The sequence below is a fragment of the Balaenoptera ricei genome, chromosome 19 (assembly GCF_028023285.1).
Source record: "Balaenoptera ricei isolate mBalRic1 chromosome 19, mBalRic1.hap2, whole genome shotgun sequence".
Classification (NCBI taxonomy): Eukaryota; Metazoa; Chordata; class Mammalia; order Artiodactyla; family Balaenopteridae; genus Balaenoptera; species Balaenoptera ricei.
The window spans coordinates 15470231-15614409 of NC_082657.1; the positions used below are offsets into that span (position 1 = coordinate 15470231).

Consider the following 144179-nt stretch of genomic DNA (forward strand, 5'->3'; position numbering starts at 1 on the left):
CTCCATTTGCCCCACCAGCCCTTCAGAAGGTGACAACTTCCTATGGCTGTATCTCTCTGGAGAGGATAGGACTACTCTGAGTTCTACCCTATTTCCCCCAGTTCTTTCTCGCGTTAAGGGCTGTACAACCTTTCCTGCAGCGGATTGCCCATTCTGACATTTCTCTGTTGCCAAGTGGCTTCGTCCAGGGGCGGACCTCTCTATTCTCCGAAAAGTGGATTGTAGCACCCTGACTTTCCCCCCCTCATCTCCTGGTGGTTTCTCCTAGGATCCAGCCTTGGTACATAAGACGTCTGTCCTTCTCCCTTGGTGACATTTTTCTTTCTGGCCCTCCACTTTCCTGGTGGTTTCTCCAAGCAGGTAATTGCTCTCTGCACGGTGCTGATTCCTGAGGGGCAATTTAGGTTTTCTAAACATAACATGGAGCTCGGGACCCCATCTCCAATACCTTCCTCCCCCCGGAAGCCCACCTAGACCAGGGCCACACTCCCACATGCTCTGTGGCAACCCCTGCCTCGCTCTAAATACCCGCAGGAGGCCTATTCCTTCCCTGTACGGAATGGATACGCTTCCAAGATGGCGGCCCGCACGCAGAAGAACACTGGGTGCAGCCATGTTCTCTGCCCAACAGCGCCTCTCAGGGAAACTGCGCAAGGTCCCTAACAAAGTCTCTTCGTCGTGTGACTGTTGGCGGAATGCGGCTTCCAGGGTAATTCAGGGCATGCGCAAAACCAACGGTCCGTAAGGTGCTAGAGGCCCGACTGGAAGCGGAAGTGGCTCTCGGAGGCGTTTTTGCTGCTTGTGTCAGGAGCATCCTCACACTTTAATTCCGAGAGGTCTCTGAGGTGATTTTGGTTGGTCTTGATTAGGAATTCTGTGGGGTCAATGATGGAAGGCTTGTCCGTGGAGTTAGTGATGGTGGTTTTGGGATTCAGTGGTGGGGGTTGGGGTCTGTGGCGTCGGTTGTTGGGTGTCAGAGAGAGGTCAGTGATGGGGACCTGGGCAATGGTGAATATCTTTGAGATGAGTGATTGGGATTTGGGGGCTCAGTGATGTCAGTCTGTGGTCAGTGATAGAGCCTCGGGCGTCAGCATGGGGAATCTATGGGGTCTATGATGAGCTTGCTTTTTAAATACTCACAAGCATTTTCTTTATTGCTCCCATTTCAGTGTTTGGGTTTTTGTTTTTTGAATTTCAGTTTATTTTTTCTTTGACCCATGAATTATTTAGAAGGGCATTCTCTATTTCAAATAATGCCTCTGGGTGACGCTCGAGTGTAAAAATTGCTTATGGCCCAGTTCAGGGTCAGTTTTCATAAATGTCACATCTATTACATAAAAACAATTGTGTTCTTTATTCATTGTATTGTATTGTTTCATATAGATTGCATTATACATATTATTTTGTCTGCTTAATTAATTACCGAGAAAGGTAAACTCACACTGGAAAGGTTATTTATCCACTTGCCCTTCCTTCAGCCAGTTTCTGCTTTATATATTTGGAACTATTATTAGGAACAGTTATGTGTATTTTCAATAATAGATATAACTAAATAACTCAAAAGATATTATAGCAATTTAAGCACCCACCAGCAATTTATAGAAGAGCTCATTTTCCAAAATGCTTTCCAGCATTTTTTAAAAAGTTTTTACAGTTCTGAGGGAAAATTATGTCTGATTGGTCTAATGCACTTTCCCGTCAGTAATGTTGGCATCTTTTTGGTTAATTGCCATCTAAATTTACTTTTCTGTGAATTTTCATGTCCTTTGTCTTTTTTTTCCCCTGGGCTTTTATTTTTTTTCCATTTGATTGCTAGATTTTTTTTTTTTTTTAACATTAGGGATAACCTGTCATCACATATTGAAAATTTTATATATATATATCTTCATTTTTATTCTTAAGCTGTATTTTAACATATAATTAGGAAATATCTAATCAGAAATATTTGTTTTTTCTTTTATAGTTTCTGGGTTTTCTCTCATGTACAATAAGATCCCTCTGACTCCACCAGAATGTTATACAAACGTATACTCCTAAAATTTATTTTAATATTCTTTGAGATTTTTAAAATACATATACTTAAAATATTTACTCATGTTGGAATTCAGTCTAATGTATAGTGTGCAATGGGGATCTAGCTTGTTTTGTTCCAGGTGGAAGGCCAGTTATGTCAGCACCATTTATGCAATGAATGTCTTGTGTACACTCAATTGAATGTCACTTTTGTCACATACATAAATCAGTATTGTCTGGTCTGTTGTTTTACTTGCTTTGATTATATTGTTTTTTATATTAACTTTTAATATCTAATAGTGCATAGTAATTGCTAATATTTATTGCATGCTTCTTGTATTCCAGGGAGGTGTTGAGTACTTTGTAAGCATCATCTCATTTCATTTTCGTAACTCTATGAGGTAGGCACTTTCATTCTCATTTTTGAAACTAAAGCTAAAAATAACTTATTCATTTTCTCGTAGCCAAAAAGTAGCAGAGCTGCAATTCAAATCTTCAGTAATGTTACTCCATATCTCATGTTTTTTCCCATATTTTACCATGACTAATAACCTATCACAGGTTTTGTTAAACTTCATGTTCTCCACAGCACTGGTTCTCCAAGTATGGTTCCTGGAACAGTAGCATTAGCATCACCTGGGTACTAGTTAGAAATGCAGATTCTTGGGCCCTGCTATGATCTTAATGTTTGTTCCCCCCAAATTCATATGTTGAAATTCTAACACCCAGAAGTATGGTATTAGAAGTTGGGGCCTTTGGGGGATGATTAGGTCATGAAAGTAGAACCCTGATGAATAGGATTAGTGCTCTTATAAAAGATACTCCACAGAGCTTCATAGCCCCTTCCACCATGTGAAGACACAGCTAGAAGGTGCTGGCTATGAACCAGGAAGAGAGCCTTCATCAAAACGTGATCATGCTGGCACCTTGATCTTGGACTTCCTAGCTTCCAGAACTGTGAGCAATAAATTTCCGTTGTTTATAAGCTACCCAGTCTGTGGTATTTTGTTAGAGCAACCCGAATAGTCTGAGACAGGCCCTACCCTAGACCTACTGAATCACAAACTGTGGGAGTGTGGGGCTTTTAAACTATATTTTAACAAACCCTCCAGGTGATTCAGATGCACACTCAATCTTGAGAACCACTGTCCTGTGGTGTCTAGCTCAGGAAACTACACCTTGGAGTTCACTGGAAATGTTTATGTGATGACTGACCATGTGGACATTATCTTTCCAGGGAGCCCCTGGGTCAGATCTTCCTCCAGACTCCACCTCACCTCTCCTTAGCAGCTCTGCTTGAGTTTACAGATGTCCGCCAAACTTTAGGCTCCTGAGAGAATAAAAGTTGAGACCCAGCATGACCATGCCAGCTAATTGGACCTCTCACCAGAAATCCCTGGGCCTGGCTCCAGAGGAACATGACAGCTCATGTGAGGTGAGGAGGAGGAATTCCAGGGGGTGGTAATTCATTCTGGGAGAAGTTTGATCTTTACAACAAAGTTTTGTGCAAAGATGATATCTAAAATTATTCCCAATGTTGTTTTTGGTGTTTGTTTTATTTTGTTTACCATATTAACCTTGATGTCTAAACCCATCAATGACAGTAAAAGAACTGAAAATTATGAACATAGGTTCAGAAATCAAATGTATTAACTACTCACAGCAAAACAATGTTCAAAAATAATCTAGAAAAATAACATCTCAATTTAAAATCTAGATGAAATGGGTGAACTTCTAGGAACATACTAAATTTCCCATCAATCTTTAATTACCATTTACCACATTTTCACTTGTAGGTGTTAAGATTTTTACTTAAAAAATTCTACTTTTAATAAAATTAGGATTGCACCTTTGGAGAGATTTGTTTGCATTGATTTTATTCTGCTTTTGGAATGTTAACTTTGTGTATGTGTGCAAATTTTATGTTTAATATTTCTGAATGTTACAAAGTCACTTGAAAAGAATGTTTCCAGATATAGACTTTGTTATCAATAAAATATGTAGTTAGGAGGTTTTTACAATGTAGCTTATTTTTTCCTCTTTATCTCCTGGAGCTGAGAGATATTATTTAAGTTTTCCCACCATGAATATATTTCTATCTGTATTGCCTATAGTTTCTGTTTATAAATTTTGATGCTATGTAATTTGGTACAGTGATAGTAATGACGTCTCAAGTTCATTTTGGATTGTGTCCTTGTCCTGTTTAATATTTTTTCTCTAGAATTCAGCTCTGTCTGATATTAAGATGGAGGCTTTTATTTCCTTTTTGTTGGCATATCCAAATATGCCTTTTGCTTATCCTTTTACTGTCAGCCTTTGGAGTCCTTGTGCATTTCTCTGTACAGCAGTGGAAAGATGCTTTTTATGTTACACTTCTGATGTGAATGTTTCTTTTATGTATCTTTCACTGTATACTCTGTATTTTTTGCTTTTGTTTCTGTGTCATTCTGGTAATTAGGAGGGTTTAGATTCTTTTTTGTTTGGTTAGTTCTCTTAGTGTCACCTTTATCGCATTAACTTTTTGAACTAAATCTTTTACTCTTTTAGACAATATCTATTAAATTTGTACTGTGAATAATGATAAGAGTTCTATACTAGTACTTCAAGGATTCTTTTGTTTGTTGGATATTTTTATTAAACTCTATTTTTTTTCTCTATTTTACTTTAAAAGTCCTTATTTCCATTTCATGTTGCTTACTTGTCTTAATCTGCTCTTGCCCCTTTTTGTGTTTTTTCATAGAATGTTTTTATTGCTTTCAGAGAGACCTTCATTTCTGTGCTTTTTCTTTCTTTTTTACTTCTTTACTGAGTTCTGCCATTTTTTTTCAAAAATTTAAATAACCATTTTCTTAACCTGTTTTTCCATTATTTCTCCTTTGGACTGTTATATCCCTATTTATTTCATTAAGTAGTTGATTGCTTTAGTGAATTCCTTGAATTCATGGTGAATGTGTTTTCTTTTATTGTGTGGCAATTTATTTCTAGCATGTTCCTTTTAATCTCTCTCTTTTTTTTTTTCATTCTTTTTGCTTATAGTATCTTTGTACATTAGGAGATTTTTATTGTTATCTTTGAGTAAGAAGGTTTTTCCTGGACAGATTGTTTATAAGAACCTCATTTGGTGTGGAGTCAAAGCTACGAATATGACATCTTCTTGATTCCCCATTTAATTATTGATGACATAGGGTTTAGGGGCCAGGGTTTTGGTGTGAGTAGGTTGTGAATATGCAAGTGTATAAAAGAGAAAAATCAGAGCATAAGTATTTTTTTCCAGTATATAAGGAACATTTTCAAAGAAATGACAATGTTCGAAGCCCCATAAACAGAATCAACACATCACAAAGAAGCAAACAGTAATCTCTGAACATAGTTAAATGAAGAAATAAAAAAGATAGCTTTCAAGCATCATAATTTTAGACATTAAAAACCACAAGTATCTTTAATACTTTCTTTATCCTGTCCTTCCTGCATGCTCATTCCCTACCCTGAGTTCAGTGACCTGCTCTGTATATTCAACTCCTGAATCATCATCTCCATACTAGCTCTCTATCCACCTGCCTAGTGTCCATCCTTGTATATGTCTTATCACTTAAATCTCAGTATGTACAAAATATATTATTTCTTATCTTTTTCCCCCAGCCCCCTCCTCTAGTCCTTAAATTCATCTGTGACCTCAGAATCTACAGCAACACAAAACTGATAACTGAGAGTTATCTGAGTCCTTTTTTCTCACCTTCACACTCGGTATCACTTTTACCTCCTTAATAATTAGTGTCAATCTCTTCTATAGCCTTACTACAGCCTTACTTTAGATAAGTAAGAAATTGGTATTCTCTCACCTGAATTGTGCAGTGGTTCTCGTGACTTATTTTCTGGTCTTGCCCATTTCAAAATGCTCTGTTATGAGAATAAACTTTCTTCAGTATATTTTTTCAATGTTTTATTTATTTTGAAATAATTATAGATTCAAAGGGCATGCAGAATATAGTACAGAGAATTCTCCCATAAATTCCAATTTATTGTGATGCATGATTCTTTTTATTCATTGCTGAATCCAATTTGGCAGTATTTCATTTAGGATGTTTGCATCTAAGTTCACAAGAGATATTGGTCTGTAGTTTTCTTTTTGGTACTGTCTTTATGGTGTTTTGGTATCAGGGTAATAATACTGGCCCTCAAAAATTAGTTGGGAAGTGTTTCCTCTTCTTTTAATTTCTGGATGGGATTGTGTAAAAATGAGACTAACTCTTCTTTAAAAGTTTAGTAGAATTCTCTAGTAAAACTATCTCGGGACTTCCCTGGTGATCCAGTGGTTAAGACTCTGTGTCCACTTCAAGGGGCACGGGTTCGATCCCTGGTTGGGGAACTAGGATCCTGCATGCTACATGATGTGGCAAAAAAAAAAAAACAAACTATCTGGGCCTGGAGACTTTTTTTTCCAGGAGCTTTTAACTTATTATTTTAATTTAATTTAATGGTTTATGGGATTATCAACTTATGTATTTTATAATGTTGAGTTTTGGTAGTTGTGGTTTTTGAGGAATCGGTCCATTTCTTCTAAGTTGCTGACTCTACTAACGTAGAATTTTTGTATTCCCTTATTTTTCTTTTAATGGCTGCCAGATCTGTAACGATATTCATTCCTGACATTGGTGATTTGTATCTTTTTATCTTTGTCAGTCTGGTTGACTACTAGGTCAGTCAGCAAGATTTATCAATTTTATTGATTTTTTTCAAAATAACTATGTTGTATTTTATTGATTTTTCTCTAGTTTTTTTTTAATTTTGTTTTCAATTTCCTTGATACCTGCTTTCTATTATTTTCTTCTTTCTGCTTGCTTTGGGTTTATTTTGCTTTTCTTTTTCTAGTTTCTTGAGGTAGGAATTTAGATTATTGATTTGAGACCTTTCCCCTTTCCTTTTTTAAAAAATTGATGTGTAATTGATGTATAACGTATTATTTTCAGGTATGCAACATTATTCAATATTTGTATATATTGTGAAATGATCACCATGATAAATCTAGTTATCATTCATCGCTACACATAGTTACAAATATTTTTTCTTGTGTTGAGAACCTTCAAGATCTCTCTTAGCAACTTTCAAATATACATTCCAGTATTAACTATAGTTATAGTTACCGTGCTGTGCATTATGTCCCCATGACTTATTTTATACCTGGAAGTTTATACTTTTGACCGCCTTCACCCATTTTACCCACCACCCGCCCCCTGCCTCTGGCAATCACCAGTCTATTCTCTGTATCTATGATTTCAGTTGCTGGTTTTTTTACATTCCACATAAAGTGAGATCATATGGTATTTGTCCTTCTTTGTCTGACTTATTTCACTCAGCATAATGCCCTCAAGGTCCATCCATGCTGTTGAGAATGGCAAGATTTCCGTCTTTTTTATGGCTGAATAATGTTCCAATGCATATATAAATACCCATTTTCTTTATCCATTCACCCATCATTGGACACTTAGGTCGCTTTCATGTCTTGGCCATTGTGGATAATGCTGCAGTGAAAGTGGGGGTGTGTATATCTATTCAAGTTAACGTTTTCATTTCCTTTGGATAAATACTTAGAAATGGAATTGCTGGATCATATGGCAGTTCTATATTTAATTTTTTGAAGAGCTTCCATGGTATTTTCCATAGTGGTTGCACCAATTTACATTCTTCCAATAGTGCACAAGGATTCCCTTTTCTCCACATCTTTGCCAGCACTTGTTATTTCTTGGGTTTGTGTGTGTGTGTTTTTTTTGTTGTTGTTGTTACATTCTGACAGGTGTAAGGTGATATCTCATTGTGAATTTGACTTGTATTACCCTGATCATTAGTGATGTTGAGCACGTTTTCGTGTATCTTTTGGCAATCTGTATATTTTCTTTGGAAAAATGTCTTATTCAGATTCTCTGCCCATTTTTTACTTGGATCGTTTGTTTCCCCTTTTCTATAAATTTCCCTTTCAGCATCCCACAGATTTTGATACAGTGTATTTTCACTTTCTTTCAGTTCTGTGTATTTTCTAGATTTCTTTTGAGGATTCCTCTTTGACTTATAGGTTATTTAGAAGTGTGTTGATTAATTTCCGGATATTTCCAGACTTTCCAGATAGCTTTTGTTACTGTTTTCTAATATAATTCCTTTGGAGATTTTTCTGTTGTCTTTCTGTTATTGAGTTTTAGTTTGATTCCATTGTTTTCAGAGAACATACTTCATATTATTTCATTTCTTTCCAGTTGAGATTTATTTCACAGCCTAGGGTATGGTCTGTTTTGGTCATTGTTCTATGGATGCTTGAAAAGAATGTGTATTCTGCTGTTGTTGGTTGGAGTATTCTATAAATATTGATTAGATCCTGTTGTTTGTTTTTCTATATCATTGATAATACCCTGTCTATTATTTCTATAATTTGCTGAATATGGGCTGTTCAGGTCCCTATACATCCCTTTTTTAAGTGTTTGACCCCAGGTAGAAATAGCCATTCCTTCAATTATGCATTCCCAGATTAGATTTTTTTAATATGGAAGATCATGTTTTTTAAAAAACATTTTACTATGAAAAAAATGTAAATGTGTTCAAGAGTAAAGAGAATAGTATAAGGGGCCCTTGTATCTATTGTACTTATCACTCAGCTTTATTAGTGAACAACATTCTGTGATTCTTATATTATCTAAAACTACCCTCCTCCCCAGCTGCTGGATTTTTTAAAAGTAAATCCCCAAAACCATTTTATCTGTGACTACTTTGATGTATATCTCTAAGAGACGAGAATTCTTTTTTTCTTCCTTTTTGTTTGACATAACCATTAAGCCATTATCACACCTAAAGCATAATATCAATAATTCCTAGGTATCATCTGATACCCAGTTATTATTTGAATTTGAAACATGCCATAAATATCTTTTTTTTTTTAATATTAATTAATTTATTTATTTATTCAGGCTGTGTTGGGTCTTCGTCTCTGTGCGAGGGCTTTCTCTAGTTGCGGCAAGTGGGGGCCACTCTTCATCACGGTGCGCGGGCCTCTCACCATCGCGGCCTCTCTTGTTGCGGAGCACAGGCTCCAGACGCGCAGGCTCAGCCATAAATATCTTTTTAATGTTGGTTTGCTTTAACTAAGAGCCAGACACAGTCCACAAGTTGCATTTGGTTAGTATGACTCTGAAGTCTCCTTTAATAAAGAAAAGATTCTCCTCCAAATTTTTTCTGTTATAATTTATTTTTTGAAGAAACAGGTCATTTGCTATCTTCTGGATTGAGCTCATGTTTTGGTCTTGATATTGTTCAACATATTCCTCTATACTTCATATTACCTATGAATGATTTGTTGGATCTGGAGGCTTAATGAGATTCGGGTTGTATTTTTCTTTATATTTGGTAAAAGTACTTAATGGGTGGTATGAAATTAATTACTATATCATGTCAGGAGGCACATAATACATGGTTATCTCTCTTTTTGTGATGTTAAAATTGATGAGTGGATGCCAGTGTTACTAGCTGACTCATCCATTTTAAACTTCTCTTCAGCCTTTCACCTGAAACAGTTGAGCAACCCTTAATGATTATTGTCTAAACCCATTATTTCATTAGGAGTTATGAGATGATGCTATTCTAATTCTGTCCTAACTTCTTCATTTATTAGCCAGAAATCATTTTGTAAGGAACTGTTCCTTATCATTTATTTGGTTATTCTGCAATACAGATCTTATACAAAAAAATGTTTAATATAAATCTGACTACCTTAATTACCTTTACTTAAAGTGGAAAATTCATACTTGTTCTATGAGCAAACTATTTTTCCCATAACCACCTTCCTGGCTTGTCATGCAGACTTCTCTTCATTTACATAGAGCTATTTGCTATTCTCCAAACTCATCATGTATTTTCCTATATCCACACCTTTGCTTGTCTTTTCTGGGAAATGACCTTCCTCACCCCCCCCCCCCCATTCTGTGTTATACTTCTCATCTTCCAACTTAAATTCCTCAACTAATAATAAACTTACACCCCCATGTAGAATGTATTTTTCCTTTTTGGGGACCTCAGTGTGTTCCACATAGAGATTTACTTTTTGACACTTTAGTGAACTTGTGTTTTCTTTTTCTTTTCTTTTAAAACATAGGTCTTGTTTATTTTCCAAGTCTTTTAAGTTGCTAGAAGGTTAGAAACATAAATAATTCATATCTGTGTTCCCAAGGCTAGCATAATGGCTGGTCCTAAATTGCTCAGAAATTGTATCACAGGTCATTCATCCAGTTGCTAGAAGACTACAAGAGAGCCTATTTCAATCTTCAGTTTTGAAAAACGAGTAATTGACTGACCATAGTATAGAACAACAGCAGAAATTCTTTACTGGATTTCTTTCTTCCATAAAATATTATGTAAAACTAGATATTTAATATACACCCTATATGCAATACCATTTTTAAAAAGTTCCTGGATTACACAGGTGTATGCACTTGTCAAAACTTCAAACAGTACTCTGAGGATTTGTGCATTTCATTGTATGTAAAGCTTGCCTAAAAAAGGTAAAAAAATGTTATACTCTACTTAATGATTTGCATTCTGAAGTATTTAGGAGGAAGTGTACTGGCATCTATAGTTTACTTTGAAATGCACAAAAAAGTAAGATGCATTCATGAATGGGTAAAAGGATGGGTAAATGTGTGGTAAAACAAGTAGAGTAAATTGTTAGGGATAGATTCTAAGTGGTGGTTATATAAGTTTTCACTATACAATTATTTAAAATTTTCTGTATGTTTGTAAAATTTCATAATAGAATGTTAGGGAAATGGGGGGTGAGTTTTTAAAAAGAGGAGGTAAATTAATAACAACAAAACCTAAGTTCCATATTCCTAAATATAGTCCCTCCATCCCCCAAGACTAACTATTCATGCTGAACAGGAGTGTGCCCTTACAGGGATCAGTGTCCTTCAGGGATGTGGCTGTAGACTTCAGCAGAGAGGAGTGGCAGCAGCTAGACCTTGATCAGAAAAACCTGTACCGGGATGTGATGCTGGAGACCTATAGCCACCTGCTCTCAGTAGGTAAGCACAGTTACCTGAGTGTCTGAAAGAAGGGCCCCACTGAGAGTGTTTTTATTCTCAGTTGCTGAATGCTGTGAGACACCTGACCTATATGATGGTTTTGTCCTTGATTTGTCCAGGCTTCTTTATCCCTTTTGGGCACTCTGAATTTTACAGTTGACCCTTGAACAACACAAGGGTTAGGGGTGCAGACCCAGCACAGTTGAAAATTCACATACAACTTTTGACTTGCCAAACACTTAACTCCTAATAGTCTAGTGTTGACTGAAAGGCTTACCAATAACATAAATAGTCAATTAACGTATATTTTGTGTGTTATATGTATTATATACTGTATTCTTACAATAAAGTAAGCTAGAGAAAAGAAAATGTTATTAAGAAAATCATAAGGAAGAGAAAATACATTTACTGTACTGTATTTATCAATACTGTAAGTTTATGTCATCTATTTATAAGGTGAATCGTCTGTCAATGCCTACATCAATATTGTCTTAAATGATACAAAACACTGTAGATGTTATATATATTACAACACTACACATCAAAAATGAAAAGGTAATGTGAAAAAGAAATTCGTATTTATTTATAGGTGTAATGAATGATTCATGTATTGATAATGAAGAAGTAGCAATATGATTGCTTTATGGTAGCCTAGTGTAATTGATATGATGGTTTCATGGTAGCCTAGCCTATACACTAATGAATAAAGTGTTATAAAATTTTTATGGCATACAGTATTATAGTCAGATTCATAATGCAGTATTGGAAACATTGTTAAATTAAGAAAAAACCACTTAACTGTGATGATAGGCTGATACCCAGTTTCTCCAATTACAGAGAGGCATACTGTACAATAATGCAGTTCTTGGAAAACAAAGTTATAAAACAGTAAGAAAACTAACACATTATTAATTTTATATTAAATGTCACTCACCTTATGCCTATGTAAGGATAGGCTGTCCACCTCAATACAAGTCTTGTACATGATGTTCTAAGTGATGAATACTTAGTCAATGATGATGACGATGACACACAAACTCCTCATACAGTTCTTGCCATACAGTTATTAGATTTTCACAGGAAGACACATGTATACACAACAGATAAGTTTATTAACTGTACAGCATGATGATTCTTTACTGCTTTTTAAGTGGAAGTGGATCATCATGAAGGTCTTCATCCTTGTTGTCTTCACATTGAATGGGCTTAGGAGGAGAAGGAAGAGGAGGAGTTGGTTTTGCTGTCTCGGGATGGCAGAGGTGGAAGAAGTGGGGGAGGTGGAAGAGGGGAGGCAGGAGATACAGGGACACTCGGTGTAACATTACGGAAATACATCATAATTTCTAACTTTTTTGCTTTTTCATTTCTCTAAAAATATCTCTATACCATACCAATTCTTCTTCCACCATTTGCTTTAATTTCAGTGCCCATATCATAGAAAGGTCCATGTGGTAAAAGAAGTCAAAAGCAGTCTTAAGTAAATCTGAACCCTTCTGCCAGGCTGTCTAATGTCAATTTTGTTTTCTGGCACTGCTTCTATGTTTTCTTTCTAATCATCTGGCATTGGTTCGAAAGCCCTCAAATTCATCAAGCCTCTGCTGTGATGTCTATTAGCTCTTGAATTTCTCCAAGATAATCCTCCACACACTCACCCCCACCTTTTTTGCCTTATTCACAATGTCTTTCTTGATTTCCCTTATTTGCTCTGTTGTAAATCCTATGCAGTCATGCATAACAATCTGGACACAGTTTTTCTGGCAGGAATTTATTATTTCAGGCTTGATGGCTTTCATGGCTTTTTCTATAACAACGATGGCATCGTCAGTGGTGTAATCCTTCCAGCCTTTTATGATGGTCTCTCTATCAAGTTTCTCTTCCACAGTGTTGACAGTCCTTTCCATAGACTACCATGTGTAATAAGCCTTAATGGTCCTTGTGACCCCCTGATCTAGGGGCTGAATTAGAGATGTTGCGTTTGGGGGCAGGTAGACCATTTCGATGCCTTTGGTGTTGAACTCATGGGGTTCTGGGTGACCAGCGACATTGTCCAATATCAAAAGGCAGTCTCTTACTGGCTGGGTACTTACTGACTCCAGGGACAAAGCATCAATGGAACCAATTCAGAAAGAAAGTTCTTGTTCAGGCCTTCTTGTTTTACAACCAAAAGACTGGCAGCTGGTGTTTATCTTTTCCTTTCAAGGCTTAGGGGTTAGCAGCTTTATAGGTAAGGGTTGTCCTAATCATAAACTTGACTGCACTTGCACAAAACAGGGGAGTTAGTTAGGATTTAGGTTCCTGTCCTGGTGCTCACTTCTCTTCCTTAGTCCTTTGTGGCATTTTTTCCAGAATATGGCACTTTCGTCTGCATTAAAAACCAGTTCAGGCAGATATCTTTTTTCTCCTGAATGATTTTCTTAATGACATCTAGGAACTTATCTGCTGCCTTTTGGTCATCAGAAACTGCTTCTCCTGTTATCTCTTTTTAAAGTCAAACCTCTTTCTAAAATTATCAAACCATCCTTTACTGGCATTAAATCCTCTAGCTTTAAGCCCTTCACCTTCCTTTTGCTTTAAGTTACCATATAATGACTTTGCTTTTTCTCAAATCATATTAGAATCTATAGGTATGCTTTTTTTTTTAATTTTTATTTATTTATTTGGCTGTGCCAGGTCTTAGTTGCAGCACGCAGGATCTTCGTTGTGGCATGCAGGATCTTTAGTTGCACTTGAACTCTTAGTTGCGGCATGTGGGATCTAGTTCCCTGACCAGGGATCGAACCCAGGCCCCCTGCATTGGGAGCGTGGAGTCTTAGCCACTGGATCACCAGCAAAGTCCTGGTATGCTTTTCTTATAACAATCCTGTACCCACATAAAAACTACATTTTTAATACAAGATAAAAAAAAAATGTTTCTCAGAAAGTGCATGGTGGGAATTCCCTGGCAGTCCAGTGGTTAGGACTCCATTCTCTCACTGCTGAGGGCCCGGATTCAGTCCTCCCTAGTTGGGGAACTAGGATCCCACAAGCCATGCGGTGTGGCCAGAAAAAAAAAAAAAAAAGATGCAGGGTTTTTGTGTCTGCTGGTATATGCTTCATGAATTTCTTTTTTTTCTTTTTTTTTTTTTTTTTACAGTGGTTTTTACACTGAATTCATTTATCTTGAAATGGCTGGCAACAACAGCTGCAGACCTCAATCAAGCAATTCAGCTTTTTCTTGTAATGTCATGACTTTTCTCTGTTCTTGGGAGCATTTCCAGCATCGCTAGTGGCACTTAGTATGTTAGTATGGGTCCCATGATGTTATTCAAGGTTTATAGTATTGCAAGGAACATGAAAAATATGTGAGAACCCAGAGAAATTACTTTTTACTGCTATACACAATTTACTGGAGAGAGGGACTGCTCATGAGGCAATGATTAGGACATTTTAAGTGGATATTTACAGCACTTGAGCTCACTGCAATAGCAATAGGAGGTGGCTACAAAATTCATGACATACCTAACTTTTTAAAAACATTTTTTGATACTTCTAGGTTATGAAGTTTGTCTGAGTTTTTTCAAATTGTCACAGATCTCCAAAAGATTTTCCAATATTTTCAGTAAAATCCATTTATAAGTTGTACCCATGGTTCAAAGCCCTGTTGTTCAAGGGTTAACTGTACTCTGTTCTCAGAGATACACTGTTACTTTCCTGTAGAACAAAGCCTCATTGAACAAGACTATTGATTGGGCTCTGTAACACAATTAGCTGGACCCAGACCTTTTATCATTTCTCATGAACAGGGCATCAAGTTCCTGAAACAGAGGTTTTCATGTTGGAGCAAGGAAAGGAGCCATGGGCATTGCAGGGTGAGAGCCCACATCAGAGCTGTCCAGGTGAGTGAGTGTGACCCAGACTGATGGGAGACAGGGAAGTAAATCTCAGCCATCTTGAGAAAGACTGGCATCTTTGAAATGCTATTAAGATGACTCTTCTGGAAGGTTCTGATTTTTTTGTGTTATTTGAGGACCCTTGATATCGGCCTCTCAAATAACTAAATGCCTTCTATAAAAATGCCTTTGTCGTTTCTAACTGTCTTCTTCCTTGGCTTTTTGGCGTCTGGATCACATGCCAATCTGCCTCAATAAATATTTTCTTTTTTTCTTGGTTATGCTCCTTTTCTCTAACATTCTTTTTTCTTTCTGCCTTCCGCATTGTCCGAGATTCATTCTTTATGTATTCAGCTATTCATGGATTTGCTTTCTTTAAAAGTTACTATATGTCACACACTCCCACTCCTGCTAGTCCTCTTTCATTTCTTTCTTTCTCATTGTGAGATACTGTGGAACTTTATCTCCAATCATGCGCTCTTCCTTTTTTCTCCATAGTCACTGACTTAAGATTTCTCACTTTCCCATTCCCCATGTCTTTCATCCAACTGATGACTTAGGGGTCACTGTTGCTTAACCTTTAGGAGTACCTTTCTGACTTCCTTCCAAGGTTGCTTGAGACTTCACACTGACTGGGGGCTCTCTGCCTGGTTGGCTGACTTTTGAAATTGCTTTATTTCTGTATTTCACATGATGAGGTTTGAGTTTAATCATGTCTTCATTCAGGACACACTATCATCATCAGTATGGGTAAGGATTCTCTATTATTTTATTTTTTCGATTTATTCATTATTCCTTCTTTTCCCTATACTGATCTCACTTCCCATCATAGGCAATTGTTTTATATGATAGAAACATATTTTTAAGTTCATATTTAAAGTGACTTGGGGTATGTATTATTAGTTTATATAAATATTATTGTGCTATATATCTTGTTCTTTGCCTTTTTTCACTTCCTGGCACAGTGCATTGAGTTCATAAAGTTTATTTTCTAAATAAACTGAATTGTATCCCAGAATGTTTCCTATCACCACTATCACCAAGTCTTCTCAGCCAGTGATTCACCCTCACCCTTTTCACTGTGTTCAACCTGGATGAACCATATGACCCTCTACTCTTGCCTCTGCTAGCTGCTCTTTGAGCTAAAATCATCTCATTCTCCTTTGAGAAGGAGAGTTTAGGTTTCAAATCTCACAGAGAATTTCTGAAAAACTTCTTTCTACGTTGAGAGGAAAGGTGATGCTACAAGTGACGTTTTATTGTATTTTATTCTAGAAGAATTGTGGCAGATTTATGACCAGATAGAGAGCTATCAACAAAGAGAAAACAAATCTTTAAGAGATGTTGCTTTCATCAAGAAAATATTGACTATAAAGAGGGATTATGAATATAAGGACAGAAAAATAATTCATGTGAGCCAAAACATTCCTTCCCCAGAGAGACCTCATCAATGTGACTTATATGGAAGTGCTTTAAGCCATAATTTAGATTTACACGGTCATAATAGAAACAGTGGATCAAAGAACATTAATAAGATTACTGAATATGGTAAAATTTCTTCCTATACTAAACATGAGTGTACTCCAACAGGAGAGAAATTATGGGGCCATAATCAATGTGGAAAAATCCTCAGCTTTAAACAAGTACCCTGTCAACATCAGAAAAGTCATACTGGGGCAAAATCTTATAAATGTGCTGAATTTGGAAATATCTTCACCCAGAAGTCACAACTCAAGGTACATCTGAAAGTGCATACAGGAGAAAAACTGTATGTATGTATTGACTGTGGGAAGGCTTTTGTACAGAAGCCAGAATTCATTACACATCAGAGGACTCATACTAGAGAGAAGCCCTATAAGTGCAGTGAATGTGGGAAAGCCTTTTTCCAAGTGTCTTCTCTTTTCAGGCATCAGAGAATTCATACTGGAGAAAAACTCTATGAATGCAGTGAATGTGGGAAAGGCTTCTCTTATAACTCAGATCTTAGTATACATCAGAAAATTCATACTGGAGAGAGACACCATGAGTGCAGTGATTGTGGCAAAGCATTCACGCAGAAGTCCACACTCAAGATGCATCAGAAAATTCATACAGGCGAGAGATCCTATATATGTATTGAATGTGGACAGGCCTTCATCCAGAAGACACACTTGATTGCACACCGAAGAATTCATACTGGAGAAAAACCATATGAATGCAGTAACTGTGGGAAGTCCTTCATTTCTAAGTCACAACTGCAGGTACATCAACGAACTCACACAAAAATGAAACCGTCTATATGCAACGAATATGGGAAGGTTTTCAACAATAGTTCCAACCTCAATACACATAAGAAAGTACAAACGAGAGAGAAATCTTCCATATGTACTGAGTGTGGTAAGGCCTTTACGTACAGGTCAGAGTTGATTATACATCAGAGAATTCACACCGGAGAGAAACCTTATGAATGCAGTGATTGTGGAAAAGCCTTCACTCAGAAGTCAGCACTCACAGTGCATCAGAGAATTCATACAGGAGAAAAATCATATATATGCATGAAATGTGGGCTAGCCTTCATCCAGAAGGCACACTTGATTGCCCATCAAATAATTCATACAGGAGAGAAACCTTATAAATGTGGTCATTGTGGGAAATCCTTTACTTCCAAGTCACAACTCCATGTGCATAAACGAATTCACACAGGAGAGAAACCCTATATGTGCACTAAATGTGGGAAGACATTTACCAACAGGTCAAATCTCATTACCCATCAGAAAACTCATACAGGAGAGAAATCCTATATATGTCCTAAATGTGGCAAGGCCTTCACACAAAGGTCAGACTTGATTACACATCAGAGAATTCATACTGGGGAGAAACCTTATGAATGCAGTACCTGTGGAAAAGCCTTCACCCAGAAGTCACACCTCAATATACACCAGAAAATTCACACTGGAGAGAGACAGTATGAATGCCATGAATGTGGGAAAGCCTTCAACCAGAAATCAATACTCATTGTGCATCAGAAAATTCATACAGGAGAGAAACCCTATGTGTGCACTGAGTGTGGAAGAGCCTTCATCCGGAAGTCAAACTTTATTACTCATCAGAGAATTCATACTGGGGAGAAACCTTATGAATGCAATGATTGTGGGAAATCTTTCACCTCCAAATCTCAGCTCCTGGTGCATCAACCAATTCACACAGGAGAAAAACCATATGTGTGTGCTGTATGTGGGAAAGCCTTTAGTGGCAGGTCAAATCTCAGTAAACATCAGAAAACTCATACTGGAGAAAAGCCCTACATCTGTTCTGAATGTGGGAAGACCTTCAGACAAAAGTCAGAACTGATTATACATCATAGGATTCATACCGGAGAGAAACCTTATGAATGCAGTGACTGTGGTAAATCGTTCACTAAGAAATCACAGCTCCAAGTGCATCAACGAATTCACACAGGAGAGAAGCCTTATGTGTGTGCTGAGTGTGGGAAGGCCTTCACTGACAGATCAAATTTGAACAAACACCAGACAACGCACACTGGAGACAAACCCTATAAGTGTGTAGTCTGTGGGAAAGGCTTCGTTCAGAAATCAGTTCTCAGCGTGCATCAGAGTATTCACACTTGAGAGAAACATTCTGAGAAAACCTCAGTGAGATCAGATTTTATTTTACATTATGGAATTCGTGCAACAGAAAAATATGCATATTATCGTAACTAGAAATGCTCCATCAGAATGTCACACATTACTATACAGAAGAGGACCTCTGAAAGGACCCTGAATGGGAGGACCCCTTCCCATATTGTCACCAGCCTCAGTAAACCTTGGGACATTCATACTGAGAAGGAACTTTGTCAATTCGGTACATTAGAAGAAGCCTTCTCATGAAAACTGTTACGGAACACTGTTACCATATTCTGCACTGGAAACATTATGTGAAGTCATGTTAATGATAATCCTGTTTACTGTGGAATAGGTAACATGCCAACAAGTTGAATGGTAGAACAGCATAATATACACGATAACGATAAACCCTAAGTTCTGTGAGATGTTTGTTGCAGAACACATTGCCTAACAGAATTTTGTGTCATTCTTCTGTTGAATCAAACATGGTCTGCGTATCTAATCCCTCATTGCATATTTTTATCAAGAAAGGGATGCCACAATAAAAAAATTATGTATACAGATACAAACCTCAGAGTGTATGTTGACTCCCCCATTATCCTCTAGCACCATGAATGGTAACCCCCCCTTATTAGCCACCAGTAGAGTGTTTTCAACTTTCATACAGCACATTGTCTTCTGACCCCTAAATTGCATTATGACTGCCTATTCGTGCTACCATTATCTCCCAGACTTACCCTTAATTAGCCCCCAGTATAGTGTCCTGTGAGCTCCCATTACCTTCAGGAAAGCTTCTGAAGTAAGAATGTTCAGGCACCTCAGTCAACTCTTCACCTCAGTCTCTCTTTTGTTTTTATAGTTTTATAGTGCTTCCAGCTCATTTGCCTTCCTTAATGACTTGACCTTTATAATGACAATAATGAATCAATAACTCATTAAAACAAACCCCAACATACCTTCACTGTGTTCTCTCTACCCATCTTCATTCCATGCACTCCTCAAGGACCTTCTCCCCCATGTGCCTCAAACACATCAGGTTAGGTCCTGCCTCAGGGCCTTTGCATTTGCAGTGCCCTCTTCAAAGAGCACAGTTCCTCATTATATCTGTGTGGTTTACTCCTTCGTGTCTTTCTTCCAATGGCATATCTTCACAGAGGCCTGCCCTGCCCTTCCCTGCCTGCCTGGCTTAAAATTCCATCACCCTCCCCTTCCTCCTTTATCCTCTCCATAGCACTTTTTACCATGATGCCCTGTATATTTCACTTATTTGTCTATGGTTCCCACTCTAGAATGTTTTTCCCCGTTTTGTTCACTGTTGTGAACCTAGACCCATGCCTGACATAAAACAGTCCTTCTATGAGTGCACGTTGTGGAGTGTTGACCCTGCTCATCCCATGACTTCCCTTTGATCCTTTCTGTATTGCAGCATAAGATGCTCCAATGGGGAGAACCAACTTGTCTAAAACACACAAGGCTTTTTCACCCCCAGTCTTTACCTGGGCTGTGCCTCCTTCCTGTTCTAAAAGTTGTAACATCATTGTAAACCTTTTGCTCTGATGCCAGCCCATTTAAAGAAAGGACTGAGGCACAGGAAATCAGTCCCACATAGATGGGACTTGATGCTTGATGTTTCAGGATTCCCTTCAATGATTCTTAAATACCACCGTCAGCTCCAAAATGATCACAAAAGAGCCCACTCACTCTGCCCGAGCATGCACAGTCCTGCCTTACCCCAATTGCACCTTGATGGGGTACCCCGTAAGCTGACCTACAGACCTGCTTATCATGCCCTGACAGGTATGCCCAAAGCTAATAATATGGAGAGGCCAAGAGCAGAGAAGGGTTGACCTTCCTTAGAAGTTAGGTGTGCAACCTAAGACTGGGGCAGCAGTGGTCTCACAGATGCATGCAGAGGGTCTGATTGAAAGCTCAGCTGCTGGGTAGCCAAATGAACCAGCAAAATGGTTCCTTCAGGTCAGTCCATTGGCAACGCTGAGAGTGGAAAACAGTTGGGTTGTACAGAAATGTTCTCACCTTTGTGAATAGCAGCATGAGGGTTGAGAATGGGGACAGAACCTGGTTAAGGGGACAGGTCTAAGGATTTTCCTGTAATCCCCTCACCCAAATTGGGCAGTGATTAGTGACATATCAGATTACCACACCTTAAATCCATGTCTAATCCATCATTAGCTCCCCTTTATCTCACCCCTTCACAGTATCTGATGAGCCACTGTACACCCTTCTCTATGTTAGAACAGTATCTAGTGACCCACTACCCCCTTTTACCTCATTCAGCACTGCTTCTGGGGCTTCACGCAATGTTTTATGACCCACCATTTCCCCCCAACTTAGGACAGTGTTTGCTGATCCCGCAGGAGAGTGTCTGGAGATCTCTCCATTACCCTCTTCTTAACCCACCCCAGCACAATGTCTGGACACCCTCCATTATCCCCCTTTGACTTTACTCCATCACTGTGTTTGTCACCTCTTATTACAGGAAATAGTATCTGGAGATCTTCTCATTACCTCTTCCAGTTACCTCCAGCATAATGTGTATTACTTCACCCCATTTGTGAAACAGTCTGCTAACCTCCATACTCCCCGTTTATTCCCACTTTCACCTAAATAGTAACTGATGACCACTTATTACAATCCTCAGAGTAGGAAACCATGATATACCCCACCTAATCCAACTTTTAATATTATCTCCTGATTCTTTCATTACACCTCTATCAGCATGGCTTGTGTTTCCCTCCATTTGTTGTCCATCACAATGATGGTGACCAGTTATCTTCCATTACTCCACCTAGCAGTGTTTGTAACCATCCCCAACACAGTATGTGGTGACGCCCCCGATACTCTCTCTGAACACTGGTGTGTGCCATTAACCTGCTTCCCTATCCCCAGATAAGGGCAATGACTGATAAGGCACCATAAACTTCACATTAGCTATCGCTGTAGGACCCCCATTAACAACCGGCACAAAGTCTGTTGGTGCCCATTACCCACTAATACAGATCTGTGACTCTTCCATTAAATCCAGGTGGTATCTGCTATTTCCCTATTGGCCCCCAGTAACACAGTGTCTACTGATTCCCCGTTGCCCACATTGCTTCATGAAGCCACTTAGTGTGGCTACTGCAAGTCCCCCAGTGTTGCTTCTCCAAGTCCCCACTGTTTGCCTGGACAGGAACGCTGGTGGATGGAGAAGGGATGAGGATAGGGTCCTAGCCTCATAGACACCCTCCAGGGAATTGTTGGTCTGGAGTAGGCTGGGAAGGATCTGGGAGACCCAGGAGATCACAAACAGCTTCCCATTTACTACGTGAGGAGTGAAACAAGCAGAAGAGTGAAAGCTGTCGACATGGATTAAAATCCAGGTGCCAACCCTGATGCCCAGTAACCTCCCCCGAGCCTCAGTTGCCTCACCTGTAAAATAGAGTCATGGAGGATGAAGTGACTTAATATGGGTCACTTGAGGGGAGTAGGGCTAGTGGAGACCAATGAGAGGGTCCCTGTTGTTAATGATATTACTAGTTACAAGTTAACACAAGACCAATCTCTGTATGGCTGTACCAAAACCTCACAGAGGGAAATGTATGTTATTTTATTGTAAATTACTTTCAATTATTTCTCTTTTATATTTACTGTAACATAATATTATAGTACTGAGATATTTTTAAAGTCAGATTTATTGAGGTATAATTTACACACAGTAATAGTCACCCTTAAAAGTGTACAGTTCTGAGAGTTTTGACAAATGTGTCCAATCATGTAATCAACACCACAACCAAGAGAACAGTTCCTTCACTCCCCTAAATTCCCTCCTATCCCTTTTTAATCAATCTCTCTATCCACTCCCAACCCCTCGAAATCACTGATCTGTTTCCTGTTTCTATAGTTTTGCCTTTTTCACCTGTCATATAAATGTGTGTGTATCCATATATATGTAAAAATGTGTCTCCTTTGGAGTCTGACTTCTTTCATTTAGTGTATTTGAGATTCATCCATATAGTTGTATGAGATACAAATGGAAATATGCTGATGAAAAGACATTCAACATAATTAGTCATCAGGAAAATGCAAATTAAAACCATAATGACATACCACTACACACTTATCAGAATGGCAATAAATAACATAGTACAAAAGTTGGCAAGGATGTAAAGCAATAGACACTTTCATGCATTGCTGATGGGAATGATATACAATGGTATCTCCACTCTGGACAAAAGTTTCACAGGTTCTTATAAAGTTAACTACATACTTATCCTATGACCCAGCAATCCCACTTCTAGGTATTTATCCTGGAGAAATGAGAAATTATGTATGTACTCGAATGTTCACAGAAACTGCATTCATAATCACCAAAAGATTGGAAACAACCCAAATGTCCATCAGTGGGTGAATAACTAAACACAATGTAGTACATCTATACAGTGGAATACTACTCAGCCATAAAAAGGCTGATTTATGACACCAGAGAAAGGAATGATTCATTGACACAAGCTACAACATGGATGAATCTCAAAAGTATTATGTTTTACCATGTGATAATTTAAATTATGTTTGATAAAAGACTTTTTATTAGAAATTAGATTATAAATATACATAATTAGATTTGTACATTAGTTATAATTTTATACTGCATATCATTATATACTATAATAATATTGTATATTTGTAATATAGTACACTGTAATACCATTTATTATTGTATATTCCTTATTACAATAAAAATGTTTATTTTATATGAATGTAATATGTACTGTATGATTATATATCGGAGTATGTAATTTTTTCTATTTTGTATATCAATCTTTCACATAAAATTTCAGTTATTTGTATTTTTACATGTTTACATTTAATGTTTATAGTGTAAAGTTATAACTATAATAAAAGGGGCCATAGGGTCTGAAGAACCTGCAGTTGTAGCTGGTCAACGTTTTTACTATCTGTCAACACGCCCATTCTGGCTGTTCTTAACATGGCTGAAGCTTGTTTCTCTTTGGGCCTTTGCCTGGCTGTGTTCTCTGAGAGCACTCTGCTTCCCCAGTGTCCATGTAGTTTGCTGTCCTCTCCTGTTTGGAGAGTTCACACATACACACACCATTGTATATGAAGTAACACACTTCTTGGGGTCACTTCCTATTTTGTACTATCTTTGTGCTGCAAGTACCACCGTCTGACCTAATATTAAATGTTTCTTTTTTTGATTTATCATCCCTCCCTCCCCACTGGACCATCACCCTCATGATGTCAGGACTTTGTCTTTCTCCTGCTGTGTCCAAGGCAGGTGCCAGCACAAAGTAGAAACTCAGTACAAATTTGTTAAATGGATGAATGAATGATAGCAATAGCAGTGAGGTTGACCAAGTGCGGCACACAGTGAGCTAAATTTGTGGGGAGGAAGGAGGGGGTAGGAGGGTGGGTTGGTTATAGGTCCTCTAATTTGAGATTTAATTCCCCTCCCCATGCCCCGGCACAACCATGCCCTTTCTCCCCTGGCCATCCCATCCTTCCACTCCCCAGCGTATCTGACCTGCATCCTCCCCCAGCATCCACAAGTTAGTGCTGTGTCTCCTTACTAAGCCTCCTCCTGGTTGTGGTGGGTAGGCTATGTAGAGCAGGGAGGACAATAGTGGGGGACACACAGGCAGGGGGCCATCCTGGCAGCATCCACCCCAGCACTTTCAATCTCGTATCCCATCATTCAGTCCAGTCTGCCCTGCCTGTTCCACCAGAGGAGCTACCAGTGGATATGAAACCCAGGGGACAAGAGGAAGGTGGCAGGGCGGAGGATTCCAGGCCTAGTGTGGCAGGTGTGGACCCTGTGGCTAAGGTCTGGTTAAAGCCAGTGTTGTCATGGGCACTTGCCCTAACGTCAGGGTGAGCTGAGACCTGCATCCTCAGCATTCAATAGGGCTACTTGTGCTGCAGTGACTGTTATCTATTTTATATCCTACCCCACCTGAGCTCCCCCCACATTCCATACCATATGCCGTACCATACCATACACCATACCATACCACTTATTAACCATTTAACTTAATTCCACAATTATATCTTATTGAAGTATAATTAATAGTTATAATTTATAACTAATATCAGAATCCTTGTCATTATTTATTGTATGCCTCTAATTATTAAGATACCATGAATAACATCAACTCTGATGCTAAGAAATCCCATGTCCCTTCTGCTTTCTGCTACCTTCTGGTTGTTGTCTGCGTTATATTAACACAGCAATAGCCCCACCCCTAGGGGCAATGTTTTTTCTTCTTTGTGAAATAGGCACAATTAGTTTACTCCTTTATTGATTTTATTGTGCTATTTTAATATTATAATATTGGACATTGCTACTAAAACAAAAACTGGTGTTCTCTGTTCCCATCTAAGAAACAGGACAATGTAAGCACCACATTAATACAATCATTTGAATTATATTAAGCTTATGATTATTATTAATGCCAATTCTGAGAACCCATGGTGGGTTCCATTGCACTCTGGAAAGTGGCACATTTATAATGCATTGCTGAGTAGGTTAGCTAGCTATTTATTGCTATGTAACAAATTACCCAAAACTTAATGGCTTAAAACAACAGTAAACATTTATTCTCTTACAGTTTCTTAGAGCCAGGAATCTGGGAACAGCTTAGATTTTGGTGGTTCTGGCTCAGGAACTGTCCTGAGGTTGTAGTCAAGATACTGACCAGAGTTGCAGTAATCTGAAGGCTTACTGGGGTTTGTGGGCTCTGATTCCAAGCTAGCTTACATGACTATTGGCAGAAGGCTTTAATACCTCACCACATGGACCCCACAAGTCTTCTTGAATGTATTCACAATATGGTGGTTGGATTGGTTACATTGGTCAACCTTATTCATTGTAGAAGAGGACTACACAGAAGTTTGAATACCAGGAGGCAAGATTCATTAAGGGAAATCTTGCAGGCTGGTTACCATGCTGACAGTGTGATTATTTGCATTTATGTTAATACTATCATAATAATTGATACCACTATTAAGAATGATGACAATCTTGTAAGCCAAAGGGAGATGGTCCACACTACAAGGTCTCTGTGAGGTTTAAATGACATGGAACTCAGTACACAGTGCTAATGATGATGATGATGATGATGATGATGATGATGATGATGATGATGATGGCAGCAAATTTTACTATTTGAGTGCACTTGTCCCTGTTCCAGGCAATTTAAATCTATAAACTCAATCCAATCCACACAACAGTGCTTAAGATGGGCTCAATTATTATTCCTATTTCACAGATGAGGTATCCGACTCCTTAAGAGTTGAGGAACTTGCTCAAGGTCACAAAGCTAGTAAATAGCACAGGGGGAATTCAAACCCAGGCCAGCTGGCTACAAGGTCCATTGTATTAACCCCCATGCAATGCTGACTCTGAAAGGTCATTGTTAGTATGATCACTCATAGTGTTGTATACAATTATACCTAGTTATAATGGAGTAGTTATAGTGTGGTTGTAATACTTCTATCTGAAAAGGCTGGTTATTCCTCTACCCCTGTCCCTCACTCACCCTATAGAAACAGTAAATTATTAACATCATTATTATCTTATTATAACTATGCCTATTATAAGAATGATTAACATTTCAATCTTTATATGATTTGGCTTCATTTTAAAATTTATTTTTACCTGGGAATCTTTTCCTACCTGAGCTTTATATCAGCATTTAGTGGCACATGAAGCCAATGAAGAGTAGCTCCATGGAGTCCTATCTAATCCAAGTTCCCCCTGTCTTAGCTTGGGCTGCCTAGATGAATACCATAGACTGGGTGGCTTACACAACAGAAATTAATTTTCTTACAGTCTGGGGCCTGGCAAGTTCAAGATCAAGGTGCCAGCCTGGGTGGGTTCTGACGAGGACTTGCTTCCTACCTGGCCACTTCTTGCTGTGTTTTCACATGGCCTTTCCTTGGTGTACATGCCTGGAGAGAGCACGATCTTCCTCTAGCCTCTTCTTATAAGGCTACCAATCCTATTGGATTAGGACCCCACCCTTATGACCTCATTTAACCATAATTACCTCCTAAAAAAGCCTTATGTCCAAATATAGTCACATTGAAGCATCAGGGCTTCAACTTGTGAATTTTGGGATGACACAGTTCAGTCCATAGCACCCTCCAAAGGACATAATTCTTTGAAATCTGTGGTGTTAACTACAGTCATCAAGGGATGGGCAGTGTCTCTGACTGTACAGCTTCAGCATCAGAGAGTTTGGAGTTTTCCTTGGTTCAGAGAGCCCTGTGGTTCTCATGGGTTCAAGCCCCACTGGCTTTCAGAGCTAGAGGTTTTGGGACCTCATCTTTCATGTTCGGGTCTTAAAAGTTGGGGTGCTAGATGTGGGGTTCAAACCCTTTGCACCTCAGGGAGAAGCTCAGGTTTGTGAGTTCCCTCCTCATTGTGGGTCACTGTGGCAGAGGTGGTCTTTATGGCAAGACTGTGTCTCAGCCTCTCCTACCTGTTTCAATGTGGGTTTTTACTCATTCACCCAATGTGTAGGAGCCACTCAGCTAGTTATGGGGATTCTTTCAGTGGAAATTGTTCTGTATGTAGCTGTAGGTTTGATGTGTCCATGGGAGGAGGTGGGTTCATGATCCTCCTAAGTGGCCATCTTGAACCCTACTACTCTAGTTATCTTTTCCTGTGATGTCTTTGTCTGACTTTGGTATCAGGGTAATGCTGGCCGCATAAAATGAGTTTGGAAGTTTACCCTCCTCTTCAAATTTTGGAATAATTTGAGAATTATTGGCATTAATTCTTCTGTAAATGTTTGATAGAATTCACCAGTGGAGCCATCTGTTACTTGGGATTTTCCTTCTTGGGAGGATTCAGATTATTAATTCAAACTCCTTAGTACTTATAACTCCATTCAAACTTTCTATTTCTTTTTTTTTTTTAATTAATTAATTTATTTATTTATTTTTGGCTGCGTTGGGTCTTTGTTGCTGGGCGTGGGCTTTCTCTAGTTGCAGTGAGTGGGGGCTACTCTTCATTGTGGTGCACGGGCTTCTCACTGTGGTGGCTTCTCTTGTTGTGGAGCACAGGCTCTAGGCACGTGGGCTTCAGTAGTTGTGGCACTTGGGCTCAGTAGTTGTGGCTCATGGGCTCTAGAGCACTGTCTCAGTAGTTGTGGTGTATGGGCTCAGTAGCTGTGGTGCACGGGCTTAGTTGCTCCGCAGCATGTGGGATCTTCCTGGACCAGGGCTCGAACCCGTGTCCCCTGCATTGGCAGGCGGATTCTTAACCACTGCGCCACGAGGGAAGCCCTCAAGCTTTCTATTTCTTGATTCTTTCTTGGTAGGTTGTATATTTTTAGGAATTCATTCATTTCTTGTAGTTTATCCAGTTTGTTGGTATATAATTGTTTATAGTAATCTCTTATGATCCCTTTTATTTCTATGGCATCAGTTATGTTTCCTCTTTCCTTTGTAATTTTATTTAGTTTCATTATTAGTCTGCCAAAAGGTTTGTCAACTTTATCTTTTGAAAAAGCCAACTTTTAATTTCCTTGATTTTTCTATTTCTATTTCTAGTAAAAAAAATCTCTGCTCTAATCTTTATTATATCCATCCTTCTTCTAGCTTTGGGTTTTGTTCTTCATTGTCTAGTCCCTTGAAGTGTAAATCTAGTTTGGGTTTTGGTTTTTTTTTTTTTTTTTTTGAGATATTTCCTCTTTTTTAGGCATTTATTGCTATAAAGCTCCCCCTTAGTACTGCTTTTGGTATTTGGTATTTTTGTTTTGTGTTTGTCTTGAGATCACTTCTAATTTCCATTTTGATTTCTTCTTTGAATCTCTGGTTTTTCAAAAGTGTGTTTTTAAATTTCTACATAGTGAATTTTCCATTTTCCTTCTGTTATTGATTTCTTTTAATCTGTTGTCAGAAAAAAAAAAAAACTTACCAAACCATAGTGCAAACATCACGTACAGGAAAGTAATTGAGACAACCTTCTTAACTAAACTGCAGACCTTATGGCAAATTCACCATTTTTTCACTAGTGTCCTGTTCTCTGCTCCTGGATTGGCATACAAGTAGGAAGTAATATCTCCTCAGCTGCCTCCAGCCTCTAAAATTTCCTCAGTATTTCCTTGTCCTTCATGACCTCAAATTGTGTTGATTTGGTGTTAAGAAGAAAGGCTTCCTAATGAAAGAATGCCAAAATTCTATGGTATCAGTTACATCAGTTTTCCTTATCAGCATATATTTCTGAACGACTAGCCATGTGTCTCGGTTGATATTCTTACCTCATATAAAGTAACTCGGCTTCCATACCAAATCAAAGGTCTATATATAAATCATGAGATGTATATACTACACCTACACTGTCCTTCACCTTCTACTTCATCATTCTTTCTCTTTTTTTGGCTGCATCAGGTCTTAGTTGCAGCACGCGGGATCTTCATTGAGGCATGTGGGATCTTTCATTGCAGCGCACAGGCTTCTCTCTAGTTGTGGCATGCAGGTTTTCTCTCTCTAGTTGTGGTGCACAGGCTCCAGGGTGCGTGGGCTCTGTAGTTGTGGCGCACGGGCTTAGTTGCCCCGCAGCATGTGGGATCTTAGTGCCCTGACCAGGGATCGAACCTGCGTCCCCTGCATTGTAAGGTGGATTCTTTACCACTGGACTACCAGGGAAGTCCCCTGAGTATTTCATTTGCAATTTCCTTTCCATTCCTCAGTGGTAGATTTACAATTCCACTTTACCTGTGTGTTCTTGTTCATGAACACTTAATCTTCTGGCTTCAGCTGATCTCACTGAGAAGTTAAAATTCAGAGATCCTTGAGATGAGGTTTGCTCCTTTGAAATCACTCCTTTATTGCTTTTTCTCCTCACACACATCTCCTCCCCAAGCCTCTCACATCTTGGGTTGGCCTTCAGAGCATTTCCTCTGTGGTCCTGGTTACGGTTTTCATTCATGACAATTGTTGGGGTCTTAGGGGGGTTCAAAGCATGGCTTGGGGTCATGGTTGGTCCAAGGATCCTCAAAGCTGTGTCTGAAGCACACGTTTTCCTCTCCATTGTCCATTCCTTCCAGGATCCCAGTTGGACATGTCAGACTTACATTTCTGTACCTCCAGCATGTATTCCTCTTCACTATGTTCCCATTGCCCCGGTCCAAGGAGGAAGGTGCTAGAAAACTGGTGTGCCTGACCGGCAGGAAGTAGTGCCCTCCATGGCCAGATCCCCCACAATCATGCCCAGGTGGTGGTAGTGGTGGTGGGGGGGGTGGATTGGGGACAGGCGAGGAGGGGGAACTTTGAACATTCTCTTGGAAGGCATTGAGAGAGGCAGGGACCTGTCCCCTGGGGTATGGCGCCCAGTCAGGGGCCTCCTCGGCCCACAACTAGGGGAGGTACTGGTATCAGGGAAAACGGATTTTCTGTGGATGCCATCACTTTCAGTGGGGACTCAGGGAACTTAATTGCCCCCATCTCACCATATTCCTGCCCTCCCCACTCCACTATCTGACAGCATTCCCACCCACCCCGACCCGGAAGTGCATCCACAGAGGTGCCTGGTGTGTCCTTGTCTAGCCACTGAGGCCAGCCGCCACCGTGGTGGCTGTGGTGCTGGTGGTGGTGGCAGCAGCGATTCAGATATGTGAGATCTCGGTAACCTGAGTAGAGGAAGGTGAGCACACCCTCCCTATCTACCCACCATCCCCCTCCCTCCCCACCCCCCGCACCACTCCACCCAGCCTCCCAGATTTGCACCCGACACTTGAACTGCGCATGTGCGAGCAAGGAGCGCTGTGAGCATCGCAATGACCACCAACGTTACTAAGCTAGAGTCCTCCAGGCTCTGTGGGAGCAGGATTGCCCTCTGGCAGAGGCCAGGTGCAGGCGCAGGCTGTGAAAGTTTCTCCAGTGGGCGCCAGTGGCCTATGTCCTCCAGTGGGTCCAGTGAATGAATGGAGGGAAGGACAGATATATGGATGGAGGTATAGAAGGATGGGTGGATATTTAGGACTCTTGAGAGTGGAAGAAGGCAAGGCCAGATTGACCAAGGGGATCAGAGGCCTAGCAATGGTAGCCTTTCCTCATGGTGGTGTTGAGGGTGTACCTGGGACTGTCTTGGAGAGGTACTGCTCTCACGGTCAATGGATTTGGGGTTGACACTACCATCACATTAGTGGGGACTCAGGGATCTTCGTTTCCCCCACCTCACCAGATTTCATCACCCTCCTCCCCCATTAGACCCCATTCCCACACACCCCAATCTGGATTTGGCCATACCCTATTTCCATTTCTTTGGTTTGTTCCATTTTGTCTTTAACCTCATCAAAGAGACTCCATTCCCTGTCCAGACTGAGCATTTCCCTTCTGTGTCTTACCTATGTTGAATGTATGTTCTTACCTCCCTGCACTTATCAATGAACTGTCTTTCAGCATGATCCACATCAAACAAAAGGCACTGCTTTTCCCTTTGGTGTGTGATGAATTTTAGCAGATGTACCGGGGCGTGGTGTGCTGCCACCACCAGAACCTTGAACATGGGAGGGGACAGAGCCCAGAAAGGCTTTGAAAGAGCTGATGGTGAAAATCACTGGGGCCTGGAAGAAACTGCTTCTTCCTCACTGTGGTTCCTTCAGGAACCATTAGCGACCTTTTCTTATGATCACCATTGTGGAGGTGACGATGGCCTGACACAGAATTTCAGTCAGTGAGCCAAGTGCCCACCAGTGTACATGTCTGAGCCAGGATTCAGAAACAGCTGGCTTCAAAGTCCAGAGTCCTGGCACATCACCACCAAGCTCTTCTGTCCATCTTAAGACACACCTAAGACTAAGATGCCTTGCCCTGAAATAAACACAGCCGGGTCAACCTCCAAACACGCTTAGTTCTTACTACAGTGTTGGACTCATATCTTCCCTCCAGATACCCTTGCCCCTCTCCCTTAACACTGGGCCCCCAGACACAGCCAGTTACCATGTGTGCCCACCTCTCCAAATGATGCCCAGGTCACTTCCGGACAGAAATAAGTGGCTGCAACCAGGCCCTGTTTGCCAACTCTGGTCTGGGGAGGAGGACCAAGGGTATCTCTCTGCTGGCTGGTTCAAGCCAGGCCACCCTTCTTCCTGGACAAAACACAGCCTCACATCACAGCTTGGATTTTTCCCTCCAGGAGGAGGAATATCCTTGCCAGGACAGAAGGCCAAGAAAGGCTTGCCCAGGGACTTCTCTGGCAGTCCAGTGGTTAAGAGTCTGGGCTCCCAATGCAGGGGGCACGGGTTCAATCACCAGTCAGGGAACTAAGATCCCACATGCTGCAGGGCACAGACCAAAAAAAAAAAAAAAAAAAAATTCAGAATAGTATAATAAGCCTGCCCATGTACCTATTTCTCAGCAGATAGGATAATTTAGCAATTATCAATCTTGTTTCATCTATTCCCCCACCAACATTTTTCCTGGAATAGTTTAAAGCAAATCCCAGATAACATTTTTAAGATAAATTCTTCCATGTATCTATCTAATATATAAAAACTTAAAAATACAGAACTAAGAAACCTTAATACACCTAATAAAATGACTTTTTAAATGTTGTATAATCCATTTCTTTCCTCCCATCTGACACTATTCCCACTCACCATGATTCAGATTTAGGTCCACAGGGGTACCTGGCGTGACTGCATCTGGCCACTATGTCTAGTCACCGCTGCGGTGGAGATCTGGGTGACCTGAGGAGGAAGACTGGCGCACCCTCCCTACCTCCCACCATCTCCCTTACGTCCTCTCTCTCCTCCCCTCTGAAACCCAGGTTGTCAGAATTGAAGCCCACCCTCCAACGGCCCATATGTGGGACGTAAGCCAGATTGCAGCTGGCTTCACAATGATAAGCACTATTGTTGCTATGCACCCAGTGCCCTATGCTCTGGGCGTGTGCTAGTTGCAGACAAAGGCTGTGTCCTGTGCTCTGTTAAGGGCCTGTGGCCTGTGTCTTCCAATGGTCCAGCGGATAGATGGAAGGATAAATGATGGACAAATGGAAAGATAGATGAATCGATGGATGTGCTGGGATGTCAGTAACCTGAGGAGAAGGCCAGCACACCTTCCCTACTTCCCACCATATCTTCCTTCTGTCCTCTCTCTCCTCCCTACTGACAACGCATTTTGCCAGAGTTGAACCCGCCCTCCAACTGCGCAAAAGAGACCAAGCGCCGCTGGCTTCACAATGACAATCGCCACTGCAATGCGCAGCTCCGATAAGCTCCGGTGGAGTGACAGCGCCGTTGGACGGTTGGCAGGGTTAGTGTTCCGTGCTCTTTTAAAAGGCCCGTGGCCTGTGTCTGCCAGTTGTCCAGTGCATAGAAAGAGGGATAAATGGATGGATCGATGAATAGAAAGATGGATTGTTGGGCTCCCGAGAGTGGAGGAAAGCCCTGCTTTCCAAGGCTTTCCAGGCTTACCAAGTAGGATTAAAGGGGGCGGGAGAGGTTGGGGCTGGGGAAGAAGAATGGCAGGGAGGAGGGGCTTTCAACAGATGCCTGGAAGGCACTGCGAGAGGCAGGGACCCTGCCCCGTGTGGCGCCAAGACGTGGGCCTTTTCTGTCCATGTCTAGGAGAGATGCAGCTCTTGAGGGTCAATGAATTTTCGGGCGACAAGGACCAACACTTCAAGCGGGTACTAGGGATCCTCATCGCTGTCTGCCGCAACAGATTTCATTCGCCCCCCACCCCCACCCCCGCTCCTTCCATTTAACACCATAACCGCCCACTCCAGTCCGGATCTGGGTCCACAGAGCGTCTCACCACCAAGTCCAGCCACCACCCTACCTCCCACCACCTCCCCTCTGTCCTCTCTCTGCTACCCTCTGCAAATGAGTTGTTGAAACTCAAGGGTCTTCATCTCTGCCTGCCGATGAGATTGCATCTCCCCTTCTCTTTTCATTTGACTCCATTACCACCCACTTAGATCCAGATTTGGGTCCACAGAGCCTCTCGCCACAAGGTCCAGCCGCCACCGTGGCATCGGCGTCGTGGAAGATGACGGCACAGACTCAGAGATCTGAGATGTCGGTAACCTAAGGAGAGGAAGGCTGGCACACCCTCCCTACCTCCCACCACGTCCCCTCTGTCCTCTCCCCCTTACCCTCTGACAAACCAGCTTGCCAGTGTTGAAGCCCGTTCTCCCCCTGCGCATGCGCGGGTCATGAGCGTGGCTGGCTTCACAATGACAAGCAGTTGCTGTTGGACTGGTCCACTAGGCTCTGGGGGAGCGTGAGCGCCTTTTGGCTGTTGGCAGGTGCAGGGGAAGGTTGTGTCCGTGCTCTGTTAAGAGCCTGTGGCCTGTGACTTCTAGTGGTCCAGCGGATAGATGGAAGGATAAATGGATGGATGGATAAATGGAAAGATGGATGGATGAATAGATGGATGGATTGTTGAGACTCCCGGCCAGGCCAGGCTTACCAAGCAGGATGAAAGGGGGTGGGGGAGAGATGTTGAGGGGTGGGGGAGGAAGAACGGCTGGGAGGAGGGGCTTTCAACAGATTCCTGGAAGGTACTTGGAAAGGCAGGGACTCCTGCCCCGTGTGGCACAAGGGCATAGGCCTCCTCCGCCCATGTCTAGGGGAGGTACCGCTGTCGGGGTTAATAGATTTTTGGGCGACAGGGGCCATCACTTTGAGCGGGGACATGGGGATTTCTTTTTTTTAATTAATTAATTAATTAATTTATTTATTTAATTATTTTTGGCTGTGTTGGGTCTGCGTTTCTGTGCGAGGGCTTTCTCTAGTTGTGACGAGTGAGGGCCACTCTTCATTGCGGTGCGCGGGCCTCTCACTGTCGTGGCCTCTCTTGTTGCGGAGCACAGGCTCCAGACGCGCAGGCTCAGTAGTTGTGGCTCACGGGCTTAGTTGCTCCGTGGCATGTGGGATCTTCCCAGACCAGGGGTCGAACCCGTGTCCCCTGCATTGGCAGGCAGATTCTCAACCACTGCGCCACCAGGGAAGCCCAGGGATCTTTTTTTGCCGTCCTCAGTACTAGATTTCATGACAACCCCCCATCCCCACACCTTCCTCCCATCTGACAGCATTCCCACCAACCTGGATCTGGATTTGGGTCTACACAGCATCTCGCCACCAGGTGCAGCTGCCATTGTGGCGGTGGCGGTGCCAGCGCAGGCAGCGTCAAAGATGGCGACATAGATACAGAGATCTGGGATGTCGGTAACGTGGGAAGAGGAAGGCTGGCATACATTCCCTACCTCCCACCAACTCCCCTCCTTTCTCCTGTCTCCTCTCGCCTCAGACTACCCAGATTGCTAGAGTTGAAGACCGCCTTCCAACCGCTGGTGCCGGGGACAGAAACACAACAAGGCCGGTTGCTATGCGACAGGTTGGCTAGGCTCTGGGAGAGCGCCACCGTGGCGTCGTGGAACAGACTCAGAGATCTCGGCAGTTGGCAGGCGTAGGCGAAGGCTGTGTCTGGTGCTCTATGAAGGGCCTGTGGCCTATGTCTTCCAGTGGTCCAGGGCACGGACGGATGGATAAATGGAAAGGTGGATGGATCGACGGATGGATGAATAGATGGATGGATTGTTGGGCCTGCTGAGAGTGGAGGAAAGCCAGGTCAGGCTTATCAAGCAGGATTAAAAGAGTGGGGGAATGAAGTTGGGGGGCTGGGGAGGAAGAATGGTGGGGAGAAGGGGCTTTCAACAGATTCCTAGAAGGCACTGGGAGAGGCACGAGCCCGCTCCCCATTTGGCGCTAGGGCATGGGCATCCTCTGCCCACGTCTAGTGGAGGGAACCACTCTCGGGGTCAATGGATTTTCAGGCGACACGACCATAATTTTGAGCAAGGACTTGGGGATCTTTATCGCTGCCCGCCACACCAGATTTCATCCTCCCTCTCCCCAACCCCAATTGACTCCATTATCATTCATCTAGATCCGGAATTGGGTAGACTCTGCGTCTCGCCACCAGGTCCAGCGGCTACCGCGGTGGCGGCGTTGTCAAAGATGGCAGCACATACTCAGAGATCCGGGATATTGGTAACCCAAGGAGAGAAAGGCTGGCACACCCTCCCTACCTCCTATCATTTCCCTTATGTCCTCTCCCTCTTACTCTCTGACAACCCAGCTTGCCAGGGTTGAAGCCCGCCCTCCCACTGCGCATGCGCGGGACACAACGGCAGCTAGCTTCGGAAAGACAGGCACGGTTGTCATTGGAAGGGTAAGCTAGGCTGTCGGGAAGCCGGCGCGCCGTTAGGCTGTTGGCAGGGGCAGGTGAAGGCTGTGGCCTGTGCTTTCTTAAGGGCCTGTGGCCTGTGCTTCTAGTGGTCCAGCGGATAGATGGAAGGATATGGATGGACAGAAAAATGGATGGATAAATGGAAAGTTGGATGGATGAATAGATTTGATGGATTGTTGGGGCCCCGGAGAGTGGAGGAAAGCCCGGCCAGGCTAGGCTTACCAAGCAGGATTAAAGGGGGTGGGAGAGAGAGGTTGGGGGGAGGAGCTGGGGAGGAAGAATGGCGGGGAGAAGGGGCTTTTAAGAGATTCCTGGAAGGCACTGCGAAAGGCAGGACATGGGCCTCCTCTGCCCATGGGGATGTGCTGCCTTCGAGGTCGATGGATTTTCGCCTTACAGGACCATCACTTCCAGCAGGACTTGGGGATCTTCATGAGCCCCTCCGCAACCAGATTTCATCGCGACCCCTTCCTCCATTTCCACCCGCTGGAATACAGGTTTGGGTTCACGGTGGTGCAAAGCATGTCTGCGTCTTGCCACCAAGGCCAGCTGCCACTGTGGCAGCGCCGGCGGCTGCGCCCACGGTGGCAGCAGAAACCCAGAGATCTGGGATCTCGCGGACCTGAGGAGATCTCCCCCTATCCAACACCCCACCCCCGCCCGCCCCACCCCCCGCAAGAGTCCAGCTTTCCATTGTTGAAGACCGCCCTCGAACAGCGCAGGCACTGGCCAAGGAGCGCTGGTGGCTTCAGTGACCAAGATGGTTGCTAAAGATGGGTCCTCCAAGATCAGGGGGAGCGAGAGCTCCCTCTGGTGGTGGGAAGGAGCAGGCTGTGGCCCGTGCTCCATTTTAGGGCCTGTGGCCTCAGTCTTCCAGTGATCCAGTAGATGGATGGAATGAAGGATGAAGGATGATGGACAGATGGATGGATGGATTGTTGGGGCTACAGAGAATGGAGGAATGCGGTCTGGGCCAGTCTGACCAAGCAGGATCAGAAGCCTACCAGTGGAATCCCTTCCTCCCGCCATGCTTCAGAGAGTGCCTGGGGCTATCCTGGAAGAGGACTGCCTTGTAACCCCCGAGATGGGACTGCTTGTGTATTTCTGGGTGGCTTTGCTCCCTTATAGGTTTCAAAGCAGGGAGTCAGAAGGAATTCCCGTGCGGTCCAGTGGTTAGGACTCCTCACTTTCACTGCCAAGGGCCTGGTTCAATCCCTGGTTGGGGAACTAAGATCCCAAAGCCAGGGCAGGGCGAAAAAAAAAAAAAAATCATGGAGCCAGAGCCAGAGCCTGAGGAGATGCCCCTGTGGGTGGATGATTGGGGCTTGTCCAATGGGCCTGGGACTCCCTGCAGTCCCTATTCTTCCTGATGACCTTGTGGCTGTATTGCTGTGTTTGGTTGTGACTGAATATGACTTCTTTTCCCTCGTTTTTGTCGGGTTTTCTTAAGGTGTGCCTGACTTTTCGATGGCTTTGGACTGGCAGTGTAGGAAGCCCCTCTCCATCCTGAAAGGCACCATTTCAAACACAAAAACACAAGAAGACCTTATCAGGAACTCATTTTCGACTTCCAGGAAAGGTGCCCAAAGAGGTCAAAGAAGGTGCTCGTGACTCTAACGCCCCCATACCTCCAGTCTTCTTCCCCCAGTGCTAAACTCTTACCTAATCATACTGCCATGATCCAGAAGAGGAAAGTCACTCTGGGACAATATAATTGACTCCTCTGTAGACTTTATGGTAAATTTATCACTTATCCACTTTCAGTTTAGCTGTTTTTTTGGCCTACCAGCCCTTCATCTTCTTGCTTTGACTCTTTTTACTGGGAAGTCAGTCCTGGTGGGGGGGGGGGGGTGTGTGAGTGTTCCAGCCAAGGAACACTCCTTGGAAAGTGTCCCATCTGTCTCTCTGGCTTTTGTTTTTTGCCTTGTCCAGATATATGAAGGGAACAGTGTGCGGATGGAGGGTGCAGGAGACGGGAGAAGCAGTGTTTCCAGGAAGGTACTCTAAGAGGCATGGCTCTCCTTGGGTAGAGGTTTTGGAATTGCCCCTGTGGAACTAGGAAGTTGCTAGCCCACCAATGTGCCGAGCTCAGGAGATATCACTCTCCTTGACCAGGCCCTCTGTAGCCCAGCCCTCCTTGGTAGCCCCAGGTAAAGGTGGTAAGGTGGGATGCTTTTGCCATGTCTAGGAATGCACTCTAGAAGTCAGGGCCCCCGGGGGTTGAGACCCATATTGGGTCCCTTTTTGCTATGTCTGAGAGAGCCACTGGTCTCACAGTAAATGAATTTTCAGTTGACACTATCACTTTGGGACTCAGGGACCTTCATCTCCCTGTCCCCTCATCAGCCACATTCTCTCCTCACAAGGCTGAAGAGGTGGCAAATGGAAACTAGGATCCATTTGTGCTGTGGGATCCCTGTCTCAGGGCTTTGTTGACTGTGTGAGTGTGACTATCCCTGCAGGAGTCCACCAGAAACAAAACAACAGGGCTTCCCTGGTGGCGCAGTGGTTAAGAATCCACCTGCCAATGCAGGGGACACGGGTTCGAGTCCTGGTCTGGGAAGACCCCACATGCTGCGGAGCAACTAAGTCCGTGCACCACAACTACTGAGCCTGTGCTCTACAGCCCGCGAGCCACAACTACTGAGCCCACACACCACAACTACTGAAGCCCACATGCCTAGAGCCCATGCTCTGCAACAGGAGAGGCCACCGCAGTGAGAAGCCCACGCACCGCAGCAAACAGTAGCCCCCACTCGCTGCAACTAGAGAAAGCCTGCACACAGCAACGAATACCCAGGGCAGCCAAAAATAAATAAATAAAATAAATTTATTAAAAACAAAACAAAACAAACAACAAACCTAATAACACAATCCTAACAAGAAACTTCATTATCAACTCATTTTAGCCTTATAGAAAAGGTGCAATGACAGTTCAAGTAGAGTTCTTACAACATCTCACCACCCCTCTTACTCTAAAGGTAACCACATAACTAACCACTGTAGATATTTTGAGAACCAGAAATTCACAGAGGGACAATGTTATAAACTGAGCTACAGATCTTATTGGAAATTCTGCCATTTTTGCACTAACGTCTTTTTAAATTTTTGATCCAGGATCCACTTTGCATTCAGCTGCTATTTCTCCTTAGCCTTTTGCCATCTTCCACATTTCCTCAATCTCTCCTTATCTTTCATGACCTTTATGCATGTTTATTTTGTGTAAGTCGTAGAAAAAATAAAATGAAATTATAATAGAATTCTTTATTGTCATTTAAATCATTTTTTCTCACCAACATATATTTGTTTCTTCTGGGACATGCTATTGTCATATACGTCTCTGTTGACATGCTGTCTTTGTACAGAATTACTTTTTGTTTCGATGCAAAATCCTATTTCAGGTTGCTTCACGTATCAATACAATGGGATGAAGCCATTAATTCATGGTTCTTCTTGGCCTTTTTATTCCTGTTGTCCAGTGACTTCATCTGCAATACGACCATTTTTCTTTCATTCTTAGATATATCCAATTGTGTTTAACTCTTTGCTTTTTCTTATTAGCACTTTATCTCATGGCTGCTACCATTTTTCATTAAGCCCATCCTAGGGAATTCCCTGGCAGTCCAGTGGTTAAGACTGGGTGCTTTCATTGCTGGGTTCAATACCTGGTAGGGGAACTAAGACGTGGCAAGGAAAAAAAAAAGTCCAATGCAATGGACTTGGTGCAATGTTTGCTCCTTTGAAGGCCATTCTTATTTTTCTGGAAGCTTCTAAGATCTTGTTTTTTGCCTTCAGCAAATTTCCTTTTTACGATCCTAGTTAGGATTTTTTGTTGTTGTTAGTCCTCTTGGGGTTCTAAGTGCATCTTAAAATTGTGCCTTGGTGTCATCTGTCAATTTTGGAATCTCCAAAAGTCAGAACTTTCTCTGTCTTCTTACCTTCTAGTATCCCCATTTCACAAATGTGAGACTTTTACAAGGTACTGTATACCTTGTGCTTGTATTAGGTCTTAATTCTCTTATCATTTTCTCCTCATACTCTATTCTGGAATTCATGTCATCTCTTCCACTTGGCTAACATTTTCCTCCCCCATGTCTATCTCTGTTCAACCTATCTGTTGAGTCCTTTCTTTCAGTTATTTGAATGTCATGAAAATCCCCATTTGGATAATTTTTCTTCTATAACAGCTTCCTTTGCCAAAACTCAAATCGTCTATATCTTTTTATATACTACTAGGTGTAGTTATTTTTGTATCCAGGCTGTATGCTTTAAATTAGCTTTATTGTGGTATGACTTGCATAAAATAAAAAAAAATAAATGCACTCATTTTAAGTATGAAGTGTGATGATTTTGGACAAACATAACTGGAAGTGGGGAATGGCCATAATAAAAACCTAAAATGTGGGAGTGGGCAGCCTTTAAGGATCTTTCTTTTTCATTTTGTTAACATACTTAATAACTACGTCAATTTCATTATTATAACCATTTTAAAGATGCCAAAAGTATGGCACAGAAAATTTAAGACGATTCCCATGTGCTCAAATAGTTTGGTTTTTTAAAATTATTTATTTATTTATTTTGGCTGTGCCGGGTTTTAGTTGTGGCATGCGGGGTCTTCGTGCGGCACGTGGGATCTTTAGTTACAGCACGTGGGATCTTTATTTGCAGCACACAGACTTCTTAGTTGCGGCATGAACGCGGGATCTAGTTCCCTAACCAGGGATCGAACCCACGTCCCCTGCATTGGGAGCACGGAGTCTTATCCACTGGACCACGAGGGAAGTCCCTCAAATAGTTTCTTATTTACTGTTTCCTGGGCCCTTGGCCATATGGATGGAACCTGAGAGTGGCCTCTAGTTGCTGAGAGTGGCTCCTGGCTGACAGCCAGCAAGGAAACAGAGATCTCTGTCCTGCAAACATAAGGACTAAATTCTGTCTACAACAAGAATGAGTTTGGAAGTGGATTTTTCCTCAGACCCTTCAAAATGGGAACTTAAACTGGCCACCACCTTGATTTCAGCCTTTTGATACCCAGAGCAGAGAACCAAGCATGCCATGCCAGACTTCTGACCTACAGAATTGTGAGCTAATATATGGATATGCTCTTGAGCTGTTAAGTTTGTGGTCTGTTATGCAGCAATAAAAAACGAATACAGATTTTGGTGGTGGCTTGCCTTCCAGTTAATTAATTATGCCTTGGCTCCCATTTGATCAAAGAGATGCCATTTTTCATTGGTTTGGTCCAATTGTTTGGTCTAATTGTTCCCTAAGATAATTTTGTTTCAGAATCATGTAAGTAATTTCATTTTTAAAGTTTTTATTTTTTTTATTTAAGTATAGTTGATTTACAATGTATTAGTTTCAGGTGTACATCAAAGTAATTCAGTTTTTCATATATATATATATATATATATATATATATATATATATATATATATATACACACACACATATATATACACTCATACATATAGATAGATGTTCTTTTTCAGATTCCTTCCCCATATAGGTTATTACAAGATATTGAATATATTTCCCTGTGCTATACAGTAGATCCTTGTTGTTTATCTATTTTATATATAGTAGTGTTTATCTGTTAACCCCAAACTTCTAATTTATCCCTCCCCCCCTTCCCCTTTGGTAACCATAAGATTGTTTTCTATGTCTGTGAGTTGTTTCTGTTTTATAAATACGTTTATTTGTATCATTTTTTAGATTCCCCATATAAGTGATATCATATGATATTTGTCTTTATCTGACTTACTTCATTTAGCATTGTAATAGGGGCAGCGCGGGCACACAGCCTAGAGTAGATGGAACTGCTTATACTGACTACTGTTTCTGCAGGGTCTCACTCATGTGGTTCTGTTCCCTTGCATGACTGATCATCTGTGACAGCTTGCTGGTCACTGTCCCTGAAAAAATTATGTGTGGAGGAATAGGCATAATATAGGTATGCCCTCCTTCAGAGTGTATCTTCATTTGCCCTGCAAGGTACTACCCGTCAAGACCGCCTCAAACCAAGTTCATAGTGTGAAGTTCCTTAATTGACTGATTCAGGTTTTGAGTCCGTAATGTCCCATATCTGATAAACTTTACAAAGGAAAAAAAAAGAAAAAAGAAAAAAAAGAAACTTACCCCAGGAAAAGCATGCCAGAATTGCCGAGAGTGGATCCCAATCATTAAAATTTTTAAAATCTGGGTGAATTTAAGATGTAACTAGAATTGACAGCCCCTGGACTTGAGAGATGGGCAGGGTAAAGGAACCAAGTCGTAAAAGAGAAACATATTTAAAATTAAATATTATGTCTAAATGTGAGCTTAAGCTGCGGTCACTGGTACATGGCACTGACCATAAGCAAAAGACCAGAATCTACTGTTTTTTTCTTTTTACCTTTTAATATAGAAAAGAAAAGAAGAAAAAAAAAAGCAAACATACACAAAAATAGAGAGAAAAGATTAATTAATCACCATGTATTCATTACCCAGATCCAACAATTATCAACATTTCCCCAATTTTGTGTTAAGAAAAATTATCAAAAACTAGGAAATAAGGAAACTATACTGTGTCATCCTGTGTGCCTTTTCAAAGTCATGCTAGGGCATGGTCTAACAAACCCACCCAAAATCTAACAAATCATTTTAGAGAAAGGTTCCCTAAACTCAGCACTGTTCACATTTTGGGCCAGATAACTCTTTGTTGTGCAAGGTTGTCCTCTATATGGTGGAAAGCATCCCTGGCCTCTATCCACCACATGCCAGTAGCACCTCCCCTCCCCCTAAGTCATCTCCAGAGATTGCCTAATGTGCCCTGGGGATTAAAACTGCACCAGTTTGAGAACCCACTTCTCTAGCAGAATGTAACTTTGTTTGATGGGCTTTTTACTACTAATGAGGATGCAGACTATATAGATAAATGTTAACTTGGAGACAATTGGTACATTTCATATATTTGTCTGTTATAGATGCAAACTGATTCTGTGAAGAAAAGATAATCTTAAAGGTTATGGTTTTACTGCCGTGTAGGACATTAAATAGTTTTGTATCTAACATTGCAATCTTATTCCAAGATTCTTTATTCCACTGACTAAATACCTGTTTACTTTGAACCAAATTTCCAATCATGCTAGTTCCCTCATTAATAAGTTAAGCGAATCTCTGAATATCTGTAAGAACTCTAATTTTCAACTTTTTGAAAATTATACTTTGAGACTTGTATCGCCAGTTACCACCAGCACCATCATCCCTGGCTCCAGACAGGACAGGATGGGGTGCAGCCTCAGCTCATGCCAGGCTACTCTCAAGATCCATCTTGATCCAGGGGACAGTCACATCCATCACATCCTATCTAGATCTGGAACAGTCTTCACTCATGCAAGGGCAAAGCCCTATTTCTACTCAGGCCAGGGCACAGTCCTTTCTGCTACAGAGCAGGGAAGAGCTATGCCTCCTTTTTAGGCCACATTTGGGGCCCGGTATCCCTTTAAATGATGACAGTGTAGAGGGCCACCACACCTGGTTCAACAGGCTGAGACCTATCAGCCGAGGGAATAAATAAGAGCTGATGGTCAGTGCAGGCTGGGTTAGCCCAGAGCCTTTAATTTGCCAAACCACAAACCCTTGGAGGCTCCTTTCTCTAATTCCTCTGCCTAGAGGGGGCACTGCCATAAGCCATAAGTGTTCATGATGGTCTTGACAGGGTCTCATCTTTCCACAGACTATAGTAAAGTGCTGTCAGTTCTTCTTCCATGCCTCTCTCTTTTCCCTAGACTACACGATCACTCAATACCCTGAACACTCTTTTTCTTCAAAAATTTAAGGTACAATTTACATATAATAAATGCACAAATCATAAGTGTTTACTTTGATGAGTCTTGACAACTCTTGAAACCACCACCCTAAACAACATATAGAACATTTTCACCACCCCAGGAAATTCTCTTCAGAGAATTCAACAGTCACTAGAGTCAACTGCGTTCTGAGTTATAACTCAACAGATTTGTTTTGCCTGTTCTTGAGCTTCACATAAATTGAATCCTACAGTGTATACTCTTTTGTAAACACTCTTCTTTTACCCATTTTCTCTTTCCTTGTGTACTCCGCCCCCCACCAGACCTCAACATCTTGAGTATCCTTTATTTTTATTGGAGACCTCAGTCTTCTCTTTGTTCCCTAATTCAGTGCCTTAAATATACTGAAGTAAAAAATTTAACAATAATGGTGATGATTCTTTACCTTCGTATAAAATAGACATACTTGGCTCAGAGTCCTTCTTTTTTACTTACTAGCTGGGTGATTATGGGTTGGTCACCTCATCTCTATAGTGCATTTTCTTTAGGATGGTGATGATAACATTGTTTTCATAGTGTTTGTGGACGTCTTTAAGGTTGTTCCTTAAATATTTCTAGCTCTCCCCATTCCAAGCTTATGGTAAGATTGTATTTCTATCATGTGGTTGGGTGACTACTCAGTGAGCAGTGAGAGGAAATGGTATGTGTCATTTCTGAAGCAGAGCATTTAATTCCCAGCATAAGACACTCCAAGGCTCTCTTTCCTTCTGCCTTTACAACTGGTGCTAGAATGAGGGTAGCCCTTGAAGTGAGAAGGCCGGCAACAGGCCAGGCATGTAACGGGGACTCTCTAAATGGTTATTTTTGTTAATTACTATAATCACTTCAAAGCACTGTCACATAAACCACTTGTATTAATTCAAATGAAGCAAGACTCTTAAACTTCGTTAAATTTTAAATATCTAGCAGAGCCATGGGCCTTTTATTTCTCTATCATGCAGGAGAGGAGGAAATTGCTAATAATCCCCTCTGGTTTGATAGAACAATCTCACAAGTTTAGGAACTTGTTTAAGGAATCCAGAGATGTCAATTATAGCATTTTTACCACAGCATCCAAGTTATTGATTGCTGCATAACAAGTTACTCCCAAACTCAGCAGCTAAAAACAAATATTTAATAGCTTACACATTATATGAAGGTCAAGGATCTGGGACCTGCTAGCTGGGTGGTTCTGAGTCCCTCATGTGGTTGCAGTCATCTCAAGGTTTAACTAGGGTACAGGATCTGCTTTCAAGATGACCCCTTGATACAAGAATGCATCAGTTCCTCCCTGGCTGTTGGCAGGAGATCTCAGTTCCTTGCTACATGGGTCTCTTCATAGGCTATCTCAGTGTCCTCAGTGACATGGCAACTAACTTCTCCAGAGTAAGTTATTTGAGAGAAAGAGCATGAGCACCTCCAAGACAGAAGCTGAGGTGTCATTTACAACTTAATCTCAGCAGTGACAAGCCATCACTTCTATTATATACTATTAGTCTCACAAATTTGCCTTGGTACAACGTGGAAGGGGACTACACAAGGGTGTGACTACCAGGAGGTAGGAATTGTTGGGAGTTATTTTAGAGGTCAGCTGTTATACCACTTGGTAAGACCACCAGATAGAATTTTTTTATTTTTTTAAAGCTATTTTCATAGGACAAGGCAATCATTTCTAGAGATGTTCCAAAACAATGCCTGTGATGTGCAGAACACTGCTTTGGATGCATTAAAAACAGGACTCTGGTGAATGCTATCTCTACCCCACCACTTTGCCTGGGCACTCACCATGCCCATATGCTGATGGCTGGCTTCTTCCCAACTACAGACTCTACTTCAGATCTGCCCACAAGGCAGGCTGAAAATGCTACAGCTTTAAGGCCCTTACAATAGCCCTCAACAATGAGGAACCAGAGATGACATATAACTATCTCAGCTTCATCAGCCCTTGAGTGGGACAGTTTGGAGGTGATTTCTACACAATCTCCCAGAGTTCCCCACAGGACTGAGCCCCCATTGCTCACAGGGGTACTCTGGCTCATGGATGCACTCTGTGTTGGTTTCCATTCCTCCCCTGTCTCACTTACCCATCGTCTACCTGTCAAATAAACTGCTTGCACTCACACCAGTGTTTCAGGTCGTCTTCTGGAGCATGAAAATAAAGGAAAACCTCACTCAAATGGAGTAGGGTGGCCTGAAAGGGGAGCTCTCAGGCAGTACCACTCCATGTCAATTACAGGAAGAACTGACCCCAACAGAAGAATCAACAGGAAAGAATCATCAATCACAGGCCTCAACAAGAAGAGATGAACATTGCATCTCCTACAAGAAATCCACTACCTCAGCAACTCAGCCAATGAAAAACTCTCATAACTCTGCATTTTCACTTTTCTCCAAAGGACTTTTCTTCAAAACAACCCCTCCCAACTACCTCCTTTTTCTTTATAAAATAACAGTTCCTCTCCTTTGTTTGGTGGACTTGCCTATGATTTTTGCTGTAGCTTGCTCGTCCGGAATTGCAATTCTCTGCTATTCCAGAATAAACCCATTTTCTGGTATTTCTTTTTTTTTTTTTTAAGTTTCATTTTATTTAATTTATGGCTGTGTTGGGTCTTCGTTTCTGTGCGAGGGCTTTCTCTAGTTGTGGCAAGTGGGGGCCACTCTTCATCGCGGTGCGCGGGCCTCTCACTCTCGCGGCCTCTCCTGTTGCGGAGCACAGGCTCCAGACACGCAGGCTCAGTAATTGTGGCTCACGGGCCCAGCTGCTCCGTGGCATGTGGGATCTTCCCAGACCAGGGCTCGAACCCGTGTGCCCTGCATTGGCAAGCGGATTCTCAACCACTGCGCCACCAGGGAAGCCCTGGTATTTCATTTTTAATGTCAAAAAGCGTCAAGCCACCTAGATAAAGACTCGGCTTTCAACGTATTCTTTCAATAGCCGGCTAAGAACCTCCTACTTGCCCTCTCTTGCAGCTCCGCCCCCTCCGTAAAGTATCGCTGGGGCCTCAGCCTCCGCAAGAGAAGAGCCTCTCTTCTTCGCTATTCTCCAAATACTAGAGCTGGCCCAGAAAAAGTTTCACCTTGCTTTACAGACGTTCCTCCTGAGAGATGGCCGCGCCCATTTCACGTGAAAAGCGCTATAACGGACGCGGCCATCTTACCTCACTGCCTGCGCAGCTGGAGACAAAGAAAGCTCAATTTCCAGGTCAGGGAGCCTCTATATTGGTCTCAACAGGTTTGGGCTTCTGAGACGCTAAAAGCAGCAGTGACGTCTGTGTTTAGGGACCCCGGAACACTTGCTTCTCCCCGCCCTAAAATAGCCTAATCGTCTAACAAAGGGCCTAGCCATTCGCCGTACGGCACAGATTTAAACATGGCCGCCCCCGGCGAGAGGTTGTCAAGCAGGCGCGGCCATCATACCTACCGTTAAAATTCAGAAACCCAGAATCCTGTTCTCTGGAAGGTTGCCAGGTGGCGGCCGACAGCCTCAAAGATGCGACTGAGTCTGCGCACGGCCACTCCGGATGGGAAATGCTCATTCCGTGGAGAGGCGGCGTGGTGCGGCAGTTTCAGGTTACGGGCGCGGATGCGGGGAAAATGGGAAAGGTCAGTGTGAGAAACAGTCCAAATTCAGGACCTGTGTAGGAGGGCGACCAGACGGCTACGGTGGCCCACCTGGGTCAGTCATGGGAACCCATAAGGCTCAGAGACTGAGGGTACTGAAGGGTTAAGTGATTGGGCGTCTGAGCCTCTTGGGGGAGAGAGTCTGTGGTGGCGGGTTTGTGTGAGTCAGTGTCAGTGTCTGTGAAGAAGATGGATTGGGAGTATATGGGTATCAATAAACGAGTATTCTTGATTGAGAGAGTGCGTGGGGGTCAGTTTATGGTAGTCTTCAAGGGTCTGAGGCCAAGTGGGTTTCTTCGAAGACACTGATTTGAATGGCGTTAGGGCTCAGTGATCAGAAGCCTGAGGGGTCAGGGATTGGAGGTTCTAAGTTCTGTTTGGGTACCTGGAACTGGTGATTGTGGAAACTTCGAGGTTCAGTTCTGAGGGTGGTCAGTGAGGATCAGTGTTTGGAGAAATCTTTAGGCCATCAGTGATGAAGACTCCCTTTAGATCATCGATGGGGGTATCTGAGGGCATCAGTGACTGGACTTTTGTATATCAGGGAATGGGGAATAGAGGGATCAATGGGGGGAAGATGTCAGTGATTGGGACTGTTAGTAATTGTGGGGGGAGGTAGGACAGTGGGAGTCAGCGATTGATCCCCAGTCTTTGGGATAGCATTGGAAATCAGTGTGGGTTCGCCATCAGGGATCTGTGTAATTCACTGTTTCACTGTTCGGCAATCAGAATGGATCAGTGAGTTTTGTAGTCACTGACTAAGTGGTCCTTGATGGTCAAATTTGGCATTCCGGGATATCTGTGACTACAAGGACCTCTGGGAGTTATAGATTGGAGACACCGCGTGTGTCTGTGATTAGGAGGCTTAATGGGGGGTTGGTGTTGAGGCTTGCAAAATGCAGACGTTGGGGATGGGAGAGTCAAGGATTTGAGGCTGCATCCCTGCACAGTGGGAACACACTTCACCCATGTGACATGCCCCAGCTGATGAGCAGCCAGTTCCGTTCAGTTCGTTAGGGCCAAAGCCCACCTCAAAACTCTTTTTGAAACCTCCCTCTCTGGGAATTGCCTGGCAGTCCAGTGGGTAGGACTGCGTGCTTTCACTACTGAGGGCCCAGGTTCAATCCCTGGTGGGGGAACTAAGATCCTGCAAGCCACGGGGAGCAACCAAAAAAAAAAAGAAACCTTCGTCTCCCTTTTTTACCGTTCCCCACATTAGTGAAAGTGCTTTGAAAGGATCAAGTGTTAGAATTCTCTAAAGTAACATCTTGTTAAAAATGCATATTTCTCCTAATATTTCCTTTAAGGTTCTTTCTGGAAAATGTAATGACATGTCCATCTGTGACAGCATCCGAAGAGTCAGCCTGGTTTCTGGAAATCTATTCTGACTCCATGGCAGCTAGGATGGATGTAACTTTGCCTGTGGTTAGAAAACAAAGGGTTTACTGAGTAAGTATCTAAACTGATGTAAAAGATTTTGCTGAAGGAGCAAACCTTGAGAGCATTCGGAAAATACTTTTATCTAGGCTTAACTTTAAAATAATGTTCTCACCAAACACACACACACACACACACACAAAGAAAGAAAAAAAAGGTAATTATGTGAGGTGATGGAGATGTTAACTAACCCTGTCGTGGTAATCATTTTGCAATGCATACATGTATCACATCAGGGCATTGTACACCTTAAACTTACACAGTGTTATATGTCAATTATATCTCTATAAGGATGGGGGAAAAAAAGATGAATTATGGAAGGAAAAGAAACTGGATCTAGAAGTTACTGTGTTCTAAGAATTTTTTTGCTTCGTTCTGTGTTTTTTACGCATGGCACGTTTGACCTCCTTGAATCTGTGCCATATAAAATCCTGGCAGAACAATTCAATAAACGTAAAACCACAATAACAACCGCAAAAACAAAAGTTAAAGCTACTTTTAGAAACTGTTCTTCACTGAAATTAAAGTCAAACTAATGGTGATTAAGATGGACTGAGACAAAATTACAAATGAAATGCAAATAAGATTTTGACCATTAGCTTAATAAAAGGGTGAAATGCTGAAACAGTATTTTAATTGTTTTTATAAATATTACATTCAATCCTTATGTAGTCTTTAGACAAAACACAATGAGTATATCACCTTAAGGAGCAAAGGAAGTTGAGAGGTAAGGCAGGTAACATCTTTCAGAAGCCATACATGTCAAGCTTTCATTTTTAGAGCAGACAGTTCCTGATTTCTACCTGCACAGAATCAAAGATACAGAACACATATGCATGGGTAGGGAGTTAGGGCATTTTCTTTTTCTTGTAGCTCTTTTCCTTCATCACCTACACTGTGCTTAATGCCAGGTTTGGGAGCAAATACTTTTTCTTTTTTAAGTTTTTAACATAAATCTTTTATTGAGATGTAAAATGCATAGAAAAATATACATACAGCTCAATGAATTGTCACAAAGAGAACACCCCTGGGCGTTCAGATCAGAAGACAACGTTCTAGCACCCTGAAATTCTCATGATACCCCCTCCCAGTTACTACCCTGCCATGGGGAACCATTCTCCCAATTCTAACATTACAGATTAATTTTGTCTGTTCTTGAACTCTAATTAAATGGAATATCTATACCTGATGGGGTGGCAGTATGTGGGTCTATGTGAAAAAATTTTTTAAGTTTGAATACAGATTGTTTCATTTTATTTATGCAAGAAACATTTTTCCAGGTCGTTTCCAGATCTGGACACAGATACACAGACAGTCGAGTATTCTTATGTTAAGGCTACAGCTCAGTGAATTTTTATATTGCAGAGAACTGTGTAAACACAACGTAGATCACGATATACATCATTTCTAGCATGCCGAAGCCTTCCTTATCAGTCAATACCCACTGCCGCCCCTGGGTATAATTCAGTGGATTAATTTTGCCTGTTTTTGAACTTGAATTAAATGGAATCATAGAAATAATCTGAAGCCAAAACATTCATACAATGTGGAAGTTTTGTCTGAAATTCTGAAACCAGACACACACCAGGATAAAATTCTGTTCTATAGCCCTGGCTTGGCCATTTGAGATTGCCTGTTTTCTGTTATTCCCTCTGGAATCCAAAAACATAAACATTTAAGTGAACCCTGCAGTTTGGGGTGAATTTGGAGTCAGGATCCTGTTAATGAAGTTAACAAGTTAAGGCTGGTTCTTCTTTGTAGGTAATTTGGAGGGGGACCTCAGAGACCCCTGGTCAAAATCTCTTAGCCTTTGGAGACTGGCAATTGGCTGCAGAGACTGAATAAGGCAGCTTGAAAAAGAGCCTGCAGGGAATTCCCTGGCGGTCCAGTGGATAGGACTTGGCACTTTCACTGCTGTGGCCCGGGTTTGATCCCTGGTCAGGAAACTAAGATACTGCAAGCAGCGGGTCATGGCCAAAAAACAAAAAAGCCTCCATGTGGTTGCCTGCCTCCATTTGACAGTAAGTTATAGACATGATAGCCCTTTTTACCCCTAATGTGAATTTCCTGAGTACAAGAACATTTTCTTATATGACCACAATATAATTATCAAAAGCAGGAAAGTTAACATTGAAACACTATTATTATTTAAAAAAATTTTTTTCACATCTTTATTGGAGTATAAATGCTTTACAATGTTGTGTTAGTTTCTGCTGTACAACAGAGTGAATCAGGTATATGTATACATATATCCCCACATCCCCTCCCTCTCAAGCCTCCCTCCCACCCTCCCTATCCCACCCCTCTAGGTCATCACAAAGCCTCGAGCTGATCTCCCTGTGCTATGCAGCAGCTTCCCACTAGCCATCCATTTTATATTTGATTGTGTATATACATCAATGCTACTCTCTTACTTCATCCCAGCTTCCCCTTCCCCCTCCATGCCCTCAAGTCTGTTCTCTACGTCTGTGTCTTTATTCCTGCCCTGCCACTAGGTTCATCAGTCCCGCTTTTTTAAATTCCATATATATGCGTTAGCATACAGTATTTGTTTCTCTCTTTCTGACTTACTTCACTCTGTATGACAGATTCTAGGTCCATCCACCTCACTCCAAATAACTCAATTTCGTTCCTTTTTATGGCTGAGTAATATTCCATTGTATATATGTGCCACATCGTCTTTATCCAGTCATCTATTGATGGACATTTAGGTTGCTTCCATGTCCTGGCTATTATAAATAGTGCTGCAGTGAACATTGTGGTACATGTCTCTTTTTGAATTATGGTTTTCTCGGGGCATATGCCCAGTAGTGGGATTGCTGGGTCATATGGTAGTTCTGTTTTTAGTTTTTTAAGGAACCTCCATACTGTCCTCCGTAGTGGCTGTATCAATTTACATTCCCACCAACAGTGCAAGAGGGTTCCCTTTTCTCCACACCCTCTCCAGCATTTATTGTTTGTAGAATTTTTGCTGATGGCCATTCTGATACCTCATTGTGGTTTTGATTTGCATTTCTCTAATGATTAGTGATATTGAACATCTTTTCATACATTTGTTGGCCATCTGTATGTCTTCTTTGGAGAAATGTCTATTTAGGTCTTAACGCCCATTTTTGGACTGGGTTGTTTGTTTTTGTGATATTGAGCTGCATGAGCTGCTTGTACATTTTGGAGATTAATCCTTTGTCAGTTGCTTCATTTGCAAATATTTTCTCCCTTTCTGAGGGTTGTCTTTTCTTCTTGTTTATGGTTTCCCTTGCTGTGCAAAAGCTTTTAAGTTTCATTAGGTCCCATTTGAAACAGTATTATTATTGAAACAGTATTATTATTGTTATCATAGTAGCATCAAGTGAAAAAAAAATCAAAAACAAAACACACAACATAAGAGCTGTGAGTTGAGTTTTATTCAGTGTCTTACTGAGAACTATAGCCCAGGAGACAACCTGTCAGCTCTGAGGAACTGCTACGAAGAGGTAGGGGAGAAGCCAGTATGTATATGATTTTTTTTGACTGGGAAATACATGTAGTCAAGCATATAAAGATTATTGCTAGTCACAAAGAACAAACATCTCAAGTTAATGATTTTAGTGCTTTTCTGTGTATGGAAGAATTTGGGGTCATTGAAATTCTTCCTTAGATATGCATCTTAACTATCTAGGTGCCCTTCTAACCAAAGCACAGAGTGCCTCCTGTCTTTTCCATTCTCAATTTCCCTCAGGGCATACTGTCAGTAGGCACCCACAGTGGCTAATGACTTGATACTTGTAGAACTGGAATGGTGAGCAACATTTTTTGTTTACAGCTGTCTCATCCACAGACCTTATTTAGATTTCTTTAACTGTCCCAATAATGTCCTTTATAACAATTATGTTTTTCTGGTCCAGGAATCTAATCCAGGATTACATGTTGCATTTAGTTGTCATGTCTCTTTAGAGTCCTTTAATTTGGAATATTCTCTCAGTCACTTTTTGCCTCTTTTGACCTTGATGTTTTGAGGAGTACAAGCTAGTTATTTTTATAGGATGTCCTTCATTTGAGTTTTTCTGATTTTCCTTATGAAATATGTACATTTCTGATTGCTACTGGAGTTATGGTGTGTCCTCAATGTCACATATCAGGAGATGCATGATGTTGGTTTGTCATATTGCTGGTAATGTTAACTATGATCATTTGGTTAAGGTTATCCACTGTAACCTTAATAGTGGGTTGTTCACTATAAAGTTATGTTAGTAAGTATCTTATGGGGGCATTTTTTGAGACCATGTAAATAACCTCAAACTTTCATTCACTAGTGTTAATATTATCCTTTAATGATTGTTGCCTGAGTCAATTACTACTGTTATGGTTGCCAAACGATGATTTTCTAATTGTATCATTCCCTTATATTGATTAGTTGGAGCTTTCCCTTATCCCCCATGTATTTATCAGTATAAATATGATAGTGCGTCCTAGTTACATATAAAACAGGAGCTACACATTAGTAACTTACAAGCTGTTTACAGTGTTGCGTTAGATCATGAGCCAGAGCTCAAACCTTCTAAATCTCAAAGAAAACATCTTGGGAGATTGACTAGTTTACAGAGAAAGAGTTGTCAGATCATGTGACAAATAACCCACATAGACAGGAAACCTCTAGGGTCCCACTCTGGCCAGATAGATTTCTAAAGTGCTGTCACAATGAGGGATTTGGGAGCTAGAGAAGGAAAAGAAACGGACTGTCAGAAATGTAGTAGAACTGTCAAAACCTGATGAAATGATCCATACATATTGTAAAACCCAAGTCATGGTTTTATTGATTCTGTGACAGTGTATCATATTGTATTTTTAAAAAATCTTGGTGGAAAAGGTCAGATGAGATTATGTGGGATAGTTTCTTCAGTTGAGTTATACCAAACTGTGGGTAGTTTTCTGTGGTTTTATTTTCTGTCTTGATTAAATGTTTAATCAAAGAAGTTAGAAGATATATATGAAAAGTGGAAGGAATCAATAGATACAAACGGAGAAATTAATGAGTTAAAAAAGAAGAAAGGGAAAACTGATAAATCTGATTTTTTTAAAAATCAAAAATATAGATTAAACCACTAGCAAACCTTATCAAGTCAAGAGGAAATTAACAGATATACAAATACTGCAAAAAAGGAGAATAACCATATCATTAAGAAATATCTTTGTAAAACTTTACATTAATATATTTTCAAGGCTGATGCAAAGAATGATTTTCTAGGAATATATGGATATACGAAAATTCCATACAAAGAGAAGGAAAACTAAAAGCTGTGCAAATTTGAAATACTCAGAAAGGTACCTGTACACCACCTCCTGCCATTCCCTATTTCTCTTCTCAAAAAAGAAAGACAAGGCTTAGATAGTTCAGTTGGTGTTTGAGATTTGAAGTAGTTTCCAAATAACTTACAGTTCTTCAAATAGTTAAATTCTCCGAGGGAATTTATAAAGGAGGAGAATGCTACCACCTGTTTTTATAAAGTCATCAGTGTTGCTGTCAACAAAAAATTAGTCAGTTGATCTAAGAAAGAAATGGAAAACTTTATTCAAGCCAAATTTGAGGACTATAACCCGGGGGGAGCATCTCAGAAAGCTCTGAGAACTGTTCTACCTGTTAGAAGTCAAGGCACAGTTATATAAATGTTTTGAGACAGAGTTTTGTACAGTAAATGATATATTATTGACAGTTTACACAATCTAGATCTAAGCATCATCGTGGCCCCTTACAAGATCAAGAAGGAATGTTATCTTTTAAGGAGTTGTCTTGTTGATGCTAGGAGAATGTTGCTCTTTATGGTTGAGCAGGTGTTTCTGCCCATGGGGGAGGTTTGGTTGATGCATAATGCAGATGCACAATGCACAACAGCAGAGAGAGGAAGCCAGAGGTCAGAGAAAATTTTTTATGTTTGAATTTTTCCTTGACAGAAAATATGGATTTTATTTCACATTGCACTGATTGCAAAACTAGAAAAGGTGGGATTGCATAAGAAAACTATAGACCAACTTTGTGAATATATATGCAAAATCTTTTTTAAAAAATAAACAGTATATTCAAATAATAATGCATTCTGACTGAGAGGAAATTCATTCTAAAGATTTAAGGAAAGTTCATGGTTTTTTTTTGAATTTTATTTTATTTTTTATACAGCAGGTTCTTATTAGTTATCTATTTTATACATATTAGTGTATACATGTCAATCCCAATCTGCCAATTCATCACACCACCACCACTCCCCACCCCCCCCTGCCACTTTCCCCCCTTGGTGTCCATACATTTGTTCTCTATATCTGTGTCTCTATTTCTGCCCTGCAAACCAGTTCATCTGTACCATTTTTCTAGGCTCCACATATATGCGTTAATATACAATATTTGTTTTTCTCTTTCTGACTTACTTCACTCTGTATAACAGTCTCTAGATCCATCCACATCTCTACAAATGACCCAATTTTGTTCCTTTCTGTGGCTGACTAATATTCCATTGTATATGTGTACCACAAATGACCCAATTTCGTTCCTTTTTATGGCTGAGTAATATTCCATTGTATACATGTACCACATCTTTTTTATCCATTCGTCTGTCAATGGGAATTTAGGTTGCTTCCATGACCTGGCTATTGTAAATAGTGCTGCAGTGAACATTGGGGTGCATGTGTCTTTTTTTTTTTTTTTTAATTTTATTTATTTATTTATTTTTGCTGTGTCGGGTCTCCGTTTCTGTGTGAGGGCTTTCTCCAGTTGCGGCAAGCCGGGGCCACTCTTCATCGCGGTGCGCGGGCCTCTCACTATCGCAGCCTCTCTTGTTGCAGAGCACAGGCTCCAAACGCGCAGGCTCAGTAGTTGTGGCTCACGGGCCTAGTCGCTCCGTGGCATGTGGGATCTTCCTGGACCAGGGCTCGAACCCGTGTCCCCTGCATTGGCAGGCAGATTCTCAACCACTGCGCCACCAGGGAAGCCCTGCATGTGTCTTTTTGAATTATGGTTTTCTCTGGGTATATGCCCAGTAGTGGGATTGCTGGGTCATATGGTAATTCTGTTTTTCGTTTTTTAAGGAACCTCCATACTGTTCTCCATAGTGGCTGTATCAATTTATATTCCCACCAACAGTGCAAGAGGGTTCCCTTTTCTTCACACCCCCTCCAGCATTTGTTGTTTGTAGATTTTCTGATGATGCCCATTCTAACTGTGTGAGGTGATACCTCACTGTAGTTTTGATTTGCATTTCTCTAATAATTAGTGATGTTAAGCAGCTTTTCATGTGCTTCTTGCCCATCTGTATGTCTTCTTTGGAGAAATGTCTATTTAGGTCTTCTGCCCATTTTTGGATTGGGTTGTTTGTTTTTTTAATATTGAGCTGCATGAGCTGCTTATGTATTTTGGAGATTAATCCTTTGTCCGTTGATACGTTTGCAAATATTTTCTCCCATTCTAAGGGTTGTCTTTTCGTCTTGTTTTTAGTTTCCTTTGCTTTGCAAAAGCTTTGAAGTTTCATTAGGTCCCATTTGTTTATTTTTGTTTTTATTTCCATTACTCTAGGAGGTGGATCAAAAAAGATCTTGCTGTGATTTATGTCAAAGTGTGTTCTTCCTATGTTTTCCTCTAAGAGTTTTATAGTGTCTGGTCTTACATTTAGGTCTCTACTCCATTTTGAGTTTATTTTTGTGTATGGTGTTAGGAAGTGTTCTAATTTCATTCTTTTACATGTAACTGTCCAGTTTTCCCAGCACCACTTATTGAAGAGGCTGTCTTTTCTCCATTGTATATCCTTGCCTCCTTCGTCATAGATTAGTTGACCATAGGTGCGTGAGTTTATCTCTGGGCTTTCTATCCTGTTCCTTGATCTATATTTCTGTTTTTGTGCCAGTACTATATTGTCTTGATTACTGTAGCTTTGTAATATAGTCTGAAGCCAGGGAGTCTGATTCCTGCAGCTCCGTTTTTTTCCCTCAAGACTGCTTTGGCTAATCAGGGTCTTTTTTGTCTCCATACAAATTTTAAGATTTTTTGTTCTAGTTCTGCAAAAAATGCCACTGGTAATTTGATAGGGATTGCATTGAATCTGTAGAATGCCTTGGGTAGTATAGTCATTTTCACAATATTCATTCTTCCAATCCAAGAACATGGTATATCTCTCCATCTGTTTGTGTTAACTTTGATTTCTTTCATCAGTGTCTTATAGTTTTCTGAATACAGGTCTTTTACCTCCTTAGGTAGGTTTATTTCTAGGTATTTTATTCTTTTTGTTGCAATGGTGAATGGGATTGTTTCCTTAATTTCTCTTTCCAATCTTTCGTTATTAGTGTATAGGAATGCAAGAGGTTTCTGTGCATTAATTTTGTATCCTGCAACTTTACCAAATTCATTGCTTAGCTCTAGTTGTTTTCTGGTGGCATCTTTAGGATTCTCTATTTATAGTATCATGTCATCTGCAAACAGTGACAGTTTTACTTCTTCTTTTCCAATTTGTATTCCTTTTATTTCTTTTTCTTCTCTGATTGCTGTGGCTAATACTTCCAAAACTATGTTGAATAATAGTGGCAAGAGTGGACATCCTTGTCTTGTTCCTGATCTTAGAGGAAATGCTTTCAGTTTTTCACCATTGAGAATGATGTTTGCTGTGGGTTTGTCGTCTATGGCCTTTATTATGTTGAGGTAGTTTCCCTCTATCCCCACTTTCTGGAGAGTTTTTATCATAAATGGGTGTTGAATTTTGTCAAAAGCTTTTTCTGCATCTATTGAGATGATCATATGGTTTTTATTCTTCAATTTGTTAATATGGTGTATCACATTGATTGATTTGCATATATTGAAGAATTCTTGCATTCCTGGCATAAATCCCACTTGATCATGGTGTATGATCCTTTTAATGTGTTGTTGGATTCTGTTTGCTAGTTTTTTGTTCAGGATTTTTGCATCTATATTCATCAGTGATATTGGTGTGTCATTTTCTTTTTTTTGTAGTATCTTTGTCTGGTTTTGGTATCAGGGTGATGGTGGCCTCATAGAATGAGTTTGGGAGTGTTCCTTCCTCTGCAATTTTTTGGAAGAGTTTTGGAAGGATGGGTGTTAGCTCTTCTCTAAATGTTCGATAGAATTCACCTGTGAAGCCTGGACTTCTGGTCCTGGACTTTTGTTTGTTGGAAGATTTTTAATCACAGTTTCAATTTCAGTGCTTTTGATTGGTCTGTTTATATTTTCCATTTCTTCCTGATTCAGTCTTGGAAGGTTATACCTTTCTAAGAATTTGTCCATTTCTTCCAGCTTGTCCATTTTATTGGCATAGAGTTGCTTGTAGTAGTCTCTTAGGATGCTTTGTATTTCTGCAGTGTCTGTTGTAACTTCTCCTTTTTCATTTCTAATTTTATTGATTTCAGTCCTCTCCCTCTTTTTCTTGATGAGTCTGGCTAAAGGTTTATCAATTTTGTTTATCTTCTCAAAGAACCAGCTTTTAGTTTTATTGATCTTTGCCATTGTTTCCTTCATTTCTTTTTCATTTATTTCTGATCTGATATTTATGATTTCTTTCCTTCTGCTAACTTTGGGTTTTTTTGTTCATCTTTTCTAATTGCTTTAAGTGTAAGGTTAGATTGTTTATTTGAGATTTTTCTTGTTTCTTGAGGTAGCCTTGTATAGCTATAAACTTCCCTCTTAGAACTGCTTTTGCTGCATCCCATAGGTTTTGGGTCATCGTGTTTTTCATTGTCATTTTTTTCTAGGTATTTTTTGATTTCCTCTTTGATTTCTTCAGTAATCTCTTAGTTATTTAGTAACGTATTATTTAGCCTCCATGTGTTTGTGTTTTTTAATATTTTTTTCCCTGTAATTGATTTCTAATCTCATAGCGTTGTGGTCAGAAAAGATGCTTGATATGATTTCAATTTTCTTAAATTTATTGAGGCTTGATTTGTGACCCAAGATGTGATCTATCCTGGAGAATGTTCCATATGCACTTGAGAAGAAAGTGTAATCTGCTGATTTTGGATGGAATGTCCTATAAATATCAATTAAATCTATCTGGTCTATTGTGTCATTTAAAGCTTGTGTTTCCTTATTCATGTTCTGTCTGGATGATATGTCCATTGGTGTAAGTGAGGTGTTAAAGTCCCCCGCTATTATCGTGTTACTGTCAATATCCTCTTTTATAGCTGTTAGCAGTTGCCTTATGTTTTGAGGTGCTCCTATGTTGGGTGCATATATATTTATAATTGTTATATCTTCTTCTTGGATTGACCCCTTGATCATTATGTAGTGTCCTTCCTTGTCTCTTGTAACATTCTTTATTTTAAAGTCTATTTTATCTGATATGAGTATTGCTACTCTAGCTTTCTTTTGATTTCCATTTGCATGGAATATCTTTTTCCATCCCCTCACTTTCAGTCTGTATGTGTCCCTAGGTCTGAAGTGGGTCTCTTGTAGACAGCATAAGTATGGGTCTTGTTTTTGTATCCATTCAGCCAGTCTATATCTTTTGGTTGGAGCATTTAATCCATTTACATTTAAGGTAATTATCAATATGTATGTTCCTATTACCATTTTCTTAATTGTTTTGGGTTTGTTATTGTAGATCTCTTCCTTCTCTTGTGTTTCCTGCCTACAGAAGTTCCTTTAGCATTTGCTGTAAACCTGGTTTGGTGGTGCTGAATTCTCTTAACTTTTGCTTGTCTGTAAAGGTTTTAATTTCTCCTTCAAATCTGAATGAGATCCTTGCCGGGTAGAGTAATCTTGGCTGTAGGTTCTTCCCTTTCATCACTTTAAATATATCGTGCCACTCCCTTCTGGCTTGTAGAGATTCTGCTGAGAAATCAGCTGCTAACCTTATGGGAGTTCCATTGTATGTTATTTGTTGTTTTTCCCTTGTTGATTTCAATAATTTTTCTTTGTCTTAAAGTTTTGTCAACTTGATTACTATGTGTCTCGGAGTGTTTCTCCTTGGGTTTATCCTGCCTGGGACTCTGCACTTCCTGGACTTGGGTGGCTATTTCCTTTCCCATGTTAGGGAAGTTTTCGACTATAGTCTCTGCAAATATTTTCTCAGGTCCTTTCTCTCTCTCTTCTCCTTCTGGGACTCCTATAATGCGAATGTTGTTGCATTTAATGTTGTCCCAGAGGTCTCTTAGGCTGTCTTCATTTCTTTTCATTCTTTTTTCTTTATTCTGTTCCACTGCAGTGAATTCCACCATTCTGTCTTCCAGGTCACTTATCCGTTCTTCTGCCTCAGTTATTCTGCTATTCCTTCTAGTGTACTTTTCATTTCAGTTATTGTATTGTTCATCTCTGTTTGTTTGTTCTTTAAGTCTTCTAGGTCTTTGTTAAACACTTCTTGCATCTTCTCCATCTTTGCCTCCATTCTTTTTCCAAGGTCCTGGATCATCTTCACTATCATTATTCTGAACTCTTTTTCTGGAAGGTTGCCTATCTCCACTTCATTTACGTTTTTTGGGGGGTTTTACCTTGTTCCTTCATCTGGTACATAGTCCTCTGCCTTTTCATTCTGTCTATCTTTCTGTGAATGTGGTTTTCCTTCCACAGGCTTCAGAATTGTAGTTCTTCTTGCTTCTGCTGTCTGCCCTCTGGTGGATGAGGCTATCTAAGAGGCTTGTGCAAGCTTCCTGATGGGAGGGACTGTTGGTGGGTAGAGCTGCATGTTGCTCTGGTGGGCAGAGCTCAGTAAAACTTTAATCCGCTTGTCTGCTGATGGGTGGGGCTGGGTTCCCTCCCTGTTGGTTGTTTGGCCTGAGGCCGCCCAGCACTGGAGCCTACCTGGCTTTTTGGTGGGGCTAATGACATACTCTGGGAGGGCTCACACCAACGAGTACTTCCCAGAACTTCTGCTGCCATTGTCCTTGTCCCCACAGTGAGCCACAGCCACCCCCTGCCTCTGCAGGAGAGCCTCCAACACTAGCAGGTAGGTCTGGTTCAGTCTCCTATGGGGTCACTGCTCCTTCCCCTGGGTCCTGATGCGCATACTACTTTGTGTGTGCCCTCCACGAATGGAGTCTCTGTTTCTCCCAGTCCTGTCAAAGTCCTGCAGTCAAATCCCGCTAGCCTTCAAAGTCTAATTCTCTAGGAATTCCTCCTCCCATTGCCGTACCCCCAGGTTGGGAAGCCTGACGCAGGGCTCAGAACCTTCACTCCGGTGGGTGGACTTCTGTGGTATAAGTGTTCTCCAGTTTGTGAGTCACCCACCCAGCAGTTATGGGATTTGATTTTATTGTGATTACGCCCCTCCTACCATCTCATTGCTGCTTCTCCTTTGTCTTTGGATGTGGGGTATCTTTTTTCGTGAGTTCCAGTGTCTTCCTGTTGATGACTGTTCAGCAGTTAGTTGTGATTCTGGTGCTCTCACAAGAGGGAGTGAGCGCACGTCCTTCTACTCTGCCATCTTGAACCAATCTTCAAGGAAAGTTCAGTGTTATTTAAAGAACTTATTAATGAATTTCACCATGTTAGTAAGTCAGAGAAGAAATACCCTACAGTCATCTCATAGATGATAAAAAATAAAAAAGCTTTTAATAAAGTTCAACATCTCTTCTGGATTTTCTAAAAAATAGTAAGACTATTTGAATACTTTCTTTTTTTTTGGTTCTCTGACCAGGGATCAAACCCATGCCCTCTGCAGTGGAAGTGCAGAGTCCTAACCACTGGACTGCCAGGGAATTCCCCAGTTGAATACTTTCTTAACATGATTAAGATCTTCTTTATCTCAAATTGAAAGTCAGTATCAGATTTCTTGGCAGAACACTAAGCATTCCCATTCAAGTTCGCAGCCTCTCCCAATTGTGTTTTCTTCTTTTTCTAGAGTGCTAGTGTTACCAAACCAAACTTGGGTCTGCTCGCCCACTGCACACCAAAGTCAATCTACTGACACTGGGTTGTGGTGAAGGAAAGTACAGCATTTACTGCAGGCACCAAGCAAGGAGAACAAGCAGCTCGTGCTCAACAGACCCAAACTCCCTGATGGCTTTTAGGAAATGTTTTTTAAATGCAGCATTTGGGGTTAGGGCTGCAGTTCATGGGCTTTCTTCTGATTGGTTGGTGGTGAGGTAAGAGGGTGATGTTTCGGGAGTCTTAATCATCAACCTTCTGTTCCAGCCAGTCTGGGGTCTAGGGGCTTATGGTCAGCACTTAGTCACCATCCTGCACCTGGGTGAGGGGGGTCTTAGTTTCTGCTGAACAACTCAGAAGTATGCATCCAATTGGTATGTATATCCCTTGGGGAGTAACTAGGATTGCTTAACTGCTTTTCCTTTGTTTCTGCATTCTATCACTTCTCTAATTAGTTCCTGCTTGAGTCTGTCTTTGGAACTCAGGGAAGGCCTTGGAGACTAAAGCCTTTTTCTACAAATAGAAACAGGTAACGCAGAGGGCCTTTTGTACCAGGGAGGGCCCCGCAGGGTCCTGCTCAGTTTCAACCCCAACTTTTCTTTGATACTCCTCAATCTTGAGGGGAACAGGGGCGGGACAAGAAGGGAATAAAATTTTGGATAGAGAGGTTAATCGTAAACTCAGCAGGGGAACTTAGTTTTAGGGGGACTTGGTTTCACTAGTGGGTGCAGTTCATCAGGGAATGAGATAAGAGGTATAAAATACTGGAAGAAGAGAAGAGAAAACTAAGTTTTCGTGGATGATATAATTATATACACCGCCCCCCCCCCCTCAAGCTGAAAAGGATTAACTCTAAAACCATTACAGACATTAAGAAAGCTCAGTAAAGTGTCTGGTTTAAAATGAATATAGGAAAATAGATTGATGACTTTTCCATTTCAGTCAGTAATTCAGTGGGTGAAAATATGCCATTTAGAATAGCAACCAAAAACACAATTAACTACCTAGTGATAAATATAAAGAGAGTTAGAGTACCCTTATGCTGCAAAGTATAAAACTGTTTTGAGATGTAAGGGAAGTTTTGAATAAATGGAGAAGTCTTGATCTTGGATTGGAAGGCTCATTTTTCAAAATTGTCATCATTTTCTTATATGGACAAATTCAATGTAGTGTCAAGCAAACTCTAAGAAATGTTGGTTGTTTTTTTTTTAACTATTACAGAATAATTCTACATTTCGTACCAAAAATGAAACATTCGAGAATAGCCGGGATATTTCTGAAAAATAAGTAATGAGAGGCACCCTGCCAGGCAAAGTTTTCAAACATGTTATACAGCTTTGGGAGATAAAGACTGTGACCCAAGAGGAAGAGTAAGTTGAGGGAAGAGATACTGAGTTCACTTTTGTGAGTGGCGAGGAGAGATCCATGATCTATCTGGTTTTAAATTTGTGCCTGAGAGCATCCAGGTGTTGGTATCTATATAGTAACATATGGCTTTTGAGTTCAAATGTTAGGGTCTGGTGATAAGGATGTGCAAGTCACAGTCGTGTAGGGAAGGAGGAGATGGCATCCCTTCAGGTGACTGCCATGCTGCTGTTGGGGACTGACTGCATGGTGGTACCACTTACCAAGATTGGCTCTTTACCAAGAAATATAATGATTGGCTTCATCTTCCACCACACTATCTGGTGGAATTATCCAGATTTTCTCCCCACCCACCCACCCCCAAATAATCTGCTTTTTAATGAAAACAGAAAAATTTACCTTGTTGCTGAAGGAAATTGAAAAAGAAAATCTCCATAGTTTCACCATATGCACCCAATTACTGTTTCCTATCCTTTTTATTTTAGTCTGTGTGACATTGTGATTTATAATAAGAAATATGTATTTGGTCTCTTCAGTGTCATTTCTGGTACAGAACTCCTAAAACCCTTGGGATTTCCTAAGTGATAAGAGGGATAAAGGTGTCTTTTGTTATTTGGAACTCAGCCCCTTTCAATCACTTCTGGGTTTTGTTTTGTTTTTTTTCCTCAGTTCCCTGACCAGGGGTTGAATCCGGGCCCTCAGCTGTGAAAGCCCGGAATCCTAACCACTAGGCCACCAGGGAACTCCCATGGGTTTTGTTAAAGGAGGTAACTTTTGGAAAGCCCCTAAGGATGGGCTTTTTTAAATTATCATTTATCATTCCTGTTTTCACAGATGAGGAAAATGAGGCCCAGTGAAGTGAATTGTCTGGACTAAATCACTTCAGTCAGTTAAAGGAATCACTGGCTTCAGACTTCTGTCTGAGTAACTCTCAGGCTCAAAGTCTTTCCAGAAGTTCCCCCTGCCCCAAACCCGGAGCACAGCCATCATTCAGATATGTCTACTGCCCAGTCTTCTGCAGGCTTCTTCCTCTTAGGCCTCAGAGAGTATTTGGGGAGGGACCATTTGATGACTCTCACCATGGGGTCTGCTTATCTTCAGGTTTCCTGAGTGCCCTGTACACCTTTGGGTCCCACCACCTCGCTGGACAGCAGGGCTCTCCTTGGGGCCCACAGGACCTTGGACACGTCTACAGAAGGCCCTGTCAGCAACTGCAGCTGAGGGTGAGTTACTGTTTTTTTTTTAATATTTATTTATTTATTTATTTATTATTTGCCACGCCACAAGACATGCAGGAACTTAGTTCCCCGACCAGGGATCGAACCCTTGCCCCTTGCATTGGAAGTGTGGAGTCTTAACCACTGGAACCCCAGGGAAGTCCCAGAGGATGAGTTGAGAAATAGAGCTGTGAGAGCCTAGGAGACCAGGTAAAAGACCCTCTGGTCCAGGAGAGGGGAATTTGGGACAAAAATCCCCTTCTGAAGGAGTCACCTAGGGTCCAGACCTCTTGCCAGAGCAAAGATTCCTACATAACAGGAAATAGCATCATCCCTGAGCCAGAAGTTTAGCAAGACTCAAACTGTTGTCTCTCCTTCCAGGGACCCTCCATGGCTACATGGTGGGAGAAGGGTTGGCCCTAAGATTCAGAGAGACAGACAGAAGTGAAGAGGGAGGCAGGGAAGGCCATGTTCTCTCATGTGATAGGCATGTTCTCTCAGGGGAAGGTGACATTGGTCCAACCCAGTGCATTCTGCCATCTTGTAGTGTGGCATGTGGCCAACCCACTCCCTTATTTTTTCTGGCCCTGTCTGGACTCTTAGCTGCATAGCCACGGAGACCAGGCTGAGGCTGAGTAGCCAAGTCCAGGAAGGTGAGGGAGGGAGTGTACTCTCTTAGAGTCCAGGAAGGTGAGGGAGGGAGTGTAGTGGCCCAAAGCTGGATTAACTGCCCCAGGCCTTTCCTGCCAGCTCAATTCCTAATGGACAGTTCAGTTCTCTCAGAGAACCCCGTCCCCTTTTCGAACCCTCATGTGACTTCCCTCATAATGAAAAAAGGCAGTGGGAAAATGAATGAAATATGTAAACAATGAAATGCATATGTGTTACAGTTACAGATTAGAGTAAGAAACATCTGCCACCCAAATCGAGCCACTAATAATATTTTATTGTATTTCATAACAAAAGTTTTTCTACATATATATTTCTTAAATAATGGGATTGTGGGTTTTTTTGTTTTTTAAAACTTGAGATGTAACTTACATAGAAAATAGCATGTAGCTTTATGAAATTTTCCATATATGCACCCTCATGTACCCACAGCCCAGATCATGATAGAGAATATTTCCAGCTCCTCAAAGGCTTCCCCACTTCTCCCAAGCAGTGCCTGCCCAAAGCCATCACTTAGGTCAGGGCTGCCTGTTTCTGAACTTCATATAAATGAAATTGAAACAAGTAGATCATACCTTGTTTTTTAACTGCTTTTTTGACTTACAGGTATAACTTGATTAATATATTATTTAAGCAAAGAAGTATCTGTATTTAACATTCAAGGAAATCACTTTTTATTTCTTCTGTAGAAGAGACAGGAATCTAAGTAGTTCATCTTAATACCATTGAGGCAAATTTGTTATATCTTGTGAACAGGATGTTCCTTAACAAAAGACATAAGGGAGCTTTCTGGGTGATGGAAATGTTCCATATCCTGATTGTGTGGTGATTACATGGGTGAATAATTTGTCAAAACTTATCGAACTGTACAGTTAGAATGGGTTCATTTATTATGTGTAAATTATACCTCAGTAAAGAAAAAACATTTTTTTAAGACACAGTAAGCTCATTGCTCAGTCTCTTCCGCTGCTGATTCGATAGTTAAATGCCACTTTCACACTAACCATGCTTTATGACTTATGCTTTATGACCTGTACAGTATTTCAGTGCATTTAATGGATATTTATTGTCTACTAAGAGAAAAGTAAAACATTAACTCACTTAGCACTGTAGTGTTAGGAATTTTTCCATATATGTACCCTCACGTACCCACCACCCAGATCATGATAGAGAATATTTCCTGCACTTCAGAATTATTCTCTTTTTCAAAAGATGATATGTCAGTAGGTTCATGAGAAAGAACTTCTGTAAAACAAAGCAAGGAAAATGTATTCATTTGGAAACAATTTTTTCCCTTAAAACTAGTGTCTTCTGCCAATCACTAAACTAATTGGAAGCTGTTCACTTTCCTTAAAAGGAGAAACTCATAATTTTATTCACATTCTTTCAGAGGTTCAGAAGGGCTTCTAGAATTTCCTCCTCTCAGAGAATCTTTATTTTTTCTTAGTAACAACTTGAACAGTTCTTCATCTACACTATTGGAATATATAAGTAAAGCAAACAACAATTTTTACCACCATTATTAAGATGTTGTATAAAATTCTTCCTAGCTTTTGAATAATTTAGTAGGTCTGGACCTTGGGTGACCTTGAGGCCTCAGTCTTCATCCTGAGGTAGTCTGACCCAATGAACCCTCTGTATTGTTAACATTTGGCATGCCTAGGCTATTTTACCAAGAAAGTTTACCTCCACTTGTCCAATTAGGACAAGTATTATCTCAGTTCGAGGATGATAATATTATAGGGATTTCACCTTCAGTGCTAAGCTCACCATGTGGGCAAGCTTAATATTTAGGGACACTGAAGTCCTGTTATACTTATGTGACATTTGGAATAAGTCATTTTTAAATTCTCAGGCTTACTTGACACATAAAAGTATAAAATTAAATAAAGTCTGTTCTTCCAGCCGTGGCCATTTCTTCTCAGTCTCCTCTGGTTAATTTTCTTTGATCTCAGAATTGACCAACTGTAAGAAAAGGGCAGTCACTGATTAGTGTTGGAGGGATTATTCATGATTATGTAAAGAAACCTCAGGACAGTAATTTGCTAGACCTGTTTTTACAGGAGAGAAATCAGGATAGTCAAATGATGTGAATGTCACTATACTCAGGAAAAGCTCTTCTCTGTCTTGTAGGAGAATTATAGTCTCTTCTTTTTGCAAAGGAGAGATATTAGTTGCTCTGTTTTAAAGGTTGTCCTCCTAGACTGTTTCTCAGTGGGCAAAGCCTGGATCTGGGGGGAGTCAGCTGTGGGGTTGACAAAGTTGGAGTTGTCAGCCATCAGGGCCACAACTCAAGAATGCCAATCAGGAGACAAACTCTTGTAGCCCCACAGTGGTGGGATGGTTTTCCTGCCCTCAAAGGCATGAATCAGTTCTGGTGGATGTTAAGACTTATTTTGTCTGAGCCTTGCCTTTTGCTTTTTGCCTTTCTTTTCCTTTTCTCTTTTACTGAGGTATAAAATACATAGAGCAAAATGTACAAATCATAAATATACAACTTGATGAATTTTTAAAATACATATACACACTCATGTAACCACCACTTAGATCAACACTTCCATCACCTTAGAGCTGGGGTTGGCAAACTCTAGCCCACTAGCCAAATATGGCCTGCCATCTGCGTTTGTAATTAGTTTTATTGGAATACAGCCACACTCATTCGTTTACATATTATTGTCTACAGCTGCTTTCGTGCTACAACAGCAGAATTGAGTAGTTGTGGAAAACTCCATATGACCCCCAAAGCCTAAAATATTTACTGTCTGGTCCTTTAAATGAAAAGTTTGCTGACCTACCTTAGAAGGCTCCTTTCTGCCCCATCTCAGTGATTCATTCCCTTCCCCCATTCTGACTCTGTCTCCATATTATTCCTTTTACCCATTCTGGAACTTTCTAGAAATTGAATTATACAGTATATTCTCTCCTAAGTTTGACTTCTTTCATTTGGCATAATGTCTGTGAGATTTATCCATGTTGTTGCATGGATGTCAGCAGTTCATTCCTTTTTATTATTGAATAGTATTTCATTGTATGGATGCATCACAATTTATCTAGTTCTCCTGGGCAGTTTCTAGTTTTGACTCACTATGATCAAAGCTGCTATGAACATTCTTACATTAATACAAGTCTTAGTTGAACAATATGCATGTATTTCTCTAGTATTTCTCTAGTATATGTCCAGGAATGGAACTACGTTCAGCTTTAGTAGATATGGCCAAATGGTTTTCCAAAATGGTTGAACCAAATTACAGTCCCCTCAGTCATGTGTGAGAGCTCTTGTTGCTTCTGGATGTGGATTTTCAATCCCAGGCTGTAAATTATTGGCAAAGTATAGTCAGACCTATTTGTAAGGTTTCTCACTATTGTAAGTGAAAAACTTAAAACATTCTTAATCAATGTTTGGTACAAATTTAGTTCCATATTTCGTAATATGGTAGATGTTTGCTCTCATCTGTTAAAAATTATTTTTTAGGGAATTCCCTGGGGTCCAGTGGTTAGGACTCAGCGCTTTCGCTGCAGTGGCCCAGGTTCAATCCCTGGTCAGAGAACTAAGGTCCGGCAAGCTGTGCAATGTGGCCGAAAAAAAATTATTTTTTAATGACAATACTTAATAAACTGCTGGGTGAATAACAAGGTTTAGCCTTTCAGTAATTATTTGTACCATACTTTAAGTAACCATTAGTTGTATTAATGTTACACAGCTATTTTACTTTGCTTTGAGTTTTTTTGATAATATTTTTATTACAGATATAGAAGCCCCTTTTCCAGAATATACTTGGGGACAGTTATTTAAGTTTTAAGGATTTTGTTTTTTAATAACTTTCAGTTCTTACTTGGTAGCAACTTTTGTTTCCTGATAAGTCTCTTCTGTGCATCCACATTCTGAATTGAATGGCAACACTTTTTTCTTCTACCCCAGTGATCTAAAGCATGGGTTTTTGTCCAAGATTTACAGGGAATTTGCAAGTTCTAAAACAAGCCCGGTCCCTCACAGCTCTGTTCTCTTTCCCCATCCTCCTCCCCACCCCTCCCCCCATCTCTATCTTCACAGGCCGCAGATCTTTTTCCAAGAAAACAGAAAATGATCGAGTACCAGGTAAGTGTGACATTAACGCGCCTACTTTTGGGACTTCCTTGGCGGCCCAGTGGTTAAGACTCTGTGCTTCCAATGCAGGGGGTGCAGGTTCGATCCCTGGTTGGGGAACTAAGATCCCACATGCCGCACGGCGTGGCCAAAAAACAAACAAAATGAGCCTACTTTCCCTTCTTGGGGAAACTGTTCTAGAAAAAAATATATGCATTTCAACCACATATGCTTTGTCATAGGCTGGGTTCTCAGGAAAACAAACTTGGGGGTGGAAATTTGCACACAGAAGGTTTACTAGGGAGGCTCTTGGAACACCTGTAAATCAGTGAAGGAAGCAAGGTGGGCAGAGGGAGTTGTTGAACAGAGGCATCAGCTGATCTTATAAGATGCTCTGGAGCTGCGATGGTCCTCAATGTTGTCCTGAATGGAGGCAAGGAGGCCTTTGTGTTCTGAAATCAACCAGTCATTGGTTGTAGGCTGCCCCAGGGAGGGGACATAACCTTGGGTGGGGTCGCTCCCTTCGGCCAAGGGAAATTCTCTAAAGGTTTCAGGCCGGCAACAGCCAGCCATCTCCTAGCAGCTGGGAGAAGTACCTTGGTACTGCAGGGAGATTTGGGTGGAATACCACAGCCTCTCTATACACATAGACACAATGGCCAGATACTTATTATACATACTACTCTACCCTTTTTTCCCAATTAAAATATCCTAGAGATTGTACCATATTAGTACTAAGAACCATGCTTTTTTTTTTTTTTTTTAATAACATACATAATGCTCAATCATATGCATGGAATACTTAACCCATCCCCCATATTATGGACATTTCGGTAATTTCCAAATTTGATATTTTAAGCAATGATGCAAGGAACATTCTTTGTTGGAATACAGATGTACAAGGAGAGAGTCCAGTGAGAGTCAACTGTGGACTTCCTGGTAGCCCAGCAAAAAGGCAAACACAGCCCATGACTTGCATTGGCCATAAGGGAGAAGCATATTGTTATTTCCAAGAGAAAACTAGCTTTTCAGGGCACTTTTTTAAGAAGTGTCTTAGACATTGATGTTCCTGTGGGTTTGAACCTTCTCTGGGGCCTCTGGGGGTGGTTTCATCCACTCTTAGGTTGATGCTGGTGCGTCTGCAAGTGACTCCCACATCCATACCTAAGTTGAGGCCTCCTCTGAGAGCTTCAGACCCCTTTGCCCAACATCTGCACCTGGCTGCCCCAGAGCACTTCAGATTTAATGTGTACAAAGTTGAACTCTTGATTTCTGTCTCCTCTTCCCTGTTTCTCATCTCAGGAGATGGTACCATCCCACGAGGCAAGCCAAGACCCTGAGATTTACCCTTGACTTCTCCCCGCCTTCCACCTCTCACACTCAGTCACCAAGTATTGCTGATTTTACAGCCTCAGTGTTTCTTCCATCTCTCTCTTCTTCATCCCTGTGTTCGGTGGAAATGACATGGCCTTTTAGGTGCAGGATTACGTCTTTTCTGCTTTGCTCTGTTCTATTCCCTCCTATTCTGTTTCATCCTGTCCTGTCCCACTCCACCCCATCCCATTCCAGTTAGCTCTTTTTGGGAAATACTGCCCAGAACCTGTCACTGAGCCAGGTCCTGTGCTCTGTGATGAAGCCTGACTGCTGCTCACCCACTACCACAGTATGTTGTTCTGGCATCAGAGAGGGAGTCTAGTTGGTACCTCCTTTGTGTGGGTCTTAGGGTCTCACATGCCAGCTTCCATGGCCTCCACCCTGGTTTTGGTCCTGCCTTCAGATGCATCTGCCTGGGCCACTACTCAAGTGCTACTGTTGCAGGAAAAAGAGTGGGGTGCGAGAGGGTGGTCACATCCCAGGTCTCAGGTGAGTCCCTGGGACGGCCGCCAAGTGTGGGTTCTTGGCTTCGTGCAGGAAAGAATTCAAGAGCAAGCCACAGTAAAGTGAAAGAAGGTTTATTCAGGGAGATACACACTCCACAGACAGAGTGCGGGCCATCTCAGAAGGCGAGAAGGGCCAGGGTATGTACGGGGGTTGTCAGTTTTTACAGGGGTGGGTAATCTCATAGGCTAGTAAGTGGGAGGATTATTCCAACTATTTTAGGGAAGGGGCAGAGATTACCAGGAATTGGGCCACCACCCACTTTTTGGCCTTGTATGGTCCACCTTGGAACTGTTATGGCACCTATGGGTGTGTCATTTAGCTTGCTGATGTATTACAATAAGCGTATACTGAGGTATACTGAGGCTCAAGGTCTAGTGGAAGTCAGTCGTCCACCATCTTGGACCTAGTTGGTTCTAACCAGTTTATGTCGTGTCCTCAATGGCTGTCATTCTTTTAAAGGTTGTGCCCTGCCCCCTTCCTGTCTCACCACCATAGGACCCAGCATTCTTCAAGGAGACCTACAGCCTCCTGAGAGTGGAGAGTGGCTGCTCTCAGCCCTTTCACCTCTGTGGGGCCCTATCAATGCTTCTTCCCTCTGGCCACTCCCAGAGGTAGTGGGCCAGTGCCACTGGCACTGTGTGGTGCACTAGGGCTCTCCACCCCACTGACACCGAGGCACAGGTCCTGGGTGCACCCCCCCACCTTTTTTTCTGTCCTTTAGAATTGTTTTCCCTTTCTTAACAGATTTTTAAATATTGATTTACAATCTTTTTCTACTTAAAATAGGTACTTTTATATTGTGCTGTCATATGCCAGGCACAGTTTATAAAGGCTTTACACATGTTAACTCATTTAAACCTCATAATATAATAACTAAGAGACACACACTATTATTATCTCCATTTAACAGATGAGAAAACTGAGGCACAGAGAGGTTAAAGAGCTTTCCCAGGGTCGCTTATTTAGTGGCTGAGCCTGTATTTGAACTCGAGCAGTCCTGCCCCAAAGTTCATGCTTTTAACTGATCTGCTCTATTGCCTCTCACATCTGTCAGTGACTGTAGAGCAGTGGACAGCAGTCCACAAAACCACCCTCACTTCTGACAGCAACTGTAAGTTTGGAGGTTCCCAAGACCACCCTCGGGTTTGATAATTCGCTAGGAAGACTCACAGAATGTTATATTCACAGTTAGGGTTCATTACAGCAGACGTATACAGATTCAAATCAGCCGAGAAAAGAGACACTTGGGGCAGAGTCCAGGAGAGTTCCACACACAGGACTTCCATGTGTCCTCTCCCAGTGAGTGTGGACAGTGCGAAATTCTCTCAGCTACCATGTGTGACACTACAGAGTATTACCAACCAGGGAAGCTCACCTAAGCCTTGGTGCCCAGAGTTTTCTTTGGGGGTTGGTCAAGTAGACATGACTGACTGCTGACTTCAGTTTCCAGCCCCTCTGGAGGTTGAGCTGATTGATGTCTGTGAGCCAAAGCTTCCCCCAGAAATCATGTTGTTAGACTATCTGGTGTGGCCCAATGCCCCCAGGTAAACAGAGACACTCTTACCTAGGAGGATGTTACAGGGGTTTAGCGATTAACTTCTAGGAACTGAGGGCAAAGGTCAGACCTCTCCTTGGGCAAGGTTAAATTCTCTACTATACAGTCACTTGAAGATAATATCTTAGGTACTAAAGAAAAAACTGTTTCCTCTACTCACAGGAGTAGAAGAAGTTTTTTCCCCACACAAAACAATTCTCCAATTCTATGCAGACCCTACAAGTTAGGGGGTCAGTCTTACAAGACTGCCCCCCACTTCAGATGCCTATTGGATATCCCAGGTGGTTACCTGAACTTCTGAGTAGCCAGCTATAAGTTGGGGGTTCCCATGACCCCCCTCCTCAGTTTTGATAATTTGCTATAACTCACAGAACTCAGGGAAACACTTTACTTACTATTACAGGTTTATTATAAAGGATATTATAGAGGATACAAATGAACAACCAGATAAAGAGGTATGTAGGGCAAGGTACAGAGGGGTCCGGAACACAGGAGCTTCTGTCCCCATGGAGTTTGGGGTGCACACCCCCTGGCTGAGTTCACGAACCTGGAAGCTCTCCCGGGTTTTTATGGAGATTCCATTATTTAGGCATAATTGATTAAATTATTGGCCTTTGGTGATTAGCTCAATCTCAAATCCCTCTCCCCTCCCCAGAGATTGGGGGGTGTATGGCTATAGGTTCCAACCATCTAATACCTGGTTGGTTCCTCTGGCAACCAGCCCCCATCCTCAAAGAGTTACATCATTAATATAAACTCTGAGATGATTGACACGGGCTTGTTACTACTAATAAAAGACACTCCTATTATTACTTCTGTCGCTCTGGAAGTTACAAAGGTTTAAGAAGCTCTGTGCCAGGAATCAGGCAAGAAGATCAAATATATATATATTTCTTTTTTTTTAAATTTATTTATTATTTTTGGCTGAGTTGGGTCTTCATTGCTGCGCACGGGCCTTTCTCTAGTTGCCGCAAGCGAGGGCTACTCTTCGTTGCAGTGCGCGGACTACTCTTCGTTGCGGTGCGCGGACTTCTCATTGCGGTGGCTTCTCTTGTGGAGCACGGGCTCTAGAGTGCGGGGGCTTCAGTAGATGCGGCTCAGTAGGCTCAGTAGTTGTGGCTCATGGGCTCTAGAGCATAGGTGCAGTAGTTGTGGCACACGGGCTTAGTTGCTCCGCGGCATGTGGAATCTTCCCGGACCAGGGCTCAAACCTGTGTCCCCTGCATTGGCAGGCAGATTCTTAACTACTGCGTCATCAGGGAAGCCCTATATTTCTTAATATATCACAATATCACAGATGCCTTCTTAGGTTAGTACCTGTGGGTCTTTCAGCAGCTATCTGGTTCCGGGGCACTGGGCTCTTTGGAGAATTTGTTCTCTGTGCCCTAAACCAGAGGACTGACTGCCCGGACAGTGTAATCTGAGGCTTGCCAGGCTGTGGAGCCTCCTTTCCAAACTTCCTCCTCTGGGTCTCCAGCTGGACTCTTCTGCCATTGGCCTCTTGTGTTTTAGTGTCCCTTGGGCCTCTGGCCTGAGGACTCTGCTCATCCTGTCTCCTTGCTGAGAGAGACCACACTGTGTGACAACTTTAGCTACCATTTCTGTGCTGATGGTTCACACAGCTTTAGCTCCGTTCCTGTTCTTGCTCCTGACATGACTCATGTCCATCCTGCTGCCTGCCGAGTGTCTCCCCCTTTATGTCCCCCAACACACCACGTCCTCTTTGCTTTTGCAGTTTTTCTCAGCTGCAATTGAGATTGGTGACCAGTGTCACCCAGCTGCATTTGAGATACCACAAAGGTAAGGGTGTTACCCTTACACCTTCTTCACACCCTACGACCAGTTAAGGTACAGGTTCTGCTCTTCTTTACATTGGTCCTTCTCTGTCTCACTGTTTCCATCCTACTTGTGAGCATCATCTTCCACCTAGGTTAGTACAGAGTCTTTCCTTTCTTCTCCCTCCAGGTCACCCACCACATTTCTCTTTCCATCCATTCACTTTCAAACTATCTGTGAGTTCTGTATCTCTTGTAGGCAGTATTACTTTTTTCTCCAGTCTAACAATCTCTGACTTTTTGGAGTGTTTAATCATGTATTAAATAACCTTATAATTTAATATAGTTTAATATAATTATTGGTAGGATTGGATCTATATCTTTTTAGCATTTAGTTTTCTATTTGTCCCATCTGCTTTTGCTTTGTTTCTTTTCTCTTGTGTGTGTGTTTTTGTGCGGATTAACTGAACATTTTTTAGAATTTTATTTACTTCAATACACCTCTTTGCACTGAGTTTAGTGATTACTCTAGGAAACAATGTACATCCTTAACTTTTCACAGTCTGCTTAGAGTTACCATTGTACAGCTTGACACAGAATGCAAGAAACTCACCACATACCTTCTAGAATGTGCTTTCTACATACCCCACTCCCTTGATAGATTTCTCATTGTCTTAAAGTCCATCATTTCATCACTCACAGGCCTCTGTACTCTCTCCTGTAACTGAGTGACTTGCCATCCTTAAAATCACTGTTTGGCCCCCGTGCCTTTGTTCATGCTGCTCCCTCTGCAAGGAAGGCAGTATTTCCACCTCTGCAGAGAAGATTCAGCTGCACATATCCCTTAGCTCTGAAGCCTAACTAGACCCTGATAATTTTAGTGGACCATTCACTTCTCTGCATGCCATAGCCCAGATGTCCTGCTATCACAGCTCTTACCCTTTCACCCTGAGGGCCTTACATATTGCTCTCCCTGCCAGGCTGTGAGCTCCTTGAGGTCAGGTGCCACCCATGACTGTGTCCCCAGCAACCAGGACTGGGTCAGACACAGTCTTCAGTCAATATGTGTTGACCCAAATATAAATGACAGTGGCTTCCAATCCCATCATATATAGTCCAAAGCCAGGAATATAAAAAGCATCCTAGATAAATGATCATAATAAGCTCTGACCTATGAACATTATAAAAAATCAGAACCATCCACCTCTGCCTACACTTTCCCCACATGACTCAATGTCATTTCATCTTCAGCAGAGACCTGTGTCATTCAAGGATGTGGTAGTGGGCTTCACTCAAGAGGAGTGGCACAGGCTGAATCCTGCTCAGAGGGCCCTATACCGGGATGTGATGCTGGAGACCTACAGCAACCTCGTCTCAGTGGGTAAGAACAGCTCTGCCACACAATCTAGATTATGCTTGAATGACCACCTTTCCTTTTTCAGTTGCTAAAAGTAACTGAAGTACCTAGAACCTCTGAAGTACCAAATACTTTCTATGTGCCAGATACTGTTTTAGCCACTTTTAAAATATTAACTCATGTAATCCTCATAAGAGCCTTATGAGGTAGGTACTGTTAGTACCACTATTTTACACATTTGGGAACTGAGGCAGAGAAGGTGAAGTAACTTGCCCAGTGTCACCCATGCAGTACATAGCAGAGCCAGAGCGGGATTTGAACCCCAGCAGTATGGCTGCACAGTATGTATTCCTAACCTTTATACTGTGTGCTTCAGTGAGCTTGGCTTGAGTTTCAGTGGTCCTGGATTACTAGTTCCTTTTGAGTTCTGGACAAAGTGTGTGTACAGTCTCCTCCCAAGTACAGTGTCTGTTGTGTAGCCTTTAATGCTGCCTGAGAAGACCAAGGAGCTCAGTCCAAGGCCTGGATCATTTCCCTGGAACAGGTTATGAAGGCACCAAACCATATGTGATCCTCAGGCTGGAGCAGGAAGAAGCACCATGGATTTGTGAGGCGTCATGCTCAGGCTGCCACTGTTGGGGTAAGTATGATAAATCCAGCAAAAGATGTACTAAGGGAGGCTGGCACCTTTGGGATTTTGTTCAGTGTCCAGCTTTTAAAAGCCTTAGAGCTTTGAAAGCCGCTGGACACATTTCTCTGAGAGCTTCAGCCTTCTTGGTGACCCTTCAGCCTCCATGCATCCCACCTCCCTGTGTGCTTGCTCCATCTCCTTTTCTCCAGAATCCTTGGTCTCTCTCTTGAGGTTATCAGTACACTTTCTCTTTCACATTCAGGCATTCTTACAAATAAGCTTCTGTGATTCTCTTGTTCTTGCTGATTCCTTCCTATTCTCTATTCTAACAGTTTTTGGGTAAAATGCCCCAGACCTGCCTGCCATACTCAGAGTCTCACTTCCTATCCTTTCTTTAATCCCTTATGTTATCCCTGAGTCCCTTAATTTCCTAAGTCACAGAGGAGGAAGCAGTGAATTCCAGGAAGTGAACAGGGACAGTTGGGTAGTGAAGGAGATGCCTGAGTTTGGCCTGTCTTAACCACTTCTATTTAATTTTCAGAATAACTGCCCCTCTCCCATCAGCTCTATAAAATATCTCAACAATAATCCCTGGTATCCTGAGTGTTGGTAACCTACTCTTTAGAATGCCTCTGGACTTCTGCTTCTCCAATAGAGTCATGAGTTTAGCAAGAAGAGTCAGTGCCATCTGTTTCTGGATCTCTTTATGCCATTTGTACTTGGTGTTATAATCCCATAATTGAATTAAATATTATATAAACCCCAAAAACATTCAAGTCATTTCATGCTTCTCCCCAAAATAATGTCTTTGAGATTTCCAGCTTTCACTGGTTGTAGTAGTAGCAGCAATAACATTAGCATTTCTGGCCAACACTCAGTGTGTGCTCACTTTGTGCCAGGTCTGTTCTCAGTCCTTTACATATATCAACTCATTCAACCCTTACAATACCTGTGAGGTGTTTATTACCAGCCTTTATTCCCCCATTTACAAATGAGCAAACAATCACAGAAAGGTTAAGAAACTTGTCTAAGAACATATAACAAAGTAAGGGACCAAATGGGGATTTGAACCCAGGTGGTCAGGCTCTAGAACCAGCATTCTTTTTTTGTAATTTTTTGGCCATGCCGCACGGTATGTGGGATCTTAGTTCCCTGACCAGGGATCGAACCCGCTCCCCCTGCAGTGGAAGTGCAGAGTCTTAACCACTGGACTGCCAGGGAAGTCCCTAGAACCAGTATTCTTAACCATCACACTCTGGTGCCCTCTGAGGTGTATATTGCTTCATGAAACTGCTCGTCAACCTTCCTGAAACCATTGTAACCTGGCTATCAACTGCTTTTCTTTTCCCTCTTTCAAGAATTTTATATAATAATTGCCAAAAAAAAGTATCTAGTCAGCCCTCCTTTCTAAGTTCTCTGTATCCTCTATTTCCCTGCCTGCAGCCCAGCCTTTTCCTTCCAAGGGACTACTGCATTTTCTGTTTTCCAAACTTGATTCTGTTCTCAATGATGTAACTCCCTAAAGAAGTCGTCCGTTCTGAGACCATATGATGCTCACAACCGTCCTCTTTGCCATTTTGCCACCTTTTGTCCGCCTTGTACCACCTAGGCTCCCCTATCCCCCATTTTACCAGTCTGGATCATCTCCACAGTTATGTCCACTTATCCCTGTTTTTTGTCGAGCAAGAACTGAAGTCATCCTCTTTTCTACTTGCTACCTCCCCTCCACCCAACACGCACACAAGTGCACGCATATATATACCTCACCTTACTTCTCATTCCAGAGTTTTGCTACCATGAGCTCATTTTGAATCTTCTGTCTCTGTCACCCTAATTGTTCTATGCATATGTGCTAGTTTTGTTGGTTTTCCTTTGAGAAATGACGTTAAATCTTCCTGTCTACTTTTCATTTTCCACTGACATCTCCTAAAGTTGGACCCAAATTACCTCATGCCTGAAAGTCTTTAAGTTAGGGTTTCTTAATCATTTTTGTGCCATGGAACTCTTAACCATTCTGGTGAAGGCTAATAGACCCCTTTTTTACATATTAAAAAAAAATAAAACCCATAAGATTACATGAGAAACAAATTACTAAAATACAGTCATTACTGAAATAAAGTTAGAAAATGCAGTATCAAAATATTAATGATGTTAATGATATTAGTGATAGTAGTAGATATACTTCCTTATTTATACATTAAATTATGAGATCTCCCATCAGGTCAAATGAATTGTCATGATCTCAAAGTAGAGATGATCGTAAACATATTTTGAGAAATCTGTGACAACTATAGTGTGACATGAAAATACCTTATTCACAAACTAGGACAGTTACAGGAGCTAATACTACTGTGTTTTGTTGTTCACATCCATAATCAAAGGAAATGCTCAATTGTAGTTAGAACAGATTTCTATATACCAAGTTAAGAGCTCCTGCTTTAAATTCTAGTTAGCTTCGTTGATTCCTTCTTTTATCTAGTTCATCTTAGAGCCCTTGCCATTTATATTATTACTAACTAGCTCAACATAAGCTCTCTGACTGCTATAACAGTGCTTGTCAAACTCTTAATATGATAACGAAGCATCTGGGCAACTTGTTAAAATACAGATTCTGATTCTGTAGGTTTGGGGGTGGGGCCCAAGATTCTGCATATCTGCCTACATATCAGTTCCCAGATGAGGCTGATGCTGACCATTGAGAACCATGCATTGGGTAACAAGGTGCTTTATGACATTTAAACCCATTTCCTCTGTAACAGGGATCGGCAAACTTTGGCCTGTAGGTCAGCCACCTAATTTTGTGCATAAAGTTTTATTGGAACACAGCTGCACCCTTCTTACATTTACATACTGGCTGTGTTCTCACCATACAATGGGAGAGTTAAGTAATTGTGACCGAGACCATATGGCCCACAAAGCCTAAACTAGTCGCTGGTCCTTTAAGAACATGTTTGCCAACCACTGCTATATAATATCTTCTCATCTTCAAAATTATTTCTCTCTATCATCTATGACATGTTCCATTACATTTGTGCCGGTTTCTGAATCTTCTATACTCGTATAATACTTTTCCCTGTATTGGTGCCTTTAGTTACGATTCATGCTCTCTATTCATATACTGTGCACCCTTTAAATTTTTAGGGCATTTCTCAAATAGTTTTATTCCAGGTCATAATAACAGATTCATAAGGAAAGATTTGCTGTACCTTCTCCAGAAAACATTTGGCAAGGTAACGTCCAGAAGAAGAGACAGCAAGACATGCTTTTGAGGCAAGGTACATTCATCAGCAAGAAAACGTTGCCCAAGGAAAGAAGCCATGAATGTAATAAGTTTGGGAAAATATCACATCTGAGCACTGATCTTTTTCCTTCAATTCAAAACCCTAATAACTGGGACTCTTGTGGAAAGAGTGTGAACCATAATTTAGACTTGAATGGTTTTAAGAGAAACTATTCAAAAAAGCAAGATGAGTGCTATGGATGTGGGAAATTATTACAACATACAAAGCATGATAGAAGACCTAATGGAGAAAAATTCTGGGAATGCAGTCACTGTGAGAAAGCTTTCAGCCATAACCCAGCACTTACGTATAAACCAGCAGTAACCAATTCTCTTGTGTACAAACGGAAGAGGGTTCCACCTACAGAGAAACCCCATGTCTGTACTGAGTGTGGGAAAGCCTTCTGCTACAAGTCTGAATTCATTAGGCATCAAAGAAGTCACACTGGGGAGAAGCCATATGGATGCACTGACTGTGGAAAAGCCTTTTCACATAAGTCAACCCTCATTAAACACCAGAGAATACACACTGGGATAAGACCCTTTGAGTGTTTCTTTTGTGGGAAAGCTTTCACCCAGAAGTCACACCGCAGAGAACATCAGAGGACACATACAGGAGAGAGACCCTTTGTGTGCAATGAATGTGGGAAGTCATTTGGTGAGAAGTCATACCTCAATGTACATCGAAAAATACACACAGGAGAAAGACCCTATCGTTGCAGAGAATGTGGAAAATCCTTCAGTCAAAAGTCATGCCTCAATAAACATTGGAGAACTCATACCGGAGAAAAACCCTATGGATGCGACGAATGTGGCAAAGCTTTCTACCAGAAGCCAAACCTCAGCAGACATCAGAAAGTTCATGCTAGGAAGAATGCTTACAGGAATGAAAACCTAAAAATTGTAGGAAAGCCTTGAACAAGATATCCTGTTTCATTATATGTGGAGGAATTCATCCTTAGGAGAAATCTCATTAATCTAATGACCAAGTGTTTTATCATAAGGCAAGTCATGCTCCAATTGTGACAGAAAGTTTTATACTAAAGATTATAGAAAATATTTTATAAAACATAAACCTGTTCATTCTGGCTTATGAAAGTTTAAATGATAACAGAATACAAAATATATGTGAAGAAAATTAGAGGTATATTATGGTATGTCCCACAGTGAGCCACATAATAAGCACTACTTATATTTTAGAATTATAAATGTGAATTTAATAAATTATGAATGTCAAGCACATATGTAGAATGCCATTCACCAAACTTTTTCACTCTAAATATCACCATTGTCTTTTGGTGTCTAACAATACAAAAAACAACAACAACAATAATAATAATAATATGGCCAGCTATTTTTTTTTAAAGTTTTAACATATTAAACCAGCACATTTTCTCCACCTTTTCTAGCACAACTGGCTTTTTAATCAGGAAGAAAGTAAAGTTGAACCAACAGCACAAACCATACGAAAAAAAAACCTGCAGGCAGACTTAAGATTTAAAATTTTAAAATAACAGTAAAATTCTTGAAATAAAATGAAAGGAGACTACATGTACAATCTAGGAATTGGGGGAGATTAACTTTACCAACCCAGGACACTCAAAAGCTGTTAAAAAATAAATATTTGACTACATAAAAAGTGCAATCAGACTTCCCTGGTGGTGCAGTGGTTGGGAGTCCGCCTGCCAGTGCAGGGGACACGGGTTCGAGCACTGGTCTGGGAAGATCCCACATGCTGCAGAGCAGCTAGGCCCGTGTGCCACGACTGCTGAGCCTGCGCTCTAGAGCCCGCAAGCCGCAACTATTGAGCCCACGTGCCTAGAGCTTGTGCTCCACAACGAGGAGAAGCCACCGCAATGAGAAGCCCACGCACCGCAACAGAGAGTAGCCACCGCTCGCTGCAACTAGAGAAAGCCCCCGCACAGCAATGAAGATCCGATGCAGCCAATAAATAAATAAATAAATATATTTTTTTAAAAAAGTGCAATCTTTTGCACGGCAAAAGATGCCATCAACAGTCAATAAACAATGATTTGGGGGAAAATATTTGCAGAGCCAATCAGAGAAAGAGTGGTCTTCGTATTGACAGGAAAGAAAATAACCCAATAGCAAAACATGGCAAAGAATGGACAGTTGAGAGAAGAGCAAATCCAAGTGGCTGATGGGCTTATCAAAAAAATGGTTAGGGCTTCCCTGGTGGCGCAGTGGTTAGGAATCCGCCTGCCAATGCAGGGGACACGGGTTCGTGCCCCGGTCTGGGAAGATCCCACATGCTGCGGAGCGGCTAGGCCCGTGAGCCACAACTACTGAGCCTGCGCATCTGGAGCCTGTGCTCCGCAACAGGAGAGGCCGCGACAGTGAGAGGCCCGCGCACCGCGATGAAGAGTGGCCCCCGCTCGCCGCAACTGGAGAAAGCCCTCGCACAGAAACGAAGACCCAACGCAGCCAAAAATAAATAAATAAATAAATAAATTTATTTTTTTAAAAAAAAGGTTAGCCTCAGTAGTTGTTGGAGAATGCAGATTTAAGTTATAATGACAGTATGCAATCAAGCTGACGAAAAAGAGCAGGAATGCTTTTTGCTCTCAGGACAAAGGGTGTTCTTAAGACACTGCTGGTAGAAACATGAATTGTTACAGCTCTTTTGAAAAGCAATCTGACATCTATTATAACTTAAAATACTTATGCCACTTTGGGGAATCTTCTCTTAGAAGTAAAACCCCAATACATAAGGGACATGTACATTTATTGTGAATTGTTCCTAGTGGCAAAAAACACTAGAATCAAAATAAATGCCCATCAGCAGGGAAACTTGAAGAGGGAAGGAACTATAGTATATCCATTCCATAGGATGTTTATATAGCCATTAAGGTGGACAAGTTAAAGCTATGCTAGTGGACTTGAATGGAATTCCACAATGTTTTCTTGAGAGAAAAAAGCAAGGGAGAAGTGTGTAAAATGACTCTGTTTTTGTAAATCAGTTACAAAATGCTTCTAGGTGCTTATGAGTGATAAACGTGTATCATATATGTTTGTGTAAGATTTTATATGCATGGAGAAAAGTATAGAAGAGTATACATTGGGTTCGGGGAAGGTGGGTGATGCAGGTGGATAATGGGGTAGTCAGAGAAGGAAAATGAAAGCCCCAAAGAAAAATTATGTAAATAACTGAACCAAGTATGATATGTCAAATATGTGATTAAGAAATTTGAGGGGGAAGCTAGAACTCTACTAATTTGTGGAGATATTTGTGGTATATTGTTAAGTGAAAAGAGAAAATTTCAGAATAATGTATATGAATCTATTTTTTTAAATTAAAACACGTATATGTGTGTTTATGCATGTATGTGTTTATATGAACAAAGAGAAAAGTGTGGAGGGATAGATATAAAACAAGGTATTAACATTGGTTACCCTGGTGGGGAATGGAAATGTAAGTAGTTGTTTAATTTATATATCTTTGTATTGTTTTACTTGTTACAAACATATGTTACTTTTGTAATTTGAAAAACAAAATAAAGGGGGGAAGAGTGTTTTGAAATACATGAGGCCTTGCAAATGTTTTTATTTTCTGACAAGATGGCACTCTGGCCTGGTCTATTGCCTCTCCCCTAGCTCAGTCCTTGAGATATCACCAGAGTAAAAGAAAATATGTAGATCTAAAGAGCAAAAGGCAATACTTTGAGAACCCCTCAAGTAGAGATTTTTTTGATTTTATTTTGAAATAATTTTTGACTTATAAAAAAGTTGCAAAACAGTTCCCAAATATTCTTCACACAGCTTCCCCTAATGTTAACATCTAATATAACCATAATACAATTATCAAAACCAGGAAATTAACATTGATATAATACTAGTAATTAAACTATAGCCCTTCCTACTGATGTCTTCGTCTAGCCCAAGATCCAGTCCAGATCCCACATTGCATTTACCTGTTATTTCTCTTTAGTCTCCTCCAGACTATGATAGTTCCCCAGTCTTTTCTTGTGTTTCATGACTTAGACACTTTTGAACAATACTGGCCAGTTATTTTGTAGAATATCTCTCAATTTGGGTTTGATTAACTGGGTTATGCATTAATATTACAAAAGTGCTGCATCTTCAGTGCATCATATCAGAGGGTACATGATGGTGATAAATCTTATTGGTGATGTCAACCTTGATCATTTGGTCAAGGTGCTCAATGTCAGATTTCCCCACTCTAAATCTGCCATTTCTGCCTTTGTAGTTAATAAATATCTTGGGCAAGATACTTTGCAGAGAATTTTTTTAAAAAAAACATATTGGCCCCAGAGATTCTGTTTGATTAGTTCTGGCAGAGGGTTCAAGCATCCTTAGTAATTCTGATGGTCAGACAAGGGTGGAGCTGTGGTATGGATCACACACCTAATCATTAGCCCTGAAACAAAGCATCCTCCTCACAGAACAGATAGTAATGAGAAAAAATTATGACATTTGTTAACACTGGTCTCTAGCTTTGGTAACCTAAGTGTGTTAGTTACCTAGTGCTACCTAACAAATTATCACAAATTTAGTAGCTTAAGCCAACCCACATTTGTTATCTCACAGTTTCTGTCAGTCCAGACACAGCTTAGCTGGGTCCTCTGGTTCAAGTCTCACAAGGCTATAGTCATGGTGTTGTCAAGAACAGTGGTTTCATCTGATCCTCAACAAGAGAAGGAGCTGCTTCCAAGATCACATGGTTGTTAGCAGAATTCAATTCCTTGTGAATTGTTGGACTGAGGGCCTCCATTTCATTCTGGCTGTGGGCCAGAGGCTACCCTCAGTACCTTGTCACATGGGCATCTCCAAAGTCCAGCTCACAACACAGCAGCTTGCTTCAAATAAGGAGTCTGCTACCAATACAGAAGTTACACTCTTATGTAATATTATCATGCAAGTGACATCCTGTCACGTTTGCTGTATTCTGTTGGTTAGATGCAAGTCACAGTTCCCAGCCACATTCAAGGGGGAGAAAGTACACAAGGGGGATTTCTCTTTCCAGACTTCCAGGAGGTAGAAGTCATTGCAGGCCATCTTAGAACCTACCCACCTCACCAGGGAAATAGATTTGAAAAGTAGGAAGGAGTCAGGAAGGCGATTGTGCTGGAGCAGAGATCTGAGTGAGTCACAGATTCTGGATGTGCTTGTTGGGAGTTCTTGAACTCTAAATAGAAGTAATATATCCATTTACCCACAAGTGCATTCTGAGTGCTTACCATGAACCGGGCACTGTTCTTGGCATTGGGGATACATCAGCAAACAGAAAGGGAAACTGATAATTGTCAATGAGCAAAAAGTAAATAGGGAAAGGGTATATAAAATAGTAGGAGTATCGGGACTTCCCTGGTGGCCCAGTGGTTAAGACTCCGCACTTCCACTGCAGGGGGCGCAGGTTTGATCCCTGGTCAGGGAACTAAGATTCCACACGCCATGCGGCGCAGCCAGAAAACCCAAAAACTAAATAACTAATAAATTAATTAAATAGTAGGAGTGTTACAGAGCCCAAGTTCACTCTGCTCACTGTAGGACAGGCCAGTAAATCGGGAGACGAATTGTTCTGGCAAGGAATAACGACTTTAATTGGAAAGCTAGCAGACCAAGAAGATGGCAGACTAGAGTCTCAAAAAACCATCCCCCCTCAGTCCGAATTCGGTCTCCTTTTATACAGAGGAGGGGGAGGGGAGAGGCCCACTGTTGTGCTGACCAATGGCTGAGCGGGACTGCTATAGGTCGTGCCTGCGCCTCCCCTATTACAGGAGGGGAGTGAAATTTTAGGTACAGTAGCCAAGAAAGGCCTCCAAAGTGACCTCTGCATAAAGACCTGAAAGAAATGAGGGACCTAATAATGCACCTGTCCCCCCCAGAAAAAAACTATTCCAGGCAGAGGGAACAGCAAATGCAAAGACCCTAAAATAGGGAGTGTGCCTGGAATGTTGGAGACCAGCAAGGAAGGTGTACTATCTATTGCCGAAAAACAAACTACCCCAAAAATTTACTGACTTAAACCAACAATAAACACTGTCTCACATAGTGACTATGGGTCAGGTTGGAAGCGCCATTGGAGCTGCACTCCCCCTTACTGCGGCTTCTTTCCCCTTGCCCTGCCCTTTCCCAAATCTTTGTCCACCCAGGGCCTCTTTCCCAACCCCATCAAGCCAGAGCCCAAGTGCCTTTTGCACTTATTGGAAGGTACCCCCTTGCCATGGCCTCTTTGGTTTCCCTACCCAGAAGCAGAATGTAAGATGCCTGGCACCTCCTCCAAAATGGTGGCGCCCAGGATGCCCTACCTTAACGCTAATAAAAACAGGTTGCAGGGCGCTGCTATTTTTCTTATGACCGACAACAGGTGATTAAGAGGAGACGCTGGCTGTTGTATTGCTGCAGAAGTGGCAGCGCCAGAGCTGGAGTCCCTGAAGAAAGGATGGGAGCAGGTCGGTATCAGTCGCCTATCCTACCTACAAGCAAAAACTGGGCCAGAAAAAGATTGGGGAATTGCCAGAAATATCCTTGATAATGGTTGCCCCCAGGGGGCCAATGGGCGCAGCTACCTGCTTCACCACCATAGACCCACCTGCAAAGACTGTACACAAATGTCTATAGCAGCTTTATTTGTTATAGCCCAAAACAGGAAATAATCCAGTGTCCATCAATAGATGAATGAATAAACAAAATATGGTATACAGTGGAATGCTACTCAGCAATAAAAAGGAATAACTATTCATACATACAACAATATGGATGTCTCAAACTAATTATGCTGAGTGAAAGAAGCCAGATTTTTTTTTCCTCCGCAGGGCGCAACTTGCAGGATCTTAGTTCCCTGACCAGGGATCGAACCTGTGCCCCCGGCAGTGGAAGCGCTGAGTCTTAACCACTGGACGGCCAGGGAAGTCCCCAAAAGCATACATTCTGTATGATTCCGTTTATATGAAACTCTATATAGAAAGCAGATCAGTGGTTGTTTGGGGGATGGAGTTTTGCCCGGTGTGGGAGGGAGAGTTACAAAGTAGCACAAGTAACCTTTTGGAGTGATGGGTATGATCAAATATTGGTTGCGATGGTTTTACGTGTGTAGGTATATGTTGAAACTTATTACACTGTACACTTTAAATATGTGCAGTTTATTGTATGTCAGTAACATCTCAATAAGTAACTAACAGGGCAAGAAATAAATCTTTAAAACAATTTTTTACAATGAAATAAACAATTGTTATTTTAATATTTTATTTTAATTTTTAATATCTATATATTGAATATTCGAAAGTATTCATGTATTTTACATACCTTAATTTGTGTAATAAACCTGACCTTCCAAAAAAGTCCTATCACACATGTGAAGCATTAATGTGAAAATCGTCCCCCTGAATTTATTTAAAAACCATGCCTGCTTTCAAACTCTAAGTATAATCTATTACTGGCATATTTTAATGGTCTGAGAGGCTTTTTCATCAGGAGCCATCCTGATGTGGGACTTCAGATGCACTGTTTTTTTCAGATATGTCTGGTAGGTCGGAAGGAGAGAGTTGGGGCAGGACCAGTTACATAATTTGTGGACCTAGGGCAAAATGAAAACGTGGGGCTTCTTGTTCAAAAATTACCACAAACTTCAAGACAGCAACAGCAGAGCGTTAAACCAAGTGTGGGACCTTCTGAGTGTGGGGCTGTCTGCAGCTATACAGGTTGCATGCCCATGAAGCCAGCCCTGGGTAGAGGGGAGTGTCCTGGGTAGTCTGTTAACACCTGAGTGAGTTGCCTTGCCATGGCAGTCACTGTGTGTGTTGATGCTTAAAATTCCCTGGGTCTCTTAGTGCAGGAGCAATGGAAGCGGAGGTCCTCCCTTGGAAGTCAGTAAAAATGCCCTACACAAGAGTCAGTTCCTCAGAAGTTACCCCAAGATCAGCCCATTTGTAACCTTCTTCACGTTCTCTTCCCCTGTTACCCCTCTAACTTTGTATTATGAAAACTTTCAAATATACAGAAAAGTTGGAAGAATTGTCGAGTGAATACTCATATACCACCATTAACATTTTACCCTATTTGCTTTTTTATCTTTCCATCTATCCATTCATCAGTCCATCTCAATTTTTCATTCATTTCCAAGTAAGCTGAAGAAATCGGAATATTTTATAAGTGTACATTTGCTGAATTTAAACAAATGCATGCACTTGTATAACCCAAACCCTTCTGCAAAGCCCTTTTAATCTCAAGAAACTTTTACCTCCCAGTTCTTTATTCACTTTCTCTGTCCTTTCTCCTCAAAACCTTGTTTCCTCTTCTTTCTAATAGACTTTGCAAATCTGTTAAACCCAGAACCAGAAGTAACTCAACAGCTAATCCCCCTTTCTCCCTAGGAAGTGTTAATCACCTCTGCAACAGCAGATTTAGTGCTTTAGAGCTTGGTGAAGAGCCAGACAGTATTTTCAGCTTTGCAGGCCTGGCCCTACAGTCTGTCACAGCTACTCAACTCTGCCCTTGTAGTGTAAAACCAACCACAGACATTACATAAACAAATGAGCATGGCTGTGTTCTAATAACCTTATTTACAGACACTGAAATTTGTGTTTCATGTAATATTCACATATCACAAAATATTTATTCTTTTTGATTTTATCTTAATTACTTAAAATTATGAAATCTTGGACTTCTCTGGCCATGCAGTGGTTAAGACTCTGCATTTCCACTGCAGGTGGCACGGGTTCAGTCCCTGGTCAGGGAACTAAGATCCCACATGCCACCAGTGCGGCCAAAAAAGTAAATAAATAAAATAAAATTATGAAATCTATTTTTAGCCATACAAAACGAAGGGACTTCCCTGGTGGTCCAGTGGTTAAGACTCCGTGCTCCCAATGCAGGGGGCCCAGGTTCGACCCCTGGTCAGGGAACTAGATCCTGCTTGCCACAACTAAAGATCCTGCGTGCCACAACTAAAGATCCTGTGTGCCACAACTAAAGATCCTGTGTGCCGCAACTAAAGATCCCACGTGCCACAACTAATACCCGGCACAGCCAGATAAATAAATAATATTAAAACAAAACAAAACCAAGCAGCAGGCTGATTTAGTCTGTGGGCTGTAATTTATTAATTCCTGCTTTAGAACCTCACTGCTCCTAAGGTGTCCTCAGACTAGCCCTATGGCAGCTTATTTGAAAGAGATTCTCTGGTCCCACCCCAGACCTCCTGAACCAGAACCTGTATTTTCACTGATTCCTGGATGATTCTTGTTCACATGAAAGTTTGAGAAGCACTACCCCATAGCTTGGGTTTGGAGACCAGAATGCCAGAGGTTGAATTCATCCACTCTTACTGGATGAGTGACTGATGGTAAGTTACCATAATTGCAGGTTTAAAAATAGAATTCTACTTATTAGTAATTATGAGACAAATTAACAATTACTGATACAGATTGTGTAAAAAATTCTGAAGGAAAGAACACAATATGGGAAAATGAAAGAGTTGTGAAATGAATGTTATATCTGATTGTTCACTTTATATGTGGAATAAACTCTTAGAAGATATATACTGGCAAAAACTCCTAAATATTTATGTACTTTAAAAAAACAAACAAACCTGATCTTACTAACAATTTAAAATATTATAGTGGTACAATTTTTTTTTTTAATGTGATATTGAATAGAGATAAAGTATAGTGAGTACTGAGGTGTGCCACCCATCTCTCTCCCTTTCAGGGCCAAAGCACTCATCCCCCTAGCTGCTGGGATTGTTGGCTGCTGACAACTCACAGCTGAGTCCCTCTTCAGCAATTGCAAAGGTACAAACACCCAACCTCCTTGCCATTATTCGGGAAATCACTAAGAGCCATCTTAGTTTTAAACCACACCTGAATATCCATTTGGTGTCAAGGAACCCAGGATCTGACACAAATCAACAGGATATAGAAAGGACATCAGCAAAAGCAATACTACTGCAGTAGTAAAGATGCTCTTGTCTGAAAGCTAAAGAAACCAACTCTGGCTACCTTCAGCAGAAAAGGCAATTAACCAGAATACTAGGGTAAGGAGTGGGTTGAAGAAAACCCTGGACAACCAAGAATTATCTGATAATCAGCTAGGGCTGTTTTGAGAATGTTTGAACCTTCTATATTGCGGCAGCTCCCAGGCTAGGCATGTCTCCCTTCCAGATTTCAGACTGCCAGGAGAGGGAAGGTGACTGGCTGAGCTTGGGGTGAGGGCAGCTCTGACAGGGTCGGGAGGTAGGGGAAAGGGGAGGTGGTGGACAAGACGTAGTCAAGACTACTTATAGGGTGACCAACTGTCCTGGTTTTCCCAGGACTACCCCGGTTTTAGCACTGAAACACCTGCTTCCCGGGAAACCCCTCCTCAGGACATGCAAAGTCCCAGTTTTTACAATGGGTGCAAAGGTTGTGGGGTAAAGTAGAAAACTGATATGGTGGCCCCCAAAATAGGAACTGCTGAAAGCAACAGATTTTAGTGTCAAATGGATACAGCAGAGATTTTCTGCCTTCCATACTGCCTCTGACTGCTGCTGTTGATAACCATGATTGGTAGTTCACAATAAGGAATCATTCATTGATGCATCACTCTGAGCAACGCAATTTAGGTGTGTTGTAATTAGGAGCCGTAACTGTCTTTGCCTGTGCCTGTGGATTAACTCGTGCTTTGTATCAAGTAGTGCTAGTTTTAACTTCTGACATTGTGAATACTGTGATAATGCTTTCTAAGATTTTAGATAATGAAAAGAATGGTTACAATACCAACACCAGCATAACCCAGACCAAAAAAAGGCTAAGTGAATGTGTTCTTTTAATGACAAATGGAAGGACACATGGATTAGGGAGATAAAAAACCAAAACAGAGAATACTGAACAATATGGAGAAAAGAATTTAGGATTGAGTATTCGGGAGAAAGGTATGTAAAAGTACACACGGTGACAATCTCACAAGTCTGGGACAAGACAGGTAAGTACTTTTAACTTCGTCAAGGTTTTTCAGCTCCCCCAAAGACACCAATAAAAATAGTGGTGGTGAACTGGCTTAGGTATACCAAACACACATCATCATCATTCCTTTGACTGCTCTGTGAAACCAGGTACAGTTCAAGTACAGTTAATTTTCCGAACTCAGAGCTTGCAGCTAAAACGTCCCCGTGGGCAAGCTAAAGGGGAAATTTTGACAAGATATGTTGGTCCCTTACAGTCTAAAGCCTATTTTTTCAGATCTTGCCAGCCATCATTATAAGCTTTCTACAGTTTATCAAGTGGTATGTGGAGTCATTGTAACAAAAAATTTCCCCCTAGTTCTTAGGTACTCGAAAAATGGAGTTTCAAATCATCTTCTTGATTTCTATGAAGATTTTAATGAAACCACACCCACACAAACATAAAACGAAAGGGTGTTGATATCTTGTTCAATTAATAACTAGATTTTGTTCATCTATCTGCACATTTGGCAGACAATGTAGATGTAATTTTGGTGAATTCCATTCAGTCCCTAAACTTTTCACCAAAGAAAATTAAAAGATATTAGGGACTTCCCTGGCGGTCCAGTGATTAAGACTTCGCCTTCTAATGCAGGTGATGTGGGTTCGATCCCTAGTCGGGGAGCTAAGATCCCACATGCCTCGTGGCCAAAAACCCAAAACGGAAAATAGAAGCAATATTGTAACAAATTCAATAAAGTCTTTAAAAATGGTCCACATCAAAAAAATCTTTATAAAAAAAGAAAATTAAAAGATTTTATCTGCAACACTGCAAAAAAAAGGGGATGTGATTTGCTTATCTGAATACTGAGGCTTTCACAATGAAAGGTTTTGGTTATTTCTCGATTTCTTCAAAACATGCAGAAGCACTTGGTAAGATTTTAAGCTTTAAAGAAATAGACGGAGATGGCCTCCTTAGACATATGCCTACCAGATTGCTATTGATGCTAGCCATAGAAAAGATGTTAAAATGTCTTACTGTACAATTATATTTTCCAAGTGTGGAACAAGCATGTCCTTCTCTAATTTGGAGAATGAGGATGAGAATGGAGAAAATGATTATAGTAAAACAAAAGTTATATGCTGTTTCTCCAGAACTGTTTGATGATCTGGTTAAATAGAACTTTCTCAATTTCTTGACTGAAACTTAAACTGTTAACTTCAATTTCACAAGTTCAAATTACCTTTCTCATTTTCCCTGAGAGGGGTTAACTTACAGTTACATTCAAACATTGACGTGCTTAAAAAGTGTGGACCTTTTAGACATGGATAGCCTCTGTTGAATTTATAGACCCAAGACCCAGCAAACAGCTGCTTTACTAACATAAGCCTGTTAGATACAAAATGGATAGACATTTTTAGAGAGCTGGAAATGAATTCATCCAAATCTAAAAACCTGCTGTTGCTAGTAGGTAAAATCATTAAGTATCCCATGCTCATATGCTTTTGTTTAGAAGATATTTGGCTTGCTGTCATCAAATTGGGGTGACACCAGGAATTAGCATAACGTGGGCTTGATAGGAGCAGAGCTCCAAGTCAAAGTGAATTTTGTATGTAGTCAGTTTTACCACTACTGTTCATACAAGAAAAGAAGTATGTCTTGAAGGCCACAGGCAGTTCAGAGAAATATTATTGACAAAGGCAACAGAGTGAAAACATCCCACTATATCATGAGACAGAAATATTTCATTTTTAAAATTAAATATAGGTATTATCTTTTTCATTAGCCCTATTGCATTTATGTTCTCCTTTTAAAGTCTTAAACTTATATACTGTAGACTATAAATTAACATAGCCCACAGATTTTAAATATCCAATGGAGAGTTTTTAAAAAGTTAAACTGATGTATCAGAGGAAAAAAAGAAACATAAAATACTGGGGTTTCTTCCTTGCATAAAGTATGTTTAATTTGTTCTACTATTAATTACTACTAATTATCACAATTAACTGATTCTATTGTTTTACTCAGACCATTGCATGATTTGCCTCTGCACCCCTCACCCTATCTCTCTCCATCCCTTTATACTGTCTTTTCATTAGAGCACTCACCTGTGTTTTAAAAGTTTAATGTTGTCTATTGCTCAACTAGAACATAAGCTATTGAGACCCATCTGTCCTGTTCACTGCTGTGTGCCCCACTTCTAGAAGTGTCCAGCACTCAGCAGGAACTCAGGCAGTATTTCCTGAATGAATTAAGTGACGTGATTTGCACAAGGCCACGTTCTGAGCCACAGGAGAAGCCAAGAGTTAACAAGCTCAAGCTCTAGTCCTTTTTCTTGGTATAAATAGGTGTCATGAATCATGCATTCATTTTGTACTCAGAGGAGGTAAGATTTAGTTGTAAAGGGTAGAGTAAAATGAGATATAGTTGGGATTTAAAAAGAGCTGCTTACAAGCTCTGGGATCCCAGGGCAGGCCCCAGTTTTATGGCATGTAAAATGGGGACAATAGACGCCTCCAGAATTGGAGCCCCAGGATGTAACATCGAAGCATCAACCCCTGTCTTATTTATTTATTTATTTATTTTTATTTTTTATTTTTGGCTGCGTTGGGTCTTCGTTGCTGCACGTGGGCTTTCTCTAGTTGCCGCGAGCGGGGACTATTCTTCATTGCGGTGCATGGGCTTCTCATTGCGGTGGCTTCTCTTGTTGCAGAGCACAGGCTTTAGGCGCACGGGCCTCAGCAGTTGTGGCATGTGGGCTCAGTAGTTGTGGCTCGCGGGCTCCCGGGCTTAGTTGCTCTGTGGCATGTGGGATCTTCCTGGACCAGGGCTTTAACCAGTGTCCCCTGAATTGGCAGGTGGATTCTTAGCCACTGCACCACCAAGGAAGCCCTCTTCTTTTCTAATATATATATTCAATGCTATAAATTTCCTTCTAAGATCTGCTTTCACTGTATCCCACAAATTTTGATAAGCTGTATCTTCAGTTTTATTTATTTTAAGATATTTTAATATTTCTGAGATTTCTTTGACTTGTGTGACATTTAGAAGTGTGTTGTTTAATCTCCAGGTATTTTGGGGTTTTTCAGCTATCTTTCTGTTGTTAATTTCTTGTTCAGTTCCACTGTGGTGCGAGAGCATACATTTTATGGTTTCTGTTTTTTTAAGTTTGTTAAGGTATGTTTTAAGGCCACAGATGCTTGCTGTGTTTATCTTGGTGAGTGTTCCTTGTAAAATTGAGAAGAATGTGTATTCTACTGTTGTTGGAAGAAGTAGTCTATAGATATCAATTATATCCAGTTGATTGATGCGGCTAGAAGTCAACTGTGTCCTTACCGATTTTCCATTATTAAAAAAAGGGTGTTGAAGGAATCCAATTATAATAGTGGATTTATTTATTTCTCCTTGTAGTTCTAAAAGTTTTTGCCTCACATATTTGGATGATCCATTGTTAGGTACATATAAAGATTACTACTGCTTTGTTACACCTGTATCATTATGTAACGGCCTTCTTTATCCCTGATAATTTTCCCTGATCTGAAGTCAGCTTCCTCTAAAATTAATATAGCTGCTCCAGCTTTCTTTTGATTAGTGTTAGCATGCTATACTTTTCTCTATTTTTTTTTTTTAAATCAGGGTTGAAACCTTGCTTCCTTCCTGCTAGGAGGTGCCATGTCATTTATTGAAACAAAACAAAACAGGGCAAACACATTTCTTAATAAGCACAGTTTGTTAAAGTCCTGTTAAAACATATGGATCAAGGGGAAGTAAAAATAATCAGAGGATCACTGTAGGAAAAACCTTTAGGTCTGGCACCTGGGAGAGCTCTGGAGAGGAGGCAGTGAGAAACTTCATGTTCTGAAAGGAAGGAGCCCCCCAACTCCCTTCTTTCCTCTCACCCGATTAATCCCACCAGAAACTACCAAGACGCCCAGAATAAAAGGTTTCAAGTTCAATAGTCACACTCTCTCCAAATACAAAAGGCAGGTACAATTCAACTCAACACAGAAGCTTGTGTGCAAAGTTACGGGAAACTGAGACATTGTATAAAAAGTTAGGTTAAAGATGATTCTGTGGTTTTGTTTTGTGTGTGTTTTGTTTTGAGGGTGTGGCTCTTCCTCGGTCACCTGAACTCAGCAAAGAAATGGTTATCCTGATGAAATATCAACAGCCGACCCACAGTAAAAAGGGATAAATTCTAAAAATTAAAAAAAAAGAAGCATAATTACCAAAAAAAATCTGTTGCTTCTTCCTCCCACTGCATTTTGCTTTTTTAAACTTGTGTGTGTGTTTAAGTTTTTGATTTTTTTTTTTAAATCCTGAAAAGTAGACAGTAAAACAGCTCCTGGAAGAATTTACAACCAACTGCATGAGAATCTGGGAAGCTGAGGGGCTGGAGCAGGGCTGGGACCAGAGTACAGGAAGGGGCCCTCCCCACAGCCCTGTAGCCTCACTGTACGACCAAGGGAGGAGGGTCTTTAGTCAAAAAGGAGGAAGGGAGGAAGAGGAAGAGGAGGGGGGTGGGGGGACAAACAAAATAAATGGTCATTGTTGCCTGTTTGAATCCAGAGGAAAATGCCCGGCCCTGTGTGGGGGAAGAGCCCCTTGGAAGGGAGGCAGCCCTGGGAGGACCCGTCCCCCAGCACCACGTGACCCAGTGGGGGTGGACAAGGGGGGCCAAGGTGGGCGCTGGTGGAGGAAGCCGGCAGAGGCCTCCAGGACACACTGGCTACTGTGTGCTTGTGCCCCCCTGTGTGTTCCTGGAGTAGCTCCCGTAGTCGTAGTTCCCATAGTACGTCGGCCACTGGCCCTGGTTCTGATAGTACTGGTTCCGCTGCTGGGCATACTGTTGGTACTGGTTATAGCTGGGCTGAGGGTAGGTCTGTGCAGTGGGGGGTGGCGGAGGGGTGTAAGGGGCTGGGTTGTAGCCGCCGTAGCTGCCATAGTTGTAGGCAGGTGGTGGCGGAGGTGGAGGTGGTGGAGCTGTGTAGCCCTGGCTGTAACCTCCTTGGTTGTAGGGAGGTGGCTGGCTGTAACTCGGCTGTGGAGGGCTGTAGCTGCTGACAGGAGGGGTGCTGGTATTGGCGCTCGAGCCAGGGATGTTGCTGCTCTTCGTGTAGCTGCCGGCCCCCGGGGGGTTCCGAGCAGGGCTGTAGCTGGGTGGCGGTGGAGGCTGCTGCGGCGGTGGCTGCGGTGGCGGTGGCTGCTGTGGCGGCGGCTGTTGCTGGGGAGCCCGGTTGTAGCTGCCTCGGGTGTTGGAGTTGTTGTTATCCCGGCTGTCGCTACCCCAGCCGTTCTGGTTGTCGCCACCACCTCCACTGTGGTTGAAACCTCCTCGGTAGCTGCCTCCTCCACTGCCTCCTCCCTGATTCTGGAAGCCTCCTCTGTTTCCCCCGGGGGGACCTCGGTTGTCATAGCGCTGGAAACCGCCGCCACCCCCAAGACCCCAGAAGCTGCCACTGCCTCGGTTGTCAAAGCGCTTTTCAGGGGATGGCCCAGCCTTGTGGCCTTCCTCATTGTATTGCCTCACCAGCTTGTCTGCTTCCTCTCGCTGCAGCTCAATGAACAGCACCTCGTCCAGGAAGTCCCCAACATCTGGCAACGTGAAGTTGGCTTTCATTTCTAAGACCGTGTGATCTGGGACATCCTTCGCTTCTTCGTTGGTTTGCTTTATTGTTCGGTCTTTTAGGTCCTCATCAGTGGGACAAATTACAATAGCTTTGCGCTGGAAGCCTTCAAATGGTCTCATTTTTCGTCTCTGGGCTGACCCATAAACATTTGTCTGATCTAGGATATAGTTGCGTTTCTTTCGGGCAGCGATCTGGATGAGGCGGTTGAGGCACTGGGTGGCCTGCTGGATCAGGATGTCCCAGCAGCCAGCGTAGTTCCTCTGACTGCGTAGGCCCATCATCCGCATCTTATCCGTGATGGCATTGGTACCCAGGATGTTATACTTCTTGGAGGGGTTGGAGGCTGCATGTTTCATGGCCCATGTGGTCTCACCGGTGGCAGGCAGGCCCACCATCATAAGAATCTCACACTCTGCCTTGCTCTTTGGTCCAACAGTGCCCTGGATTCGCTCACTCAGGGGAAGGTGCTGGATGAAGGTGTAGCCTGGGAGGACAGAACAGTAGGGCTCTGCCCTCTGCCCGAAGTTGAACTCCACTGCACAATTCTTCACCAGGACATGAGGGTAGAGGGCCTGACCCCCTAAGTCTCCCTTCTGGATTCGGAAGGCAATGCCCATCTACTTCCCATTTTTGGTGAAGGAAAGTTCCACGTCATTTCCACATTCAAAGTCCGCAAAGCAGCCAATCACATCATTCTCTGCAAATTTGTCTCCATAGTTTTCAAACCAGCTATTGGTGGACTTCTTCCCAGTGCCTCCATAGCCATAGGAGAAAGGCTCTTCGCCTAGCTGAGTGCTGCAGGAGTCCAGAGACCAACCAATATGGACAACGTGTGGGTCGGGCTCTGTAGATGGAAGGTGCTTCACAGAGATTTCCTCATTGATCTTCATCTCAAAGCACACACGGCCCCTTCCGACCCCATAGCTGGCACGGGCTCCTGACCACAGGTATGCAAAACCTTCAGTTGTGAGTGGGTAGCCACTACTCCGGTCTCAGGCCACCTTGAAGTGGAGGTCGCAGTTATATGTGTCAATGGCAACAAGGGTGTCGTCAAAGTCATCTTCATCCTCTTCAGCAGGAGGCTGAGGAGAGCGGCCCCTCTTATCCTCTCGGTGCTCGCAATACCCCCATCCCCAGTTTTCTTCATAACGCCTCTTGCGACTCTGGAACTGCTGTCTGTCTGGTTTGAGTTGAGATGCTTCGGGCAGGAGGAAGCTGGTGGGTGCCTCTTGCTTCTTCTCTGTCTTCACTTGTACTGGGCGATAGGTCCATTTCCAGTGTTCTCCTCTCGTAGCCTGACTCGTTCTCTTTCTTGATGACCTGCATCTCATAGAATTGGTTCTGCATGGTAATATTGTCCATGACATCTCCTCATTGTTGTGCCCGGGTCGCCCCGGTTCGTCATCGGCCTCGAGCTCCCGCTCGTCGACGGGCTCCTCGGCCTCCAGCGCCTCCTGCAGCCGCTCAGTAAGCTCAGCCTTGAGGCCACGAGTGTCCAGGCCACGGCACTGCAGCTCCTCGCGAAGTTCGTTCACCTTCAGTCGGCGTACATCCATGGCCCGGGCCCCCGGGGCGGCCCCTGAGCCCGGCCCGGCCTCCCAGGGCCCAGTCCACCTTAAACCTTTCCTGTCAGGAGGCAAAGGGGGAAAGGGGGGGCCCACTCCAATCTCTATTTTTTTTTAATTTATTTTTTATTTTTATTTTTGGCTGTGTTGGATCTTTGTTGTTGTGCGTGGGCTTTCTCTGGCTGTGGCGAGCGGGGGCTACTCTTTGTTGCGGTGCGTGGGCTTCTCATTGCAGTGGCTTCTCTTGTTGCGGAGCATGGGCTCTAGGCGCCTGGGCTTCAGTAGTTGTGGCATGCAGGCTCAGTAGTTGTGGCATGTGAGCTCTAGAGCGCAGGCTCAGTAGTTGTGGCGCACGGGCTTAGTTGCTCCGTGGCATGTGGGATCTTCCCAGGCCAGGGCTCGAACCTGTGTCCCCTGCATTGGCAGGCGGATTCTTAACCACTGCGCCACCAGGGAAGCCCCACTTTCCTCTATTTTTGATTTTATCTTTGATATGTAAAGTGGTTATTGATATAATTGGATTAATACCTATCATATTTATTACTGTTTTCTATTATTTGTCTCTGTTGTTTTGTTTGTTTTTGTTTAAACCTAGACTTCATGTGCTGGGTAAAAGGAACACTGGTAAGACCTTTAGTGATGTGGTGATAAGGTGTAGGGGGAGGGGTTATGTTCTATAGTCCTGTGATTAAGATTCAGTCTTGGTGAAACTGCCACTGGACTGTGAACTTTGCCAGTGTCTCTCAGTCTACCTCCCTCCCTCAGGTGGGACAGGATGACTAGAGTGGGCTGGAGCTGAGCATTTCTTTTCCCTCAGGTTGGTGAGACACTAATGAAACCTCAGTAGGTTATAGGCTCTGGTACAATAGTTTCTCTTTGTGGCATGCCTTATTAAGAACAGAATGCTTTGAGAATATTTCAAAATAGCGACTTTCCCCCTCTCTCTGCCAGAAACTCAATGGGGAGTTTTCTCCAGTCCTCACTATGAGGACTTGATTGGGCTCCTGGAGGTAAAGCTCATAAAAATGCAGGGGCTTCTTAAAGACTCAGACCCCCTTGGAGCATTTAACTCTCAGATTTGTCCACACTGAGCCTCCTGCAATTTGTCCATTACAGTTTAGGTTTTCCATCTTCTGTACTGGTTCCCACAGAGGTTTCTGCTAATGTGCCTATGCTCTGGTAAGTTGTGATTCTCTGTATCCACGTGTCTGTGGGCAGCAGTTTACCCTGTGACCTTAATTCTCTGATGGATCTACGCAAGAGTTGATTTTCAGTTCATTCTGCTTTTTACTTGTTGTTATAACGGATTGATGACTTCCAAGCTTGTTATGGACTAGAAACTGGAAGTCTTATCTCTAGTTGATTTTTTGTAGTGACACGTTTCGATTCCCTCCTCATTTCCTTTTTTGTGTATTCTATAAATATTTTCTTTGTGGTTACCAGAGGAATTACATATAACATCCTAAAGTTACAACAATCCATTTTAAATTGATACCAACTTCAATTGCATACTAAAGCTCTATTCCTTTACAGTTGGCTCCTTCTCTTTATGTTATTGATATCACAAACTGAATCTTTATATATTGTGTATACTTTAACCTAGATTTACAATTATTTTTATGCATTTGTTTTTAAGTCTTGTTTAAAAAAAACCCAAATTTTGCAAATCAAAATTACATTAATACTGTTTTTATATTTATCCATGTCTTTACCTTTATCAGCGATCTTAATATTTTTGATGGCTTACAGTTGTGTCCGGCATCCTGTAGTGCCTGATATTAGGGAGATGGAAAATACTCCATCCCCAAATTCCTAGCTTACCTGTAATGATTTCTTTAATTTCATTCTTTGATTCATGATTTTAGCCAAAAAACAAAATAAAAACCCAAACAGTTCCCAAACATATACACTTCCCAAAAATGTTACCAGTAATTAGGAGCAAATAGGACTTCATGTTCAAATTAGTTTGGATCACACTTGGATAAACCAGTTAAGTGGGAGTTCTGTCTCTTTTTTTTAACTGCACAGTTAATATGCTGCTGTGCATTATAGGATGTGGGATTATAAGGCTATTGCTCAGATGCAGACATAGTATTTGGAGGTAACTCCTAAAGTCACTCATTATATCCACATTCATTTTATTATAGAATGTAACATACTGTTTTGTTTTTAACAAAATATTTTGCAAAGTGCGTGGCAATGGTGAGATGCATTAAACTATAGGTGACTGGTGTTTTCTGGATCGCTAAATATTTGGAATGTGGACAGAATGGTAGTGATGATAGCAGTGACATCACAGCAGATGGGGTAACAACTCATTTTGAGATCAGGTTGCATGTATGTTGACATATGTAAAATGGTGAATATATGTTATAAGAATATATTAAAAATCCAATTCTAGGGACTTCTCTGGTGGTGTAGTGGTTAAGAATCCGCCTGCCAATGCAGGGGACACGGGTTCCATCCCTGGTCCAGGAAGATCCCACATGCCATGGAGCAACTAATCCCGTGTGCCACAACTACCGAGCCCTCGTGCCATAACTACTGAAGCCCATGTGCCTAGAGCCTGTGCTCTGCAACAAAGAGAAGCCACAGCAATGAGAAGCCCGCACACCTCAATGAGGAGTAGCCCCCGCTCGCCGCAACTAGAGAAAGCCCTCGCACAGCAATGAAGACCCAATGCAGACAAAAATAAATAAATTTTAAAAAATCCAATTCTAATAATGCTTAGAAAAATAAAGCTCAAGGAAACATAGAAGATATTGGGGCTTGGTCAAACAAATTCTCAATCTTATGGAGTTTAGATATATAAACTCCAGATTTCCCATAGGAATTATCTTTTGTTGCATTTCAAGAATCCCTCACTATGGATCTATTTGTTTTCTGAGTTTGGATAGCACAGAATACTGTGTTAACCTAATCTATTTGACGTCTGTGTTTCAGAAAGTGACTCCAGGCATACCTCAGAGATATTGTGGGTTCGGTTACAGACCACTGCAGTAAAGCGAATATGGCAATAAATTTTTTGGTTTCCCAGTGCATATGAAAGTTATGTTTATACTATACTGAAGTCTATGTTTACCCTACACTGTGTAATCTATTAAGTGTGCAGTAGTGTCATGTCTAAACAATGTACATACCTTTAAAAAATACCTTATTGCTCAAAAATGCTAACCATCTTTGGAGCCATCAGTGAGTTATAGTAGTAACATCAAAGATCACTGATCACAGATCACCATAACAAATATAATAATGAAAAGGTTTGAAATATTGCGAGAATTACCAAAATGTGACAGACACAAAGTGAACAAATGCTGTTGGAAAAATTGTGTTGATAGACTTGCTCAATGCAGGGTTGCCACAAACATCCAATTTGTAAAAAACGCAATACCTGAGAAATGTAATAAAGCGAAGTGCAATAAAATGAGGTATGCCTGTATCTAGAGCAAGGATTGATGAACTTTTTCTGTAACAGGCCAGATGATAAATATTATAGGCTTTGCAAACCACTTAGTCTGTCACAGGTACTCAACTCTGTTTTAGTGTGAATGCAGCCAAAGACAATATGTAAGTGAATACATGTGGCTCTGTATTAAAAACTTTACTTATGAACAATGAAATGAATTTCATATAATTTTCCAATATATTATTTTTCTTTTCATTTTATTTTAACCACTTAAAAATGTAAAAACCATTCTTAGCTTGCAGGCCATACAAAAACAGGCAATGATCTGAATTAGTTTACTGACCCCTGACTTAGAGTTTGATGGTAAGTTTTATCGAAAGTATTTGATTTCTGAGTTTAGGTAATGGATTCAGATTATGATGAATATCTGTATTCTTTTAATAGACTGCTAGAATTTTCATGTTTGCAGACTTAGTACTATATGACACTCAAATTATTATATTTTTGACATCAGGATTATGTAAAACTCACAGAACAAGATGGCAAGCTTTTTCTCTCACATGATTTGTAAATTCCTTGAATATTTGATAGATTTTGCCCATAAAATGATCTGGCTTGGTGATCTCTTTAAGTAGGGATTACATCAAAATATTATTTCTGCATTGTTTGGGTCTATTAAGGGTTTACATCTTTTGGAGTTAATTCTGTCATTACATTTTCCTACAAATATCACATATTTCACTTGATTTCCAGATATTAGTAAATACATTAATCTCTCTAAACATAATCATGTCCATATATAATTTATGTATTCATCTGTCTTCTATTTTTTCCATCAGAGTTACCAATGCTTGTATCTATATGTATTTTTTTCGGACAAAGAAATAATTTTACTTTTTCCTTGAAGTATTTTTGCCTTTTATTTTTACTGATACCTTTTATTCTATATTTGGATTTAGTTTGCTTTTATTTTTCTAGCATTTTGGCTTGTACATTTAGTTCACTTATTAATAATTTCTTTTTTCCTTTTGGCCGTGACATGCAACTTTTGGGATCTTAGTTCCCTGACCAAGGATTGAACCCCGGCCCTCAGCAGTGAGAGCGCAGACTCCTAACCACTGGACTGCCAGAGAATTCCCTGTTAATAATTTCTTCATGTTTTAATATCCACATGCCTATTAGGCTATACATTTTAATCTAAATACAGATCTGGCTGCCTGTCAACCCTCAACGTTTTTCTACATAATGTGCTTATTTTCATATATTCATAATTCAGGGATTGATTTCCTTCTTAACTAATATTTGGAGGGGTGTTATCAATATTCAGATATTGTTGGCTATCATATTTTTTTCCCATTCTGGAAAAGAATGTGACCTACATGTGTTCTGCTTTGAGGGGGAAGTGATTATTAATATTTCATGTTTTGCTCTTTTTTGACAAATGTGTTTTCAACTACTATAAATAGGTTTTTTTGATGGGTATGAAATTGTGCAGCATGAAATATGAGGTGTGAATGTAGGCTTATTCACCCATTCTTTGTCTTTTTCTTAGGATTTTAATTTTCTTTTTAAACTTCATGCTGAATAAGGAGTAAGTGTTGGTGAGATGCTTTTCTAAAAACATTATACCCACTGGTCTTTTTTCATTATAAATTCTTTGATATAAATTAAGGTGTGAACATGATGAAACATGGTAGAAGTCCTTTCCACAAATAATAACAGTGAAAATATTACTGCTAACGTTGGATAACTATCAGCTAGTTACTGTATACTGGTAAGAGTCCCAACCATTTTACACTTAACTCATTTATCCTTACAGCAATCCAAGACACACATCATCAGTATATATTTATACAAAAAAAATTATAAAGCAGCACTTTTTCTACAAGCATTTGCTTACTTGGTTGTGTGTGCATGCACGTAAAAAAGTTTTTTTTAAAAGGTCTCAAAGGATAGGGCTTCCCTGGTGGCGCAGTGGTTAAGAATCCACCTGCCAATGCAGGGGACATGGGTTTGAGCCCTGCTCCAGGAAGATCCCACATGCCGTGGAGCAACTAAGACCATGCGCCACAACTACTGAGCCTGCGCTCTAGAGCCTGCAAGCCACAACTACTGAGCCCACCTGCCACAACTACTGAAGCCCGTGCACCTGGAGCCCATGCTCCGCAATGAGAAGCCACTGCAATAAGAAGCCCACATACTGCAATGAAGAGTAGGCCCCGCTCACTGCAAACAGAGAAAAAGCCCGCATGCAGCAAAAAAGATCCAACACAGCCAAAAATAAAATAAATTTTTAAAAAAAGTCTCAAAGGATAAAAACAAATTTGTAATAGTGATTATGAGGGAATTGGGAGTTATTGGCAATTTTTTATAGGAAGAAAATGTTCATCAGTTATTTCAGCACTGATATTTAATGTTTTTTTTAAGTTTCAAACAAAAAAAGTACTAAAGTTGCATTTAGAAGGCAACTTTTCTAACTGCAAAGTTTAAACAGGCACCAAAATGTTTATCGGTAGTTATTTAGCAAAATGATAGTCGACCACAGAAAAGATTATTATGATACCATTAAAAAGAATGATACATAAACATCATACTTGCTGAAATAGTAGCATGATAAAAGCAGGTTATGGTACAGCATGCATGTCACGATTACACTAAATAAAGCCTGGAAGGATATGTTGTGATAATTTGAAGTAGTCATCTCTGTTTGGTAGGCTTACAAATAATCTTTATTTTTTTCTTGGTGTCCTTTTTTTTTTTTTTTTTTACAATAAGAAAATATTAATTTTACAAAAGGAAAAAAGAATACAGCTGCCTTCAAAAACAAAGTTATAACTCCACCATGAATTCAAAGATAGCCTATGTAACATAATTTACAGTGTAGTAATTCTGTAGGCCACAGATATAGAAAAGACGGCCCTAAAACATAAGTTAATACAAGCTATATAACCAAAACAGAGAATAAATGGGAAGGAATTATGGAATAAGTAGTTTGGGGATAGAATCTTTTTTTGGGGAAAAGGGTGTTTAATTTAGACCTTGAATTCACATTTTAAAATACATTTGATTAACTTTATGTATAAAATTACAAATACATTAGAAAACAGTATTAACAGAGGGTAATTGGTTGAAATATGCTGAGGTCCTAACACCTGGTATCTGTGAATGTGATCTTACATGGAAATAAGGTCTTTGCACATATAATCAAGTTAAGATGAGGTCCTTAGGGTGAGCCCTAATGCAATATGACCAGTGTCCATATGAAAGAAGAGACACAGAGAGAACACAGTGTGAAGATGGAGGCAGAGATTGGAGCAATGCGTCTACAAGCCAAGGTATGGCAAAAATTGCTGTTACAAGAAGCTAGGAGATAGGCATGGAACACATTCTTCCTCGGAGCCCCAGAAGGAACCAACCTTGCCAACAACTTTGTGGGTTTCAAGGCTCAAAAACTGAGAGAATAAGTTTCTGTTGTTTTAAGCCACCTAGTTTTGTGGTACTTGGTACTTTGTTATAGTAGCCCTAGAAAACTACTACAGAGAGGAACTTTGATCATGCATTATCTGGGATTTTTTGTTTATTTTTTGCATTACCTGTTTTAAAAAATATTATTATAAAGGTTATCAAAAGGGCCTATCATTTATCCAATATGAATTCCTTCATGGTGGATGAGGTCACAGCGACTACCAAAGGCCTTTCCATACTCCTTACAGTCATAAGGGCCTTTCATTTATCCAATATGAATTCCTTCATGGCGGATGAGGTCAGAGCGACTACCAAAGGCCTTTCCACATTCCTTGCAGTCATAAGGTTTCTCACCAGTGTGAATTCTTTGATGTCGAGTAAGGTTTGAGCCTTTATTAAAAGCCTTTCCACATTCATTACATTCATATGGTTTTTCATCTGTATGTATTCTCTGATGTTGAATAAGTTCTGAGCTCTGAATAAAGGCCTTTCCACATTCTTTACATTCATAGAGTTTCTTGCCAGCATGAATTCTGTGATGGTTAGTAAGTGTTGAGGCACTACTAAAGGCCTTCTCACATTCCTTACACTTATAAGGTTTCTCACCAGTATGCATCCTGTGGTGTTGAATAAGCCTTGAATGTTGAGTAAAGGCTTTCCCACATTCCTTACATTCATAAGGTTTCTCACCGGTATGAATTCTCAGATGTGGAAAAAGTTGTGAACTCTTAGTAAAGGCTTTTCCACATACTTTACATTCATAGGGTTTTTCACCAGTGTGAATTCTCTGATGATCATTAAGGTTTGAGCAATAATTAAAGGCTTTTCCACATTCCTTACATTCATAGGGTTTCTCACCAGTGTGAATCCTCTGATGTTGAGAAAAATATGAACTACAACTAAAAGCCTTGCCGCATTCTTTACACTCATAGGGTTTTTCACCAGTGTGAATCCTCTGATGTCGAGCAACAAGTGAGCCACGACTAAAGGATTTCCCACACTCCTTACATTCATAGTTTTTTTCAGCAGAATGAATTCTCTGATGTTGAACAAAGTGTAAGTTTTGATTAAAGGCTTTTCCACATATTTTACATTCACAGGGCTTCTCTTCATTAATAGTTTTTTGATGTGGAATAAGAAACGTGGGCTGAATAAAAGTGGGTATGTCTTCATGGGTAAACATCACTTGACTAAAATGTCTCTTCTTTAGAGAGAGTAACTTGGTCTCACACACGGATTCCAGATCTGGAAGAAAATAAAAAGGCATACGCTCATTTTTCCTATGCTGGGAAAGGTTAAACTTCTGAAAAAGAAATGCAAAGATTAAGCTGAAAATATTTGGGAAAGTAAATGCTTAGACAGTCCTCAAATATGGCTAGGCAATTTGTAAAATTGATAAGAAAAGCACAGACATTAAGGAGAAGCAACAGAGGAAGTTGAAGAGGGTAATTAGGGAAATAGATGGCCTCTATAATCCTGGTGTGGATCAGAATCACCTGCAACTTCAATGAATCCACACTATTCAGGGCCATCTTCCACATTATACAGTGATTCTAATCATATATACATTTATATAAGCATATACTCACAGAGCGTCATACTATATGTTTTGTTATTTGTGGATAACTGTCGTACCTATAGGACTACTAAGGAATAAATGTGTTGAAATGTATAAATGGGGGTGGGGGAGGGTCAGCAACTCTAAGCAAAGGGTATATTGTTGGCAAATTCACACTGGGGGACAGCCCTCAACAAGTCTAGGGTGCTGAATGAAACTGGTGAGAATGGCAGACACGTAAATTTCTTCTGTGAATAGAGCCTCATATATGTTGGGGATTCACTGAAAATAGTTTACCTTGGACTTTTGTGATGCTGCTGCTGGGAAAGAGAAATGGAGTCTTCAAGTCATGGCAGTTACTAAGAAGGGAGGAAGCTTGAGTGTTAGAAAGAAGAGAATAAGAATGAAACATTCTCTGTGAGAAAATAGGAACTCCATGTCAACATTTTCTGCCACTCTGCATATGTCTGCTAATTACCATGAAAGCACTGTAAGTATTGATTTGGGGCTTACAAATAAATCTTAGTAAGTGAATTCATAAATAATCTGTGAGTAATGAGGGTCAATTGTATTTTTAATAAAAGGGGGGCATAATTTCTGTTAAAAATGGCAGACAGTATATATAAGTTTACCAATTCTTGTTCATGAATCCACAAGAAAATTCTAGTAAAAGCTTAACAAGGGGAAAGGAAAACCCCACTAGGACAAAAGATACTGGAGAAGAAACAGTAGCAATAAAACTTGGAAACTGGAAAGCCAATGGATGAGTGATAAGTGAGTGCAGACTGGAGAATATCAAATTGAGCCAACAGTGGGTAAATTCCACAGTACTGATTCATGGTGCAAATCCCTACAAATGCACAAGAATTGGAGGCATCAGGCACTTCTAACAGTGGAGTGCAGAGAACAGTAAAAGCTGAAGGATGAGTTCAAAGACTGTATCTCCTCCCCATCGCACAGGACAGGATGATTATAGTTTTCCATTCTCACAGAAAACTAGAAATCTAGAAAAATGGAACCAGAGAAAATCTGGACTCAGGAATATCCAGCATAGCTGTGGGCATGGGTACTGAACTGAGGAGAAAGAATTAACAGAAAATATACATACTTGTGATACAGAAAATACATCTGGTCTTTGTTTCCAGTTCCTGGCACAGAGCTTCAAAAACCATTGGAACTTCAAAAACCACTAGACTGTCTTTTGTTATTCACAACAAGTGTCTTTTGATCATACCTGAATTATGTATGATAAGGAGGTGATTCACAATGGACCCTTAGTTTCAAGGGATGGCACTGGTCACCACTTCCCACATAATGACACCCCCAGTAAAAAACTTGGCAAGGATTGGGGGAAGCTTCCTGGTTGGTGAACATATCTATGTACCAGAAGAGTACAATGTCAACACAAAGTGTGGGTAGCGAGAAGTAAAAGTGTTTTTGTATGTGACTGAAGTTAAATTGTTATCAGCTGAAAACATACTGTTATATTTTTGAAAGCCCAATGATAACCACAAAGAAGATACCTTATAGAGATTACAGAAAAGAAAAATAAAAAGGATTCAAAGCATATCAATACAAAAAAATCAAAGAAACAAAAGGAAGGCAGCAAGAGCGGAAAAGCAGGACAAAAGAACTACAAAAAGAACAGAAAACAATGAACAAAATGGCAATAGTAAATCCTTCAATAATAACTTTAAATGTAAATGGATTAAACTCTCAAATCAAAAGAGACTGGCTGAATGGAGAAAACAACAATATCCAACTATATGATGTCCTCCAGAGACCCACTTTAGATTTAAGAACACAGATAATGGCTGAAACTGAGGGATGGAAAAAGATAATCCATGCAAATGGTAACCTAAAGAGAGCAAGGGTGGCTATACTTACATCAGATAAAATAGACTTTAAGCTAAAACAGATTTTAAGCTAAAGCTGTCACAAGAAACAAACAAGGATATTATACAATGATAAAATGGTCAATTCACCAAGAAGCTATAACAATTATAAACATACCTGCACCCAATATCAGAGCACTTAAGTATATTAAGCAAACACTGTCAAAACTGAAGGGAGACATAGACAAAAATACAACAGCAGGACACTTCCATAGCCTACTTTCAATAATAGATAGAACAATCAGACAGTAAATCAAGAAAGAAAAGTGACTTGAACAATACCACAGGGCAAATGAACCTAAATGACATATATAGAATATTCCATTCAACAGCAGCAGAATATATTCTTATCAAGCATACATGGAACATTCCCTAGGATAGATCACACGTTAGTTCACAAAATAAGTCTTAAGAAATGTAAGATGGAAACCATATCAAGTATCTTTTCTGACTACAGTGGAACAAAACTAGAAATCAACAGCAAAAGGAAAACTGGAAAACTCACAAATATGTGGAAATTAAAAACACACTTTTGAACAACCAATGGCCCAAAGAATTAGAAAATATCTTCAGACAAACAAAAACACTTATGGGATGCAGAAAAAGCAGTATGAAGAGGGAATTTTATAGTTCCTACATTGAAAAAGAAGAATCGCAAATATACAACCTAACTTTACATTTCAAGGAACAAACTAAACCCAAAGTTAGCAGAAGGAAGGAAATAATAAAGATTAGGGCAGAGATAAATGAAATAGAGAATAGAAAAACAACAGAAAAGATCAATGGAACTAATAGTTGGTTTATTGAAAAGATAAATAAAATTGACAAACTTTTAGCTAGATTAAGAAAAAAAGAGAGGAGACTCAAATAAAATCAGAAATAAAAGAGACATTATAACTGATGTCACAGAAATAAAAACTATCATAAGAGAATACTATGAACAATTATACACCAAGAAACTGGATAAACTGGAGGAAATGGAAAAATTCCTAGAAACATACAACCTACCAAGACTGAATCATGAAGAAACAGAAAGTCATGAAGAAACAGAAAGTCTAAATAGAAAGTCTATAACTAGTAAGGAGACTGAATTAGTAATAGAAAGCCTAGGCTCTTCTTTGTTGGGAGGTTCACTAGTGAATTCTACCACACATTATGCCAATCCTTCTCAAACTCTTCCAAAAAAACTGAAGAGCAGGGAAGACTTCCAAACTCATTTTATGAAGCCAGCATTACCCTCAGACCAAACCCAGACAAGGAAGTCATAAAAAAGAAAATTACAGGCCAACATCCCTAATGAATATAAATGCAAAAATTCTCAACAGCACACTAAAAGGATCATACATCATGACCAACTACGATTTATCCCTAGGATGCAAAGATGGTTCAACATACAAAAATCAATGTGATATACCACATTAACAAAATAAAGGATAAAAATCACACAATCATCTCAATAGATGAGAAGCATTTCATAAAATTCAACATCCTTTCATGACTAAAAACTCTCAATAAACTTAGAAGTAAAATTGTCCCTATTTGAAAATGACATAGAAAACCCTAAAGGCTCCACATAAAAACTGTCAGAATTAAACAAATTTAGTTTTCAGTTGCAGGATACAAAACTACAGTGTTTCTATACACTAACAATAAACAATCTGAAAGGAAATCAGGAAAACAATTCCATTTATAATAGCATCAAAAGGAATTAAATACTTAGGAATAAACTTAAATAGGGAGATGAAAGACTTATACAGTGAAAACTATAAAACATTGAAGAAATTAAAGATGACACTAAATGGAAAGCGATCGCATGCTTGTGGACTGGAAGACTTCGTATTGTTAAAGTGTAATCTACAGATTCAATGCAATCCCTATAAAAATCCCAATGGCATTTTTTACAGAAATATTAATAGAAAAAAAATTGGAAGAGCTAAAAATAATCTTTAGAAAGTGTAAGAAAGCTAAGCGGTATCACACTTTCTGATTTCAAAGTATATGACAAAGCTACAACAGTTAAAACAGTATGGTACTGGCATAAAGACAATCACATAAACCAATGAAACAGAATATGCTAAGCACGTTTTAAAGATTTATTTAACCCATTAATGAGAGGGCCAGAGGAATGATCAAGCTAGTTCCAATTATCTAGGAGAGACTGAGTTCATATGGTATCCTAAAGAAAGAATGCAGGAATAACATCACTAAGTTGGATACAAAAACGAGTTACTGTGTTATAGGATAATAAAACTATACCTTTCGGCTACCTTTTCCACCAGACGAATCATTCGCAACTTATCAATCTTTTTAAATTTAACATCTAATTTTAAGAGAACCTGGTCCCTAATGAGTAGTAAATAGTAAGTGAAACAATGATACATTTCCCCAGATAATTAAATAATCCTCGAATGGACCTGATAGATGATACACTGGTATGACATTTGAAAGACATGAAGTATTTATCCTTTTGCATTATTTTCAATTTTAGATATATACCCCAAAGTGGGGCATATGTATACCTGTTTAAGTAGTACCAGATGGCTGTAGAGAAAGGCAACACCACTGTATACTTTCACCAAAAGTGTGTAAGAATTTCTTTGTCCCCACCCACAGTTGTCATTATCCAGCTTTCTACTTTTCTAGCCTAATAAGTGAAAAGTGATATTTCATTATTGCCTTCATTTGCATTTCTAATTATTAATAAGTATGAACATCTGGTAGGCTTATTAGCATTTTAGCTTTGTTAACCTTTATTGGTATTTTTATTGGGGTCACTAACTTCTTCCTCTTAATTAGCAAGTATCTTCTAGTCTACTCTGCATTAAATTTATCTATTGTGTCCTTCATTTAGCAGAAATCCTTAATTCAGATGTATTTCCAGTTCATGTTTTTGCTGTATGGTTTGTACTTTTGGAGTTTTATTTATTTATTTTTAACAATATTTACTTAAAAAGGGAAAAAGAAAAGCTTCAAAACCAGAGTGTGATGCCCTGTTAAGTATGTCTAATATGCATTCAAAGTATTGGAAAGCAATTTTACCAAAGGGCAATGTCACTAGGACATGTGGACCGTAATTACAAAAGAAACTTTGAAACATAAAGGTGCCCATGGAAAAGAATAAAGAGAGGGAACAACGGCAAGGACACAGAACAATGAGCAGGTGCTTTGAGAGTAAGACTCTAAGAAATGACTTGGACATTGGCCCAGGGCTGAGGTGGATATCTGGCCAACAGTCTGGGTTCCGAAGGGGAAGAATACAATTAGCAGGATTCGAGAAGGCACTGCTGCAGCCTCCAAACAAGTCTCTAGTTCTCATTCCCAAGTGGATATGCTTTCCAGATTTCAACAAGGTCTCCTTGGGAGGATTAGCTCTCCGCTGTGTAGTAATGATACAGAATACCTAAGAGAACATGGTCTATGATGGGGAAGATCCAACACGACCAGCAGCTTTTGCATGTGTTGCTTTTTGGAGGGTCCTTGCTACCCTTTCCATGTTTTTTTGTTTGTTTTTAAAATATTTATTTATTTTGGCTGCACTGGGTCTTAGTTGCAGCACGTGGGATCTTTAGTTATGGTATGCACGAGGGCTTCTTAGTTGCAGCACACAGACTCTTAGTTGAGGCATCCATGTGGGATCTAGTTCCCCAACCAGAGATCAGACCCAGACCCCCTGCATTGGGAGCACAGAGTCTTACCCACTGGAGCACCAGGGAAGTCCCCCACTTCCAGGTTTAAAGTCATTCAGAGGCACATCACCAATATAGTACTGCTTGAGCACTTCTCTGGCCTCAGACGAGTGGCCTACATCTTCAAAGCTTTCAGTTGCATCTCCACGAGCTTGATCCAGCAGAACCTCTTCTCCACCAGGATGCTCGTTAAGAAAGCAGGTGACATCACAGACTTGCCCATGGATCACCAGCCATATCTCCTTCAGGGAGTTGCACTTTGCCACCTCCTCCAATCAGTAAAAGGTAACTGAGGTCTCGACTCCCTTGCCCTTTCCCATTGCTGCTGCTTGCTTCCACAGTCGCCACTGGGCCTAAGGTAGCTCTTCTCCACCGCTATGCAGGTTTCCGCTGCCAACTTCCTTGAGGTAGACTTCGTGCTCCTACTTTTGGAGTTTAAGGTAAGTTATCTTTCTTTGTCTATTTTTCACAAAGATTTTCTCTTTAAAAAGTTTAAATATTTAAAAATTTCGTTTTTAAATAATAGTTTTACCTTTCATGTTATATATTTAATACTATTTAAGTAATTATTAAAAAGTGGAAAAAGAATAAACAGAGACCATGTGTAAAAGTATGGGGTCAAGGAAAGATAGAGAAGGGAGTGAGTAAGCAAGTTGGTAGGGAGGAAAAGCAATAAGAGAGACACAGAGAAATAAAAACAAAAAAAGGAAAAATACTCCAGAGGCTAAGCAAACCTTGGATCTGAAAAATAAGAAGGTGATATTAGATATTAAAAAATACAAGCCAAAGAAATAAAGACACTCGTACTGGCATTACACCATAACAAGACAATAGAGTGTGGAGAAAGACTCATATATGCGAATTTATTACCCAATAAAGATGGCACCAGAAATCAATGAAGAAAGCTCAATTCTTTTACAGATGATAGAGAGGAAAATGATTCAATTTATGGAGGAAAAAAATTCTGGATCCCTGCTTATAAAATATTTAAGGCTAGCTGAGACCTACTGAGGGCAAGGAAGGAGATTCACAAACTCCTGCCTAGGTTCCTAGAGCTTTGTTGAATCCAGAATTCTCTCTCAATGGAGGCATGGTCTATTTCTATCACTATCTCGATAGGTTACATCTACTTCCAAGGATCCAACAATTAATTTCTACTTGAATCAATACCACTTCTGTACTTTTTGACTGTTCTATAACTTTCTTCTGAGCTTCCTATTTGTTCTTCTTGTTTGCTGAATTCTACTTTGTAGAAATAATTTACAGAAATGTTCTAGCTCCCACATTAAACAATGAATTTCTTAATAAGTCTACATATTTTTTAAACTATGTAGCACCTAGCAGACTACTTGCACAAATTAAAAAATCAAACTTTTTTAGAAGACTGTTCCAAAATGTTAATTCTCCAGAAACTGATGTATAAATTTATTTTAACCTTAATCAAAATGTCAGCAGTTATTTTTATGTGTATGTGAATATTAATAAGCTGATTCTAAAATTTATAATGAGGACTTCCCTGGTGGTGCACTGGTTAAGAATCTGCCTGCCAATGCAGGGGACACGGGTTTGAGCCGTGGTCTGGGAAGATCCCACATGCCGCGGAGATACTAAGCCCGTGTGCCACAACTACTGAGCCTGCGCTCTAGAGCCCATAAGCCACAACTACTAAAGCCCGTGTGCCTGGAGCCCGTGCTCTGCAACAAGAGAAGCCACCGCAATGAGGAGCCCGTGCACAGCAACGAACATACAACGCAGCCAAAAATAAATAAATAAATTTATGAAAAATAATTATAATAAAATAAAATAAAATTTATATGAAAATTACCAAGAAGAAGAAGCAGGAGAACTTGCTCTGCCAGAAAATAAACCTTATTATAGACTACAGTACTATTATAGTGTGGTATTGGGACAAAGGTAGACAAGCCAATGGAACAGAATAAAGTTCAGAGACAGACTCACAGATATGGCAACACATGATTTATGACAAAAGTAGCATTATAGAGAGAGGGAAAAAGTCTTTTCAGTATACACTGCCTGGTCAATTGGATATTTATGTGGAAAAATAATGAAATTTGACCCCTACTTCATACTATATACAAATATCAGCTCTAGGAAACTGGAGATCTAAATGTAAAAGGTAAAACAATAAAGCTACTAGAATATAACACAGGAAGCATCTTCATGACTTTGGGGTAGGCAATGAGTCCTACACAGAACACAAAAAGCAACAACTATAAAGGAAAAGATAGATAAGCTTGACTACTTAAAATTAATAAAATTAAAAGACAGCACTAAAAGAATAAGAAAGTAAGCTATAGAGTGGTAGATGATGTTTACAAAGGCTCATATACAGACTATACAAAAAACTCCTTCAAATCACTAAGAAAAATGAAGACAACCTAATGAATAGAACCAAGAAACTTAAACGGGCAAGTCACAGAACACACACACACACACCCACCCACACCCACCCACACCCACAGAATGTCTAAAATTAAAAGGTCTAGCAATATCAAGAACTGGCAAGGGCTTCCCTGGTGGTGCAGTGGTTAAGAATCCGCCTGCCAATGCAGGGAACACAGGTTTGAGCCCTGGTCCGGAAGGATCCCACATGCCATGGAGCAACTAAGCCCGTGGGTCACAACTACTGAGCCTGCTCTCTGGAGCCTGCGAGCCACAACTGCTGAGGACCGCACGCCTAGAGCCTGTGCTCTGCAACAAGAGAAGCCACTGCATTGAGAAGCCCGCGCACTGCAACAAAGAGTAGCCCCTGCTTGCCGCAACTAGAGAAAGCCCACACGCAGCAACGAAGACCCAACGCAGCCATAAATAAATAAATAAATAAATAAATAAATTTATTTTAAAAAAAGAACTGGCAAGAATGCAGAGCAATAGCAACTTTCACACTGCTAGTGGAAGTATAAATTGGTATAACCACTTTGGAAAACTGGCATTATCTTTTAAAATTGAACCAACACATATCCTATTACCCAGTAATTCCACTCCTGGGTATACACCCAAAAGAAATGTGTACATATATGCACCAAAGGAATGTTCACATAGCTAAAAACTGGAAAACAACCCAACGGTCAATAGTAGAAAAGATATTTATTTATAATAATTAGCAATATATAATACATACTATAAAATATATTCATAGAATGGAATACAGCATAGCACTGAGAATGAACTAACATCAGCTATATGCAATAACATGGATGATGTGTCCCATAAACATAAAGTTGAGAAAAAACAAGGGCAAAAGAATAAATACTGTATGATTCCACTTATATTCAGCTCATGGAGTTAGAAGTCAAGAGGAGGACAAAGAGGCTAGTGATTGGAAAAGGGCAGAAACGATTCTAAGGTGCTAGTAATTTTCTATTACTTGTCTGAAGTGGTGGTTACATGGATGCATTCACTTGTAATTCTTCACACTATACAATCACTCATGTAGTTTCCATATGTATGTTATATCTGAATTTTTTTAATGTAAAAAAAAATCAAATGTTTGATAAATGAAACAATGAACTACTATCCAGGACAACCTGGTTAATGAAGTTAACAAATACTTGGAAAGTAGATAAAATGAAAACCAGTATCGGAACACATACACACAACACACACACACTTCTTAGGGTGGGAATATCTACTGTTAATACAAGTCTAAATGCAGCAGATCCTATGAAGGAATGAAATCTAAAAGGTAGGTAGAATAACTCTTGGAAATGACAAAGGAAGGTACTTGCTACTTTGGACTAGGAACAAAGTATAAGAGAAAAAAAGCAAGATACCTTTTTTATGGAAGAGGGCTTGGGTTTTTGAGGGGAGTTTTCTGATAACATCTTATATAGGTAATACCTCCTCAGGTTCTGCTCCTGCTCTATCACCTCTCACTTACCTGAACAAAGGCCTCTCGTCAGCTCTCTGTCAACCATCCAGGGCTCTTTTCCTTGTTCCAATAAGGAGATCACAGCTGGCTTAGAACTGGAAAGTCCTGATCACAAGAAAAGACATGGGACATGGTTATGCTGTTGGTGTCCCAGAAGCCAGATCCAGTCCCTTGGTGATCAAGAAAGAGATGCCCCTATAGGGAAGGACCGGAGAAAGATGAAGATGAAGCTTCAGCCACAGCCCAGTGGAGCTGCCCATTTCCAACTCTTCCATTCCATTCCAACTCAACCATTCCTTGGGGAACAGAGTGCAGAGATTTAGCTGGTTACTTGAAATGAGTAATTCACAATGGAGAAAGGAGACATTCCCAAGGGCAGACTCGGAATTTCGGGGGAGAGTTATCCTTACCCACTGAAACCAGGTTGCTGAAATTCTCCAACATCACTTCTTTGTATAAATTCATCTGACCAGAGTCCAGGCACTCCCATTCCTCCTGAGAGAAGTTTATAGACACATCCCTGAACATCACTGACCCCTGAAACAACAAACATGCTTTCACAATGGAAAGAGAGAAGAAAAAGATGATAGTAGATGAGGTGGTAGAGGGCTCTACAGAAAAGGACAGGGATTATTAAGCAAACTGAAGGAGCTGGAATCGATTATATCAATATAAGTCAAGACATATCTCCTATATACAGAGGGGTATGTCTAGGAATGTGCAAACAGAGTGGACTTTTCCAATGAGATGAAATAGCAAGCATGCAGTTCAGTGCCTGGCCACAGTAAAGTCTGCATAAATGAGAATTCCTTCCCATGTTCCCTTTAAGCCCCAAGAGAGGGAAAAATGTGACGGACTTAAAAAAAAAAAAAACCTTATGATATATTTTGGACTAAAATTTCAGAATATCAGGGAAAAACAGAACTTTCCAAAAGCTTCTGTGGATCACATAAAAATTTTCAGGAATCAGAATGGCAATGGATTTCTCAACAGCACCATTTAAAACAAGAAAATGAAGTGATTCCTTTAATATTACAAAAAACAACAAATTCTGGCCGAGAATTCCACACACAGCCAAAGCTAGTATGAAGATAATATACGAAGCAAGATTAAATACCAAAATTGGTTTGCAATAGTAAGTCATGCTTTTCCCCTAAAAGGGGACGGAGGGGTGGTAATCCACGAGATAAGCTAAATTCTTAGAAGAATCCCTTGATCGGAAATTATGGCTTTGAGTTTTGTTGTTCTATTTCCTGAAAATAACTTGGAGATGCTCCTGATTTGTCCACCTACTGCTTTGATTCCTTGGATACCACTCATTCTTTCACTTTAAGCAAAAACAAGTAATTGTTGCAGAGGTCTCTGTATTTTGCAGCTGCCCTCTTGTAAGATGCACTTTTCCCAAAGAAAACAATTTTTAAAACCCATTAAAAAAAAGAAAGATTAAATACCAAGTTAGCGCGACGATTAAATCAAGACAATTCTAGGGACTTCCCTGGCGATCCAATGGTTAAGACTCCACACTTCCAATGCAGGGGGCGTGGGTTCGATCCCCGGTTGGGGAACTAAGATCCCACAAGTCATGTGGTGCAGCAAAAAAAAAAAAAAAAAAAAAAAAAAAAAAAAAAGAGACAATTGTAGAACCACAGAGAATGAATGTTAAATTATCTCCTGTCTAGCTTTTCTCAGGAAGCTACTGGCCTAAGTGTTCCATCAAAACTAGAGAGTAAATTAAGAAAATGAAAGGTATTATATTCTGAAACTAGAAAACTAACATGAGAATGGTGAACAAAGTCCAGTATAATTGTAAAAGGCAAGTCCCCGAACAATATCTAGACCTAGAGAGCAGACCTAGAGAGCAACACCTAGAACAGGAGGATAGAGGACTATAGTAAAGAAACTGACTACTGAGCAAAGAAAAGAGGAGTTCAGATTAAAGAAACAAAGCAGCTTAGTAGGTCCCCCTTTTCACACTGTAAGCTTCTAGCCTGAAGCAAGTCTGAGCTCAGAGAAAAGGCTTTAAATGAAATTTGCACATTATTACACTCAACTAGAGGTTGTAATTAGTAAAATGAGACTGATCTTGTGACTGAAAATAACCAAAGAATACCAAAGAGTGATCAAAACAATTATAGGGACTACACAAGCTTTTATTCAGGGCAACAAAAACATTAGCCATAGAATTGAGAGTGGAAATTATAGGGGGAAAAAATTCTTTTGCTTGCTCCCTATGGAGTCCTGCTTATTTCAAAGTGTTGGTTACAAGTTGATTTGATTTTCCAGGTACACAGTCATAGCATCTGCAGAAAGTAATAATCTTACACTCTCTTTTCTAATTTTTAACTTAATTTTTCCTCTTGTCTAAGTGCTTTGGTTAATACCTACAGAACAATGTTAAATAACATCGGTAATGCTGTATAACCTTGTCTTTTTCTGATTTTACCTGGAATGTTTCAGATATTTCCTGATTAAACATTAGGTTAGCTTCTAAGAACAAAATTCATTTTATTCCTTTTAAAATTTATTTTCCACTACAGTATACTACCTCCCTAGAGTTACTCCCATTAATATTGGGCAATAATCTTCATTACAGAGATGGCGAGTGTAATTAGAGGTTGATGGGGGAAGGGAACCAGATGCTCTGTTCGGGCTTTGGCACAGGAGAATGGATTAGAAAGACTCAGCCCTTTTCTGAAGAAATTCAGATAGAAAGGCCTTAAACTGAACAGACTTGGGGAGACTGATTCTCATCCTGACTTTCTTTGCCTCAGTACCAAACACACATTTTTAAAACTGAGAGTTCCAAATTTAGTTTCAGCTCCCAATTTATACCTTCAGAAAACACAATCCCTATTCTGAGTCCTCTACCTTGGTACACTCTAATTTTCAGATAAGAGAATCATAAAGTGAACTGATAGCCTTATGATTTGGTGAGCTCCCCAAGATTAGAAGTGTTGAAACATAACTGAATAAAGATATTTTTTTCTACCAGTTAGAGGAAGAACCCAAAAACTCTAGCTACCTGCCATGCCCTCCACTCCTGTCCTGAAACAAGGTAAAGTTCTTTTGCCTAATATTGCTTTGATTTTAGCTACAAGTATTAACTCTAAAAACCAAAAAGAAAGTAATAGACCAAAAAAAAAGGAGAGAAATTATAACCTGTGTATAATTAGAGCCTAAGAAGAAGAGAGAGAATGAGGCAGGGCAATCTTTGAAGATGGCTGAGGATATTCCTGAACACCTATCCACAAATTCAAAAACTCTTAACAAATTCCAAGCAGATAAATAAAAAGAAATGCACATTTAGGCACATCATACTTGAGTTACAGAAAGCCAAAAACAGAGAGAAAGCCTTAAAAACAGCCAGAGGAAGAAAAGTCAAATTACCTCAAATGAGGAGCTAGAATAATTAAAAATAGGTTAAGTAAATAAATGGGATTATCGTTTTAAATATAAATATAGAATATCTGCATAACCTTGGGACAGGGAAGGATTTCCTAAATAAGATACAAAAAGATACCACCAAGGGAAAAAAATTTGATAAAAAATTAGGAGGACTTCCCTGGTGGTGCAGTGGTTAAGAATCCGCCTGCCAATGCAGTAGACACGGGTTCGAGCCCTGGTCCAGGAAGATCCCACATGCTGCAGAGCAACTAAGCCTGTGCACCACAACTACTGAGCCCGCGCACCACAACTACCAAAGCCTGTGTGCCCTAGAGTCCGCGCTATTAACTACTGAAGCCCGCGCGCCTAGAGCCCGTGCTCTGCAAAAGAGAAGCCACGGCTCCCTGGGGGCGCAGTGGTTGAGAATCTGCCTGCCAATGCAGGGGACACAGGTTCGGGCCCTGGTCTGGGAAGATCCCACATGCCGCGGAGCGGCTGGGCCCGTGAGCCACGATTGCTGAGCCTGCGCGTCTGGAGCCTGTGCTCCGCAACAAGAGAGGCCGTGATAGTGAGAGGCCCGCGCACCACGATGAGGAGTGGCCCCCGCTTGCCACAGCTAGAGGAAGCCCCTGCACAGAAACGAAGACCCAACACAGCCATAAAAAAAAAATAAATAAATAAAATAAATAAATTTTAAAAAAAAAGAGCTATTATATGTAAGTTTAAAAAAAAAAAAAAGAGAAGCCACGGCAATGAGAAGCCCGCGCACCGCAACAAAGACTCAACGCAACCAAAAATTAAAAAAAAATAATTTAAAAAATTCAAATTTTATTCATAAAACTACCTTAAGGGAAGTGATAAAACAATCCAAATAGTAGTAAAATATAATCAATAAAGGATCCATATCCCGATAATATAAAGAATTCCCATGAATCAATAAGAGATAATCCAGGGACTTCCCTGGTGGTGCAGTGGTTAAGAATCCGCCTGCCAATGCAGGGGACACGGGTTCAAGCCCTGGTCCGGGAAGATCCCACATGCCGCAGTGCAACTAAGCCCGTGTGCCACAATTACTGAGGCTTGAGCGCTAGAGCCCGTGAGCCACAATTACTGAGCCCGCATGCCACAACTACTGAAGCCTGCCCACCTAGAGCCTGTGCTCTGCAACAAAGAGAAGCCACCGCAATGAGAAGCCCGTGCACCGCAACGAAAAGTAGCTCTCCGCAACTAGAGAAAGCCTGTGCGCAGCAATGAAGACCCAACGGAGCCAAAAATAAATAAATAAATAAATAAATAATTTATATCTTAAAAAAAAGATAATCTAAGAGCAAAATAAAAGATTTCAACAGGTGTGTCACAAAAGAAGAAACCCTGATAACCAATAAACATATGAAGTGGTGTTCAATCTCATTATTAATCATGGAAATTGCAACTCAAACCTATGTGCATCTATGTATATGTGTTTGTACAAATAAATATTTTAAATAAGTGTTTAAAGATTTCATGTCTGACACAACTCATCTGACGAATAAACCATAACTCATTCACAAAAAATAGTGTATCTTTGAAAAATGGTATTTACAAAGATCATTTGACAACACAGGAGAATGATATTTTTTAGTGAAAATATAGGATATAAAATGGTAAATGAAGCATAATTTGATTTTGGAAAAATAATGAAAATACACCAAAATATTAACACTAGTTATTTGAGTGGTCTCATTTCATTTTTTCTTGGTAATCTGTGTTTTTAAAATCTCTAAAACATTATGCTTTTATTTTAAAGTCATAATAAATATTGCATTTAAAAAGAAGAAAACTTGGGACTTCCCTAGTGGTCCAGTGGTTGGGACTTCGCCTTCCAATGTAGGGGGTGCAGGTTTGACCCCTGGTGGGGGAGCTGGGATGCCACATGCCTTGCAGCCAAAAAAACCAAAGCATAAAACAGAAGCAATATTGTAACAAATTCAATAAAGACTTTGAAAATGGTCCACATCAAAAAAAAAAAATCTAAAAAAATTTAAAATATAAAAATAAAAAGAAGAAAACATGGCAAACAGAGTGGAGCCATTTTCCAAATAAGTAAACGTTAGGTATATGGGAGTTACTGTGCTTCAGTAGCAGGCTCAACTATCCTTTTCTCCAGTGGGAAAATTATAGGAACCTATAATCAAATGGCATCTTTATTAAGCATTAACTTTCAGAAGAACGAAAGAAAAGAGGAAACCCCAACATACCCTGAAAACTGCTTGTAGAAGTTCAGCATGCATTGTTTCCTTCTCTTCTGCGCCTCACCTGGAGAAGGACAGAACTTGGAAAGTAGAAAGTCATCGTAAGACACCAGGTTTTTCTTGTTGCTCAAACTGGTCAGGTCACAGGTCAGCCCCATCCCCATCCCCCAGCACATAAAGGGAATGAGATCAGAGGAATGGGGCGTCCCGTCCAATCCCAGTGTCTCAGGAGAAAGCTGAGGTTACTGCTGTTGAGGTCAATAATCTAACCAAACCTCACAGAGATTTCCTAAGGACAGAGTTCTGGAGTAACAATCGCACAGTTGACAGGAGCCTCATACCCATACACACAGTGCCACATACCTTAAACAGTCGTTCTTAAAACAAGGGAACACGCACTCCACATCCGCACACAGAACCAAACATGGTATCACAGATACAATCACAAATTCAACACGAAACACACACACTCGCACAGTCGCAGGTACCCCAGTGTCGCGGGGCCACAAGGACACACCACCATAGGGGGGCACAGTCACAATTCCACAATGACAGGCATCCTATATCTGCACACGGGTCGCATAACCTCCCTCTTCTCACGCCGCTCCGCCCGCACAGGCCCAAGTACCGAGCTCCATATCGGCCTCCGGTCTCCTCAACTTAGGCCTTTCGGGTCCCCGGGGGTCCGAAGCTGCAGAGCTGAACCAGTTCCCCCAGGTGCCCACGATCTCACCTCAAGGATCTAACGCTCCCGCCAGGCGTGATGAGAAGTTCGAGTTCCCGCGAGAAGAGCACGAGTCGCCAGGCCCTCTGGGAAATGTGGTCCACAGCGAGCCCCACGGCCGATTCCTCTCAGCGCCCTCGCTGGGTCCACCCGAAACGGCTGCTCCTGCAACTCTCAGAGTTTAGCCAGGTCTCAGAGTTGCAGTTCGCGGTAACTCGGCACGCTCGGGCTCAGCCACCAGAGCAGACCTGGCTCACCAGCCGCCCTCACACAGGAAACTCCTGCTCCGTTCTGGCCGGAAGTTGAGTCGGGCCGCGAGGGCTTCTGGGAGGCGTTGTGTAGTGGAACTTCCGTTGGGAGGCGGGTGCGGAGGGTTGGTTCGGCGTTACCGGCGTCTGGTTCGGGCCATCGTGCGTGTCACCTTCACCCAGCCTCCCAGAAACTGCGCGTTAGATGTGCACTCGGGCCTTTCCGGCAGGTGACGCTACCGCGTCCCCGGAGCGGGACTTGAAGGAGGGCCTCAAGCAATCTGGGCTGAACCAGCGCGCGCCGCTGACGGGGCGGAGCCTTTAAGGAGGCCCAGAGTGTCTGGAGTAGTGGCAGTGCAGAGTGCTCGGGGTGGGAGTACGCTCCTGGAGCGTGGCTGGAGTTGTTGGAACAAGAAACTGGTGAAGAGTTAGTGTGTGTGTGATTATGATGGTCTGTGGGGTTGTGATCCTGTGTGTGTGTGTGTGTGTGTGTGTGTGTGTGATTGTGATGATGCGACAGTGATGGGGGTGTGGTTGTGTTGAGTGTGGTGGAGTAATTGTGATGGGATATTTGTGTCATGGTGATGTTTGTAATTGTGATTTATGATAACGTGTGTGGTGTTGTCTGTGATTGTCAGGTAGATGTGCAGAGTGTGGAGGTGTTTGCAATTGTGATATGTGTAGTGGTTCTTGTCTTACCTCATTTGACTTTTGTGTAGCCTTTGGCATAATTGGTAACCGCATGAAAAAATTTTCTGTATTTGGTTTCACGTGGTCTTTCCTCCCCATTGGCCACTCTTTCTTAGTCCCCTTTGCTGCCCCCAGCAGTTCTTGGCCCGGTTCTGTTGTGCTCCAGTTTCCCTTGGTGATCTTTTCCAGATTTATTATTTCATCTTCCTATGTCTTCTTTTATTATATGTATTAGTTATTGTGATCATAATAATGCTGCCTAACAAACCACTCTTAAACTCAGTGGCATGAAACAGCAAGCATTTATTCTCTTGTTCACAGGTTTGCAGGTTCTGTGTTCAGCTTATCTAGGCTGGGCTTGCCTGGGTGGCTGGACTGCAGAATCGATTCAGACCTGCTCCACATGTATTCTTTCTGCAGCTCAGGCTAAAAGGACAGTGGTTACCAGGACATGTGCTTCTCCTGGTGGATCACCAGCATACAAGACAGATCATAAAAACACCCTTAAAAACCTCTGCTCCAAAGTATACTAATATTAGGTTAGCTAAAGCTATTCAGGTGCCTAAGTGTAACATTAATTACACCCAGTCAGAGGGCAAGACAAAAAGTGTGAATGTGTAATCCTCTTAGCGGAGGGTGAAACATTGGGACCAAGATTCCAATCTACGACATTAAGAAACATGCCTCTTTATCCTGGTGAATGTCTTTTAGTCCATGTTCTCATTTGTCTGATAATATTGCTTCTCACGTTTTGTTATTGTATTTTCCAGGAATTTCATTTTACAACCCCTTCCCTTTATGTCTTTATACTTCAGGTCTGTCTCTTGTTAAGAGCATATTGCTGGGCTTTTCCCCTTTTTATCCTGTTTGACTGTTATTTTAATAGGTGAATTTAATTCATTTACATTTATTGTGATTGCTGATAAAAATTTGTTTTATTTTCTATTATGCCTTCTTTTTTTATTGTGCAGGTTTACCTTATCCCCATTTCTTTCTCCAATGCTTTGGTTTCTTATCCTTGAATTTTTTTTTTAATTAATTAATTTATTTATTTTTGGCTGCGTTGGGTCTTTGTTGCTGCGTGTGGCCTTTCTCTAGTTGTGGTGAGCGGGCTTCTCATTGCAGTGGCTTCTCTTGTTGCAGAGAACGGGCTCTAGGGCATGTGGGCTTCAGTAGTTTTGGCTCATGGGCTCTAGAGCTCAGGCTCAGTAGTTGTGGTGCACGGGCTTAGTTGCTCCGCGACATGTGGGATCTTCCTGGACCAGGGCTCGAACCCATGTCCCCTGCATTGTCAGCCGTATTCTTAACCACTGTGCCACCAGCGAAGCCCTCTTATCCTTGAATTTTTAACATGCATGTTTAACAAAACCCAAACTTAAATAAGGTTTTAGAACACTTGAACTCCAAACTACCCACCCATTTCTATGTTATTCTTATCTGATATTTGGCTTTCTTCTAATTTTAATTACCCCAAATTAGTATTTATTCATTTGCTCAATATGTACAGCTGACCTTTGAACAACGTGGGGGTCCGATTCCCTCCCCACCCCTTGCAGTCAAAAATCTAAGTAGAACTTTACAGTTGGCCCTCTGTATCCTAGGTTCTGCAGCTGCAGATTCAACCAACCTCAGATCGTGTAGTAGTACTGTAGTATGTATTTACTGAAAAAAAAATCTGCGTGTAAGTGGACCCACACTGTTCAAACCCGTGTTGTTCAAGGGTACACTCTGTGTGTATTTTTTTTAATTGTGGTAAAATAGAGATAACATAACACATGACATAAAATTTGCTATCATAATATCTGTACCCCTATGTTCGTTGCAACAATATTCATAGTAGCCAAGATATGGAAACATCTATCCATTAACAGATGAATGGGTAGAGAAAATGTGGCATATATGTACACTGGAATATTATTCAGCCTTAAGAAAGAAGGGAATCCTGACATTTGTGACAACATGGATGAACCTTTAGGACATTATGCTAAATGAAATAAGCCAGTTACAGGACAAATACTACATGATTCTTTTACATGAGGTATTGAAAATAATCAGACTCAAAGAAGCAGGGAGTAGAATGGTGGTTGCCAGGGGCTGGGAGAGAGGGAAATGGGGAATTGTTTTCCAATAGGTACAAAGTTTCTGTTATGTAAGATGAATAAGTTCTAGAGCCCTGTACAACATAGTACCTATATTAACAAAGTGGTACTATGCACTTTAAAATACATTGAGAGTAGATCTCATGTTAGCTGTTCTTACTGGAAAAAAAACACAAAACACAAGGAAGTGTTTGGAGGTGATGGATATGTTTAGTACCTTGGTTATGGTATTGGTATTAACAGATATATGAATATGTCCAAACTGATCAGGACATATACACGTAGATTTGTGCAGGGTTTTTTTGTATCAGATATACCTCAATAAAGGCAAAAAAAATACACAAAAATTTTACCATCTTACCAAGCATTTTTAAGTGTTCAGTGGCATTACATCCATCATGGCTGTGCCACCATCACCATCTGTTTATCCATAGAACTCTTTTTATCTTGCAAAACAGAAACTGTACCCATTAAACAATAACTCCCCATTCCTTCAGTCCCCCAGTTCCAGGCAACCACCATTCTACTTTCTGTCCCTATGAATTTGACTTTACCTCATTATGTACTCTGTGTACCAGATTGTACAGTATTTGTCCTTTTGTGACTGGTTTATGTAACTTAGCATAATGTTCTCAAGGTTCATCCATGTTAAAGCATGTGTCAGAGTTTTCTTCCTTGTTAAGGCTGAATAATATTTCATTGATTGTATATACCACATTTTGTTTATCCATTTATCTGTCAGTGGACAGTTGGATTGTTTGTTTCTTTTGACTATTCCAAATAATGCTGCTACAAACATGGGTGTACAAATACCTGTTCAAGTCCTTGCTTTCAGTTCTTTTAGGTATATATCCACAAGTGGAATTTATGGATCATATAGTAATTCTATTCTTAATTTTTTGACTGCCATACTGTTTTCCCTAGTGGCTATACCAGTTTATCAACATATTTTTTGAGCACCTACTATCAGTGGCAAAAAGACAAAAATAAATCCCTGTTTTCATGTATTTTATATGAGGAGGTGGAAAGACAATATGCATGATAAATTATATAATTTGTTAGTGATAATTGCCATTCGAAAAAAATAGAAACTGTGTGAGGGACAGTAGGAGTATATCCCAAGCATAACACTTCTCAAAATTTATTATAATTGAATGTTTTCTGTTTTATTATTTCTTTTCTGTCATTCAGAGTAAGGATTAGTCTACTCTCTTGTGTATCATTTTTTTCACCATAGATGATAAATTAATGTCATGTGACAATGTCACTGTGACATGAGTATAATTCTCATTTCAAATGACGAGCATGGGAGTTCTATGTTACAACTCTCGTTTATCTCAATTGTCAAGATAGATAGGAAATGGAGTAGCTGGACTTTTAATGCACCTCTCTTTCACACCAAATCTGGGGTTGCTGAAAATCTGAATGTTTTTTGACTCAGCTTTATATCTGTCACTGCATCAGGCCTACACCTTTATGCTTACAAAAGATATTTGAGGAGCAGATATTATGTGAACATCACTATTGTATTCACTTTGTTTCTAGACTCTTAGTGTTTCTATTGGTTCAGCCTGAGTTGCTGAGTCTTTGAGTTTTCTTCCAGACTCCTGCTGTCTCAGCATTTCTGGTCAGTGACTCCAGGGACTGTGAATTACAAGCAAGGAAGCTAATTGTTTGGGACTGTATTAATTATCTATTACTGTGTAATAAGGTACCTCAAAATTTAGTGGCTTAAACAACAATAAACATATTAAACAACAATAAACATTTATTATCTCAGTTTTTGGGGAGTGGAGAGTGACTTAGCTGGGTATTCTGGCTCAGATATTTCATTAAGTTGCAGTCAATTGCTGGCAGGGCTGCAGTCATCAGAAGGCTAATGGGGACTGGAGGATTTGCTTCCAAGATGGCTGGCAAATTGGTGTTGGCTGCGAGCACAAGCCTCTCCCTAAGGCTTGTTGAGTGTCTTCATGGCATGGTGGCTGGCTTCCTTCAAAGTGCGTGATTCAAAAATGTGCAAGACAGGCTTCCCTGGTGGCACAGTGGTTGAGAATCTGCCTGCCAATGCAGGGGACATGGGTTCGAGCCCTGGTCTGGGAGGATCCCACATGCCACGGAGCAACTAGGCCCGTGAGCCACAATTACTGAGCCTGCGCGTCTGGAGCCTGTGCTCCGCAACGAGAGGCCGTGACAGTTAGAGGCCCGCGCACCGCGATGAAGAGTGGCCCACGCTTGCCACAACTAGAGAAAGCCCTCGCACAGAAACGAAGACCCAACACAGCCATAAATAAATTAAAAAAAAAAATGTGCAAGACAGAAACCACGATGTCTTTTATGACCTAACCTTGGAAGTCACACACTGTCATTTCTGCAATATCCTATTGGTTATACAGGTCAACTCTATTCAGTGTGGGAGGGGTATATGAAAGACATGAATACCAGAAGACAACGATCATTGGGGGCCACCTTGGAGGCTGGTTCCCATAGGGATCCAGTGAGAAGACATCAGGTAAATTGGATTTATATCATAAGCCCACAGGTCCTGGCTCCACAAAGATAAGACAGATCTGTGATGTGAGGATAAAGAACCGTGAAGAGCAGGTATCTATCGTGGAAGGAGACCTCCTGATCTGAGACCTTCCCTGGAAGCTGGGGAGTCCTGAGATAGAGTGGACCCTGGAATTGCTAGACCTGCACCCTATCTTAACCCCTCTGTTTAGAGTGGGAAAGGCCTGAATGACATCTCAACCTTCAGAGATCAGCAGTAGCTGTGTGACAACGGAGCGTTTGACCCAGATGATGGAAAGGACAGGTGAGGTGGCTCAGAGATGGGCAGAGTTTAGGAGAGAGTCTGTAAAAAGAGTTACGAAGTTCAGTACTCCTACCAAGAAAGTTCACAAGTTATTGACCGTGTTGACATTTGTTTTTTATTTTATTCACTTGACAACTTTTTTAAAATAAATTTTTAATATAATTCCTATTTTTCTTAAATACATTTAGATTTTTTAAAAAGTACTGTTAAATATATAACTGTAAACAAAAGTTTCCTGTTCCATTCCTTCCATACCCTGGTCCCACTACCCATAGGCAATTACTTGGAACATTTTTTTCTGGATATTCTGGTATTCAGCTCTGCTTTCCTGAATAACATCCTCATACTGCTAATGTTTGAATTCAGTTTTAGATATTTCCTATTGACTTTTGACAGTAGAAATAAGGATTTATCTCTGTTTTCTATCTAACCCCTTCCTCATCACCCTCACCCCACCCCGACTCCCACCCACTCTTCTCCTTGCCCTTCTTTCTAATACGGTGTTTTGTTCGAGGTTGGAGGTTGACCAAATGTCAGGATATGTATGCATTTTCTTTTGAGCTAGTCAGTTTTCCCAGCAAGAAGTCCTAGATTGTTTGAGGAGTATAAGCCAGGACTCCTGCTTTTGGGAGGCAAAGAAAAGAAAAAAGTTGAGGGGAGCACTTCATCTTTCAATCTGACAGCTTTTACTTAATTCCCTTATTTTCTCTACATTGCTTCAACCCCACCTTGTATGTAGTTCCCTGTTTTTCAGCCCCACCCCAAACTCCTGCCTGTAGCAGTACCTAATACCTCCATTCCTGAGCCTTTCAAGTGTTCTGCCATGGTTTCCCCACCCTCACTTAAGCTTCATCTTTCTCTAAGTTAGAAACCAGTCATTTGCTCTCTATCTTTCAAAATTTTGTTGACATCTCTTATCCGCTAAAATCTTCTGTATTCTTTGTCCTTGTGAGATTGTTTCTTTTGTTTCTTTTGTTTTGGTTGTGTTTCAGAGAGAGCAGAAATAAATGCAAGTATTCAGTCTTCCATTTTTAACCTTAAGGCCCTGAAATTTTTAGGGTAAAAAATAAGTCAATTAAGTTATTTTAAAATGTCTTTAGAATTATAACTGCATTTCATTCCATCATATGAATGTTCCACAATGCCTGTAACGTGTCTCTGATTAAAGTTTTTTCCAAATTCTTTACAGTGCTTCATAAATAATTTAATCCTTAAATCTTTGTGGTATTTATTATTATGTACTTTAAAAATCTCCTATTAGGAATAAAATAGCAGGAAACTAGGGAAATAGATTCATTGGGCACCCTAGACTTAGCCCTCCAGAAATTCCCATAGAACCCTGTATGATTAAATTACAAGCCATCTATGTACATTTCAGTGTCTCTGTAGCCTGGTGGTGGTTAATATTTCTCAAAGGTCTGAGGATCATTATAGGTGATCTTATAGCTGGTGCTGAAGATTTCTCTAGTCCTTTATCTGGGGCTCTGAAGTAAACAGATTTTTATTTCTCTTTCCTCAGCTTGGTGTTCTCCAGATTCTGCCCTTTTCAAGGAAGAAGAGGATAGGACCAGTTCTCTTGTACGTTGCTTTTTTTTTGTTATTAATTAATTTATTTTTGACTGCGTTGGATCTTCGTTGCTGTGCGCGGGCTTTTTCTAGTTGCGGCGAGCGGGGGCTACTCTTCATTGCGGTGCACGGGCTTCTCATTGCAGTGGCTTCTCTTGTTGCCAAGCCCGGCCTCTAGGCGTGCGGGCTTCAGTAGTTGCAGCACACCGGCTCAGTAGTTGTAGCACATGGGCTTAGTTGCTCCGCAGCATGTGGGATCCTCCTGGACTAGGGCTGGAACCCGTCTCCCCTGCATTGGCAGGCAGATTCTTAACCACTGCGCCACCATGGAAGTCCCCTCTTGTACGTTTTAAGTATTTATTTGTTTCCTGCATTATTTTACAATGCAGTTGCAATGGGTTACCTTAACCTACCAGTAAGTTGGAAAAAACTAAATCAAAAATCAAGGTGAGGAAAAATACAGCTAGAAGGTCAGGACCTGGGGAAATTTGACATATGGCTATGCAGAAACAGGTCCATACAGGATTATAAAACTTGAGTTCAAATTTGAGGAACTTCCATGGCAGTCCAGTGGTTAAGACTTTCCCTTCCAATGGAGGGGGTGAGGGTTCAATTCCCTGGTCAGGGAGCTGAGACCCCACATTTCTCACAGCCCAAAAAGCAAAACATAAAACAGAAGCAATATTGTAGCAAATTTAATAAAGACTTTAAAAATGGTCCACATACAAAAAATCTTTAAAAAAATTTTTTTGAATATGATCTGGAGAAGCAAAAGCAAACTGAGACATAAAGTTCATCCCATAATTTGCACTACTTATGAGGAAAAAGCTTATAATTCAGGAAAGAAAGCTTTTCATTGGCACCTAGGTCAAAAAGAAATCCAAAATAATTCCATAATTCTTAGGATTTTAAGCTCAGTTTATTAAAAGTCCTTCTTGGCCATAGATTAAAAACTAGAATTATCAGGAAGAGTAAATCGAGTACTTCTTTCAGATGATCCTCCATATATATTTCCTTCAGTTGAGACTTTTTTTTTTTTTTTTAAGAATTATTTATTTATTTATTTTTGGCGTGTTGGGTCTTCGTTTCTGTGCGAGGGCTTTCTCTAATTGTGGCAAGCGGGAGACACTCTTAATCGCGGTGCGCGGGCCTCTCATTATCGCGGCCTCTCTTGTTGCAGAGCACAGGCTCCAGACGCGCAGGCTCAGTTGTTGTGGCTCACGGGCCCAGTTGCTCTGCAGCATGTGGGATCTTCCCAGACCAGGGCTCGAACCCGTGTCTCCTGCATTGGCAGGCAGATTCTCAACCACTGCGCCACCAGGAAAGCCCGAGACTTTTTAAGTTGAGCTAAAATATATACTAAAATTCTGTGGCAGAATTTTTATAGTTCTGGTATCTGTAACTCTCCACGTCTTTTTTTTATGGTCTCAAAAGATACAGTATTCTTCATCTTCTTACAAAATGACTCATTTTCCTCTGCTGTTGATTCTTTTTGTTTCCAACACTGGAATCCCTCATACTTCTGTATTTTAAATATTTTCCACTGCCTCTTTTTCCTCAGCTCATATCTTTTCCATCCTGAAACACATACACACTTCTATTGACCATATGATTCTGTGGCTTATCCAGTTATTTCTCCTTTTGGCAGAGTGGTTTTCTGGGCCTAGACAGACTTGGGTTCAAATCTTGGCTCAGTGACTTACTAAGTGCATGATTATGGGCAAGTTTCTTAATCTCTTTGGCCTTAGTTACATCATCTGTAAGTGGGGATAATAATAATACTTACCCCATAGGAATATTGAGAGGGTTAAATGCATAGTAAGTGCTCCATAAATGATAAATATTGTTAATAATTATTAGCTATATAAATCTTTCTACCTGAAAAGGTCTTTGAATGTGTTCGCTGTATTCATTGACCTACTTTTTTACTTTAACATATGAAACTGATAAGATAAAAGAGTAGATGCCTCATTTGTGTTCACAAAATTAATCCTTCTCTTCAATAAAACTACCATAAACACTGTAATAAGGCAAAACTGGAAACAGTTTTTGTAATACATATGCAGAAATATACTAGCAATTCTTAAAAACCAATAATTAAGAAAATAGAAAATTGGGTGAAGAACATGAGCAAGCAGTTGGAAAAAATGCAAGTGGCCAATAAATATTTTAAAATAAAAATGTCACAAAAAAAAAAGACTATTCAGATTTGTAGATACATTTTTTAGATGTATTTTGAATTAGTGGGTAATGACCATCTTTTATGAGAGGATTCCAAATAATTAGTTCACATGTGAATTTTCCTTATAAAGTAAAATGCTGGAGATAAGGAGTTGTGATCTACAAATAGGACACTCTATTAGCTTTCAAAAACTTCATTCAGTTCCTTTCAGACACTAGAGCCAGACATCTTGGTCTGGACTATCAAACAGAAATGGACTGCCTATGTTTCTGGGCATTCATTCTAGAATATGAATGTAAATATATTCCGTGGCAGCTTTTATTTATATTTGAATAGACTACCCAGCAGCTAGAAAAATCTTCTACAGCAATAAGTATAATAGCTTTACTGAGTACCTATTATGTGCCAGGTATATTGTGCTATAAGCTTAACATAGCTTATTTCATGTAATCATTATCAGAAGTGTGTAAGGTAGATATTATTTTAATTTTTACAGAGAAAGGAAGTGAAGCACAGAGATTAAGAAACTTACATAACTTCATGCATCTAGTGTGCAGTAAAGCCAGGATTCAAACCCATGCAACCTGACTCTAGGACCACACTCTTATGATACTGTACAAATGGAAATCCACTCATGAGTGAAGAAATGCAAATTTTGCCAATTGACTGTTCATATTATTTGTCCATTTTATGCCATTAGTCCTTTTTCTACTTGAAATTAAGGGATTTTAAGAATGCCTGCTTCAGCATTAGGATTTATGGAGATATCTTCTTCTAATTTGTCACTTATATGTTATCGTGTATCTTTTGTTGTATATAAACTTTAAATTTGGATAGTTTCATCTAACATATGATAAGTTTGTGCATACAGTAAGAATTCAGTCAAAATTAATATGCAACATTAATTTTTATTGTTGTTGTTAAACTTGGGAAACATTTATTTTTACTTTCCCATATCAGCAATCATGGATATAAGTGGTTAAATCTTGTATCTCCTCAGGAAGACATAGCACTGTTGAGTGACTATTATTACATTCCATGGAGAACTTCAGTCTTTGGTCACAGCATTAAGAGCTCCTGGTTTTGGTCTCATAAGCCCTCTTTGAAATGACATATGCAACATTAATGTTTAATGGTCTTCTTTCATGAGTTGCCAATGTTGGTATTTTATAAGATATCTTTCCTAATGTTATGTTACAGTTTCTTTTCAAAGCTTTGCTTTTCATATTTAGTCTTTGATCCAACTGGAATTCAATTTTGTAATTGGTCCAAGGTAGGAATTTACTGATAATTATATCAGTAAAATTATTTTTGCATGTAGGTGACCAGTGTTCCAATACCATTTGTTAAATAGATCTTTACTTTGTGATGCCACCTTTATAATATACATGCTTAATCGTTTCTAGGTTCTTTATTCTGTTTCTTTAATCTATTTGTCTACATCTATACCAGTACTATGCTCTGTGTGTGTGTGTGTGTGTGTGTGTGTGTGTTTACATTGTCTTAACTACTTTAACTTTATAATAACCCTGTTTGCTTGGCAGGGATTTCCCCACTTCCCACTACACAAATGTTCCAGTTTTAAAAAATTTCTCAGCTACTTTGGGACCTCTGTGCTTTCATTTGAATTTTAGAATCAGTTTATCTAGCTCTAAGGAAAAAATGCTGTTGGGATTTTAATTGGAATTGCAAAGAATTGTAGACTACAGACCTTCCTGACTTACATCCTGATAAACCCATCATAACTTGAAAATAGCATAAATTGAAAATACATTTAATACACCTAACCTACCAAACATCATAGCTTAGTTTAGCCTACCTTAAATATGCTGAGAACACTTACATTAGCCTTCAATCATCTAACACAAAGCCTATTTGATAATAAAGTGTTGAATATCTCATGTGATGTATTGACTGCTGTACTGAAAATGAAAAACAGAATGGTTTAATGGGTATAGAATGGTTTTAAGGGTGTACTGGTTGTTTACCCATGTGATCACATGGCTGACTGGGAGCTATGGCTTGTTGCCGCTGCCCGGCATCACCAGAGAGTATCATACCACATAAAGCTAGCCTGAGAAAAGATCAAAACTTAAAATTCAAGGTATCTATGTTTTCTGTGTGTATCACTTTTGCACCATTGTAAAGTCGAAAATTCATAAGTTAAACTATCTTAGGTTGGGGACTGTCTGTAATTGGAGAAGAATTGAGTGAAACATTTTTTTCTGTCTATCAGAAAGATGTTTCAATTTAAGGAAATCCATTAATATAATTTATCATATTCAAAAAAATATATAATCAGCTCCATAGAGCTACTAATTTTTTTTTAAATCAGAATTTGAGATTTTTTAAAGAGGATCTATTTATAAAATAGAAGTAAAAGGACACTTCCTTAACATGATATTTTAAAAAATTATTCTACACACATACTAAGCTAAAGGCCAGAACCATGTTTCCTGCGGGAAATGATACATATTCCTACTAAAGTCAGGAACATAACCAGATTACTCATGGTACCACATTTATTTACTGTAATTCTATATGCATATAGAAAAGAAAAAAAAGATAAAAATTGGGAAGGTGCATACAAAATTATATCTAGGCGATACAATTATGTATGTGGGCAGTTGAAGAGGAAACAAGAGAATTCAATACAGTATGGAAACAAAATTAATGTACAGAAATCAACAGCATTTCTATATACAAACCACTAACCAGTTCAAAAGTAAAATGGAAGGTGGGAATTCCCTGGTGGTCCAGGGGTTAGGACTCGGTGCTTTCACTGCCATGGCCCAGGTTCATTCCCTGGTCGGGGAACTAATATCCTGCAAACCTCACGGTGCAGCCAAAAAAAATTAAAATTAAAAAATAAATACAATGGAAGAAAAATGTTAAGAGTAGAAACAAAATCCTAAAGGAAAAAAAAAATGTATCTGATGTATATGGGAGAAAGAAACCTTTAAAGCATTACTGAGACCTAAAAGAGGATTTGAATAAATTTTTAATACATACTTTTTTTGGAAAAGATCATCATTATTAAATCAATATAAATTCTCTTTAATCTTGAGATTTATTGGAATCTCAAATATTCTAAATATTATTTTTAAGGCAAGTCTATTCAAGCTGAGTGTAGAAGACATTTGAAAAATAAGTGTGTAAAATATCCAAGAAAAAATATGAAAAATGTTATGTGTTATACTCTAAGTTTTAAAAAGAAGAATATTCGGGCTTCCCTGGTGGCGCAGTGGTTGAGAATCTGCCTGCTAATGCAGGGGACACGGGTTCGAGCCCTGGTCTGGGAAGATCCCACATGCCGCGGAGCAACTAGGCCCGTGAGCCACCACTACTGAGCCTGTGCGTCTGGAGCCTGTGCTCCGCAACAAGAGAGGCCGCGATAGTGAGAGGCCCGCACACCGTGATGAAGAGTGGCCCCCGCTTGCCACAACTAGAGAAAGCCCTCGCACAGAAACGAAGACCCAACACAGCCAAAAATAAATAAATAAATTAATTAATTAAAAAAAAAAAAAAGAATATTCGTTTAATGTTTGTGTGACTTTAAGGAAAAAAAAAAACTTTTACAAAAAGTTGCCGGTCAGAAAGAAAAAAGTTGCCAGTCAGCATATATACCATAGAACTAACATGTAATTACCTTTATGCCTTCACTGTAAACTTTGTTATTTTTAAAAAAAGATTTATCATATTAAGTATCATAAAAATGAAGGAGAGGAAACTGCTGTGATACCAGCAGGACCTCTGGAAATGCTAAGGCTTCCTGCCAGGGCCCAGGAGATACTCATCTTTTTCTTGGTTCTGTCTGACAGGAGGAGGAATAAAATTTAATGACACGAACTGTGAATTTGTGTTTTTTAACAATCCTCTTTGTTCCTTGCTCCTAATATGGAATTCTTGACATATGTATGTAAAGAGAGTCAGCATCTTAGGAAAATAGACTATTTGTTCTAAAGCACTGATTCATCATTTTATACAGTTAGAAATTAACCCATATTTACTTTTGTTACTTGTTTTATAATTTTTGGCAGGAGTACAATTTTTTTTTTTGGTATGAAATTTATGCTAATTTACTAGTTAGTGGGAAAGATGTTTTAATGCTAATTTACTAGCACTAGTAGAAAATATATTTTCTTTGTTGTTGTTCTTCCCTAGTTTTTTTAGTGGTTCATATTCCATAGGGGTTATCTATTCCTGAAACATTTATTGAATGATTATTGGGTGCCAACCTCAGTTCTGAGTGCTTCACAGTTTTTGGTCTCATTTAGTCCTCATAACACCCCTTGGAGGAAAACGCCACTTTACAGATGAGGCTCAAATTTGGCTATTTGTCAATTTTAGTTTAAAAAAAAACTTTTTTTTGTTTTTGGCTGCGCTGTGAGGCTTGTGGGATCTTAGTTCCCAACCAGGGATTGAACCCGAGCCATGGCAGTGAAAGCACCGAGTCCTAACCACTGGACTGGCAGGGAATTCCCACACGATTAAATTTTGAAGCCAGGATTTGAACTCATGATGTCAGACTCTACAGCCTGTTAACCAGTAAAAATATCTAAATCCAGCTCCATTTTGAGAGCCTAATTCTTTGAAAAATTTTCAATCAGGTATCTTTTCAGCTTTTCTGCTGCTTTTATGAGACCTTTATGCTCATGCAGGTTGACTATGTGGGCTTTGGGTTCTGCTTTGGGCTGCAGATCACCTGGCCCTGACTCAGGCTGTGGCATGGGCACATCTCCTCCACGTGCGTTCATTCAGGTGAAAGAGCAGCAGCTTTCTGGGGCAGGGTCTTCACTTGCCTGATCACTGGAGTACATGAACCAAGTCAAGGATGTGTTTAAAAACAAAATTCAACTGATTACATTTTGAAGATCTTATTGGCTTTATTCAATGATTCATGAGTCAGGGAACATCCAATCTAGCAGATACATAGAACTCTGAGGAGCTGTACCAAGTCAAAGACCTTTATAGGCAGAAGGGAGTGGGAATAAGGAAGTTATAGTAGCAAAAAGTGGATTGGTTCTGGCCAGGTTACTTTCCTTTAGGGGATGATAGGGTCTATCAGGCAGATTACCTCACTAACGCTGATCAGGTGATTCCTGCTTGACTAGTTTAAGGTTTTATTTCTAGGAGAGGCTGAAATTGTAGGTAAGTCTCAGTTTGGTGACATGAGGCTTAGCATAAGTGACTCCATTTTGGACCTGTTGTCTTGTTTTTAACAGGTATAAGCGCGTTTCAGGCCTCTACTCACATCATGTTCACTGACATTCCTTTAGCTCTAACAAATGGCTCATTCAGGGCCCACACTGGGGGATGGGACATTAGCTAGAGACACAAATGAATATTTGTGGAATAATAATCAAGTTAATCAGTAACATTTTCTGATGGAATTATTTTTATTGGAATTTTTTTAAAACTTGAAATACATTGAAACGGTCTCACAACCTAAAAAAAACTTTGTTGACATATAAGTCACATACCATAAAATTGACACATTTAAAGTATACAATTCAATGATTTTTAGTATGAGTTGCCATTACCACAATCAATGTTAGAACATTTCATCACCCTAAAAAGGAACTCTGTACCCATGAGCTATCACTTCCCATTTCCCCCCAAGTCTCCTTTGTACTTTCTGTTTCTATGGATTTGCCTATTCTGGACATTCATATAAATGGAATCATATAATATATGGTCCTTTGTGACTGTTTTCTTTCACTCAGCATAATGTTTTCAAGCCTCATCCATTTTGTAGCTTGTATCAGTACTTTGTTTCTTTTTATTTCCAAATAGTATTCTCTTATATGAATATGACTTTTTTTATAAATGTATTTATTTATTTATATTTTATTTTTTTGGCTGTGTTGGGTCTTCGTTGTGGCAAGTGGGGGCTACTCATCGTTGTGGTGCATGGGCTTCCCATTGCAGTGGCTTCTGTTGTTGCGGAGCATGGGCTCTAGGCATGTGGGCTTCAGTAACTGTGGCACAGGGGCTCAGTAGTTGTCGCTCATGGGCTCTAGAGCTCAGGCTCAGTAGTTGCGGTGCATGGCTTAGTTGCTCCACAGCATGTGGGATCTTCCTGGACCAGGGCTCGAACCCATGTCCCCTGCATTGGCAGGCAGATTCTTAACCACTGCGCCACCAGGAAAGTCCTGAATATGACATATTTTATTTATCTTTTTATCAGTTAATGGACATTTGAATTATTTCCACTTTTTGGCTATTACAAATAATGTAGCTAAGAACATTTGTGTACAAGTTTTTATGTGGGCATATATTTTTAGTTCTCTCATTATATGTAGTGGAATTGCTAGCTTATACAGTAACTCTACATTTAACTTTTTAAGGAACTGCCCCACTATTTTACACAACAGTTGTACCATCTTACGTTTCCACCAGCAGTGGATGAGGATTCTAGTCTCTCCACATCCTCATCAACACTTATCTGTCCTTTTGATTATAACCATCTAGTGGTTGTGAAGTGATATTTCATTGTGATTTTGATTTACGTGTACCTGGTAATTAGTGATGTTGAGCATCTTTTCATGTGCTTATTGGCCATTTGTATATCTTCTTTGAAGAAATGTTTATTTAGATCCTTTGCCCATTTTTTAATTGGTTTGTCTTTTTATTATTTAATTGTAAGAGATCTTCATATATATTCTAGATATGTTTCTTATCTGGTATATGATCTGTAAATATTTTCTCCCAGCCTATGGGTTGTCTTTTCACTTTCTTGATGATGTCCTTGAAAGCACAAGATTTTTACATTTTTCTGATGTCCATTTTTATTTAATTTTCTTTTGTTGCTTGTGCTTTTGGTGTCATATCTAAAAAAACCATTGCCTATCCACAGTTACAATTTACCCTTTTTTTTCATTCGTTTTTTCCTTTCACATAGTCATAATATCTCAATTTTATTTCAACTCCAAGTTTTTTTTTTTTCCATTTGTGTTTTTGGGTTTTCTTTTATTCTGGTTCCTTGGCAATGTATATAGCTTTTAGATTAGATCTTCATTCTCCATCCTTCATGTTTGTATCATCTCTCAACATTTTCATCTCTGGTGTATGGGGCTGGGTCCTGGGCCCCCTGGTGGACAGGGTCATGTCCAGGGGTGGCTGTGGGCTCAAAGAATCTTAAGGCAGCCTGCTTGCTGGTGGATGGGTCTGTGTCCCTGCCTGGCTAATTGGTGGGCCTTAGGAGTCACAGTACTTTTGCCTACAAACTTGTGGGCAGTGTGGAGCTGAGTCCCAAGGCTAATAAGCTACAGAGAAGATTCCAAAATGGCACTTGCCAGCACCAGTGTCCATGTGGTTGAACGAACTCCCCAAAGTGGCTGCTGCCAGTTTCTATGTCCCCAGGGTGAGCTCAAGTTGCATCCTGCCTCTCCAGAAGACTCTCCAAGGTCAGCAGCGGGGTCTGAACCAGGCTCCTTTCAAATTCCTGCTGCTCCCCTGAGTCCCAGAGCACGTGAGATTTTGTGTGCGCCCTCTAAGAGTGGAGTCTCTGTTTCCTACAATCCTCTGGGTCACCTGAAAATAAGCCCCACTGGCCTTCAAAGCCAAATGCTCTGGGGGCTTGTCTTCCCCAGTGCAGGATCCTCAGGCTCTAGAGCCCGATGTGGGGCTCAGACCCCTTGCTCCTTGTGGAAAACCTCTGCAATTGTAATTATTCTCCCATTTGTGTGTTTCCCATCCAGGAGTATGGGTCTTGACTATACGTTGACTCTACCACTCCTACCCATCTTGTTGTGGTTCGTTCTCTTTATAGGTTTCAGTCTTTCTCATCAACAGTTGCTCTGTAAATAGCTGTAATTTTGGTGTGCCCATGAGAGGATGTGAGCTCAGGGTCTTTCTACTCCACCATCTTGAGCAGTATTTTATTCTTTCTGATGCTATTGTAAATGGGATTTGTTTTCCTTGATTTCATTTTTGGATGTTCACTGCAAATGTGTAGTTATACAATTGGGTTTTTACTATTGATCTTATATTCTGCAACCTTGCTGAAGTTGTTTATTAGTTCTAATAAAATTTTAGTGGATTTTTTATGTTTTCTGAAAATCATGTCATCTGAAAATAGAGATGGTTGTATTTTCTCCTTCCCAATCTGGATACCTTTTATTTTCTTGCCTAATTGCTCTATTTAGAACCTTCACTGCAATGTTAATAGAAGTGGTAAGAATGTACATCCTTGTCTTGTTCTTGACCATAAGGGGAAAGCATCTAGTCTTTCACATTTAGTATGATGTTAGCTGTGGGGTGTTTGTAGATGTCTTATAACACATTGAGGAAGTTCCTCTTTTTCGCTAGTTTGTTGAGTGTTTTTCTCATGAAAAGGTATTGAGTTTTTTCAAGTGCTTTTTCTGCATCTGTTGAGATGATCGTATGGATTTGTTCTTTATTCTATTGGCATCGAGTATTACATTAGTTTATTTTCAGATGTTAAATCAGTATTGCATTCCTGGGATAAATCCCACTTGGTGATGGCACATAATCCTTTATATATTTTTTTGTTTGTTTGTTTTTAAAGAGCAATTTCAGGTTCATGGCAAAGTTGAGAGGAAGGTACAGGAATTCCCCATATACCCTTTGCCCCCACACATGCATAGCCTCCCCCATTATCAGCATCCCCCATCAGAGTGGTACATTGTTATAATTGATGGACCGATACTGACACATCATAATCACCCAAAGTCTAATAGTTTACATGCAGGCTCACTCTTGGTGTTGTATAATCTATGGATTTGGACAAATGTATATACATGTGTCTGTCATTATAGTATCATACAGAGTATTTTCACTGACCTAAAAATCCTCTCTGCTCTGTCTAGTCATTGCTCTCCTCTCCTCCAGCCCCTGGTATCCACTAATCTTATTACTGTCTCTGTAGTTTTGCCTTTTCCAGAATGTCATATAGTGGAATCATACTGTATATAGCCTTTTCAAGTCAGCTTCTTTCACTTAGTTATATGCATTTAAGGTTCCTCCATGTGTTTTCCTGGTTTGATAGCACATTTCTTTTTAGCATTGAGTAATATTCCTTTATCTGGATGTACCACAATTTATTTATCCATTCACCTACTAAGGGACGTCTTGATTGCTTCCAGGTGTTGACAATTATGAATTAAAGCTGTTATAAACATCTGTGTTCCCTTTTTATATATTGTTAGATTAAATTAGTTAACATTTTGTTGAGGATTTTTACCTCTGTATTAATAAAAGATAGTGATCTGTAGTTTTCTTTTTTTTTTTTTTTTTTTGTCTGTGTCTGGTATATCAGGGTAATACTGGCCTCATAGAAGGAGTGTTCACTCCTCTTCTATTTTGGGAGATTTTGTGAAGTATTGGTATTAACTGTTCTTTGGTGTTTGGTAGAATTTACCAGTGAAGCCATCTAGCCCTGAGCTTTTTTTTGTGGGTAGTTTTTTGATTACTAATTGAATCTCTTTACTTGATACAGGGTTATTCAGATTTTCTTTTTTTCTGTCCTTGTGCAGTTTCATTACTTTGTGTCTTTCTAGGAATTTGTCCATTTCATCTAAATCATCTAATTTGTTACCATACTGTTTTTCATAATATTCCACTATAATCCTTTTTAATCCTGTAAGGTTAGTAGTAATGTCTCCTCTTTCATTCCTGAGTTTAATGCTTTGAGCATTCTCTCTTTTTCTTGGTCAGTCAACTTAAAGGTTTGTCAATTTTGTTGATCTTTTCAAGGAACCAATTTTTGGTCTTATTGATTCTTTCTATTATTTTTCTGTTCTCTATTTTATTGATTTCCTTTTTAAAATATTTATTTATTTATTTGGCTGTGTCAGTTCTTAGTTGCGGCACATGGGCTCTTTGTTGCGGCGCGCAGGCTCCAGAGCACGTGGACTCTGTTGTTGTGGCACATGGGCTCTAGTTGAGGCATATGGGCTCTCTAGTTGTGGTGCGCAGGCTCAGTAGTTGTGGCATGCAGGCTCATTTGCCCCGCAGCATGTGGGATCTTAGTTCCCTGACCAGGGATCGAACCCGTGTCCCCTGCATTGGAAGGTGGATTCTTAACCACTGGACCACCAGGGAAGTCCCCAGTTTTTGTATTAAAGTCTGTTTTGTCTAATATTAGTATATTCACTCCAGCATTTTTATGGTTATTCTTTGCATGATATATCTTTTCCCGTCAATTTATTTCAACTTATTTTTACGTTTGAACCTAAAGTATGTCTCCTATAGACAGCATATAGTTTGATCTTGTTTTTCTATCCAGTCTGACAGTCTCTGCCTTTTTGATTGTTAAATCCATTTACCACTAATGTTGACACTAAATTATGTCTGTCATTTTCCTTTCTCTTCTCCATGTCTCATGTCTTTTTTTTTTTACATTAGAAAAGGCACTCCTCATGTATTTAATTTAATTAATTAATTTATTTGTTAACATCTTTATTGGAGTATAATTGCTTTACAATGGTGTGTTAGTTTCTGCTGTATAACAAAGTGAATCAGCTATATGTATACATATATCCCCATATCCCCTCCCTCTTGCGCCTCCCTCCCTCCCACCCTCCCTATCCCACCCCTCTAGGTGGTCACAGAGCACTGAGCTGATCTCCCTGTGCTATGCCACTGCTTCCCACTAGCTGTCTGTTTTACATTTGGTAGTGTGTATATGTCCATGCTACTCTCTCACTTCATCCCAGCTTACCCTTCCCCCTCCCCATGTCCTCAAGTCCATTCTCTACGTCTGAATCTTTATTCCTGTCCTGCCCCTAGGTTCATGAGAACCTTTTTTTTTTTTTTTAGATTCCATATATGTGTTAGCATACAGTATTTGTTTTTCTCTTTCTGACTTACTTCACTCTGTATGACAGACTCTAGGTCCATCCACCTCACTACAAATAACTCAGTTTAGTTCCTTTTTATGGCTGAGTAATATTCCATTGTATATATGTGCCACATCTTCTTTATCCATTCGTCTGTTGATGGACATTTAGGTTGCTTCCATGTCCTGGCTATTGTAAATAGTAAAATTTTTTGTTCTAATTCTTTGAGGAATGTCACTGGTATTTTGATAGGGCTTGCATTGAATCTGTAGATTGTTTTGGGTAGTATAGTCTTTTCACAATATTGATTCTTCTAATCCAAGAACATGGTATATTTCTCCATCTGTTTATGTCATCTTTGATTTCTTTCATCAGTGTCTTATGGTTTTCTGAATACAAATCTTTCACCTCCTTAGGCAGGTTTATTCCTAGGTGTTTTATTCTTTTGTTGCAATCGTGAATGGAATTTTTCCTTAATTCCTCTTTCTGATTTTTCATTGTTGGTGTATAGGAATGCCAGAGATTTCTGTGCATTAATTTTGTATCCTGCATCCTTACCAAATTCATTGATTAGTTCTAGTAGTTTTCTGGTGGCATCTTTAGGATTTTCTATGTATAGTATCATGTCATCGGCAAACAGTGACAGTTTTACTTCTTCTTTTCCAGTTTGTATTTCTTTCATTTCTTTTTCTTCTCTGATTGCTGTGGATAGGACTTCCAAAACTATGTTGAATAAGAGTGGCGAGAGTGGACATCCTTGTCTTGTTCCTGATCTTAGTGGAAATGCTTTCAGTTTTTCACCATTGAGTGTGATGCTTGCTGTGGGTTTGTCATATATGGCCTTTATTATGTTGAGGTAGGTTCCCTCTATGCCCACTCTCTGGAGAGTTTTTATCATAAATGGGTGTTGAATTTTGTCAAAAGCTTTTTCTGCATCTATTGAGATGATCATATGGTTTTTATTCCTTAATTTGTTAATGTGGTGTATCACATTGATTGATTTATGTATATTGAAGAATCCTTACATCCCTGGGATAAATCCCACTTGATCATGGCATATGGTCCTTTTAATGTGCTGTTGGATTCTGTTTGCTAATATTTTGTTGAGGATTTTTGCCTCTATGTTCATCAGTGATATTGGTCTATAATTTTCTTTTTTTGTGATATCTTTTTCTGGTTTTGGTATCAGGGTGATGGTGGCTTTGTAGAATGAATTTGGGAGTGTTCCTCCCTCTGCCATATTTGGAAGAGTTTGAGAAGGGTAGGTGTTAGCCCTTCTGTAAATGTTTGATAGAATTTGCCTGTGAAGCCATCTGGTCCTGGACTTTTGTTTGTTGGAAGATTTTTAATTACGGTTTCAATTTCATTACTTGTGATAGGTCTGTTTATATTTTCTAATTCTTCCTGGTTCAGTCTTGGAAAATTGCACCTTTCCAAGAATTTGTCCATTTCTTCGTGGTTGTCCATTTTATTGGCATATGGTTGTTTGTAGTAGTCTCTTATAATCCTTTGTATTTCTGCAGTTTCGGTTGTGATTTCTCCTTTTTCATTTCCAATTTTATTGATTTGCGTCCTCTTCCTTTTTTTCTTGATGAGTCTGGCTACGGGTTTATCAATTTTGTTTATCTTCTCAAAGAACCAGCTTTTAGTTTTATTGATCTTTGCTATTTTCTTCATTTCTATTTCATTTATTTCTGCTCTGATCTTTATGATTTCTTTCCTTCTACTGACTTTGGGTTTTGTTTGTTCTTCTTTCTCTAGTTATTTTAAGTGTAGGGTTAGATTGTTTACTTGAGATTTTTCTTGTTTCTTGAGGCGAGATTGTATTGCTATAAACTTCTCTCTTAGAACTGCTTTTGCTGCGTCCCATAGGTTTTGGGTTGCCATGTTTTCATTGTCATTTATTTCTATGTATTTTTTAATTTTTTCTTTGATTTCTTCAGTGATCTCTTGGTTATTTAGTAGTACACTGTTTAGCCTCCATGTATTTGTGTTTTTTACAGTTTTTTTTTCTGTAATTGATTTCCAGTCTCATAGTGTTGTGGTCAGAAAAGATGCTTGATACGATTTCAATTTTCTTAAATTTTCCGAGGCTTGATTTGTGACCCAAGATGTGATCTATCCTGGAGAATGTTCCATGT

General features: G+C 40.5%; 4 protein-coding genes, 1 long non-coding RNA gene, 1 other non-coding gene and 1 pseudogene across 17 annotated transcripts in view; 3 read left to right on the top strand and 4 right to left on the bottom strand.

Annotated features, from left to right (window-relative positions):
* Nucleotides 1-756: 756 nt before the first annotated feature.
* Nucleotides 757-82842, top strand: LOC132354002 (zinc finger protein 27-like). The gene is given in 16 exon segments (XM_059905516.1): nucleotides 757-845; nucleotides 2359-2414; nucleotides 3251-3448; nucleotides 10943-11069; nucleotides 14852-14944; nucleotides 16214-18570; nucleotides 30118-30195; nucleotides 32732-32829; nucleotides 35506-35573; nucleotides 47062-47239; nucleotides 50520-50680; nucleotides 63952-64073; nucleotides 68788-68832; nucleotides 75283-75412; nucleotides 75933-76028; nucleotides 79235-82842. Coding segments are annotated over 14 exon segments (4614 nt in total). The 5' UTR covers nucleotides 757-845; nucleotides 2359-2414; nucleotides 3251-3370; the 3' UTR covers nucleotides 80218-82842.
* On the top strand, nucleotides 34100-37200 carry LOC132354373 (uncharacterized). Its single transcript, XR_009499248.1, has 3 exons — nucleotides 34100-35150; nucleotides 35470-35754; nucleotides 36172-37200. It is a non-coding gene; the product is annotated as an uncharacterized LOC132354373 (long non-coding RNA).
* An 11833-nt stretch (nucleotides 82843-94675) lies between the features above and the next one.
* On the bottom strand, nucleotides 94676-97445 carry LOC132354332 (heterogeneous nuclear ribonucleoprotein U-like protein 1). The gene is given in 3 exon segments (XM_059906206.1): nucleotides 94676-97096; nucleotides 97098-97197; nucleotides 97200-97445. Coding segments are annotated over 3 exon segments (2454 nt in total). The 5' UTR covers nucleotides 97387-97445; the 3' UTR covers nucleotides 94676-94929.
* A 6209-nt stretch (nucleotides 97446-103654) lies between these two features.
* ZNF829 (zinc finger protein 829) lies at nucleotides 103655-121915 on the bottom strand. Its single transcript, XM_059906303.1, has 5 exons — nucleotides 121541-121915; nucleotides 120919-120992; nucleotides 115708-115834; nucleotides 115307-115402; nucleotides 103655-105511 (listed from the first exon to the last, which is right to left on the bottom strand). The coding sequence occupies exons 2-5, from the start codon at nucleotides 120949-120951 to the stop codon at nucleotides 104532-104534; spliced, it is 1236 nt and encodes a 411-aa protein (XP_059762286.1). The 5' UTR covers nucleotides 120952-120992; nucleotides 121541-121915; the 3' UTR covers nucleotides 103655-104531.
* LOC132353852 (cytochrome b5 type B-like) lies at nucleotides 111025-112218 on the bottom strand (annotated as a pseudogene).
* ZNF568 (zinc finger protein 568) overlaps nucleotides 121909-144179 on the top strand; it is a 40519-nt gene continuing 18248 nt past the window's right edge. The window contains exons 1-5 of one of the 12 annotated variants that reach the window (XM_059906243.1): nucleotides 122119-122304; nucleotides 123390-123460; nucleotides 127206-127274; nucleotides 127394-127485; nucleotides 129005-129063. In XM_059906243.1, coding sequence (XP_059762226.1) covers nucleotides 127410-127485; nucleotides 129005-129063 — 135 coding nt within the window. In that variant the 5' untranslated portion in view covers nucleotides 122119-122304; nucleotides 123390-123460; nucleotides 127206-127274; nucleotides 127394-127409. The other 11 variants (XM_059906233.1, XM_059906239.1, XM_059906240.1 and 8 more) reach the window with 11 other exon arrangements.
* On the bottom strand, nucleotides 132218-132347 carry LOC132354453 (small nucleolar RNA SNORA25). The gene has a single exon (XR_009499316.1). It is a non-coding gene; the product is annotated as a small nucleolar RNA SNORA25 (small nucleolar RNA).

Excerpts from the sequence above, each read along its gene's own strand:
- ZNF829 (XM_059906303.1), bottom strand. The coding sequence starts at position 120,951 with ATGCATGCTGAACTTCTACAAGCAGTTTTCAGG. Across the intron at positions 115,403-115,707 it reads CAGCAACCTGGTTTCAGTGG|GACTTTCCAGTTCTAAGCCA; the intron begins GTAAGGATAACT and ends TCTTGTGATCAG. Across the intron at positions 105,512-115,306 it reads GACGAGAGGCCTTTGTTCAG|ATCTGGAATCCGTGTGTGAG; the intron begins GTAAGTGAGAGG and ends ATTTTCTTCCAG.